At 48.2% G+C, this 126,816-nt stretch overlaps 2 protein-coding genes, 1 long non-coding RNA gene, 1 other non-coding gene and 2 pseudogenes across 6 annotated transcripts; 5 read left to right on the top strand and 1 right to left on the bottom strand.

Annotated features, from left to right (window-relative positions):
- Positions 1-18,230: 18,230 nt before the first annotated feature.
- Positions 18,231-86,923, bottom strand: TMEM51 (transmembrane protein 51). Of its 3 annotated transcripts, none has more exons than XM_010370081.2 (4): positions 86,688-86,923; positions 29,094-29,172; positions 23,866-24,403; positions 18,231-19,360 (listed from the first exon to the last, which is right to left on the bottom strand). In XM_010370081.2, the coding sequence occupies exons 3-4, from the start codon at positions 24,204-24,206 to the stop codon at positions 18,946-18,948; spliced, it is 756 nt and encodes a 251-aa protein (XP_010368383.1). In that variant the 5' UTR covers positions 24,207-24,403; positions 29,094-29,172; positions 86,688-86,923; the 3' UTR covers positions 18,231-18,945. The 3 variants fall into 3 exon arrangements, with proteins under 3 accessions (XP_010368383.1, XP_010368382.1, XP_030769365.1); XM_010370080.2 differs by having other exon boundaries at positions 29,098-29,172; XM_030913505.1 differs by having other exon boundaries at positions 19,296-19,356; positions 29,098-29,172.
- On the top strand, positions 48,687-49,190 carry LOC104667586 (annotated as a pseudogene).
- C12H1orf195 (chromosome 12 C1orf195 homolog) lies at positions 70,508-75,603 on the top strand. The gene is given in 2 exon segments (XM_010370078.1): positions 70,508-70,605; positions 75,486-75,603. Coding segments are annotated over 2 exon segments (216 nt in total).
- Positions 86,924-93,753: 6,830 nt separating the features above from the next.
- LOC115892346 lies at positions 93,754-104,221 on the top strand. The gene is made up of 3 exons (XR_004052236.1): positions 93,754-94,021; positions 102,419-102,817; positions 102,918-104,221. It is a non-coding gene; the product is annotated as an uncharacterized LOC115892346 (long non-coding RNA).
- A 4,252-nt stretch (positions 104,222-108,473) lies between these two features.
- LOC115892433 lies at positions 108,474-108,615 on the top strand (annotated as a pseudogene).
- A 1,589-nt stretch (positions 108,616-110,204) lies between these two features.
- Positions 110,205-110,278, top strand: TRNAN-GUU. The gene has a single exon. It is a non-coding gene; the product is annotated as a tRNA-Asn (tRNA).
- The last annotated feature ends 16,538 nt before the right edge of the window (positions 110,279-126,816 follow it).

Here is a 126,816-nt window from a genome sequence, read left to right as displayed (position 1 = left end):
GTTCGCCAGGACGGTCTCGATCTCCTGACCTCGTGATCCGCCCGTCTCGGCCTCCCAAAGTGCTGGGATTACAGGCTTGAGCCACCGCGCCCGGCCCAGCCACACTTATTCTTATTCCTTCCCTGTTGTATAACTGCTTGAGTTTTCACTCCTGACGAATTTTGAGTATGTGGATCTGTTTATCCTACCAGAATGGAAGTGCCAAGAGTACAGGGGTCAAGTAGTTCTCCCTGGGTTCCCACAAAGTTCTGAGGTCAAATGCCTGGCCATTAAAGAAAAATTCAACTTTTAACTGGGCATGGTGGCTCACGCCTGTAATCCCAGCACTTTGGGAGGCCGAGGCGGGCGGATCACTTGAGGTCAGGAGTTCAAGACCAGCCTGGCCAACATGGTGAAAATGTTTCTACTAAAAATACAGAAATTAGTCGGGCGTGGTAGCGGGTGCTTGTGATCCCAGCTACTCTGGAGGCCGAGGCAGGAGAATCGCTTGAACCAGGGAGGCAGAGGTTCCAATGAGCTGAGATCGCACCACTGCATACTAGCCTGGGCAACAGAGTGAGACTCTGTCTCAAAAAAAAAAAAAAAAAAAAAAAAATTCAACTTTTGTTTTAGATACAGAGAGTAAATGTACAGATTTGTTACATGGGCACATTGCACCCAGATAGTATCAAATAGGTACTTTTTCAAACCATCCCCCCATATCCTCCCCCCTCAAGTAGTCTGCCTTGTTGACTGCTCCGACGTTTATGCTCATGCGGGCTCAATGTTTAGCTCCCACTTCTAAGTGAGAACAGTGTGGTATTTGATTTTTCATTCCTTTGTTAATTTGCTTAGGATAATGGCCTCCCGTTGCAACCATGTTGCTGTAAAAGACATGATCTCATTCTTATGGTTACGTAGTATTCCGTAGTGTGTATGTGCCACATTTCCCTTATCCAGTCCACCATTGATGGGCACCTAACTTGATTCCATGTCTTTGCTATTATGAATAGTGCTGCGATGAACATAGGAGCGTATGTGTCTTTTTGGTAAAATGATCTTTTTCTTTTTGGGTATATACCTGGCAGTGGGATTGCTGGGTCGAATGGTAGCTCTGTTTTAAGTTCTTTGAGAAATCTCCAAACTGCTTTCCACAGTGGTGGAACTAATTTACATTCCCATCAACCATGTATAAGCATTCCCTTTTCTCAACAGCCTTGCTAGCTTCTGGTTTTTTGTTTTTTGTTTTTGTTTTGGTTTTTTTGACTTTTTAGTAATAGCCATTCTGACTGTTGTGAGATGGTAGCTCGCTGTGGTTTTGATTTGCATTTCTCTCATAATTACAGATGATGAGCCTGGCCATTTGTAATCACCTGATTCCTTGCTCATGTTTAAATCCTTCTTTTCAAAACTGTTGAATACAAAGTAGAATCAGTATCTGGGAGTTCCAACACCTGATGTCCTTGGGTGGGAGGAAGTGTCTCCATCTACTGTTTGTTCTTTCTGCTCACTCTTGCTCATACTGACTTGTTTCTTGGATGGTTAATTATTTGAATGTGATCTCAGTTTTGATTGAAATTGATCTGCAGGAGTCCTGAGGGGTCTGATTCCTGGCTGAGTTCCTCTAGGAAGGATTTTTGTTTGTTTCCTTTGGATGCCAGGGCTGCTATCAACCTGTGATCACTTACATTTGCTTCCTCAGCTTGGCATTTCCCCCTTGAATGCACGGAGTGTTAAACTAATTCCTAGACCCATGTGGTTACAAATCCTCAGGGTTAACAATCGTCATTATTATGGTGGCCATTGTTAATTTTCCCCTCCAGAACCCCTGCAGAGCCCATGGGATCCCTTTCCTGGCAGTCCAGAAAAATACCCTTAAAGCCCCCTCTTTCTCAGGATGTAGAGCACCTTTCAAGGTTCTGGCTTAATATGGGCATTGTAGATTTTGCTAGCTCAGCTTGCAAAGGCCCGAGGTCTGACTTCTCATTTCCTGCACCTGTTAACTCTCCACACTGATGGAGGTGTTTATCCTCAGGAGTTCCTGGCTTCCCCATTTGCTTATACTTTGGTTGTAGCTAGCTCTGCCTATGGTGTGTGTATGTTCCTTTGGGACTACTTACTTAAAAAAATTGGGTGTCTTCCAGCAATCTCATTACCGGGTATATACTCAAAAGAAAAGAAATCATTCTACCAAAAAGACACATGCATTTGTGATTTCATTACTGTGCTGTTCACTATAGCAAAGACATGGAATCAGCCCAGGTGCCCATCAGTGGTCGGTAGATTGGATAAGGAAAATGTGGTATATATACATTATGGAATACTATGCAGCCACAAAAAAGAATGAGATTGTGTCCTTTGCAGCAACATGGATGGAGCTGGAGGCCATAATCCTAAACAAATTAACTCAGGAACATAAAACTAAATACTGCATGTTCTCACTTAGAAGTGGGAGCTAAGCATTAAGCACACATAGACATAAATATACAGGGACAATAGACCCTGTGGACTCCTAGAGATTGTGGGAGCAAGTGGGTTAAAAAACTACCTATCAGGGCCGGATGGTGGCTCATACCTGTAATCCCAGCACTTTGGGAGGCTGAGGTGGGCAGATCACAAGGTCAGGAGATCGAGACTATCCTGGCTAACACAGTGAAACCCCGTCTCCACTAAAAATACAAAAAAAGTAGCTGAGTGGCATGCACCTGTAGTCCTAGCTACTCAGGAGGCTGAGGCAGGAGAATTGCTTGAACCCAGTAGGCAGAGGTTGCAGTGAACCGAGATCATGCCACTGCACTCCAGCCTGGGTGATAGAGCGACACTCCATCTCAAAGAAAGAAAAAAGGAAAAAGAAAAAAGTACTCAGCAGGTGGTATACTCACTAACAGTGTGGCAGGATCCATACTCCAAACCTCGGCCTAATGGAATGTTCCCATGTACAAATCTGCACACGTACCCACTGTATCTAAAATAAAAGTTGCAACTAAAAAAAATGCTAGTAGTTGGGGGGCTAGAAGTAGCTAGAAATCAAATTAATCTTCACATCTGCATTAGAAATGTCTTATAGAAGAGAGTTATAGTTTTTAATATAAACTAATTGCTTCTCTATGGAAAAAAATTGGCGTTTATAATGGAGTTTTTTGAAACATACAACACAAAAGTAAGGAAAAGAGTATCATTAACCCCATGTACCCATAATCCAATACTTACCCAATCTTGTTTTATCGCTTTTTTCTTCCTTTTTGATTAACTTCCTTTTGGATCAACTTGAAATGCACTGTGTCATTTCATACATAAATACTTCCTAACTAAAAGGAGCTTCCCCACTTTAAGACATTATTTTCCCCCATGACATGATCACATTAACAATACTAGGGACAGTTCCTGAATATCATCTAACATCCATCCATGCTTACATTTTCTTGATTCTCTAAGAGATGTCGTTGTATTGATAATTTGTTGACATCAGGATCTAGACACCATCCACACATTGTGTTTGGTTGTTATGTCTTTGAAATATTTTTTATTCCATGACAGCATCCCTTACCTTCTTTTTTTTTTTTTTTTTGGAGACGGAGTCTCACTCTGTCCACCAGGCTGGAGTGCAGTGGCGCGATCTCGGCTCACTGCAAGCTCCGCCTCCTGGGTTCACGCCATTCTCCTGCCTCAGCCTCCCTAGTAGCTGGGACTACAGGCGCCCGCCACCTCGCCCGGCTAGTTTTTTGTATTTTTTAGTAGAGACGGGGTTTCACCGTGGTCTCGATCTCCTGACCTTGTGATCCGCCCGTCTCGGCCTCCCAAAGTGCTGGGATTACAGGCGTGAGCCACCGCGCCCGGCCTCCCTTACCTTCTTAATACCACTGATCTGTTGGAGAAACTGGGTGTTTCGTCCTACAGAATATTCATACCCTAGATTTGACTGATTGCTTCTTCATAGTTTCAATTAGCTTATTCCTCTCTTCCCTATGTTTCCTGCAAACTAAGAGTTAAATCTTGAGGCCCGATGAGATTTGGTCTTCTTGTTGTCAAGAACACCCCACAGGCAGGCTGTGTGTTCCTCCTCTAACACATTGTGAATGTATAACATCTTGGTTGGCCCATTTTTAATGATGCCAAGATGGCTCAGTAGGATCAGTGCCGATAGGGTGATCTGTCCATCATCAAGTTCCCATCAAATTTTTCTCCAGTGACTTTTAATTTTTATTTTTAATTTTTTTTTTGAGACAGAGTTTTGCTCCAATGTCCAGGCTGGAGTGCAGTGGCGAGATCTCGCCTCACTGCAACCTCCACCTCCTCGGTTCAAGTGATCCTCACACCTCAGCCTCCCAAGTAGCTGGGACTACAGGTGCACACCACCATGCCTGGCTAACTTTTTAACTTTTAGTAGAGACAGGGTTTCACCGTGTTGGCCAGGCTGGTCTCAAACTCCTGACCTCAAGTGATCCTCCTGCCTTGGCCTCCCAAATTGCTGGGATTACAGGCATGAGCCACCAGGTCCAACCAGTTTTTATTTTTAATTGTGGTAAAATACACATAACGTACAATTTACCATGTGAACTATTTTTAGCGTACAGTTCAGTTCAGTAGTGTTAAGTACATTTACATCATTGTGCAACCAACCTCCAGAACTTTTTCATCTTGCAAAACTGAAACTCTGTACCCACCAAACACTAGTTCTGTAATTCCCCTTCCTCCCAGGTCCTGAGAAATATTGTACTTTCTGTTTCTATGAGTTTGGCTATTCGAGATACTTCATGTAAGTGGCATCACACAGTATGTGTGTTTGTGACTAGCTTATTTCACTCTGCATAATGTCCTCAAGGTTCATCATGCTGTAGCATGTGTCAGAATTTCCATTTGTTTTAAGGCTGAATAATATTCCATTGTATGCGTAGACTATATTTTGTTTGTCCAGTCATTCATCAATGGACACTTGGGCTTATCAACTTTTTTGTTTTCTGTTTTTTGGTTTTCTTTTTCTGAATTGAGTCTCCCTCTGTCACCCAGGCTGGAGTGCACTAGCAAGATCTCGGCTCACTGCAACCTCCACCTCCCAGGTTCTCCTGCCTCAGTCTCCTGAGTAGCTGGGACTACAGGTAAGTGCCACTATGCCCGGCTACTTTTTGTATTTTTAGTAGAGATGGGGTTTCACGATGTTGGCAAGGCTGGTCTTGAACCCTTGACCTCAAGTGATCCTCCTGCCTCAGCCTCCCAAAGTGTTGGGATTACCAGTGTGAGCCACTGCGCCCAGTCTCATCAACTTTTTACCTAATAGTTTTAGCATTCTTTGAGGATCATTTGTTGGCAAGGCTGGTCTGGAACCCCTGACCTCAAGTGATCCTCCTGCCTCGTCCTCCCAAAGTGTTGGATTACTGGTGTGAGCCACTGTGCCCAGCCTCATCAACTTTTTACCTAATAGTTTTATCATTCTTTGAGGATCATTCCCTAGCTCCATTCTTTCCTTTGAGGTTGCAGAATAGTGATCTTTCTGATATTCCTTTGTTAATTATTGCTAGATTCTTCTTCATCAATCATTAATGAATTTTCTTCAACTATTATTATTATTATTACTATTATTATTATTATTTTTGAGACAAGGTCTCACTCTGTTGCCCAGGCTGGAGTGCAGTGGTGCTGTCATGGCTCACAGCAGCCTCAACCTCCTGAGCTCAAGCGATCCCTCCGTCTCAGCCTCCCAAGTAGCTGGGACCACAGGCACACACCACCACCCTCAGCTAACTTTTAAACTTGTAGAGACAGGGTTTCTCTGTGTTGCTCAGACTGATTTCAAACTCCTGAGCTCAAGCATCCTCCAGCCTAGGCCTCTCAAAGTGTTGAGATTACAGGCATGAGCCGCTGCGCCAGGCCAATGTTATGTTTACCATAAAATACAGTTTGTTCAGGAAAGGCAGAATAAATGATGGATTCTTTCCTTGTATGTATCAATAATCGTAGTAACAAGCAACTTTCCAAAGTGACCAATGAGTTTTAAAAGTATCATCAGGAATGTTTGATTTGGAATTATGTGGATGTGTTTCCATCCACTGAAGTCACCATTTGGTTTGATGCTCACATGGTGCCACCTCGGGGGGTACATTTGGGTTGGCTTCTGTGTTGTTTGCTTTTCTGGGTGGAAAAAACTCAATATTTCATTATAATCATCTGTGTTTGTGAAGCATTAGTGTGGTCTTTAGGCAAACATCTTTTTACTCATTTTTTCTTTCCTGTCCAAGGAAGCTGAGCGAGATGAACTTTAGAACCATTTCTCCTTAAAATTCTACTTTTGGTAGCCTTTTGTAGCATATAATTTAACTCACTTGATTCTCCGGTCTTGTGGCCCAACACAATAATCAACATTTCGTTTTTCAAACATGGAAATTGCTACTCAGATGACAATCTTTTTTTCTACTTCTCCATACTACATTCTTCCCCCGACCCTCCACAGCCAGTAGACATAAAGCTACGGTTTGTACAGTTTTTAACCATGGGTATTTTGCCCCCTGACCCAGGCCCCCAGAAGACTTTTGACAATGCTTCGGGACATTTTTGGTTGCCACACCGGGGCAGTGCTCCTGGCATCTAGTGGTAGAGGCTAGGGATGCTATAAACTTCCTATAAGGAACAGAGCAGCCTTCCCCCTCCCCACGCCTTGCCCAATGTCAGTGTTACCCAGCCCAAAATGCCGACAGTGCCAAGGTTCAGAAACCCAGAGTTGAAGCAATACACAGAGATAAAATCATATTCCATTTAATTCAGTGTTTATTCAATGGAGGGGGTGTATGATAATGTACACATCTATGAAATTGACCACACAGGAAGTAGGAGCATGGGATAGTCTGCCTTCAGCATACGCATAGGACTTAGTCAATGGTGTTCTTCTCCTCCCCTTCCCCCTCTAGTCTTATTCCTGGTTCCTATTTTGCCCCGTGAGACCTTTCTATTATTGGCCTAAGGGAAGATTAGTGGATGATTTTTACTACTTTCAGCCATTGGAAAAATTTTAGGCATTAAAACTTTTTTAACTGGAAAAATAAACATCAAAATCAAGGTTTATTCCAAATAGCAGCTAGAATGTTTGTCCTGATTTCTCCTTGCCAATTTTTTTTTTTTTTTTTTTTTTTTTTTTTTTTTTTTTTTTTGAGACCCGGTCTCACTTTGCCACCAAGGCTGGAGTGCAGTGGCACAATCTCGGTTCACTGAAACCTCCACCTCCTGGGTTCAAGTAATTCTCCTGCCTCAGCCTCCCAAGTAGTTGGGATTACAGGCATGCACCACCACATCCAGCTCATTTTTGTATTTTTAGTAGAGATGAGGTTTCATCATGTTGGCCAGGCTGGTCTCAAACTCCTGACCTCAAGTGATCTGCTCATCTCAGCCTTCCAAAGTTCTGGGATTACAGGCGTGAGCCACCACGCGGGACTCCTCCTTGCCATTTTCATGGATTCAATGAATGTTTTAAATAAACTTAGGATTACCTTTTAAAGTCAATAAAATTATTGCCCTCATATGCCCCAACTTCTATAAAATGTATATTCCTATTTCCTTTTCTCTACTGCATTTGTGCTGATTAAAACAAAAACAAAAATCCCAGTTGGTGCTAAATGAATGTGCCATTTGTAACTTCTAGGATGGTATGCCCCTTCCTGTTCAAAAAGTCAATTGGTGAATTAGTACTTTGAATCTGATTTTTTTTTTCTTTTGAGACAGAGTCTCTCACTCTGTCACCCAGACTGGAGTGCAGTGGTGCAGTCTCGGCTCACTGCAAGCTCCGCCTCCCGGGTTCATGTCATTCTCCTGCCTCAGCCTCCTGAGTGGCTGGGATTATAGGCATGGGCCACCACACCTGGGTAATTTTTGTATTTTTAGTAGAGACGGGGTTTCACCATGCTGGCCAGGCTGGTCTGGAACTCCTGACCTTGTGATCTACCTGCCTCAGCCTCCCAAAGTGCTGGGATTACAGGCATGAGCCACCACGCCCGGCCTGAATCTGATTTTTAAAAGGTAACTAATTTGTCAGAAACCAAAAATGCAGCTCTCTCTCTCTCTTTTGGTTTAATTGTAAAAGCTGCAGCAATTAGGTGAGGTGGGGCATGTCTTCACTAGCTTATGTCGAGTATTTATACAATTTCTCTTATGAACACACATACTTGACTTGTCATACTTTCTCTAAAAATTAAAAGTCTTGCTATCATGTTATTCCACTGTTTATCTCTCTTTTATGCTTTGTTAAAATAGATGCCAATGATTTTTCTCGACTAGATAGAATCACAAGGATACATTCTGAAATAAGACATCTTGAGAATAAATACTAAGAACATTTTCTTCTTCTTAAAGTTCCTGCACAACTCCTAAATTTTACAAAGTAATAAGCCCATGGGTGCAATGACACATGCCTATAATCCCAGCACTTTGGGAGGCCGAGGCGGGCGGATCACTTGAGGCTAGGAGTTCAAGACCACCCTGGCCAACATGGCGAAACTCCGTCTCTACTAAAAATAGGAAAAGTAGCCAGGTGTTGAAGCAGGAGCCTGTAATCCCAACTACTCAGAAGGCTGAAGCATGAGAATCGCTCAAGCCTGGGAGGTGGAGGTTGTGGTGAGCTGAGATTGCATCACTGCCCTCCAGCTTGGGCGACAGAACGAGACTCTCTGTCTCAAAAACACAAACAAAAAAAAAGAAAAAGCTCCACAAAACAAAGTACTAAGCCTAGCTTATCTCTCAGAATCATGCTGTAGTATTTGATACTGTTTTTCTGATAAGATTTATAACCCAGAAAAAGTCACGCTATAATTTTTGCTTCTGAAACTGTATTCCAGTTGTTTTATTTTGTTACATACCTTTCGTTGGTTTTAAGTATGCTTTTTCAGTAGTCCAAAATTTCTCAGAGTCTATCTGAGTTTGTAAGTATTATACCATTATCTTTCCACACGCTTTATATTACAGTTGCTACGTATCAGATTTTTAATGAACAGATACTGGGCTGAGAATGGATGGAGAAAAGGAGAAAGGAAGAGAAATGCACGTATACCATAACATGGAGAATTAGATTTATAGTTCTGGGATGGGGGAAGGGTAGAAAAACACTCTTGACAGGTTTTTAAAAGAAAAATGATAAGCAATGCAAGGATGACTGTTTCTTGCTTTTTTTCGACGGGGTCCACACTGAGTGGCCAAGCTGTATGACTGTAGTCCCCATGTCCAAGAGCATCTAGGAGAGGGCTTCTCAACCTCCACACTAGTGACATTTGGGGCAGGATAATTCTCTGCTGTGGGGACTGTCCCAGGCATTGTAGGAGGGTTAGCAGGATCCCTGACCTACTAGATGCCAGTAGCCTCTCCCCGACCACTGTCACATTGCCAAGTGCTGCCCGGAAGCAAAATCAGTCCTAGTGGAGTCACTGACCTAAGGTGAAACAGAGAGTTCTGGTGTTGGTGCAACTGTTTAACAGCCTTCCTGGGAGCAGAGAATGTTTCATTGCATATATTGCATCTGGGGGTTGGTTGGTTTGTATGGATGTATGTTCCATCTGATTGCCTTCCTGGAATGTGCAGAGTTCCAGGGGCTGCGTGTTCCCTGGGGCACTGGTGTGGAGGAAACACATGTGGCAGGCAGCCTGGTTGGCCCTGAGGAAACCTTTGTTTCCAAGGCCTCTTGTGTAGGGATGTGTGTTCTCTCCAGTGGCTTTTCTGTACAGTTGCATCCACATATTGTTTTTTCCTCTCTCTTGGGGTCTTTTCCTCCCTCTCCTGGCCAGCCTGCTCCACAGTATTTGAAGACAGCTGGTATCTGACTTCTCCATCCATTATTGGAGAATCTGAGATTGATGTGTTGCAGCTCACTGTCACATCTCAGCTTCAGGCATTCCCAGACATCATTTCCTAGATGCATTGCTACGAAGACAGGGACACAGCTTTCTCCTGTTAGCCTGCTGTGAAGGTACTTCTGAATGAGCTGGAGGTGACTCGAAAACCACCCCAGAGGGCAAATTGTCATCCACACAGATGGCAAAAGCTCGGGGAAGCATCCACTCCTCTTCATGGTGCGGGCTGTCACGAGGGGTGCAAGCCTCCTTTCAGAGGTACTTCCCGATGGTTGGGGCGGGGGCGGTGGACCCAGGAAGGTCTGCAGTGGGCCTGGAGCAGGGAGGCCCCAGGCACCTGTGTCTGGCTTATCCTGGATCTATGGTCTTGACCACCTCCTGCAAATTGTCAGGTGATGGAGTGATCTCAGTGGCTTGCCTTAGCTGGTTATCTGTGATCTGAATGCCACACAGTGAGAAGGCTAACAGATACTTTTTTTTTTTTTTGAGATGGAGTCTTGCTCTGTCACCCAGGTTAGAGTGCAGTGGCGCGATCTCAGCTCACTGCAAGCTCCGCCTCCCGGGTTCACCCCATTCTCCTGCCTCAGCCTCCCGAGTAGCTGGGACTACAGGCGCCTGTCACCACGCCCGGCTAATTTTTTGTATTTTTAATAGAGACGGGGTTTCACCGTGTTTGCCAGGATGGTCTGTATCTCCTGACCTCGTGATCCGCCCGCCTTGGCCTCCCAAAGTGCTGGGATTACAGGCATGAGCCACTGCGCCCAGCTGCTAACAGATACTTTTACCCACAAGCTGTGGGACTCTGGACAAGTATCTTGTCTTCCCTGGACCCATTTCTTTCTGCTGTAGAAGGACTGTGTCTGGCTCAATCATCATTTCCTGTTGTGTGTTCTGGGAATGCTAGCCATGGAAAAAGGTTTGTGGGGAGAAAGGGCCTGTGTTAAATTGGTTGGGCAGGTGTTATGTCCTGCAGTACCTCCTTTCAGATTTATAATGCGCATGAGTATATGAGAGGTTTTCTGGAATTCTCTGCACCCAGACGCCCATGGGGCTTACTGCCTACTTTTCTCCAGTGTTACCCCCCAGAGGCTCTTCCTGATCACCCTGAAGGTGAGCCCCTCTCACCTCCTGTTCTTCACCTTGCTTTATTTTTCTTCTCATTTTCTGACATTATACTGTATATATATTTTTCATCCTCTGTCCTGGCTCCATCCAGAATGTCACCTCTGTGTCAGCAAGGACGGTCCATTTTTTTTTTCTTGCAGCATTATCCAGAGCACCTGGTACATAATAGGTGCTGTCACTTTCCATCTCAGCTTCAGGCATTCTTGGACATCATTTCCGAGGCCAGCTGCATTGCTGCAAAGAGACAAGCACACAGCTTTCTCCTGCTGGCTCGTAGGTGCACAGCAAAAATGTGTTGAATGTATAGACTTTGTTTAACTCAGGGATTTCCAGATGGATCTGATTAGGGACCTTTTCCACACCCACCCATTAAAATACAGCAGAACACACTTGAGGAATTGCCAGAAAATCAAAAGTCCTGACAGCTGTGGCCTCCTGAGATTCATTGCCTAAGGACGAGCTGCTCCCTTCTGAATATGCTGACAACATGGCATCAGACTGAAAACCAAACCAAATGGACTGACTTGACCGCTCTCCATGACGAGGGACCCAAGCCCTGGGCCAGGCTGACCCTGGGGGCTGCCTCAGTTGGCCTTCGTTACGCGGCCCGGCTGCTGTTTCCCTGAAGCCGGCTTTCTGTGAAGATGCCTCACAGACTTCTGGCGTTTGGTGAATTTTCTCTGAACACACTTGTAGAAGTGAGTGTGAGGCTTATGCCGGGAGAAGTGCTTAGATCTCAGGTCAGTTTTCTGTCCAACTGTGGCTTTGTCACAGCTGCACTGCCCTCCCTCCCTCCTTCCCTTCCTTCCTTCCCTCCCTCCCTCCCTCCCTCCCTCCCTCCCTCCCTCCCCTCCCTCCCTCCCTTCCCCCTCCCTTCCCCTCCCTCCCTCCCTCCCTCCCTCCCTTCCCCCTCCCTCCCTCCCTCCCTCCCTCCTCCCCCTCCCTCCCTCCCTTCCCCCTCCCTCCCTCCCCCTCCCTCACTCCCTTCCCCCTCTCTTCCTCCCTTCCCTCCTCCTCCCTCCCTCCCTCCTCCCTCCCTTCTCTCCCTCCCTCCCTCCCTTCCTCCCTTCCCTCCCTCCCTCCCTTCCCCCTCCCCCCCTCCCTTCTCTCTCCCTCCCTTCCCCCTCCCTCACTCCCTTCCCCCTCTCTTCCTCCCTTCCCTCCTCCCTCCCTCCCTTCCCTCCTCCCTCCCTTCTCTCCCTCCCTCCCTCCCTTCCTCCCTTCCCTCCCTCCCTCCCTTCCCCCTCCCTCCCTCCCTTCCCTCCTCCCTCCCTCCCTTCTCTCCCTCCCTCCCTCCCTTCCCTCCCTTCCTACCTTCCCTCCATCCCTCCCTCCTTCCCCTCCCTCCCTCCCTACCTTCCTCCCTTCCCTCCCTTCCTCCCTCCCTTCCCTCCCTCCCTTCCTACCTTCCCTCCATCCCTCCCTCCTTCCCCTCCCTCCCCCCTACCTTCATCCCTCCCTCCTTCCCCTCCCTCCCCCCTACCTTCCTCCCTTCCCTCCATCCCTCCCTTCCCTCCCTCCCTACCTTCCCTCCATCCCTTCCTCCCTTCCCTCCCTCCCTACCTTCCCTCCATCCTTCCTACCTTCCCTCCATCCCTCCCTCCCTCCCTACCTTCCTCCCTCCCTCCATCCCTCCCTTCCCTCCCTCCCTACCTTCCCTCCATCGCTTCCTCCCTTCCCTCCCTCCCTCCCTCCCTCCCTACCTTCCCTCCCTCCCTCCCTCCCTCCCTACCTTCCCTCCATCCCTTCCTCCCTCCCTACCTTCCCTCCATCCCTTCCTCCCTTCCCTCCCTCCCTCCCTTCCCTCCATCCCTCCCTCCCTCCCTACTTTCCCTCCCTCCCTCCGTCCCTACCTTCCCTCCTTCCCTCCCTCCCTACCTTCCCTCCCTCCCTTCCTACCTTCCCTCCATCCCTCCCTCCCTTCCTACCTTCCCTCCATCCCTCCCTCCTTCCCTCCCTCCCTACCTTCCCTCCCTCCCTTCCTACCTTCCCTCCATCCCTCCCTCCCTTCCTACCTTCCCTCCATCCCTCCCTCCCTTCCCTGCCTCTCTCCCTTCCTTCCCTCCCTCCCTCCCTTCCTTCCTTCCCTCCCTCCCTCCCTCCCTTCCCTCCCTCTCTCCCTTCCTTCCCTCCCTCCCTCCCTTCCTCCCTTCCCTCCATCGCTCCCTCCCTCCCTCCCTTCCCTCCCTCCCTCCCTGCCTCCCTCCCTCCCTTCCTTCCTTCCCTCTGTCCCTCCCTCCCTCCCTCCCCTCCTTCCCTCCCTCCCTCCCCTCCTTCCCTCCCTCCCTCCCCTCCTTCCCTCCCTCCTTCCTTCCTTCCCTCCCTTTTTTTGAGACACAGTTTCACTCTGCCTTCTAGGCTGGACTGGAGTGACGCAATCTCGGCTCACCGTAACCTCCGCCTCCCTGATTCAAGTGATTCTCGTGCCTCAGCCTCCCGAGTAGCTGGGATTACAGGCACATGCCGCCACACCTGGCTAAATTTTGCATTTTTAGTAGAGATGGGATTTTGCCATGTTGGCTAGGCTGGTCTTGTACTCCTGACCTCAAGTGGTCCGCCCACCTTGGCCTTCCAAAGTGCTGGGATTGAAGGCATGAGCTGCCATGCCCGGCCCCCTCGCTTTCTCTGTGCCAGGTGCAGCGGGGGCACTTTACCTGTGTTGGTCTCAGGTACTCATTACAAAATGAGGAGCTTCCATTTTGCTGGTGAAGAGATCGAGGCTCAGATGGGAAGCCTTTCTCCCACCCTCCGTGCTTGCAGATATAACAGGGGCTGTCCTTTTGTAACTCCACATGGGAATATGCAGCACGGTTTGTCCTAGGAGCTAAATGGTCCTTGTCAGGGCCTTTAGAACAAGAAATAAGTCCATTAATCCTCAGAAGGGCTTTTCATGTACTGCCTTTGAGAGCCTGTGATTCAGTTGATCCACACATTTCCAGCGATACAGCCATGTCCCATTTTCAGTATCTCAGGATGCTTGTGGATTGATTCGGCTTTGCCATCTCATGCTTGTCCATGCAAAAGTGAGTTGTTTCAGGACATGTGGCTTCGGATGACAGAAGCCCACTCCAACTTGCTTAAGAAAGATAGATATGGCCGGGCACGGTAGCTCAAGCCTGTAATCCCAGCACTTTGGGAGGCCGAGGCGGGCGGATCACAAGGTCAGGAGATCGAGACCATCCTGGCTAACACGGTGAAACCCCGTCTCTACTAAAAATACAAAAACTAGCCGGGTGAGGTGGCGGGCGCCTGTAGTCCCAGCTACTAGGGAGGCTGAGGCAGGAGAATGGCGTGAACCCGGGAGGCAGAGCTTGCAGTGAGCTGAGATCTGGCTACTGCACTCCAGCTTGGGCGACAGAGTGAGACTCCGTCTCAAAAAAAAAAAAAAAAAAAAAAAAAAAAAAAAGATATTATTGAAAGCAGACTGGTGCATTGCGTATACCCGAATGTCACAGTGTGTGGCCAGGCTCCCCAACCAGGAACTACAAAGCAGCAAATCTGTCTTTCTGTGGAGGGCTGTTTCCTCCATGCCCTTCTGCTTCCTCCATCTCTTCCTGCAGGACTGGCTTTCTCTGTATATGTGGCTACCCTGCAGCTTTCAAATGTATTGCACCCAGTTCAACTAGTCAGTCCAAAATGATCACCCAAAGGTGACTGTCACCCAAGGCCACAGGACTTGCTTTGGGAAGCAGTGCCCAAGCGTGAATCTTTCCCATGAAGAGTAGGCTTTAGCTTCACTGCTGTATCCTGGAGCCTAGAGCAGTGCCTGGCATCTAACAGGTGCTCAGTAAGCATTTGTGGAAATGGATGGGTCCAGCTGGTTCAGCTGCACTCCCCAGGCAGTGCTCTACACTGCAGTCACAGTCATGCTCCAGTCTTGTGCCTTAATCACCTGCTTGTGGCTCCCCTTCACCAGAACTGCAACCAGTCAGAGGAAAGGAAAAATCAAAATCGAGGTTAGGTGGAGTACCAACTGTGGGCCCAGCACTGTGGACCATGGAAAGGCAGTTCTGTCCTCAAGGATTTCAGTTAAACTCAAAATCAAAGCTGGCCGGGCGCAGTGGCGCACGCCTATAATCCCAGCACTTCGGGAGGCCAAGGCGGGTGGATCACTTGAGGTCAGGAGTTTGAGACCAGCCTGATCAACATGGTGAGACGCCGTCTCTACTAAGAATACAAAATTAGCCAGGTGTGGTAACACATGCCTGTAATCCCAGCTACTTGGGAGGCTGAGGCAGGAGAATCACTTGAACCCAGGAGGCGGAGGTTGCAATGAGCCAAGATTGTACCATTGCACTCCAGCCTGGGCAACAAGAGTGAAACACCGTCTCAAAAAAAAAAAAAAAAAAAAAAAAAAAAGATCAAAGCTAAAGAAGGAAATTGATTGGGGGACACCATCTCTCAGTACAGTTGGGCTTCCCAGGGACCAAGGACCAGAAAGTCACCAGGAGGCAGCAGTCTCTGAGGCTCATTTTCGATGGCTGTGTATTTGAACAGTTAGCTCCATTCTCTCTCTGCAGAGTGACTTCTCCTGCTTCACTTGTCTGTGACCCACCCTGCCAGCTGCCAGACAGTCATCTAACCTCTGAGACCATGTCACTCAGAACTGACCTCTTGATCCCAAGCTGGGCTCCTGGGAAAGACTTGCTTAGCCAAACTCAGTTTCTGATTGGTTCTCCCTGGGTGGATACATACCTCAGATCCAGTCAGCTGTGACCTGAGAGTATGGAGGTCACATGATCCCAGCAAGGTGCTGAGATCTGTCCTCTTGAGTAGGGTGGGAGTGCTGAGTGGGACTTTAAAAAACTGGAATTCATTCAGATTTCTTCTTGCTGCTGTTTCATAGCCCTGGGGCCATGTGGCTTGCATTTCCCCCATCTTTGTGCTCTTATATTTGATTTAGGGACAAAAAAATGATTGGGAGGAAAGAAAAGAACTAGAGTCTTCTGGTTCTTAACTTCTCCTTGTTTTCCTCTCTTTCCTTCCCTTCTCTTTGCCTTCCTTTTCCCTTCCCTTCCCTTTCCTTTTCCTTTCCCTCCCTCCCTCCCTTCCTTCCTCTCTCCCTCCCTCCTTCCCTCCTTGCCTTCCTTCCCTCCCTTCCTTCCTTCCCCCTTCTATTTATCTTCCTTCTATCCTTCTTCCTTTTTCTTCCTTTCTTCTTTTCTTTTCTAGTCCAAGGAGAGAGAGGATGATAATGATAGCTCTGAATCAATAAACAAACAGGACAAATGTGCTTTGGGGAATTTTGAGTGAAGGTGCCCTCCTGTTTTGATAGGTGGTTTTAACTCAATACTGCACAGAACTTCCTTGCCTCAAGGCACTATTTAGGACTCCAAACCTGTGGTTAAGGTTTCCAGCTAACATTCTTTCTGCCTTCATTTTAGAAAGAGGTGAGTGTATGCTTTATATTGTGTATACCACATGTCCATTATAATCCTCTGCATAATATGAATAATTTTCTGCTTGATCATTTCCACACATACAAGCAGGGGTCCTAAATGCCATTTCCATTGCTTACCTTTCTGTGGGAAGAGTCATGAAGTGTTGAGGCCAAAGGGGGGCTGATCTCTAGTGAGTTGAAGACTGAGCTCTGTCTTGGTTTCCTATGAACTCTCTAAAATTATTACAAACTTGGTGACCAATAACAACAGAGACTTGTTCTCTCACAGTTCTGGAGGCCAGAAGCCCAAAATCATATTAACTGGCCTGAAATCAAGGTGTCAGCAGGGACTGCATCCTTCAGGGGCTCTAGGGGAGAATCCGTCCCTTGCTTCTTCCTGATTCTGGTGTCTGCCGGCCTTCCTGGACTTGTACATTCATCACTCCCATCTCTGCCTCTGGGATCAAATTGCCTCCCCTCTTCTGTGTATATACTCTCCCCCTCTTTTGCCTGTGAGGACATTTGTAGTTGGCATTAAGGGCCCACCTGGCAAACCCAGGACAGTCCCATCATCTTCAATCCTTAATTTAATAACATCTGCAAAAACTTTACCTTACAAGGTAATATTCACTGGTTCCAGGGATTAGGGTCTGATACCTTTAGGAACCCCCAATCAGCCCACCCAAGCCTCACAACTCCTTCTCCCCCATGGAGGGTCTAGGCTCGGGAGACACCCCGAAAGGTATCTACCAGAAGCCAGATTGAGAGCTCTTCCAGAAAGTCATTTCTCAACTCATCTGGGTCCTTGCTCTTCTCTTCTCTTTTCCTCCCGTTTATCCTCTGGTTGGGAAGAAGCACAGAAAGTAACAGGAAAGCAAGCCCAGCCCAGAGACATGAGACACAAAGAGCCACGGGTCGGCTCAGGAGTGGGCCGGGGAATGGATCAGGCCTCTGGGTGTCCCATGCCACTAAGCCAATCCCAACATCTCGCCTTTTAATAATGCATTGCATAAGGAAAGTGAAAGTTTCGAACTTTAGTCACTGCTGCCAGTCTTGACATAAGAAGGTGACTTGGTGCCTGTCATCCCTTCCCTGTCCGCCGGAGCTTGTTAGGAAAACATCTGGGCCTGGGAATTACTCTTCCAACCAGGTTTGACACACAGACTCCTCAGCAGGTTGGCTCCATGCCCACCAATAGCAGGAAGGCTTCCTTTGGACTTGGGTCTGTTTTCCCAGACACTCACTTCACAGTCAAGACCCTGACCCCAGAGGTCTCCATTCCCTTCCTATGTCCCATCTTCAACAGTGTGCAATCCCCTGGGCATTTCTTATTCATTGCACTGCTTTTCTGGGCTGTGCAGACTCACTTTCCTCCTCCAGGGGAACATGCTCACCCACCCCCAACACTTACATAGCCTGTCAGTTCTGGGGGCAGAGGATAAGCTGCACTGAGCTCCCTCCTGGGCCAGTTCTCAGGAGAGAGAGATAGGAAGGATGCCTAGACAGATAGAAAGCTGCTGTTCAAACAACCAGAACTTTATTATGGGCACATGGGTTGACAGGGCCAACTTCTGAACTTGAGAAGTGCAAATCTTCATTCAAAGTCTGGAAAAGCTCTTTACACTGAGCTGTATGGGGGTGTGTAACTCAGGCCTTGGAGCCAGGCAACCTGGGCTCAAACCCCAGCTCTGCCGCTTACTAGCAGTGTGACACAGGGCACTGACATTAACCTAAAGCCTCTGTGAACTGACCTGCAGAATGGCATTATTACCAGACTTGGGTCCAGACGAAATGGGGTGACGTGTTAAATGCTTACCACAACACTGGGCATTAAGTATTCAGTACATATTAGCTATTATTATTGCCGTTTTTCCCTAAGAAAGTCAGTACTGGAAGAGCTGCTAAAGTAACTCAGCACCCAAATGTACTACATGTAAAATATTTTATTATAAAAAGCTCCATTGCATGGCATTTCAAAAAGAATAGAACATTTCCTACAGTTTTCCTTTGTTTTTGGCTGTTACACAGGAGAGACTAGTTAAGTGTCCCAATGAAGACTATTATGCATCACATGCCTAAGTTCATCAGGCCTTAAGCCCTCAAAGAACGACAGCATCAGGGGCTCTGCGAGAGCAGCCACCGGAGCCTCACGGCTTAGTTCACAAAACAGCCCTGTGTCCTTTCTATAAAGCCAGGTCGTATTTCCTACCCCCAGTTCAGGACTCCAGCGTAGACAGCAAACACAAAACTTGTTTCCTTTTTGAAACACAACAGCTCTATTAGAAGCAAAACAAACAACCACAATCTAAACCAGCCAGGAGGAGCCCTTTCCTAGCTGGAAAGGAGAATGTGTCGCCTGTGATTTGGAGTGAAGAGGATGGGGAGATGCCTGTGTCACACCCTTGAATGTGGTCCACAGATTCACCAGCTCCAAGACAGCATCTCCTTCCAAAGCACCTGCAGCAGGAGGCTGTGTGGGGCAACAAAGTCACTCCTGATACAGAGAATCCCCCCACCATCCAAATGGCTCCGTGCACAGCTGGCCCCTCCGCTTCTCAACCATGGCTCACGTGGCTTTGTTAGAGTCTTGGGGGCAAAAGGTGTGAGAGACAGGAGGGACCGTGGCTCAAGTGGGGCCGTTCAATCGGGTGGCCGGGTGTCGGGGGCCTTCTCCTGGACTTCGTCATACTGCGGTGGAGGAGTCAAAGGCTCTATCGAGGGAGGAGGGATGTTTTTGTCCGGGAGATTGATCCTAAAGTCTTTGAGGTGAAGCTTTTCAGATTTAATCCTTCGAACTTTCAGCGGTTTCAGTCGTTTGGCCAACTTAGAGTTCTGCCTGTCAGGGGGGTTCCCAGGGCTGGCCTCCACATCAGCCCTGGTGGATGTGGGGGTGGTCTCGTCAAGCCCTGTCAGTGACTCATAGGACGGGAGAGAGATGCTCAACCTCGGGTTCTGCTCCTCTCCCCTTGCTTCTGAGTAGTTTGTGTTCATCACTTCCTCGTAGCTGGGGACATAGTACCTTGAGGCAGCCTCCTCCTCCTCCTCTTCCTCCTGGCTGCAAGAAGACACACAGACAGGGAGAGTGTTAGCCTGCACACAAGTCATTCAAAATCCCAAAGAGATGGGCTCCAAAGAGTCCACACACAGCAGCCTTGTAAATAACAAATGGGTCTTAGAGGCAATAAAAGCGAACACTGCAAGTGTTTACTATGAGCTGGGCTCTCTTCTAAGTACTTTAACAAATATGAACCAATTTCAGACTCCTAACAACACTATGAGTTAAGTACTATTCATGCAGGACAGGTGAGTCCCCAAATTGGGGCTTAGCTTGGGAGGGATCTTGGCTTTATCCAGAAAGGAATTCAAGGGTGAGCCAGTGATGTTAGACCACAATCCTTTTTTTTTTTTTTTTTTTTGAGAGAGTCTTGCTCTGTCGCCCAGGCTGGAGTGCAGTGGCACAATCTCGGCTCACTGCAAGCTCCGCCTCCTGGGTTCATGCCATTCTCCTGCCTCAGCCTCCCAAGTAGCTGGGACTACAGGCACCCGCCACCACGCCTGGCTAATTTTTTGTATTTTTAGTAGAGATGGGGTTTCACTGTGTTAGCCAGGATGGTCTCTATCTCCTGACCTTGTGATCCACCTGCCTCGGCACCCCCCCTCCCCAACAAAGTGCTGGGATTACAGGCGTGAGCCACCACACCCAGCAGACCACAATTCTTTTTTTTTTTTTTTTTTTTTCCTTGAGACGGAGTCTCGCTGTGTCACCCAGGCTGGAGTGCAGTGGCCAGATCTCAGCTCAGTGCAAGCTCCGCCTCCCAGGTTTACGCCATTCTCCTGCCTCAGCCTCCTTAGTAGCTGGGACTACAGGCGCCCACCACCTCGCCCGGCTAGTTTTTTTTTTTTTTTTTTTTTTTTGTATTTTTTAGTAGAGACGGGGTTTCACCGTGTTAGCCAGGATGGTCTCGATCTCCTGACCTCGTGATCCGCCCATCTCGGCCTCCCAAAGTGCTGGGATTACAGGCTTGAGCCACAATTCTTTATTGAAGGGCACTACTCCTTGTGGAGAAGGGCTAACTCATAGGCAGTACACCCAGAGTCAGCCACATAGGGGCTCTTGGAAATTGTATTTATACCCACTTTTAGTCACATGCAAATTAAGGGGTGGGTTAATGCAAATTGAGGAGCAAGCTATTTAGAACTTCCTAGGAAAGGTCACTTCTGGGTCGTTACCATGGAAAGGGATGGTAACTGCTGGGTTGTTGTCATGGCAATTGTAAACTGTCATGGCACTGGTGAGAGTGTCCCATGCTGATGAGCAATGAGGGCAGCCAGGGATCACCCTCATTGCCATTTGCTGGCTTTGGCTAGTTTTTTGTTTTTTTTTAACCTTATCTCATCTGGACCACATCCTGTTTTGGTCAGCAGGATTATGACCAGAAAACAAGTCCTGCCTGTTTTCTATCTCACTATTACTATACCCCATTTATAGATGGACTGAGATACATCAAGATTAAGTGACTTGGTCAGACCTTTAGGAAATGGGAGGGTAGGAAGTGAACACTATACTCTCAACTACTCCACCGTGTTATCTGGGCGTTAAACCTCCTTTGCCTTATTTGAGCCTTTCCCACTTAGCGACATGCTGGGTGAGCTATTCCAATGCTCAGCTGGGTCCTTTGGCCAAAGGCAACACAAAAATGTACAAAGTTGTAACCAACTTTCAGTAAAATGGTTGTTCCCAGGTAGAGAAAGAATATCTGAAATATAACATTTATGTGTGTCTCAAATTATTCTGTCATTTTAACTTCCAGGTTTATCCCAAGACTCAAAAAGATCAGGTCCTCTCAGCCTTAGTCTCATTTGACTGTTGAAAGAGAAAACCAAAAAGTCAGGATATTTTCTACACATTTGTCAGAATTAACGCCAATAGCCACTTTCCAGGACCCTATACTTGAACCTGTGGAGTGATCATGGCCAACATCAGAAACCTCAAAGTCTGCCTTGGTTTTCCTCCCACCCTCCTTTAGGAATGAAGTCAAATGTGCTCACAGCTAGGGTGGGGAATGATGAGTGGTTGATATTCCTTCTTTGTTCTTTTCTGTATTTCTCAAATTTTCTAGAATAAGCACGTGTGATGGTTAATTTTAGGTGTCAACTTGACTGGCCATGGTTGCCCAGATTAAACATTGTGAGAGTGAGGGTGTTTCTGGAAGATATTAGCATTCAGCTCGGTGGGCTCTGTAAGGCAGATTCCCCTCCGCAGTGTGGTGGCACCATCCAACCCACAGAGGTCCTAGATAGACCAAAAGTCAGAGCAAGCAGGAATTTGACTCATTTCTCCCTACCTCACTGCTTGAGCTGGGACATTTCATTTCATCTTCTCCTGCCCTCAGCCTAGGATTTATACCCTCACCTCCCCTCATTCTCAGTCAGGCCTTCAAACTCAGAATGAATTATACCCCTTGCTTTCCTGGCTCTGCAGCTTACAGATGACAGAGTGTGGGACTTTTTGGCTTCCATAATCCCGGGAACCAATTCCTCATAACAAATCTCCATTTAAAAAAATATATATCCCCCTGGTTCTGTGTCTCTGGAGAATCCTGGCCAATACAGCATGTATTATCTTATCGGAAAATGAGTTTAATTTGGGAATTGTATTTATACCCACTTACACCCACTTTCAATTACGTGCAAAAGTAAGAAGTGGGTTAATGCAAATTTACCATGGAAAGGGGTGGTAACTGGTAACATTGGAGGGCATAAATCACTTCACTATAATGAGATTTTCTTTTTTCTTCTGGCGTACACCCACAAATGGCATTGCTGAATCATTTGGTAGCTCTATTTTGAGTTTTTTGAAGAACCTCTAAACCTCTCCATAGTGGTTGCACTGATTTCCATTCCCACCATTAATGTACAAGGGTTTCCTTTAATCCATATTAAATTAAGAACAATTCCCTTCCCACTATAGAGATAAGAAATGCTTGTAGAAAATTCAAACAACACAGAAACATCTAATGAAGAAAAGAAAAACATCCCGAATCCTTCCACCTGGAGGCAAACCACTGTAACATTCTGGTGTATACCCTTCCTGCCCCTCTCCAATCCCACAGCCACAACATTTGATGGGACCAGAACCTGACCAAAGATGCTGTATTATATCCTCCCATTCTCACTGTTGTGAATATGGTCCCACATTAACAAATATAGATCAACAGTGGCTGCATAGAACTCCACTGAACAGGTACGTCATCATTTAACTCGGTAGGTGGTTTTTTAGGTTGTTTCTAAATTTTTGTTATCCTAAACAATGATCTGATAAATATACTGGTACAAACTCCTTTGCACTTGTGGGACTGTCTCCCAGGGATAAACTCTTAGAAATAGAATCAATATGCACATCTTCAGTACTGCCCCTTATGGTGAAACTCTTGAGAAAGTTTCTGTCAGTCAACATTTCATCAGCAATCCATCTTCCCCACAACTCTCCAACAGTAGGGGTTGTCTATCTTGATCAATATGATAGGCAAAAAAAAAAAAAAAAAAGACATCCTTTTGCTTGCATTGCATGACTAATGAAGTTGAACATCTGTTGGTTGAACATCTATGGAATATTCATAACCTTTGTCTGTTTCCTATTGGCATATTCATGTTACATATTCATTTGTGAGAGCTCTTTTTATAACAGGGATATCAACTATTATCATGTGTTCCCCAATGTATCACTTATCTTTTAAATTTGTTGGTGGCATTTTTGCTTAAATGGAAAATTGCTTCCCAGCCATTTCAAATCAAAGCATACACATAGCATGCTGGGGTGAAGGGACAAGAAAATGTGCTGGCCACCCCAGGCCTTCTTCAGCGACCCTGGGCAGGTCAAAATGTTGGTTCACTTAAGAGTAATGGCCTCCAGCTCTATCCAAGTTGCTGCAAAAGACTTTTTTTTTTCTTTTTTTTTTTTTTTTGAGACAGAGTCTCCACTTTGTCGCCCAGGCTGGAGTGCATTGGCGCTATCTCAGCTCACTGCAACCTCCACTCCCCCGGGTTCAAGCGATTCTCATGCCTCAGCCTCCCAAGTAGCTGGGACTACAGGTATGCGCCACCATGCCCAGCTAATTGTTGTATTCTTAGTAGAGACGGGGTTTCACCATGTTGGCCAGGCTGGTCTCAAACTCCTGACCTCAAGTGATTCACCCACCTTGGCCTCCCAAAGTTCTGGGATTACAAGAGTGAGCCGCTGCACCTGGCCCAAAAGACAGTATTTTATTCCTTTTTATGGCTGAATAGTATTCCATTATGTAAAAATATTGTAATAAAATTTTAAAAAATCTTGGTTTACCTGTAATCCATTTGTGCCATGCTATTTGGGAAGCTCTGGTAGAAAAGTCTAAAGTTATTTGTAAAATGATAAATTGTTTTGACAGAGCCTTCATGGGCGAACATGGGATAATAAAGCCTTGTAGATGACAGTCTTTTCACCACGGAAAAGTGTGAGCATGTGCGTGCATGCATGCGTGCCCATCCCAGATCCGGGAAGGGAAGGGGACAGTCAGGCCTCACCTGTCTTCCTCCTGGGCGTGAGGCCCAGCGCCTGTCGGGTGCTGGACATGGGCCAGGTCCTCGCCCTGCTGCTGCTTCCTCTTGTCCCTGATACTCAGGCAGATGGAAAGCAGCAGCAGCATCACCCCGGCCCCGACCAGCACGTAGGCCACGGAGAAGGTCTTGCTCTTGAGGATGCCGCCACCCACCTCGGTCTTGTTGCTGCCCTGAGCTGTTGGCTTCTCGGCCGCGCTGAAGCCGGGTACCAGGTTCCACATGGCCATGATCACCCCAAGGACCAGCATCCCCAGGCCGATGGCGGTCAGTGCATAGTGCGAGCCGTTGGCCTTGGACTGGGCCATCGTGTCAGTGGGAGGAGGGCGAGGCCCAGTTCCAAGAAAGAAAATAAATATATAAAAAGCAGTAGTCACAACAAAAACCCCTTAAATGGACTCCACAAAATCTCTCGCCCCACACTAGAAAAATATCAGCTGAACTCCTGCGGGATGGTTCCAAGCAATCGCGAGGCCTCCCGTGTGGATGGCTGTGGCGGAAGGGCCTGGAAGGAAAGCAGAAAAAGCAGAGAGGACCATCAGTTCCGATTCCAGACGCTTTGTGAACGTGGCGGCTCTGCTGTTGAAGGAGTTAAGCAGCAGCACCGAGCACGCCGGCTCTGGCTGGGCTTCGCCTTTGATGCATTCCAGATGTCTTACGTGCTCAGGCTCCTCGTGCCAGGCTGCAAGAAGGGAGGCCGCCCCCGCTACTCCCTGAAAAGGAAAAGCCAGACCTTTCCCTGCAGGAGGCCAGAAAGGTTGGAGCTCAGGTCATTAAAACACTGTGTGGAATTTAATGAAGTGCAGTAAAATCTCAGCTCTTACTGGAGGCTGCTGGGAGAGTGAGCGATGGGATGAATGGGCCACAATCGATGGTTGTAACAGACTCACCTGGGGGACAGGGACTCAGCTAATGGTATGACCAGGCCAGACAGCCTACTGTCATCTGTTCACCACCCTCAATGGCTCCCTATTTCCTGCAGGAGAAAATCCAGCTTCTTAGAATGATGCTGCTCATGGTGGCTTTAGCCTGGTTCCTGCCTCTCCTACTGCATCTCTCAGCCTGCTTTCCTTTGTACTACCAGCCCCCAACCACCCTCCAGAACTTCTGCATTTCTCTGGTCACCCACAGCTCAGATGACCCTTTCATGTGCTCCCCAAAGCCTCCAGCAACCACTGTGGTGAGTCTCTTCCCATGACCACATCATCATCATCTCTAAGCCTGGCACACAGCAGGGACTCAAAAAATGTTTGCAGAGTTCACTCCTGTAATCCCAGCACTTGGGGAGGCCAAGGCGGACGGATCACGAGGTCAAGAGATCAAGACCATCCTGACCAACATGGTAAAACCCTGTCTCTACTAAAAATACAAAAAAATACAAAAAAAAAAAAAATTAGCTAGGTGCTGTGGCATGTGCCAGTAATCCCAGCTGCTTGGGAGGCTGAGGCAGGAGAATTGCTTGAACCTGGGAGGTGGAGGTTGCAGTGAGCCGAGATTGTGCCACTGCACTCCAGCCTGGGCGACAGAGCAAGACTCCATCTCAAAAAAAAAAATGTTTGCAGAGTCAATGTTGGATGAAATGAATAGAGGCGACATGAAGCCACGGAGCAAGACAAGCTTCTCTGAAGCCACATTGAGTTCTCCCTTTGTTAAAGGTGACAGAGGCCTGCACATTCTTCCTTTTAGCTCCTGTGCCCAGCTGGACAAAATAAACCTTCTCTCCACGAAGCAGCTCAGAGACCCTGCGCTAAAGGGAGCAGCCAGCGGTCCTGAGATTCCACAGTATTCGTTGGTTCAGAGTAAGCCAGAGAAGCAGTCACTTAAGGCTTTAGGTTAGAACATTTTCAAGGACTAAGGAGGAGGAGCAAGCAATGCCCCTTGCTAAGTCGCTTCCCCATACATTATTCCTGTGACAGGAACCTTTGCAAAACAGTAAAATTTACAAGATGTTTAGCTGGGCAAGGTCTTGTTTTCAATTCTGCATTCTTTCCAGTCTCTCCAAAAGGATGACTGACCAGGCTGCTTGAAATCTGATGCTGCAAAGATATTTTCTTGTGAAACCATGAGTTTATCTGAAATTGGCCACTTTGTTAAAAGATCCTGTAAAAATATTTGAAACAACATCCTTTATCAGCTTGAAGTCTGTTCCTTCTTTTTTTCACTCAACAAATATTTCTTGTGCATCTAGCTACCTGCTAAGCAGCATGTCAGGCACTGGAGCAATAGCAGTGAGCAAGTTAAGGATTAGTAGAGCTTCTAGGCCAGCAGGAAAATGATCTATAGCGAATACCAATAAAGTGGGAAGGAAGTACAGGAACTGTGGGATTAGACAGCAGTGTGTCCTAGCTCAGGGCGGTGGGACATACAGAAAGCCTATGTGGGAGAGGAGTCCCACTGGCATAATTGGGCCTGAATCCTGAATGCACAGCACTGTGTGTGTGCGTGTGTGTGAGTGCACTGGCTCTGCTCTTGAAGGAGTTAAACAGCACCAAGGTACACTGGTGCATGAACACATGTGTACATGCATGTTTATGCACACATAAGCACGTGCATGCATGTGAGCACCTATGTACCTATGCATGCATATGTATGGCATATGAACAGGTTGGTATGGGCATGTGTGTGGGGTGCAGGGCATTGAATAGGGATCCCACTGCAGACAGCTGCGGTAGGACCGGATGGGACTGTACACAAGGATATTTATTTCTTACAGTATCACTCATGGCTGGCAAAAGGAAGGATGGGGGCTCTGGCAGCCTTAGGAATGCACCAGTTCTGCCAAATGGATCTGAGACAAGGTCAGACTCAGTGGATGGAGAAGTGCACAGCCAGGGGCTTGTGCTGGAAGCAGGAGTGATGAAAATACCACGTTCTGAACCCCCGCTAAGTGCATGACAGGCAGGCCTTGTACCTGGGATGCTGGGAGTGTGTCTGGCAGACTAGTGATTTGAGCCGCTTTAACCCCCTCCCTGCCTGCTCTCATCCATTCTCCATTCCAGCTTTGCCTTATGCTGCACAAGAGAAAGACAAGCTCCAGATGTGAGTCATGGGCAGAGATAAAAATGTCAGGATTAATATTTTCTTTTTGTCTGATAAACTGTCAATGATTAAAAACAGGTGATAATACTCAGTGTGGGGAAAGGTGTTGGGATGGCAATTTCAAGGCATTTTTTTAGATGGCAAATTTTGGCATTTATAGAATAAAAGTTTCAAAAATGGTTATGCCCTTTGGCTCTGTAATTCCAACTTTTTTTTTTTTTTTGAGACGGAGTCTCGCTCTGTCGCCCGGGCTGGAGTGCAGTGGCCGGTTCTCAGCTCACTGCAAGCTCCGCCTCCCGGGTTTACGCCATTCTCCTGCCTCAGCCTCCGAGTAGCTGGGACTACAGGCGCCCGCCACCTCGTCCGGCTAGTTTTTTTTTTTTTTTTTTTTTTTTTGTATTTTTTAGTAGAGATGGGGTTTCACTGTGTTAGCCAGGATGGTCTCAATCTCCTGACCTCGTGATCCGCCCGTCTCGGCCTCCCAAAGTGCTGGGATTACAGGCTTGAGCCACCGCGCCCAGCCTGTAATTCCAACTTCTAAAAATCATGTACAGAGATGTTCATCACAGCTTTATAGTGACGAGAAGCTAGAAACTACTTCAATAGCCAATAATCCAGATCAGGAACCATAATAAATTATGGTTCATGAATATTGGTTAATTAATTATGGTTCATGAAATTATGGCTTATGAAATTATGGTCTCAAAGCAGCTAATATATTTTTAAATCAAACAACAAGGTTAAAACAACAGTATGTTCAGTGTGATTCTAATTTTTAAAAAATTATCTATACACAGATGAATATATGGGGAAAAGCCTAGATGATTGTACTTACATTGAAATGAAAGAGACAATGTATTTATATATATATACACGTATGTAAAAATCCCGGGCGGGGGGCCACCTTTCAGACTTGTACCAATGATTGCTTCTGGGGACGAAGGAAGCTTGGAAAGTGTATCCTTTACTCTCTCTTTCTCTCTTTTAAATTTTCACAATCTGATTGTATTGCTGCAGGGTAGCATAGCTGAGTGGTTAAGAGTGAGCTTGGGGCCCAGGTTTCCTGGGTTCAGATCCTCACTCTATTCCTTCCCAGCTGTGTGACCCCAGGCAAGTTACTTAACCTCTCTGTGCTTCAGTTTCCACAGCTGTAAAAGGGAGATAAAAACTCTCTAGTACCTACCTCATAGGGGAGTTATGATAAATTAAACAATATACATAAAGCACCAAGAACAGTATGTGACCAGCACAACAGTAAGTTCTTAAATAGGCAAAAAAATTGTTATTTAATGTTATTTAAAGTTTGTATTCTCAATGGGGTAAGATCACCCACAAGGGGCAAAAATTGTTTCTTGGGGACGGGATGAAAAAAATCTTGGATATTACAATGGTTTGTGGCCCTGCGGAGGGCCACAGAATATAAATAGATACACAGGGCATCCTTGGCATTAAATTTTCAAGTATTCCAGAAAGAATGTCTAAAAAGACTTCTCAGGGAGGGGAAGGTGGGAGAAAAGGTTGAGAAACACTATTGAATGTATCGTACTAAGTTTCACAACACTCGAATTATATATGATGATGTTTATAGTTATTTTCTCTGTGTGATGGGATTAACCATGATTTTCGTTTTCTTTTTGTTACTGGGAGAATAAGAATTAGAAAACAGAAATATCTATGTGTTGCTTTCATAAAATAGTTTCGGTTTTTTGAGTTGATGGCAGGGTTACGTGTGCAACGGTAGCGTAAACTTGTCCTTCAAGTTCAGCCCTCTCTTTGGGGACCATGACCTTGATGGGTCGATCGGGTCTATAGAAGCCCAGCTTCCAGCGGGGCAGCTGGTCAGCTGTTTGTCCCGTTCCTGACTTGTTGACCCTGGACAGCGCCCAAGCTATATTTAGCATGGTGTTCTTTTCCTTTCAAAAATATGGAAAGAAGCTAATTTTATGCTTAGAGGATTTGGACCACACAGCTTCCAGTATGTCACTAAAACACAGTAGGCTTGGTGGGCAGTCTGGGGTCCTGGCTTGGCCAAACTCAACCTCTAGACCCTGGGGTTGGCCCCATCACTGCTCATGTCTGAGGAAGCCCTAAGGGAGACATGAATGATTCTATATCTGAGTTTTTGAAGAAAAATTATTAACCAGCTAGAGACGTACCTACCTGTTGTTACTTGAGGAGACTCAGGGCAGGCCTGAAGGCAACTCTTCATGCTAGAGTCTTGAGTTAAAGATCCACCTATAAAAACCACAGAGATGCAGCTTTCTAAGTAAGCTGTGAGCATTGCAATTGGAGTTACATGTTGGGGAGGCATGTGTTTTCTTTTTTTTTTTAGGGGGAAAAGGGCAGGGGTTAGGGTAGGTATCTATGCAAGACAAGTGGTACCAAAAGAAGCCAGAATTCTGTACAAAAAATATGAGTTGCAGAAGGATGACAACATGGTAGCTAACATTTATCAAACTCTTTCATGGTATTACCCATCTTAGACATGTGCTCCAGAGAATATCAGAGGAAACACTCTCAGGTCATCTTATAAGGAATGTATATACCTTGACACCAAAACTAGAAAAGGACAAGGCAGGAGAGGAAAATGACAGGCAAGTCTGACCCACCAGCCTAAACAAAAATCAGCAAATGGAATCCTTCTTTCCCTCCTTCCCTCCTTCCTTCCTTCCTTCTTTCCTTCCTTCCTTCCTTTCTCTCTCTCTCTCTCTCTCTCTTTCTTTCTTTCTTTCTCTTTCTTTCTTTTTCTTTCCTTCCTTCCTTCCTTCGGAATTCCTTCCTTCTTTCCTTCCTTCCTTTTCTCCTTTCTTTCTTTTCCTTTCTTCCTTTCTTTCAGTCTCACTCTTTTGCCCAGGCTGGAGTGCAGTGGTGCGATCTCAGCTCACTGCAACCTCCGCCTCCTGGGTTCATGCAATTCTCCTGCCTTAGCCTCCTGAGTAGCTGGGACTACAGGCACACACCCCCACGCCTGGCTAATTTTTGTATTTTTAGTAGAGACGGGGTTTCACCATGTTGGCCACGCTGGTCTTGAACTCCTGACCTCAGGAGATCCGCTTGCCTCGGCCTCCCAAAGTGCTAGGATTATGGGCGTGAGCACCCAGCCCAACCATATTTTTTAAAAAGATAACACATCATAATCAAGTTGGGTTTATCTCAAGAATGCAGGGTTTGGTTCAACATTAGAAATTGGTCCCAGGAGAAAGGATAAACCACAACAGTGTCACTCTGTGGACTACTACGTACCCAGCAGTGAAGGTGAGTAAACTGCAGCTGCGTGCACCAGTGAGGATGATCCTGACAAACATAATGTTGGACAGAAAAGCAAATTGCAGAAGAATACACACTGCAGAAGTCCACTTAAATAAAGTTCAAAACCAGGCAAAACCAAACGATATATTGCTCTATTTTTGTAGTATTAGGAAGAAATGCAAAAACTGTAAACTAAAATTCAGGACAAATTCAGGCTATCTTCTGGCCAGGCACAGTAGCTCACACCTGTAATGCCAGCATTTTGGGAGGCCAAGGTGGGAGGATCACTTGAGATCAGGAGTTCGAGACTAGCCTGGGCACTAGAGTGAGACCCTGTCTCTACAAAAAATAATAAGAATAATAAAAATTAGCCCAGTGTGTGGCTCACACCTGTAGTCCCAGCTACTTGGGAGTCTGAGGTGGGAGGATCTGCTTAAGCCTAGGAGGTCAAAGCTGCAGTGAGCCTTGAGCACACCACTGCACACCTGGGTGACAGAATAAGACCCTGTCTCAAACAAACAAACAAACACACACACTACCTCCTGGAGAAATGAAGAGTGAAGAATGGTACTGGAGAGGGGAACAGTAAAGGGAACACGAGCGTTTTATTATACTGTTCCTTATAATTCACATGTATCTTATATATACTCTTTGGAATGACTGAAATAGTTTGTAACAAGAATGTCCAAAAGCCCATCGATGTGTATGTATTACTCTTAACATAAAATCCAAACTCCTCGACCATGACCCTCAAGCCCCACCAGCCTGGATGAGGCTCCTGTCTTGCTGTCCCAGCTCATATCTCTTGCTCACCAGCCCTCGGTGGTTTCCCTTCTGCTCCTCAGTGGCACCAACTACTTCCTACCACAGGGCCTTGGCACTTGCTATACCTGCTGCTTGAAAACACCCTTCCACCCGTCTCTCTTATCTGGCTACTTATTTATTTAGTATTTAAAGTTTTTTTAAAAATTATTTTTGGAGACAGGGTCTTTCTTTGTCACCCATAGCTCACTGCAGCCTTGAACTCCTGGGTTCAAGTGATCCTCCTGCCTCAGCCTCCCAAGTACCTGGGATTACAGGTGCACACCATCACACCCAGTTAATGTTTTAATTTTTAATCGTTTTGTAGAGATGGGGTCTTGCTGTGTTGCCCAGGCTGGTCTTGAACTCCTGGCCTCAAGTGATCCTCCTGCTTCGGCCTTACCAAAGTGCTGGGATTGCAGGCATAAGCCACCATGCCTGGCTATCTGGCTACTTTTTAGTAGAGACCTCTGTCTCTCAGCTCAAATGCCACCTCCTCAGTGAGCACCTCTCTGACCACTCAGTGGAAATGCCCCCTCCCTCACACAAATGCCCCCTCCTTCAGGGGACCCAAGTATAGCTTGGTTCCTTGCCTCTCCTTCCCATGGGTGATGATAATGCATTGCAGTCAGTAATAATCTCATTTCTGCTTTTTTGTTGGCTCCCTGTCTCCCCTACTGGAGTATGAACTCCCTGAAACACTCTTCTTGTCTGTCTTGTTCATTGCCTGCTCCAGTCCCCAGCACCTCATGCCAGGAACTTAACAGACACTTAGTAGATATTTATAGAACAAACAAATGAATATCTGGCAAGTTTAAAAGTTTAACCAATGTCTCATATCAATGAGGGGAAAATCGCAGTCCAAGTCTGAAGGGGAGAGGATTAATAAAAGCTAACTTGCAGGAAGATCTGGATACCCAAATCCTGTATCCGTATGCAAATAATTTGCTGGCAACATGAGAAAAATATGCAGAATAAATGTGATTTCCACTGTGACCTGAGAAAGTGACTGTATCAGTATTCCCGGGTGGGGCCAGAGGTTTCAGCAGTTGCTTGGCGTTTGCAGGTGAAAGTCAGCAGGGGAACATGGAAGCCTTTAGCTTTACTGCTCCACGCTGGGCGGAGGCTCTTTCCACTCCTGTGCATACCCTTGGCCAACCAGAGCTGGCAGGGAGGGGCCGTGCGCTGGGTGTGGAGGAGTGGGGGCCGGGGAGGTAGACCCAGCTCCAGGCATCAGAGTGGCTGAGACCTGAGTGGCGCCATCACAGCCAGGCACATCTGGATTGAGTCTCCATGAACTTGAACATGAAGACAACGGCTGAAATAAGATGGGACAATGGAAGGCAGTGCTGCCCCGGCCGAAACGGGGTAAAGGGCCCAAGCATTGATGGCTGGGCCTTCCGCTGCCTCTTCTCGCTGAATTGCAGAAAAACTCTCCAGGACACAGTTTAGAAACCGGGAATTGGATCTAGACCCTCACGCGGGCCACTGAGCTCTGTGCTGCGGCCCCAGAAGGTGCAGTTGCAGAAGCGGCCCGCCCAGTTGGCTTTAGTGGGAGGAGGGCTTGCCAGTTGGAGGCAGCTGGCAGTACTACCAACCCCTGCGACAAAGGAGCTCCTTGAGCATTCTCCCTGCACCAACCTCTTCCTGCCAAGCTGCATAATTGGAAAAGGGATCCCCGGTTCCACCGGGCTGTGCTACATTCACATCACAAAGGACAGATTCAGAGGGGCTCTTTCGGCCAAGTTTCAGCCCACAATCACTTTTGTCACAATTTCCAACCCAGGCAGTGGGGGTAGGAAGAAAGACGCTGAGTCCCTGCTCCTGTCCTGCCTGGGAGGGAGTTTCAGGCCACCTCCCCACGGACCAAGGTCAAAGGGTGTCAGGTTCCTGTTTCAACAGAGCACCAGGGATCTTTTAGACTGTGCACTCAGGAAAGACAAAAAGCAATGTGCAAATGAGGCATAAAGGCAGGGAAGCAGGGAGGAGGGCTGCCCAGCTGGAGAGAGCTGATGGGAAAAAGAAGAAAGGATGTTAAGTGATACACAAGGCAGGGTAAGAAGCATAATGGTAACAAGAATAGCAGTCCCCGCAGTAGCTAGCATGAAGTCAGCAGCAGCTGATACTCAGCATGAATCAGGTACATTCCTAAACTCACCCGATCCTCATGGCCACCCATCAAGGAATGATCCCGCCCCACCATCTCAGAGTCTTGGACAGGGTAAGTGATTTGCCCTGGGCCACACAACCAGTAAGCGGCACCAACTCATAATCAAATCCAGCTGACTGTGAAGTCCACCTGTGCCTGCACTGTGCGGGTTCCCACCAAGCTGAGTCCCTGGGGGCCACTTTCTGGGCAAGGCACCCAGGTTCCCAGAGGTGTCTCAGGACAAAAGTGCGACAGGGTGACAGGTAAAGTTTTCCCTCCCTCCCTCCCTCCCTCCTTCCCTTCCTCCCTTCCTCCTTTCCTTCCTTCCCAGAGGTGTTTCAGGACAAAAGTGTGAGGCGATGACAGGTACATGTTCCCTCCCCTCCCCTCCCCTCCTCTTCCCTTTCTTCTCTCTCTCTCTCTTTTTCTTTTTTTGACAGGGTCTTACTCAGTCATCCAGGCTGCAGTGGCATGATCATGGCTCACTGCACCCTTGACCTCCCAGGCTTAAGCAATCCTCCCACCTTGGCCCCCAAGGAACTGGGACTACAGGCACACACCACCATGTCCAGCTAATTTTTGTGTCTTTTGCAGAGAAAGGGTCTCGCTGTGTTGCCCAGGCTGTTCTCGATTTCCTGGGCTCAAGCGATCTGCCTGCCTCAGCCTCCCAAGTGCTGGGATTACCAGGCGTGAGCCACTGGACCTGAACATTTCTTTTAAAATGACTTGTTGAAATTTTTTATTTAAACAATTCCCGGTACCCTACTGTATGCCAGGGACTTTGGGGGATACAGAGATGTGTGAGACGGACTTTTATAATCCAGCAGGAAGAGAGGCGATTCTTCCTAACAGAAGGGAAGTCAGAGTCAAAGAGTCAATGTGTGTTGAATGCCCATTCTGTGCCAGGCCCTCTGTGGAGCTCTTTACGTGCATCATCATTTAATAGTTATTGCTTCTATTTTATAGATAAGGACACAGGTTCCGAGAGGGAAAGTAATTTATCTAAGTTCACACAGTGAGTACAAGGCAGGGATAGCGTACGCCTGATTCTAAAACCCATGCTTTTAAACACCAAGTAGCACTGCCAAAATGGAGCATGTCTGAAGAGCTTCCAAAAAGAGTGACGGATTCAATTTGAGGAGGGCAGGGAGAAGGAAGATACACACGCAGCTCTGTGGGGCTTTGAGGCCTCTGTGGCCTCCTGTGGGTGGAATTTGGGGGTAAGAGAATGGGGTATTCCAGGGTGAGGGCTCAGCCTCAGTAATCCCACAGCGATGGGAAAGTGGGCATCTTCCAGAATATGTCATGGCTTGCAGAGAAAAGAGGCAGCTTCCCTCCCCGACTCCAAACACGAGACGTTGGTGAATTGTATAAAACCTGACATCACCAGGGTCCTTGCTCATCCATGTAAGTGTTGGAGAAATTAAGGAAGACAGGTTCATCCTGAAGACTCCAGGGACCAGAAGCAGAAGCAGCGAGCTCATGAACCACACGTCTTTTCTTGAGGAGCTTGACATAGTGTCTTTCTTCTAAGCAGGTGGCTCATGTCCAGCCTTATTTAGAAGGCCGGCACGGAAGACCCAGTCACGTGAATTCAGTATTTCTTGGGAAATGTGACATCTCACATTTCAGAGTCTTCCTCTGCCAGGATAGCACTGAGGGATCCAGATCTCCTGTCCCTGTCAGCCCAGTGTGAGCCTGACACTTAGAACCTTCTCCAGGCTCTGGCCATCGGTGTCTCTGGGGATGACAGCAGCAGCCCCCTGACCCTGGCAAACAAGGCTAAGCACAGGCTCTGACCACCAGCCAGACCCCCAGTACTCTAGTCCCCCAACCGCCAGCACATAGTTAGAGCACTGACACACCAGGCCCTTTACACAATTTAGCTCATTTATCCCACCCAACAATCATGTAAGGGAGGTACTGTTATCCCCACCTCTGTCCATTTTATCAAGGAATACGCTGAGGCACAGAGGTAGAGAAACTTGCCCAAAGTCTCAGCTTAGTAAGTGGCAGCCCTGTCCACAAAGCCCCCTTGTTTAGGCCATCCTCACACATGAAGCAGCAGAAAAGCCAGCCTTTCCACCAAGGCAGGGCAATATTCCCATCAGTGAGGTCTCGCTCTCTCATCCAGGCTGGAGTGCAGTGGCGTGATCTTGGCTCACTGCAACCTCTGCCTTCTGGGTTCAAATGATTCTCCTGCCTCAGCCTCCCAAGTAGCTGGGATTACAGACGTGTGCCACCACACCCGGCTAATTTTTGTATTTTTAGTAGAGACGGGGTTTCACCATGTTGGCCAGGCTGGTCTTGAACTCCCAGCCTCAGGTGATCCATCCGCCTCAGCCTCCCAAAGTACTGGGATTACAGGCATGAATCACCATACCCAGCCTAGGTGGACAACTTTGGAGGCTTAGCCCTGGGATCTGAAGAGTGGGAGGATTGGGGGCCTGGAAGAGAAGTTGGAGCCTGTCCCACGTTGCTGCCTGTGGTCAGTGTTCCTGGCAGCCAGCCAGGCTCGTGTGAACCTCGGCGCCATCTGGACTCAGCATTTGTCCTTGTGTGACAGGCAGTTCTGGACACTGACTGGATCCATTTGGTTTGTCTTCCCTAAGAGGCATTTTGCAGCAAAAAAGTAGAGAAGGGCAGAGATGAGAATTTATCAAATCAGGGACTGCAGAGGGTGCTGGTGAGTATACACTCCTCCTGTCATGCCGTAGGACTGGGAACCGGGGCTCCAGATTAGAGGCCGGGTTTGTATCTCAGTTCTGTAACTTAGTAATTACCTAGACAAGACAATTCTTAGGGCTCTCAGTCTCAGCTCTGTCATCTGTACAAAGTGAATTTTACTGGGATCTACCTCCCTGGGTTTATAAGTGACGAGCTCAGAGTTTTGATTACGGGTGTTTATTCATTTACACAACACAGTATTAACTGAACACCTACTATGGACCAAGGCCCGATCTAAGCACTGAGGATATAGAAACAATCAAAACAGACAGAAGGCCTTGTCCCCATAGAGCTCACATTAGAGCCTGTGGTATGGTAGAAGGTAATACAAGCTAGAAGAAAATAACAGAGCTGTGGGTAGTGATTTTAAAAACAGGCTGGGCGTGGTGGCTCATGCCTGTAATCCCAGCACCTTGGGAAGCCGAGGTGGGTGGATCACGAGGTCAGGAGTTCCAGACCAGCCTGACCAACACAGTGAAACCCTGTCTCTACTAAAAAAAAAAAAAAATACAAAAATTAGCCGGGTGTGGTGGTGCATGCCTGTAATCCCAGCTACTCAGGAGGCTGAGGCAGGAGAATCGCTTGAACCAGGGAGGCGGAGGTTGGAAGTGAGCCAAGATCACGCCACTGTACTCCAGTCTGGGTGACAGAGGAAGACTCCATCTCAAAAAAAAAAAAAAAAAAAAAAAAAAAAAAAAACGGTGGCCAGGCACACAGTCACCAAGAAAATGATACCTGAGCAGAGATTTGAAGGATGTGAGGGAGGAATCACGTGAATACCTGGGGAAGAACATTCCAGGCAGAGGAAGGAACCACAGAGCCAAGGCTCTAAGTCAGGAGCCTGCCCAGCAGTTTCCAGTGACCATAAAGCTGAAGAATCCATGAGTGAATGCATTGAGGGCCTTGACCCAATGCCCTGCAGACAGAAGCTGCTCTAATTGTGCCAGAAATCTTTTACAGGCCTGTGGAGGCAGATTCATCTTTACAGAGGCCCAGAAGGGGTCGGAGACTAACTCAATGCCATTCAAGTTAGGGGCAGAGAAGAAGCGGGGTCCTGCTCAGGGTTCTTTGCTGCTCACCAACCCCGTGTTTCCTGGAATTTGGGAACAGGCATATGGGAGGCTGAATCATGGTCTTCAAAGATATCCAGGTCCTAATCAAAATTTGTAACTTTTAGCCTATATGGAAAAAGTGCCTTTTTGGGCATGATTAAGAATCTTGAGATGGGAGATTACGTTGGATCATCCAGGTGGGCCCAATTTAATAAGTAGTATCCTTATAGGAGGGAAGCGGAAAGGTCAAAGGAGGAAGCAGGAGATGGAATCATGGAAGCAGGAGGATGTGAGGAGAGAGTCACGAGTCTAGGGATGCAGGTGCCTCCAGGAGCTGGAAAAGGCAAGGAGACACATGCTCTCCTAGAGCCTCTGGAGGAACCAGCCCTGCCCACATTGTGATGTTAGCCCCTGAAACTGAGGTTGGACTTCTGGCCTCTAGAACACATTTATTGCAAGACAATAAATGTGTGTTGTTTTTAGCCATGAAGTTTGGGGTACTTTGTTATGGCAGACCCAGGAAACTTCTACAGGTGGTGTTCCCGTTCACACCTGTGTATGGCGCCTGCCGGCACAGACTGTTTACCTACCCGATAGTTGATTTGATTAGGCACAGTTTCTCAATCCTGATAAAACCAATCGCTTGGTGAATTAGGCGCCCTTTCCTCGTGTGGCCAGGTTGGAGGGAGGCTCAGCATGGCGGTGCTCCTCTACCAAGTTTACATTTTAACCCAGGATTCTGCTAACGAGCCAAGTTTACACTTGTTCTAACATTGCAGGGACAAAAAAAAAACCTGATAAAGGTATTCTCATGCTTGAGTCAGCAGGCACCCCACTTCCTGGGGGCTCAAAACTGCACTTACAAAGTGCTGATGACAGGACAAGACTGACGTTTATTTTAAGTACTCATTATATGAGGGCTTTTAAGCCAAAACTTGAGGTACGTGGAGCAGCCAGCCAGCCCTCTGCAGGCCCATGAGTCCTGCAGAAGCAAGCCCTCCCTGTTCCCAGACTTTTCTTAGGCCAGCTGTGATTCTGGAGATTAGGACACCGTTTGAGAAAGTTTGTCCTGCCCATATGTGGACATTTTCTTTTTTAGCCGCAGCAATGCTATCGCTATAGAAGAGGTTCCCAAACCTGCTGCCAAGAGCTCTTTTGGTATTGAGCCCAGCTCGCACCCCTCCCCTCGCCATTCCCTGTTCCCTCGTCTCCACTTTATACCTGACTTCCCTACTTGAAGCATGTAGCCAGAGCTGCTTTCTCGAGTCCTGGGTTCCCTTCCTGCCTGCGATTTTCAGGAAGTCACTTTTCACACTTGATTCTTTTTCCACCTGTTACATTTTGGAATTGTGGCATCTACAGTGAACATTCTCCTAAGCTCCTACAAAGTGCCAGTGCTGGGTGCCTTTCATGTCTTTATTATTACTTATTACTTATTATTACTATTAATTTTATATATTCTATTTTGTTTTTATTTATACAATTTTAATATTCATTATATATTTACTTTTCTTTATTAATTTTATGTATTCTGTTTTGTTTTTATTTATAAAATTTTAATATTTATTATATATTTACTTTTATTTTCTTTTTTTTTCTTTTGAGACGGAGTCTTGCTCTGTCGCCCAGGCTGGAGTGCAGTGGCCGGATCTCAGCTCACTGCTAGCTCCGCCTCCCGGGTTTACGCCATCCTCCTGCCTCAGCCTCCCGAGTAGCTGGGACTACAGGCGCCCACCACCTCCCCCGGCTAGTTTTTTGTATTTTTTAGTAGAGACGGGGTTTCACCGTGTTAGCCAGTATGGTCTCGATCTCCTGACCTCGTGATCTGCCCGTCTCGGCCTCCCAAAGTGCTGGGATTACAGGTTTGAGCCACCACTCCCGGTCTATATTTGCTCTTCTTAACAATCTATTATGAATATTATTTACTTATTATAATCATAGTCTAATTTCTCAGTTATTTATTATCATGCTTAAACTTCCCAAGCTGATGGAAAGGTTTCTAGAATAAGCCCCATTTCACAGAAGAGGAGCCTGTAGTTAGAGAAGTTAAGAAACTTGCTCAAAGTCCCACGGTGAATGCTGCAGCAAAGATTCAAACTAGACACGACTCACTCCGAACGATTCGTTTTATCAGGATGAAGGAACTGTGCCTGATCAAACCAACTATTGGGTAAGTAAACAGCCTGTGTGCTGGCAGGTGCCATATACAGGTGTGAGGTGCCTGTGGCATACCCCACTGCCCAGCGCCTCCCAGGCCTCCCACTCCCATGAGGAGACCCTCCCCAAGCTGCAGCTTCCAGAAACTCCCTAGGTCAATTTCAGTCTCTGTGGTCAGGAGATACAATTCCCTGTTTTTCTTAGTGTGGTTTTCCCTTCATAAGAACCAGCTTCCCTAGTGTGAGTCATTCAGTCCCCTGCAACTCTGATACTCATCTGGATGTGTTGTAAATAATTGACGCTGAGATGTTTAATCATAAAACTGGAATTAAGGTTAAAAGGGGGCAGCTTGCAGGGAAGGGGATGGGAGGAGAGATTAAGAGTTTGCATTAGTTTGCTAGAGCTGATATTACCAGCACCACAGACAGGGTGGCTGAAACAAGAGAAATCTATAGGCTGCAAGTCCAAGATCAAGTTGGTTCCTTCTGAGCAGGGTTGGTCCCTTCTGAGGCCTCTCTCTGTGGCCTGTAGACAGCCGCCTATTCCCTGTGTCCTCATGTGGTTGTCCCTTTGTGTGTGTCTGTCTTAATCTCTTTTTTTTTTTTTTTTTTTTTTTTTTTTTTGAGACAGAGTCTCACTCTGTTGCCCAGGCTGGAGTACAGTGGCATGATCATGGTTCACTGCAGTCTCGATATCCAGGCTCAAGCAATCCTCCTGCCTTAGCCTCCTGAGTAGCTGGGGACTATAGGTGCATGCCACCAAGCCTGGCTAATATATAATATATATATATAATATAAATTATATATTATATATTTAAAATATATAATATATAATATACATTATATATATATATACACATATATATATATATATATATATTTTTTTTTTTTTTTTTTTTTTTGGTAAAGATGGAGCCTCCCAGTATGGCCCACGCTGGTCTTGAAATCCTGGGCTCAAGTGATCCTCTTCTTACAAGGACACAAGTGATACTGGATTAGGACCCATTCATATGACTTTACTTCACCTTAATCTCCTATGTAAAGGCCTTATCTCCAAATGCAATCCCATTCTGATTACTGGGGACAGGGGGCTTCAACATAGGAACTTGGAGGGGGTGCAATCCAGCCCACGTTTGCTTCGCTTAGCCCCTCTTTCCCACTGGGTAATAAAAAATATCTACCCTGGACCGAGCGCTCACAACCTCCATGGTATTGCTAATGTGTTTCACACATCACCTCCCAGCAGCCCCAAGAAGGAAGTGCTCTGGTCCCCACTTCACAGAGAAGTCAGGGCTCATCAGCGCACAGGAGGGAGCTAAATCCCACCTCTGTCCAGCGGCAGTTGGGATATACTATTGGTCTCATAGGGTTGAGGGGTGAGTGTGTTATCCACGTGGAGGGTTATCCAGCGGAGTGTTTGGCTGGCTGTGTGCAGATACCACAGGGAAAGCCACATCATTTCAGAGCTGGAGGACCCTGGTGACAGAGAAACATGGAGATTGGGGAGATGGGGGACTACGGCAGCTGAAGGTAAGGACCGTGGCATGCATCTGCTTCACTAGCTGCTCCCTACGCTCCTCAGAGCCTCAGTTTCCTCATCTGTGTTTGGTGCTGCCGAGACATGATGCTGCAGGAAAAAAGCTGGCGCTATGATTCCCCCGACCCGTGGCTAGCCCACCCTCACAACCATCTGCTCTCCTGGGTTTTAAAATCTCTGTGAACCGGCTGGGCGCGGTAGCTCACGCCTGTAATCCCAGCACTTTGGGAGGGCAAGGCGGGTGGATCACCTGAAAGTCAGGAGTTCGAGACCAGCCTGGCTAACATGGTGAAACCCTGTCTCTACTTAAAATATAAAAAGTTAGTCGGGCGTGGTGGCGGGCACCTGTAATCCCAGCTACTCAGGAGGCTGAGGCAGGAGAATCGCTTGAACCCAGGAGGTGGAGGTTAAAGTGAGCAGCGATTATGCCATTGCACTCCAGCCTGGGTGACAAGAATGAAACTTTGTCTCAAAAAAAAAAAAAGAGAAAAAAAAAAGTCTCTTTGAACTAAACAAAGACACAATGGACTTTCTTCACAGCCAGCATGCCATTCAGAAGTGGTCTCACTGTCTATAGAGAAGCCCTGGTGAAACTTACATGCTGGAAAACGATTTCACAGGGCTCATTGGACACATCTTGGGTGTTTTTCCCTCTGCCACATCAATCTGTAAACACCAAGCAGGTCCCAGCTAAGGGCCGGAAATGGGGCTGACCTTCTGAGGAATGCACCAGAGAGACCTGGCCGAGGTGAGATGTCACCTGTCCAGTACAGCTCACCTCCAGGCACAGTAAGCCTGCTGCTCTTTCCTCCTTCTCCCTGTGCTGGAGGGAGAGAAAGAAAAGACAGCGTGCTGATTCACTGGTCTGACGTTTCCATTTGGTCAGCAGGGTGGTTTAGTTTTGCCGATTGACCAGGTGGGGTGGCTCATGCCTGCGATCCCAGCACTTTGGGAGGCTGAGATAGGCGGATCACTTGAGGTCAGGAGTTCAAGACCAGCCTGGGCAACATGGTGAAACCCCGTCTCTACTAAAAATACAAAAATCAGCCAGGCGTGGTGGCGGGCACCTGTAGTCCCAGCTACTCAGGAGGCTGAGGCACCAAGAATCACTTGAACCCGGGAGGCAGAGGTTGTAGTGAGCTGAGATCACGCTACTGCACTCCAGCCTGGGCAACATAGTGAGACTCTGTTTCAAAAAATAATGGTAATACTAATTTTGCCTATTTGTGGTTCCCAATATCCATGTTCCCCTTCCTCCATAGTAAGCTGATGCTTGGCTGTCCATGACTTCCTAGAATAAAGATAGCAGTACCCAGCCTGTTAGGCAGCTCACTAGCTGTTGCATGTGACTAAGCAGGGTGTGTAAAGCGGGTGGGGCACATTCAGGAAGGGAAGCATTCTTTTTTTTTTTTTTTTTGAGACGGAGTCTCGCTCTGTCGCCCAGGCTGGAGTGCAGTGGCCGGATCTCAGCTCACGGCAAGCTCCGCCTCCCGGGTTTACGCCATTCTCCTGCCTCAGCCTCCCAAGTAGCTGGGACTACAGGCGCCAGCCACCTCGCCCGGCTAGCTTTTTTTGTATTTTTTAGTAGAGACGGGGTTTCACCGTGTTAGCCAGGATGGTCTCGAACTCCTGACCTCGTGATCCGCCTGTCTTGGCCTCCCAAAGTGCTGGGATTACAGGCTTGAGCCACCGTGCCCGGCCAAGGGAAGCATTCTTAAATGAAGAGACATGTCTCCGCCTGCTTCCCACTTCCTATTGGTTCTAGTGCAGATGTGATGGTTGGAGCTCAAGCAGCCATACTGGGGTGTGAGGTAGAGAATGGCAGAGCAACAAGACAGAAGGAGCCTAGGTCCCTGAGGATCACGGTGCTGCCTTTTCAGCCTTGGACTGCTGACCTCTGGACTCTGTTTACATAAGAGAAAAATAAGGTCTATCTTATTGAATCTGATTTTTCTTTTTTCTTTTGTCATGTATAGCCAAAGCTAAGCCTGCCCACACAGGCTGAGAGGCCCACAGTTGTGGGAGGAAAGGTGGCAGCTGGCTGGATGCAGATACCACAAGGAAAGGGACATCGTTTCAGAGCTGGAGGGCCCTGGTGACAGAGACACGCCTAGATCAGGGAGGTGGAGGGCTATGGCAGCTGAAGGCAAGGACCCTGGTGTGCATCTGCTTCACTAGCTGCTCCTTCCACCCCTGAGAACCTCGGTTTCCTCATCTGTAAAATGGCAATAATGATACCATCCTGACGAGAGAGTACACAGAGCCTGTGCCCATAATCGGAGCACTGGTCACAACACACGCTTGGCAAGAATGAGGTGAGTGATTCAGTACGGGGCTTTTGGAGAGAGCCTCAGCCAGAAGCAGGGTAAGAAGATGGCCTGGGTAAAGATGCAGAGAAGGCCTCTTCAGTCAGCGAAGCCAGGAAGCCCTGAAAACACAGGGTCCAAAGGTCACAGGAGGAGGTGTCCAACACGGAGGGGCACCGGTCAGTCTCAAGGGCCCCAGAGAAGTTGAGAGGATGCTGTTGTTTTACCTGCCCAGCAGCCACTCCCATCCTGCTGGGAACAGTGCCTGGTTTTCCTTCTTTAGGGCCCTCCCCATTCTCAGTCCATACGGTTGACCTTGATTCTGGCTCAAGGTTGCAGGCACATGCCCAGGCCTGGCCAGTCAGGGCGTTCCCACACTCTGGGGCACAGTGATAATTTCAAGATGGAAACGTAACCCACGCTGGGCCAGTGAGTTTCAAATTTCAACTTTCCCTGGAATTGCTGAGAAAGAGACACTCCTCCATTGCACATGCAGCTCAGAGTGGCGGGCAGAGAAAGCCTGCCAGGGAATGAATGAACACAGCAAAAAGCAGAACCAAATGACAGGGAGTGAGTCCTCATGACACTGTTTGCAAACTTGGATCCCGCTGTGTCTGAAGAACAACCCCTGGAGTGCTCAGTGATAAGAGCTCATTCATTATATTGAGTTTTCTGTCCCCTGCATTTGAAAGAGTCCTAGAATGCCAAAACTAGAAACTGAATTCTAGTCAACACTTATGTTTAGAATTCTGCACTACATCTCAGGGCCAACTAGCTGAATTAATAAGTGACTTGAAATTATGTTGTCATTGTTTTTTAATGCACATACTTGTTCACAAATCTCTTTAAATTGGAAATTGGGAAAACAATTTTTTTGAAATGACATGTAAAATCGGATGGCCATTCTGGTACCAGTCTGGAAGCACTTAATTCAATAAAATTAAAGGGTGGGTACAGTGGTTCATGCCTGTAATGCCAGTGCTTTGAGAGGCTGAAGTGGGAGGACAACCTGAGGTTGGGCGTTTGAGACCAGCCTGGGGCAACATACAAAGACCCTGTCTCTTGCTCTGTGTGCTGGTGGCACACATTTGTAGTCCCAGCTATTCAGGAAGCTGAGATGGGAGAATCACTTGAACTTAGGAGTTTGAGGCTGCAGTGAGTTATCATCACACCACTGCGCTCCAGCCTGGGTAACAGAGTGAGACCATGTCTCTAGAAAACAAAGTCTCCACATACCCCATCACAGTGGTATGCTGGTAAACTGGCTCTCTCTCCCTCCCCCTCTCTCTTTCACATGTGTGCATGTGCACACACGTACACACACACAGATGCATACACACACAGCCCAGATTTGTAGTGATTGCCACTGCCCATTGCTGTGGTGTAAATACTCCCATCACAGCACTATTGAGCTACTGACACAATGTCACTGAATTCAGAGTAGGGAGGAGATGTGCACAACTGGCTGTTGCAAAATGGTCCAAGCTCACTCTGGCCCTGTTGCAAAGTAGTCCAAGCTCACTTTGGCACAGCACGGCAGGTCTCCACCTGAGTTCACATCCCACGCAGGGGCCGTGGGTAAGGCTGTCCACTGCAGATGGCTGGAGGCAGTCTGGGTGTCTCTGAGTGGGGGATGGATGGGTGGATGAGCTAGGTGCACACCATGCAGTGCCGTGCAGTTGTCAGATGCAGTGAGTGAGATGCACACACAGCAAAGTCACCGGAATGAAAACTCAGGGCTGAGGACTGCCTCCATTTTTTAAGTGAGGGGGAGGGAACTTTTTGCCTTGAGTAAGCCACTAAGTTGCAGGCCTCTGAGGACCCACACATAATTGATACTCTCAGCACATCTCAGAAAAAGTAGCTCAGCCAGGACTGCTTGGGCTTCTTTCCCACAAGCCACGTCTCCTGGGAATCCTGCTGGGTCAAGGCCGAGGGCAGTCAGTTGGGCAGCAGATGCCGTTAGGAGCTGGGCTCTGTGCTCAGGCTGCTGGAGTCTGGAATCAGGCTCAGTACCCACTAGGTGTGCAACCTTGGGCCAGCTCTTCCTTGAGTCTCAGAATGGGGGCCATGTGAGGACAAAGTGACATGTGATATGGCAAGCCCCAGCAGGTAGTAATCTCAGAACTCAAGGAAGAATCAATGAGTCAAGAGACTCATCAAGGGACTCAGAGAAGGAGCTAGAACATCCTAGAGAATGAGGGCAAAACCGGTTCCTTTGAGGTAGCCTAGAGAAGATGAACGAGGGTGGGGGACTCATGGGAACAAACTTTGGGGACAAACAATAAACTCTGTGGGACTCTAGATGTGGTCAGTCTGCATTGGGATGTGCTATTAAAGTGTAAAACACACACCAGATTGCCAAGGCTTATCAGGACAAAAAAAATCTCACTAACATTTTTATATTAATTACATGTCGAGATGACATATTTTGGATATATCAAGTAGAGTATATTATTAAAATTAATTTTCCTGTTTCTTTGTCATTTTATAAAAAGATATGGTTACCAGGAAATTTAAAATTATATATGGGGCAGGCTGGTGCGGTGGCTCACGCTTGTAATCCCAGCACTTTGGGAGGCTAAGGTCAGCAGATTGCTTAAGCTCAGGAATTCAAGACCAGCCTGGGCAACATGACGAAACCCCATCTCTACAAAAAATACACACACAAAAAACTAACTGGGCATGGTGGTGAGTGCCTGTAGTCCCAGCTACTTGGGAGGCTGAAGTGGGAGGATTGCTTGAGCCTGGGCAGCGGAGGTTGCAGTGAGATGAGATTGCGTGACTGCACTCCAGCCTGGGTGATACACAGCAAGACCCTGTCTCAAAAAAAAAAAAAGAAAAGAAAAGAAAAAGAAAAAGTAAAATCATATATGGGTCTTGAATTCTTTCCATTTGATGGTGTTGCTGCAGGTGAGCTCTTGAATTTATGGTCGGGAAAATAAAATTGCTGGCTGAAAAAAGTGAAGTAGGGGATAGCCAATCAGAATGGGACAGAACCCAATATGATCCAGGGAAATGAGAAAGATACAATGTGCAAGACCACAGCCAACAACAGGCACGTGGAACATGTTAGGATGGGTGCCCTGGATGGAATGGGAGAGGGGAGAAAAGAGGAATAAAAGAATAACAACGAAAAGATAGGAACAAAGACAAGGTACAAACTGAGAATTGCATTAACCTAGCCCTCTGCGCTGAGGCCCAGCACCTCTCCAAATCCACAGAGAAATGCTGGTTCCCCAATTCCACAGCAACAGGGAGCCACGGAGTCCACTGCTGTGGCCAGTGCAGTTCCAAGGGGCATGTGGCAGGAACGGACTGGTGGACAGAATGGGGGGCTGAGCTCCACCAGGTGGCCTGGTGACAATCACACGTGGCTTGCTGTGGGAACTAGCTTTCATCAAGTTTCTGAGGTTTAGGAGGATAGGAAGAACACCTCACTAACATTTTTATATTAATTACATGTTGAAATGACATATTTTGAACATGTCGAGCTAAATATATTATTAAAATTAATTTTGCCTGTTTCTTCGTCCTTTTTAAAAAAGGTGTGGTTACCAGGACATTTAAAATTATATATGGGCCTTGAATTCTATTTCTGTTGGAAAGTGTGGCTGCAGGAGGTAAGCTTTCAAGGGTGTGAATTTTTGTCATTTTCGTTCACTGCTCTCTCTGTCCAAGAACAAGCCTGGCACAGGCCAGAAGAGCTTAACAGATGTTTGTTGAATGAAGGAGTAGCGCAGCACAGTGGTATAGTGGAATTTGTTGTGTGAAATCAGCAGTTGGCTTAGCAGTAGAGTGGAATATAGATGGATTTTGGAGTCTGTGTGATATAGATTTAATTTTGTACACCCCTTGGCAATGCACTTCATCTCCTCATCTGTTAAAAAGAAAATGGTGGCCAGGCGCAGTGGCTCACGCCTGTAATCCCAGCACTTTGGGAGGTCGAGACAATCCCTTGAGGTCAGGAGTTCGAGACCAGCCTGGACAACGTGGTGAAACCCTATCACCACTAAAAAAAACCCAAACACACATCTCTACTAAAAAACAAACAAACAAACAAACAAAAAACAAAAATTAGCCAGGTGTGGTGGTGCACACCTGTAATCCCAGTTACTCAGGAGTCTGAGGCAGGAGAATCACTTGAACCCAGGAGATGGAGATTGCAGTAAGTGGAGATCATGGCACTGCACTCCAGCTTGGGCGACAGAGTGAGACTCTGTCTCAAAAAAGGAAAGAAAAAGAAAAAGAAAATGCTGTCTACTTCCCCAGCCACTTCTGAGAGTCCAGGTCCGGCAAAGGACAGGCACACAACAAGCTGTTGTTGTCATTTGCTGTGGGAAGCCTGGGGAGGCCAGAAAACAGTGCCACGGGCTGTTGCCGTTCTGGGAGTGTGAATGATAACTCCAAGTTAGGTGCCAGCCTGTGATCTCAAGCAGCTGCTGAGAGGTTTATCCCAAGACAGAAGGGCCCACATCCATCCCACTGCAGGAACCGCAGCCAGTTTCCCCACAAAGACAGGCAGTGGCAGCCTGGAGAGGGAGGCCTAGGGTCGGCAGCAGGTGCAATTGGGGACTAAGGGAGGTACCTCCATGGGCCACCTGGAATGGCTCTAATTTAGAAACCCCCAAAGTGACAGGGCAGGCTGTTCTGTGGGCTCCTCAGATTCCTCCCCAGAGGGGCCCTCTGCGGGCTGCTATGCTGGTGCTATGCCTTGGCGCCTCCGTGCTCGGCTAACAACCTCTGAGAGCACCTGCCCGAACGTCCTCGGGAGCCGGTGAGCGGCGGCCCTCGTTGGGACCCTCCTGTGGGCCCAGGGGGACAAAAGTGGCTCTTAATCCAGCACATGCACAATGAAGCAAGTCAAAGGATTTAGTATGAAACGCAGAAGCAAAACGTGACAAACAGCAAGCAGTAGGTGGTACACAGTTTGTAAGGGGGGCAGCATTTCCTTCTCCCACTGCTGCTGAGGTGGCAGAAATCAGTCGAATTCAATACGAAATGGAAGAGACCAAAGGTATTGGTCAGCGAATGAGGGTCCCAGAAAAGTTAAAATTAGCACCACTGGCCAGGCACAGTGGCTTACGCCTGTAATCCCGGCACTTTGGGAGGCCGAGGTAGGTCGATCACAAGGTCAGGAGTTCAAGACCAGCCTGGCCAAGATGGGGAAACTCCGTCTCTACTAAAAATACAAAAATTAGCCGGGTGTGGTGGTGGGCGCCTGTAATTCCAGCTACTTGGGAGGCTGAGACAGATAATTGCTTGAACCCAGGAGGCAGAGGTTGCAGTGAGCCAGTAGATCATGGCACTGTACTCCAGCCTGGGTGACAGAGCAATATTCTGTGGAAGGAAGGAAGGAAGGAAGGAAGGAAGGAAGGAAGGAAGGAAGGAAGGGAGGGAGGGAGGGAGGGAGGGAGGGAGGGAGGGAGGGGGAGAAAGAGAAAGAAGGGAGGGAGGGAGGGAGGGAAGGGAAGGAAAGAAGGGAAGGAGGGAGGGAGGGAGGGAAGGAAAGAAGGAAGGAAGGAAGGAAGGAAGGGGGGAGAAAGAGAAAGAAGGGAGGGAGGGAGGGAAGGGAAGGAAAGAAGGGAAGGAGGGAGGGAGGGAGGGAGGGAGGGAGGGAAGGAAAGAAGGAAGGAAGGAAGGAAGGAAGGAAGGAAGGAAGGAAGGAAGGAAGGAAGGAAGGAGAGAAAGAGAGTAGCACTGCCAAATGCTGTGTTCCAGATGCTAGTGTGATCATGCAGGTTCTGGAGAGGGTTGGTGTTGCAAGAAATAATGAAGATATTCCACTTTCAAGACCAGCAGATTTTGACCTTATTCAATCAACTCCCTTTAACCCCTGGTGCTAAAAACACCACTTATGTACTCATGCTAAGTGAAGGACCACTAGATTTTCTGGATTTAGAAAGATCTCCTACAACCCCTGAAAATGAAGAAACCTGTGCAGTCGGCAGACTAAAGAGAGCACGGTCTATGAGTGAAAACGCTGTTCATCAAAAGGGACAGCTGGTCAGAAATGATTCTCTCCTCGCGTCGTGTGGCGGGCCTGCTCCCGCCACTTCTAATCCTCATCATGACGACGTCAGGTATGGCATTTCAAATACAGACGCAACAACTGAAGGGACATTGGATGACCTGACTGTTGTAGATGTAGCTTCACTAAGACGACAGATAATCAAACTAAATAGATGCCTACAACTTCTAGAAGAGAAAAACGAAAAACGTGCTAAAAGAGAAATGGTCATGTTATTGAATTACCGTAGCTTTCTGGCTGCTTAACAGCTGGCTCTGGTTTTGCCGCTAGAGTAACATCAGCTCTCAAAAATATTGTCTCAACAGCTGGAAATATGAAAGATTTGCAAACTTCAAAAAAAAAAAAAAAAATTCCTCCCCAGAGAAGCAATGACGACTGAAAATATATTTGCATTTAGGATGAGTGATCTAGGCCGAGGAGGAGGAAGGGAAATTGGCAGTCATCTCACAGCCGTGCTCTGCTACTCATTAACATGAGGCTTTGGGCAGATGAAGGAACCTCTCTGGGCGTGAGTGTCTGTGTCTCTAGCATAGGAATGGCAGTGGTGGCTGCTCTTCCCAGCAGGGGCCTCCAGGGGCCAGGTGGGGTGACTCGGACCAGTGACTGTTCTTCAGCTGACTCTACGTGGGTGAAAACCTGATAAATAGCTATCTACCTTCCCAAGAAGGGCTGTGTTAATTTCATGTTGCTTCCCCAGCCACTTCTGATGTAGCAAACTGCCACCAACTTAGTGGCTTCAAGCAACACAAAGGTATTCTCTTGTCGTTCTGGAGGTCAGAGGTCTACAATAAAGGTGACCAAGGACTGTGTTCCTTCTGGAGGCTTCAGGGAAAAAATTCATTTCCTTCCTTCTTCCAGCTTCTAGAGGCCACCTGCCCTTGGCTGCTGGAACCTTCTTCCACCTTCAAAGCACATCCTTCCGGCTTCTGCTTTGGTCACCACACCTCCTTCCCTGACTCTGGCCTGCCTGCCTCCTCCTTATAAGAACTCTTGGGGGGCCGGGCACGGTGGCTCACGCCTGGAATCCCAGCACTTTGGGAGACCGAGGCTGGCAGATCACCAGGTCAGGAGATCACGAACATCCTGGCTAACACAGTAAAACCCCATCTCTACTAAAAATACAAAAAATTAGCTGGACGTGGTAGCATGTGTCTGTAATCTCATCTGCTGGGGAGGCTGAGGCAGGAGAATTGCTTGAACCCAGGAGGTGGAGGTCGCAGTGAGCTGAGATAGCACGACTGCACTCCAGCTTGGTGACAGAGTGAGACTCTGTCTCAGAAAAACAAACAAACAAACAAAAAAATCAATAACAACAACAAAAAACTCTTGGCACTACATCATGCTCACTTGGATAACCCGGGATCAGGTTCCTGTCTCAAGAGCCTTAACTTAATCACACCTTTTACCATATAATGTAAATAGTCACAGATTCTAAGATTAGGATGTAGATCGTTTGGGGGTGGGGTAGGGGGCATTATTTAACCTACCACAAGGGCCACAGGCACAATCCTGCATAATTTAAAGGGAATTCACTGGCTTTTCCTGGACTGTCTCCCAGGATAAGATTCCCTGCCCCAGTATCTGGCAGCAGGGCTCTTGCAGCTTCAGGTGGATCTAGACAATGTGTGTCAGGTTCCAAATTGGGAGGGGTACACATTTTATCAGAGGGCCTTCCGTTTTTAAAAGCACGCATCTTCACATCGTGCTCAGAATAGCTAACACGCATCAAATGCTTCCTCTGAGCCTGGATGACCTCATGTCATCACGAAGCAGCCACCACTGCCAATCCCATGCTACAGTCACAGACACTCGGGCCCAGAGAGGTTCCTTAACCTGCCCAAGGCCTCACGTTAATAAGTAGCAGAGCACAGCTGTGAGACAGATAGTGAGTCCAGAGTCCATCCTCTCAACCCCTCTAAAATCCTGTCTATCACCTACCCCTAAGCCCTGCTCTAAAAGAAGGAGTTTGTCATCCACACACCAGTTCCATGAACAAAGCAGTCCTTTATCTAAGGTCAGAAGCAGAGGTTTGCTTTGACAGAGAGAGGGAAGGGGACGAGGGGTTGTCCCAGGCCGTCAGTAGCAAAGACAAATGCCACTGTCTTAAGTAACGTGCCTTGGAAGACAGGGGTCAAGGCTGAATGCGGGAAAGGCCTCTCTGCCACCTTGGGTCAGCCCCTGCAATCCAGGGCTCGTGGGGCTGCTTGAAGCCTTATGTCCAGGAAGTCTCTGCCCTCTTTGGGCTCCACAGACGAATCTCAACCCACAGGCCTGGAGCCCTGCCCCGGTACCAGCCACTGAACTGGACATTTTGCATGTCATCTTTGTAAATGGAATCATCCCAGCACTCCCTGGCTGCTGTCTCGTCCCTGCTGTAAGAGGAGGGAAGGGAGTGGAGATCACAGGCTCATAACCAGCACTGTGCAGATTCAAACCCAGATCATCCTCCTGAAAGCCCCATGGTGAGTGTTCCCTCAGGCCAGGAGCTACGCCAGCACCATCTCTACCCTCTGGGGTGTTTAGATCCAAACGATGAGCTAAGGAATTGTAACTCTGCATGTTTAGGCATGGAATGGAGGCAGCCAGAGGGGTGAAGGCCAGCAAGGATCAAGACTGCTTCCTGAGCCTGGAGAAACTTCCAGGCTGAACAACCAGCACAATAACAATAGTAATGACAATGGCTGGGCATGGTAGCTCATGTCTGTAATACCAGCACTTTGGGAGGCCGAGGTGGGTGGATCACCTGAGGTCAGGAGTTCAAGACTAGCCTGGCCAACATGGTGAAACCCTGTCTCTACTAAAAAAAAATATATATATATATAGAAAAATTAGCTGGGTGTGGTGAAGGGTGCGTGTAATCCCAGTTACTCGGGAGGCTGAGGTGGGAGAATCACGTGACCTGGGAGGCGGAGGTTGCAGTGAACCTAGATCACGCCACTGTACTCCAGCCTGGTTAACACAGCGAGATTCTGTCTCCAAAAATATATATAATGACCAAATATCAGCTGCTATTTCCTGAGTGCCCCCATGAGCTGGGCATGGATGGTTGGATGGTACTGCAGTGAGGGTGGGCTCTGGAGGGGCAGAGCAAAGCTGCTGACCTCTGGCTGTTGTCTCTCTCCAGACATCCATTCAACAAACATCATCTTTGTAAATGGAATCATCCCAACACTCCCTGGCTGTGATCTCGTCCCCGCTGTAAGAGGCAGGAAGAGAGCTGAGGTCACAGGCAGTGATGTAGAAGTCACCCAGGTCCTGGGGGACACAGCAATGGCATCTCGGGGAAATAATCCAGTGCCAGGTCCCCCACAGGTATGCCCTCTGTTTACAAAAGCCTAACACCAAATAGGAATGTCCCAAACAGGTAAACTGAGGAATGATTCTTGTTATCAGAAAAGAAGTCAGTGCAGGCAACCTTTCAAGTAGAATGCTATTGTCTTTCTGGAGTGTAAAGCTATCCAAGCCTGTTGCACACGTGATTCCCAACAAGGGCTTTTGGAGGCCCCGGGGTATGGCCATGCTGGGCTGGGTGAGCTGGGCTGCCCAGGGTTACCTTGCTGAGCACTCAGGTGATGTGGTGGCCATGCCATGTGCTTGCCTACCAGGCAGGGCCTCTTCCTTGCAGGTTCTAAGGCTGGGCGTGGTCAGGCCTAGCCAATCAGTTCTTCTGTGTTCTGGGGGGGGGGGTGCGGCTATGGCCCAGGCAGAACCAGTGAGGCTCAGTTCTTTGCTTTGGGGGAAACCCTGAGACTTCCTTGTCCCTCTGGGTTTGCAGGAAGGACGGGATGCAGCCTGGAGCTGCTGGTGGCCATCTTGTCATCGCAAGGGGAAAGGCTGCCTGAGGAGGGAACCAGCAGGGAGCTAACGCGAGCCGAGGTGGAGATTGAGAGAAACTCCAGAGGGTACCACTGGACCCAGAAATCCAGCTGGACCTAGCAATGTTTCTGTTGTATGAACCAAAAACACTCTTACACCTAATACAAATTTTTAAATGAAATAAGTGACTAAAACAGTAACACACACACACACACACACACATCCCTTTTCTGAGGTCAGCTTGGTGCCACTAGCATGAGCAGCTAATGCCACCTGTGCCCATGCATCCTCTCAGCTTGCACAGTCAGGTCGCTCACACCTGCAAAATGGGGGCTTGGGCATGGGGGCTGATAGTCAGGGTCTGAGGGTTTTATCAGAGCTCTTTCCTTGGCCGGGGTGTTTTGAGGATGGCTGCTAAGATCACTCACGGAGAGAGGGCTATGGCCTCAGCAGTGAGGGAAGAAGGACAGAGTCCCAGGGCTGCAAGTTGGAAAACATCTAGGCCACTGCCCTAGAAGACGCCACCCCATAGAGAGGGTCATAAATCACCACGGTGGGAATGCCTTTGGGCTGTTAGCAGGAAATAGAGGGTGGAAGAACCAGGCCTGCCCTTGAAAACGTTATGGTCAAGGTTATGATCCACGTCCAGCAGACAGATACAGGAGTAAAAGGAAGGAAGCAGAGATGGATTGACAGAGCAGGCAGACAGTCCCTGGGGCTCCATCTCCTCCTCACGGGCTGCACATGGTGCTAGGACCTACAGACATCACCAGCCTCTGCCCTCAGCCTCCTACATGCCCAAGATGGGCAAAGAGAGAAGAAGCCGCAGTGAGACCACATGCCAAGGGCAGGAAGGAACAGAGAGGCATGGACAGCACAGATGAGGGAAAAGCGAGCAGAAGTGCAGGGGACCCGCGAAAGTGCAGGGGAGGAAAAGATGAGGGCAGAGTGGTGGGAACAGGGTGAATTAAGATCCAGTCCCCTAGGAGGCATGGGGGCGGGGGGATCCGACTTGGGGAGGGGTGGATCGGGGGTTGGGGGATAGGGGTGCTGTGTTGGAAGGAGGGTGACTCTGACTGGGGCCGCACACTCCCACTGGATAGCTGTGGCCTCTCTCGTCAAACAGCTCAGCCTCTGTTGTCCTGCAGCTGCTGGAGGGGCTGGCCCAGTGCAGGGTTTGTGTAGAGATGGTCCATCAGTCACACACAACTCCCCTCCAGTGGGGTTGCCAGGACACATGCTAGCCACCTCGCATTCCTCCCAGTGGTTTCCCCAAGCACAAAGGGGAGGAGGCACACAAGGAAGCCGGCCCGCTTCAGGATGGTCCCCCACTTTCTGCTTGGTCTGGACCAACCCCACACCTCACCGGGATACGGACTGCAAAGGCCTCCCCGGTGGTCTCCCTGCCCCCTGGCCTGCCGTCTCTCCACTGCTCTCAGAGAGGTCCTTCCAAAAGGCAAATGTGACCATCCCACCCTCAGGCAAGATCCCTCCATGGCTCCCTATGCCCCCCCAGGATACAGCCCTGCTCATAAGGCTCTTCATGGTCCTAGTGCCTGCCACTCCCCTCAGGCCTGGGTTAATTTCCATGCACAATCTCATTTAATCCTCCCCACCACTCAGTACACAACCCCATTCTACAGATGTCTTAAGTGAGGCTGGGAGAGGCTAAGTAAACTTTGCCCATTTCCCGCATCGGCAGAGTCACCATTTTCCTCATCTGGGGTCAAAACCAAGGTCATCTATGACCCCTGGCTCTCCCTCAATCAGAGTCAAGTCACAAACATCCATTAGTCACAAATGCCCATCTCTTCCCCCTTTTCTGTTTACACTGCTGCCATTCTGGGGTAGACTCTCATTCCTCACCGTACCTACCGAGCTTCCTTCCCCGTCTTTCCTGTCCATCCAATTCACCCAGCACACTGCTGCCATTTTGATCCTCCTGGAATAGCCATTTTCTATTTGATTACTCCCTGTTTAAGAACAGTCAATGGCTCCCCAGTGCCAAAGAATCAAAGACCAGACTGCCTCACGCCCTTTACCCCCAACCTGGGGGGTCTGGGAAAATAAGTAGGGAGGCTTCCCAGGGTGCCTTCCTAAGCCTCTCAAGAGACTCCCGCCTCCCTCTACTGGCTGAGTGGGACAAGGAGGCAGTGTCCCTTCCTTGGGCTCAGGGCACTGGACGGCGGGACTGGATTCCAGCTATTGGGGCCCTCATTGCTGCCATGGAGTCAGCCTCCCTGACCTGCAGAGTCCTGGCTTGGGGTTCTAATGGGGTAGACATGGTTCTTTCCACTTGGAGATCTCTGGGGGCCTTTAAAGGGATGACAGCATGGATAACGGGAGGATGGCCACAGGCTGCAGCATTCCACGTGTAAGCTTGAACTCAAAGCTGACTTCTGCACAGCTGTGGTACCCACGGATGGGTACGTGAAAATGACGCTCAGTTCAGCCAGTGAAAAGAGATTCAACTGGTCTTCCCAGACTACAGAGTTCAAGTTTGCAGACTGGCAAAATTCCTCGCATCTTTTGGAGACCACCTGTCACAGCACTTAGGAAGTACAAAGTTAAGAATGTTCCTTTTGAGGCCGAGACGGGCGGATCACGAGGTCAGGAGATCGAGACCATCCTGGCTAACACGGTGAAACCCCGTCTCTACTAAAAATACAAAAACTAGCCGGGCGAGGTGGCGGGCACCTGTAGTCCCAGCTACTCGGGAGGCTGAGGCAGGAGAATGGCGTAAACCTGGGAGGCGGAGCTTGCAGTGAGCTGAGATCCGGCCACTGCACTCCAGTCCGGGCGACAGAGCGAGACTCCGCCTCAAAAAAAAAAAAAAAAAAAAAAGAATGTTCCTTTTGTCAGCCATTGTAACCAACCTCACCTATAGACATGACCAAGAAAAAAAAAAAATCAGAAACATAAGCCATAACTGTGCATTACACTGAAAACCTGAAATTAATATCCCAGTAAATGAAGAAGAGACTACTTATTATAAGGGGATTTCCCCGCTTCCAAGCAGTCTTGGGCCTCAGTTTCCCCACCTGTACAGTACGAACTTGGGTAGGACTATATTATCCCAACATTTCTTCCTGCACTGAAATTCTCAGGTTTCATGAGTTAGTCCCAGTTAGAGAAGGGCTGCCTAGGTCACAAGGAGAGCAAGTTTTGGAGGGTTCTTTGGAGAAAAGAAACAATATCACAACTGATAGAATGAATACAGTTCTGGGCAATGTGGCAGTAACCTTCCGTATGGGGTAGGAATAGACCGGATTTGACAAAATGAACAGATGTCTTTTCCTATGGTGGGCTCAGGGCTCCTAAGTTTTGAGCATTTCCCAAGCATTACTTCACTGGTGAGGAGGCTTACAGGAAATCTGCGTATATGCACAGAACAAAGTCTGGACCATCACGCACACTGGGAACAGTAGTTATCTTTGGGCTGTGGGGGTCAGATGGGGGTGGGGCAGGCAGGACATTTCTGCCTTCATATACTTCTTTTTTTTTTTTTTTTTTTTGAGACGGAGTCTCGCTCGGTCGCCCAGGCTGGAGTGCAGTGGTGCAATCTCGGCTCACTGCAACCTCCACCTCCCGGGTTCACGCCATTCTCCTGCCTCAGCCTCCCGAACAGCTGGGACTACAGGCACCCGCCACCAAGCCTGGCTAATGTTTTTGTATTTTTAGTAGAGACGGGGTTTCACCGTGTTCGTCAGGATGGTATCGATCTCCTGACCTTGTGATCCACCCGCCTCGGATTCCCAAAGTGCTGGAATTATAGGCGTGAGCCACCGCGCGAGGCCGCCTTCATGTACTTCTACCCAAGGTTTCTTTACCCTGGCTCCACTGACATGCTGGCAGGTAATTCTTTGTTGGGGGTGCTGTGCTGTGCAATGTAGGTAGTGTAACGGCATCTCTGGTCTCTACCTACTAGATACCAGTAGCATCTTCCCAGCTGGGGCAACCAAAAATGTCTCCAGACATTGCCACATGTCCCATGGGAGGGCAAGATCACCCCTGCTTGAGAGCTACTACTCTATACTATTGAGTTTTAAAAAATTAAGATAAGCACATATCTTATGACAGATGGCTTTATTTAACACCTCAGCAAGTGTGGTTGATTTTACCTGTCCAGACGTCTCGAATCCACCTACTTCCTGCTTCTGCCATCACTACCACCTTTGTCTAAGCCACTGTCACCTGGACAACGATATCAGTTTCCAACCTGGTCTCTCCGCGGTTGCCCTGGCCCCAACAAGTCTTTACGCAGCAGCCAAAATGAGTTTCTAGAAGCATCCTTCAGTCATGTCACTCCTCTGTCTGGCTTCCTACTATCCTGAGAGTAAAATTCAAACTCCCCCCTTGCCTTCAAGGTACTCTGCCCTGCGGACGTGGATCCAGCCTCTGTCCTCTGTCCTCTGCTAGTCCTTGGCCACTCACAGTGTGGTCCTGCAGTGTCGGCAGCCCTGGGAGCTGGTTAGAAATGGAAGGCCGGGCACGATGGCTCACGCCTATAATCCCAGCACTTTGGAAGGCTGAGGCGGGCAGATCACGAAGTCAAGAGATCAAGACCATCCTGGTCAACATGGTGAAACCCTGTCTCTATTAGAAATACAAAAACTAGCCAGGCATGGCGGCACACGCCTGTAGTCCCAGCTACTCGGGAGGCTGAGGCAGGAGAATCACTTGAACCTGGGAGGCGGAGGTTGCAGTGAACTGAGATCGTGCCACTGCACTCCAGCCTGATGACAAAGTGAGACGCTGTAAAAAAGAAAGAGAAGAGAAGAGAAAAAGAAAAGAAAAGGAAAAGCAAGCAAGGGCCCAAAGCAAAGCAGACACTCAGGGCCACCCCAAACCTGCTGGACTGGATCCTGCAGGAGGCACGTGCACCTTCATGTTTGAAATGAGCAGCTGTGGCCCCACTGTCCTCACTGGCTCCTTCTCATCTGTCACTTAAATGTGACCTCCACAGTGAGGCTTTCCAAACTGGACATTTGCAAGTAGTTGCCCACGCAGTTCTCTGTCCTAGCATCTTGCTGGTTTTGGGCATAGCTATGATCACAACATGTAATCATCTTGTTTATGTTATTTGTTGCCTGTTTCTACATCCATAGCCCACATCCCCGGTTTAGGCTCTACGAAGGCAGACACAGGGCAGATGGCACCAAACACATAGAAGCCATTCAGAAAATAGTATTGGAAGGAATACTACCTATGTATATTGTGCCTTTACTGTGTGGTAGTAAGTTTTCTTTATAAGAATTATCTTCATGCAATCTATAGTTATCTTGTTTATTCTTCATGCAACCTGCAGGTGAGATAGATACTATGTACGAGAATCTCCCTTTAAAAACATGAGGAAATGGAGGCAAAGGCACATAAAGTTTTGCAGCTGGTAATTGGCAGAATCGGGGTACCTGGGGCTGGGTAGGGAGTGATCTTGCTCCCATAACTGTACCCTTTACCTCTGCACGATACTGCCTTATTTGTAAATCCAGTAGCATATTACGCATGTGAGGGATGCATAACATTGAAAGGAATTTCCTAGTGAATGCTTCTATAAAATAAAGAATTCTGCTGTTGGGAGATATTTATCCCTTGTGTGCTTTTTTGGTAAATGACATCTTGGATTCCGAATATGTTTAAGCAAAGTCCATAGATCCATATGTTCCCAAAGAGTGTTGATTCTACCAGCAGATGTAAAAACAAGCCCAACGGGGAAGATGCTGGGGCTACTCAAGTTTAGAAGCCATTGGCTGGGCGTGGTGGCTCACATCTGTTATCCTAGTACTTTGGAAGGCTGAGGTGGGAGGATCACTTGAGGTCAGGAGTTTGAGACCAGCCTGGCCAACATGGTGAAACCCCATCTCTACTAAAAATACAAAAATTAGCTGGGTGTGGTGGTGGGTGCCTGTCATCCCAGCTACTATGGAGGCTGAGGTAGGAGAATCAGTTGAGCCTAGGAGGTGGAGGTTGCAGTGAGACGAGATCACGCCACTGCACTCCAGCCTGGGTGACAGAGCGAGACTCTGTGCCCCCCACTCCTCCATAAAAGAAGCAGTGGATATTTCTGTGTCCTCTGTCAGGCTGACCTTCCCTCCTCACAGCCACCAGGTAAATCATCTTTCAGCTTTGGGGATCCAGTACCTTTCTTCTATGGCCCTTCTTGCCTGTCTTCTTTCTTGCTCCAAGCTGCCTTAGGTAGTTATTTCCAGAATTTAATATGCAGGACAACCCATTTAGATAGAATATGGGGCCTCAGTTTTGCCACTGAGGAACCTGAAGCTCAGAGAGGTGAAGTAATTTGCTCAAGGTCACACAGCCAGTTGTCAAGAGACCCAGAGCTTGAACAGTTCAACTCAGAGTGGTCCTGGTATACTGATGACCACATAAGCTGAGGCTTGCTGAGGCTGTGCTAAGAGCTTGCCTGCTTGATCTTACAACAGTCCCACTGGGCAGGCGCCATGACTGTGTCCATTTTACAGATGAGGAGACTGAGGCTCACAGAGGAAGAGTGACACATTCTCAAGGTCATGCAGCCAAGAAGAAAGCGGGGCTTTGACTCCAGAGGGGATGCTCTATTATGTACTGGCATTCTGCTTTCAGCCTGGTGCAGTTATTTATTTATTTATTTATTTATTTATTTATTTATTTATTTATTTATTTGAGATGAAGTTTTGCTTTTGTTGCCCAGGTTGGAGTGCAGTGGCACAATCTCAGCTCACTGCAAGCTCCGCCTCCTGGGTTCAAGCAATTCTCCTGCCTCAGCCTCCCAAGTAGCTGGGATTACAGGCGCCCGCCACCACGCCCAGCTAATTTTTGTATTTTTAGTAGAGACCAGGTTTTGCCATGTTAGTCAGGCTGGTCTCGAACTCCTGGCCTCAGATAATCCACCCACTTCAGCCTCCCAAAGTGCTGGGATTACAGGCGTAAGCCACTGCGCCCGGCCGGTCACACGTTTTAAATTTATAAACCAGCCCTCGTGGAGTTTCACGCGGGCAGCCAGACGTCACGGTTTGATGGTTCACCTCTTATTTTCGTTTTCAATGCAAAGAAAACAGAGCAGCTTGAGAAACCCATGCTGTGGTTCCCACAACACAGGCAAAACACTAAAGCAAGCATACAAAATAAACAAATGAAAAGGTTGTTTGTTCACCTTCAGCCCCGTCTGGTCGAGTACCTGCTGCCATGACCCTTGAGCCAGGGCAGTGGGGTGGGAAGCTCATCGTTTACTTGGACATGACAGTAACCATCAGCCCAAATCTCTTGCAAGGGAGTAGAGCCAGATGGTTAGGAACTGAAGCCTAGGAACGAGGCTTTGAGTTTTTAAAATGAGAGAATCCAAAAGACAGTTTAATTTTAGAGCTTACGAGTCCTTGGACATGGTTCAAAAAGGCTTTTTGCTACACGTGTTGCCACATGCCACCTGGAGGCTATCCTGTCACTTCCTCAAAGGCATGAAGGACAACTTCCCATCCTACTGCAACCTAGAGCCCCACCGAGCTCAGTCACAAACCTGGAGAGGTGGGTGACCTCGCAGATGACAGCAAATATCAGCTGACAAGTATGACAGGTTTATAGTATGCTGGGTGCCGTCTATACACCTTACACCTATTGACTCATTCCATCCTCACTGTAGCCTGTTAAGGCTGGTATTAGCACTCCCATTTTAAAGATGAAGAAACTGAGGCTTGAGGCACTAAGTAACTTGTCTAAGGTCCCACAGTTGGTAGAAGAGGGATGCGAAATCACTCTTGGAACCAGTGCACACAGTCTTCGGGAAGGACAGGCTCTTACTCAGCCAGCAATGGATTCTCCATCCAGTCTGTGGGGGGGTCTTCTGTATTGATCCCCATCCCACAAAGCTGATGACAGCATGGTGCAGTGAACAGAGTCGGGAGTTAAGCAGACCCAAGTTTCAATCCCAGCTCCTCCATTTTCTAGCTGTATGACCTTGGGTGAGGGACTTGACCTTTCTGAGCCTTGGTTTTTGCTCTGCAGATAAGAACAGCACCTTGCCTACAGGGTTATTATAAGGATTAAATTAGATAATAATAGCCAACATTTACTAAATGCTCCCCGTACTAAAGGCTCTGTGAGGGAAGAAGTACGGCCACTGTCTTCATTTTATAGATGAGGAGCTGAGCCTCAGAGAGGTTAGGTCACTGATACAGAGAAACATAGGCAATCATGGAGAAGTGAGGGGCTCTGAGCTCTAGCCCCTAAGAATGCATCCGCTCATATAATTAAACACGCACCCAAAACAACCAGCACAGTGTCTATAACACCATAGCTCCTCAACACACAGCCAAAATCATTATCTGGAGGGCTTCCAGGGAGACAGAACCTGATCACAGAGTGCCTGTCTGGTTCTGCCCAACGCCCCATGCCTGCTGGATGTCTGCAGCCCTGCAAGTGAGTACTGGTCTCTGTTCCCAGCACGGTGGGCCCTGTGATGCCAGGCACATGGCCAGGATCTGCCCGGTGACTGAGAGTGCTTTGTCCATAGGTTAGAGCTGGTCGTGCTGACGATCAGGAGACAGCCCCGGGACCAGACTTTGACCCCAATTAGGTTTATGCTTAAAAACAGACTGATGGTAAATGCTCGACAGTTGCAAAGACTCAACCATCCTGCTAAAGCCAGAAGAGACTTTAGCAATTAGTGTCTGGTGGTGCCCACCGCAGGCTGGGCATCAACACTCAGCACTTGCTGAGCATGGAGACGCGCGTGGACCACACCCTAGGTCTGCTGACTCAGTTGCCAGGGCTGGGGCAGAGGTATCTGCCCTTTACTTATTTGTTTACTTAAGATGCAGTTTATATATAGTAAAATGCACAGATCTTAGTGCACACTTAGATGTACTTTTGAGAACCACATATATTCATGTAACCACTGCCCAGATAGAAGACATTTCCATGACTTCAGAAAGTTCCCTCGCATGTGCATGCCTTCTTTCAGTCTACCTTTCTACCTTATTCTACCAGCAGTTAGTTTTGCTCGTATTAGAAGGTTTTGCGTTTGTTTGTGTTGCTTTTTGTGACAGGGTTGTGCTCTGTCACCCAGGCTGGAGTACAATGGTGTGATCTTGGCTCACTGCAGTTTCAACTCTTGGGCTCAAGCCATCCTTCCCGTTTCAGCCTCCCAAGTAGCTGAGGTTACAGGCATGTGCCACCATGCCCGCTAATTTTTATATTTTTTGTAGAGACAGGGTTTTGCCACGTTGCCAGGCTGGGCTTGAATTCGGCCTCCCAAAGTGATGGGATTACAGGCATGAGCTATTGCACCGGCCAGAAGTTTTCAGTAGTGGAATCACCCAGAAAGTGCTCTTCTGTTTGCCTTCCTTTGCTCATCCATGGTGTGGCCTGTATCCTGGTTCCTTTCCTTCCTTTAACTTGCTGAGTAGCCATCAGCTGTGTGGCTGTATCAGTTTGTTTAGCTGTTGGCCTGCTGATGGACAGCTGGGATGTTTCCTCCACTACAGGAAATGCATGATGTCAGGCATAATGCTGCTATGAACCTCTGTGTACCAGTCCGTGTGAAAAAGGCAGATGTTTGCCTTTCTCTCTATAAATACCCAGAAGTGCAATTGCTGGGTCACAGGTAGAACTGTTATTTTAATCACCTGTCCAGGTGCCACAGCTGCCCAGTTGGGGTACAATTCCCCAGTCTGTTCTCTTTCAAGCCCCATGTCCAGATGCTAAGCCCCTGGAGGTTACAAGATCCGCTGTGAGTCACAGAGGACTCAGTTTTCCTACCGAGCAGTCCCTGGGTCATTCCATATTTTGATTCCCATTTAGCTTCTGAAAATTGAACTGATTCTGGGTGGTTTGTTCTAATGATGTCAGCTGTTCACACGAGGGCTAAAAGCCCATGGAGATAACACAAGGAAAGTTCTGGCTGCCAAGGCATCAACCAGGTTTCATGCCCCTTTCCCCTATAGTCTACAGATTGAACATCCTGCTAAATCGCACCATTCTCGGTCCTTCCTGTAAACTCTCCACTAAGGGATCTCCAGGGCACCAATGCTAATTTAGCAGAGGCAGTAGAGCAAGGTGGTTAGAGTCAGTGGAGATAAAATTCCAGGTCTATCAGGATGGTTTTAGGTAAGTTGCTTCAACTTTCTGAGCCTCAATGTCCTCATCTGTAAAATGGGCACACCGCCAGTACTAACTCATGATACTGGAGGATATGAGGTATATAAAACGAGATGGTAGGTGAGCAGCAGATGGGGGTCAGGAAGCAAAGGGAGCAGCAGTTTGAGACCCGGCCGTTATCTGAAGACCCCTGAAGCACTACCTTGTGGTTTGCTGAACATGCAGATTCTTGGGCCAAATGAAGGACTTACAGAATCAGAATGCAGGGTAAGGCCCAGGATCTGCTTTTAATTAGCCAAGTGATCCTGATGCTCACTAAAGCCTCAGAGCCCTCATCCTGGGATGCGGACCCAAGAGGAGTCTGAGGAATCGGCCGAGCTCAAGGATACAGAGACAGGTGGGGTGGGAGGACCAGGAAGGGAGTTAAGGCTTGGAAGAGCCACCATGGGCAACCGAAGGGACCGCTTTACTCCTCCACCAAGCCTGTCTTCTGGCTCTGCCCCAGGAATCCCTCCTCCACCCCTGCTCACCCAGCAAGGCTCCAGCCTGGCCACACAGGTCTCCAGCCACAAGGACCTCATGTGGCCTGGTGGGTCAACTCAGCAAAGTGCTAAATGCCTGTGCAAGGCAGGCATTATTGAGCTAGGGTCAAAGATTTTGGTTCGAGGTTCGACTCCCAGCTGTGTTACTTCCTTCCTGGTTGGGTAAACTTGAGTGTGTTACTTCACCTGGGCCATGAAAAGGGTTTGATAAGTGGTGTCTCCCTAATGGAGTTGCCAGGACTCATCAGCGCGTATGGGTTAGAAGACTTTACATGATGTTAGGCATGCTATGCGCGGTTGTTATGCTACAGCGCTGGGCTTATCTCGCTTCCTCTTTAGGGATAGGGATGGGGTTGGTGACCACTGATAACCTGGGAAAATATTCTGCAACCCATTCTCTAAGGCTTAACACCAGTGTTCTTACAGTTGCTTCATACAAGGGTGCAAATCATGCAGTCAAATTTAAAAATCCCCCAAATCTAAAACAATCAAATGCTTAAGAGAAGCATAGAGAACGTCCCAGCGACACACTGCACACCCATCACCAACTAACCAGAGACAGACCCTCCCTCCAGTCTGTGACCAACTGCCTTTGGGATCCAGCTGCTTGCTCGGGATGAGCTGTTCTCAGTCTGTGTCCTCTTCTGTCAAATGACCATCCCCATTGCCGCAGCATCTTCCACTCCCTGCCCATCCTCTCCGGCCCCTGGTTCCTTCCGACTTCCCCATTCCAGTGAAAAGGCGTATCATTTTCCAGGTGGCATTGAAATCTCAATGACCTTGGGTATTCTCTCCCTTCCCCGACTCCACCCTCTAACATACACACACTCTCTGGTTTCAAACAGGCAGCTCCAGGGCTACATCTGGCCCATGGAAGTGTCTTCTTTGGCCTGTGAAGTGTTTGTTATTTATTTTATGTAATATGGAGTAATTGCCAATATTGAGAACATGGGTGATCTCGCATGCAAAACTTAAAAATCTGGCATCTCTGGCCTAAATTCTCACATGGTGCTGAGTCATGGCTCTGTCTTAGGGAAGGGGCCTGGCACCCCACTTTGCCACAATCCCCACCACTCCCTGCTGCCTCCCATCTGGCCAGACTTTCTCCTTAATATCCCCTGCTGGCTCCTTTTAGCCATTTGCAACTCCTGCCCATATCCATGTTCAGTTGGCTCCCAAATTTGTTGCTTCTTTTTCCCAAAGTCCTTTTCAGTGATTCTTCCTGCCTCATCCATCTCCTTCTCACTTCTCAGGCCTGGCTGATGGTGGTAACTGACTCCTCTAAGCCTTCCCCAGTTTCCAGGCCTGGCCATGCCAACCCTCCAGCCACTGTGTCTATCAGAACTTCAGTGTCCCTCATAGTGCACAGGAAAAAGTCCCAGCTCCCCAGGGAGGGTATGAACTACCTCATCCAACCTGAATTCTTTAATTCCTTGAACACCCATTTTGTGCAGGGCCCTGCACCAGGCACCAAGGATCCAGGGTGGAGAAAAACATGTTCTCTCTCAGGGGAAGACCAGGGTAATATCCTGAACATGTCCAAGGAGGGAAACAGTCCTGGGTCTATCTCCCAGCTTCTGTAGCCCTCCACTCTCTGTGTCTTGCCTTTCTCTCCTCCCCCACCCCATCCTGAAGGCCTCCTCTCCTTCGACATCTGGTTCTGTTCCCCTTTCTCCCAGAAGCCTCCGACCACAGCCAGCGGGGAGTGGCTCTCAAGTTCTGTTCATGCATGTCGTTTGTATCAGCCAATTGCTACTGGCCATTTAGAGTCGTCTTGAATGTGCTGGTTTCATTCCTGCTTTCTCTCTCTAACTAAAGTTTAACATGCCAGGCTGAACACCTGTGTTCTCACTGCAGCCTCTGGGGATTTTTATATTTATCTGGGACTCCTCTAACACTGGGCATAGGAGTGCTCACAGGAAGCCTCAACAAATCTCCGTTGACTTCATTCATTCATTTCAATAAACATTGACTGAGCAACCACTGGGTTGTCGGGCACTACGAACACAGAAGTGAAGAAGCCAAAGGCCTGTTCTCACAAAGCTTCTCTTTTCCTGAAAGAGACAAACAAGTAAAGCGATAACCTGTCACGAGATGTCCGGAAGAGAAAACAGAAGAATGTAAGAGTAAAGGCAGAGGATGGTTCTTTTGACAGAGTGATCAAGAAAGGGCTTTCAGAGAGGACAACATTTTCACTGAGACTGACAAGCTGGCAGCAGACTGGGGAGGTGGGGAAGTCCCAGGCAGAGTGATACGGTTTGGCTGTCCGCCCACCCAAATCTCACCTTGAATTGTAATGATTCCCATGTGTCAAGGGTAGGGCCAGGTGGAGACAAATGAATCATCAGGGCAGCTTCCCCCATACTGTTCTTGTGGTAGTGAATAAGTCTCATGAGATCAGATGGTTTTATAAATGGGAGTTCCCCTGCACAAGCTCTGTCTCTTGCCTGCCACCATGTAAGACATGACTTTGCTCCTCATTCACCTGCTGCCATGATAGTGAGGCCTCCCCAGCCATGTGGAACTGTGAGTCCATTAAACCTCTTTCCTTTATAAATTACCCAGCCTTGGGTATGTTTTTATTAGCTGCGTGAGAACAAACTAATACACAGAGGTAGCCAGTGCAAAGGCCCTGAGGCAGAAATCACCTTGGAGGATGGGCAAGATAGAAGGGGAACAGAAAACCACTTAGGAGGTTACAGCCCTTGTTTGTTTGTTTATTGAGATGGAGTTTCACTCTTATTGTCCAGACTGGAGTGCAGTGGTGTGGTCTCGGTTCACTGCAACCTCTGCCTCCCAGGTTCAAGTGATTCTCCCGCCTCAGCCTCCTAAATAAATGGGATTACAGGTGCCCGCCACCACATCCAGCTAATTTTTGTATTTTTAGTAGAGATGGGGTTTTGCCACGTTGGCCAGACTGGTCTTGAACTCCTGACCTCAGATGATCCACCCGCCTTGGTCTCTCAAAGCGCTAGGATTACAGGCGTGAGCCACTGCGCCCGGCCTATGGCCCTAAATTAAAGTCAACATTGACAAATGGAGAAGAACTTGTGATGAGTTTGATTCAAGCAGGAGAGATGAAGGAGACAGAGGATTTTAGCGTCAGCAACCAAAAGGATGGTAGGGTGCTGTTACAGACTGAGTATTTGTACCCATCCAACATTCATATGTTGAAGCTCGGACTCCCAACATATTAGGAGATAGGGCTTTGGGTTGGTAATTAAGGTTAGACGAGGTCATGAAGGTGGTCTGATGGGACTAGGGCCCTCATAAAAGAGATTCCAGAGAGCTCTCTCTGCACACGTCCATCAAGAAAAGGCCATGTGAGGCCACAGTGAGGAGGCAGCCATCTGCAAGCCAGGAAGAGAACCCTCGCCAGAAATTGAACGCTGCTGGGTCTTAAACTGCACCCCCCAGAAGGTCTTAAACTGCACCCCCCAGAACTTCAAGAAAATAAATTTCTATTGTGTAAGCCACCCAGTGTATGATATTTGTATGGCAACCTGAGCCCTTTACTGACATAGGAAAATCTCAAATAATGAATGAAATTTGCCTGGGTCTTCAGGTTGAAACATTTCAGAGTTGAGACCGATATAGGAAAATGATGGGATTGGGTGTGGTGGCTCTTATCAGTAATCCCCAGCACTTTGGAAGGCTAAGGCAGGAGGATCACTTGAGCCCAGGAATTTGAGACCAGCCTAGGCAACATAGCAAGACCCAGTTTCTACAAAAACTAAAGAATAGCCGTGCATGGTGGCAGCGTGCCCACAGTCCCAGCTACTCAGGAGGCTGAGGTGGGGGGATTGCTTGAGTCCAGGAGGTGGAAGCTGTAGTGAGCCAAGATCAAGCCACTGTACTCCAGCCTGGACAAGAGAGTGAAATTCATCTGAAAAAGAAAAAGGAAAATGATGGGATTCTATCAATGAAGGCTACAGAAGCGTATCTAAGGCACAGAACCCTGCATGTCATTCAGAGATCCCCAATGCTCACCTGCCTCAGCCTTTGCCCAGTGCTGACAGCTGCTCTCGAATGTCCCGCCCTGATTTCTGACCTTCCCCATCCTCCTTCCAGCGGAACTGCAAAACCCTGTTTTCTTTACTGCCGCTTTCCCTTGCTGTAGAAATAACAGCTTCTTTATAAGCCACACTTCAAAGTTACCACTCCCTTTATCAGATGGCCTGGCCCCGGAGCACTGCCTTGACCCACTGAAGACCAGGTGTTATGAAACCTTTCAACTAGTTTCTTGAAAAAGTAGCTTGTTTGCCGGGCGCAGTGGCTCAAGCCTGTAATCCTAGCACTTTGGGAGGCCGAGACGGGCGGATCACAAGGTCAGGAGATCGAGACCATCCTGGCTAACATGGTGAAACCCCGTCTCTACTAAAAAATACAAAAAACTAGCCAGGCGAGGTGGCGGGCGCCTGTAGTCCCAGCTACTCGGGAGGCTGAGGCAGGAGAATGGCGTAAACCCGGGAGGCGGAGCTTGCAGTGAGCTGAGATCCGGCCACTGCACTCCAGCCTGGGCGACAGAGCGAGACTCCGTCTCAAAAAAAAAAAAAAAAAGAAAGAAAAAGTAGCTTGTTCTACTCAGCAGACCACAACCGTCTTACCTAGTTAAGGTGACAACTCACATCAAGGTGATAGACACAAAGAGAAAGTCATAGAAATGTTCAGCATGTGGCAAAATGTTCATGATTCCAGGTTGAAGAAAGGATGTTTTTAGATAAACAGACCTGGACGTTGAAAGGCTCTTCTTTGACAGATGATTTTTTTTTTTTTGATGGAGTTTGTGAAATTTGCTTAAAGAAAAAATAAACAGATGATATTTATATAAAACAATGCCTGGAATATGAACTGAGACTCTAAAGACTTTAAAGCAAGTCTATTTTTCATGATGGCAGGAAAACAATCTGTGTTAAGAATACTATCAGGTTGGCCAGGTGCAGTGGCTTATGTCTGTAATCCCAGCATTTTGGGAGGCCAAGGTGGGTGGATCACTTGAGGTCAGGAGTTCGAGACCAGCCTGGCCAACATGGTGAAACCCCCGTCTCTACTAAAAATACAAAAAATTACCCGGGTGTGGTGGTGTGTGTTTGTAATCCCAGCTGCTCGGAAGGCTGAGGCAGGAGAATCGCTCGGACCTGGGAGGCAGAGGTTGTAGTGATCCGAGATTGCGCCATTGCACTCCAGCCTGGGCAACAAGAGTGAAACTGTGTTTCAAAAAAAAAAAAAAAAAAAAGAATATGATCAGGTTAAACCCCAGATTCCTAAGTAGAAAGAGGAGATGCTGGGCCCATCTGACCTACTCCCTAGGCATGTCTAGGTACAACTATTAACTGGATTAAGCACAGTAATATTTCATCTGCCAGAAGTTTGTTACACATGGCCTCATTCGGTTCCCACAACCCTCCAAGAAAAAGGTAGGCACTGGCCCATTTAATAGCTGAGTACATACCTCAGGGGATACGTTCCAAGACCCCCAGTGGATGCCTGAAACAGATAGCACCTGACCTTACACATGTGACGTTTTCTGATCTGATAACCCAGACTGCTCCTAAGTGACCAATGAGCAGGTAGTGTCTACAGCACCGATCTGCTGGACAAAGAGACGATTCACGTCTGGAGAAGGACAGTGTGAGATTTCATCCCGCTACTCAGAATGGCATGCAATTTAAAACTTATGAATCATATCTTTCCGGAATTTTCCATTTAATATGTTCAGATTGTGGTTGGCTACGGGTAACTGAAACAGTGGAAAGTGAAATGATAGAAAAGGAGCCACTCTTGTAGACAATATAGGATCATAAAGGGTTAAGTCACTTGCTCAAGATCACAGAGCTGGCAAGTGGTGGAACCAGAATTCTAACCCATGGCTGTCCAGCCCCAGAGTTCACTTACTTTCTCTTTTTCTTTCCCTTCTTCTGTCTCTGTCTCTCTCTCTCTCCTTCTTCTTTTTTCTTTCTTCTTTCTCTCTCTCTCTTTCCTTCCTTCCTTCCTTTCCTTTCTTTTTTCTTTCCTCCCTCCCTCCTCCTTCCCTTTTTTTTGAGACAGGGTTTCACTCACTCTGTTGCCCACACTGGAGTGCAGTGGCACAATCTTGACTCACTGTAACCTTGACCTCCCAAGGTCAAGTGACCCTACCACCTCAGCCTTCCAAGTAGCTGGGACTACAGGCACGTGTCACCACGCTCCACTAATTTTGGTATTTGTTCTTTTTTGCAGAAATGGAGTTTTGCCATGTTGCCCAGGCTGGTCTTGCACTCCTGGGCTCAAGGAATTCACCTGCCTCAGCCTCTCAAAGTGCTGGGATTACAGGTGTGAGCCACTGTGCCTGGCTAGAGTCCACGTTCTTTTCCATACATCATAAGTTCCAAACCTAGCTAGATATCTTAATCAGCTAGAGAGCTTGTTTAAAAATCTGATTCCTGTGTCCCACTGCTGAAGTCTGACTTGGCAGGCCTGGGCTGGGCCCTGGGAATCTGTTTTTATTAAGTTCTCAGCTGATGATCTCAGCAAGGCATTGCTGGGATGGACCACATCTGTGTCTGCTAGAAGGTCCTGTCAAGAGAGTCAGGGAACCCCCAGCAGAGCCCCAGAAACCAATTGTGGGCTCAAGGAGGAGGTTCCATGGCAAAGACTGTGGTAGTTCCTGTTGTGCCGGCTTGGTTAGGCTGGAACTACTTTTCCCAGAATCCCCTTCTCTGACTGGTTCTAGGTTTTAATTGGTCAAAAGAGAAATCTGGAAAGCTGGGAGATGGAAGTGAAGCAGTGGCCATCACACTTTAGAGGTCATCATGACTGGATGCGGTGAGAGACAGCACAGTGGGTGCCAGCACATTTGCGCCTGTCCTCCATTCTGCATCCAACTGTTTCTCCTGACTGCTGGTCCTGTTAACCAACAGTAGCCCAGGCCCAACCCTGGACACTTGGCTGAGGATGAACCAAACAACGGGCTGGCTGTAGACTTCTCCACCAGCTTGCCTGTATACCCAGGGCCAGGTGGTAATGCCCCTGACCTAAGATCCAGGTGGTGATGCCCCTGATAAGATCTAATTCCTATAATAAACCCCTTATCCCATAGGTCATAGAAGTTTGGCTTCTCTCATGGACCCTGAAGGATGCCATCATCCACTCTATCCTGCAAACCTTTTGATCTAAAACAGCAGTCTTCCAGGTGTGGCCCCAAATCAACAGCATCAGCCTCACCCAGGAGCTGGTTAGAAATGTAAATCCTGGGGCCTCACTCAGACCTACTCAATCAGCAACTGGGGTTGGGGGATGTGGCGGGGGATGGGGGGAAGGGAGGGCCCAGCAATCTGTGTTTTAATAAGCCCCCCCACCCCAGAGGATTCTAACACAAGCTGAAGATGCAGAACCACTCATGCAGGCATTTAGAAAACCTGCCTCTAGGGAGGCCGAGGCAGGCGGATCACGAGGTCAGGAAATCCAGACCATCCTGGCTAACATGGTGAAACCCCGTCTCTACTGAAAATACAAAAAATTAACCAGGTGTGGTGGTGGGCGCCTGTAGTCCCAGCTACTCGGGAGGTTGTGGCAGGAGAATGGCGTGAACCCGGGAGGTGGAGCTTGCAGTGAGCCAAGATCGCGCCACTGCACTCTAGCCTGGGTGACAGAGCAAGACTCCATCTCAAAAAACAAAAACAAAAACAAAAACAAAAAACCTGCCTCCATTTCTGTTTGGAATGATGTAGTAGTTCTGGAAAAAGACAGTGGCGATGGTCACACAGCACTGTAAATGTGCTTAATGTCCCTGAATTGTACACTTAAAAATGGTTAAAATAGGCCAGGTATGGTGTTGACTCACGCCTATAATCCCAGCACTTTGGGAGCCCGAGGTGGGCAGATCACCTGAGCCTGAGAGTCTGATACCAGTCTGGGCAACATGGCAAAACCCTGTCTCCACCAAAAAATACAAAAATTAGCCAACGTGGTGACACACGCCTGTGGTCCCAGCTACTTGGGAAGCCAAGGTGGGAGGATCACTTGAGCCCAGGAGGCAGACGTTGTAGTGAGCTGAGATCATGCCACTATACTCCAGCCCAGGTGACAGAGCAAGAACTTGTCTCAAATTTTAAAAAGGTTAAAATAATTTACAAACAAACAAACAAAAAAGCTTAGAAGCCATACACAAAAGGTCACATATTATGATTCCATTTACATGCAATGTCCAGAAAGAGAGAAAGGAGATAGGTGATTGCCAGCAGCAGGGGTTGGCAGGGGAGGGTGGAGATGGGGAGGGAATGCTTAATGGGTACGATGCTTTTTGGGGCCATGACAATGTTTTGGAACTAGATAGAGGTGGCAGTTGCACAACTCTGTGAGTATACAAGATACCACTAAATTGGTCATTTCAACATGGTTGATGTTATGCTTTGTGAATTTCTGGGGCTTGCCATTGTATCTCTGAGAGTTAGTATTTATTGAGATGCTGTGCTAAGGCTTCACATGCAGTGTCATTTCATCCTCACCCCAATCCTGGGAGGGTGGCATTATTATTCTCCCCATTTAATGGATGTGGAACCCAGGCAGTCTAACTTCAGAATCCATGCTTTGAACGAAAATGCCATTATGCCCAGAACCATGAGTTATTTCTTTGTGCAGAAGACAGAAATGAGACATCAGCCAAAGCTGCCCTAATCACACTTAAAAGCAGTATCCTGGGCCAGGCCTGGTGGCTCATGCCTGTAATCCCAGCACTTTGGGAGGCCAAAATACAAAAATTAGCCGGGCGTGGTGGCACGCATCTGTAATTCCAGCTACTCAGGAGGCTGAGGCAGGAGAATCACTTGAAACTGGAAGGCGGAGGTTGCAGTGAGCCGAGACTCCATTTCAAAAAAAAAAGACAGATTAAAAAAAAAAGAGCAGTATCCCAGTCACCTAGCTTTACCTTGCCCTGCAGCAGAGGGCCAGGGGAGAGGAGGGAAAGGAGGAAGCTGGCTTGCTCACGGGTCCATACTCCCAGGCATTGAGATAAAGCCTGGCGACTGTCAGGTGTGCTTGGCTTGGATTTGGAATGAACTTACTAGAATGGAAAGATTTTCAAAAATAATTATGACAGTAACACCTAAAAACATATTGAGCATGTACTGTTTTAAGTACTTTTATAGTTTAATCTTCACAAAATCCTACAACTATTCTCCCCATTTCGAGAAAGTGAGCTGTGGCTCAAGGTCACCCACATCATTAGAACCATTTGCTTAAAGCTGTTACTTTAATACAAAGTCATACATGTTTCTCTGTGGGAAACTCAGAAAGTACAGGTTAGAAAAGAGAACACAGGGAGAGAGGAAATAAAAATTAATTGTAATCCATTAGGAATAATCATTGGAAACATTATATTAAATAAATTTTTATTCTTTGTGTATTTTTTTGGAACAAAAAATGGACAGCTTCATAATCTGTCTTTTTACATTAGCAAATTAGAACCATCTTTCTACATCTTTCAGAGCCTTCTGCATCATTGCCATTTTGAATGGCCATGTGGTGTTCCCCTTGTGTAACCTTGTAGAAACCATAGCAGATTTTCCAGGCTTTTATATGGGACATTTGGGTTGTTTCTACAAGAAGACATTTCAACTGGGAAAAAATGTTTTAATCAGGTTGCTGAGATGTCTCAAACTTCCTCCCCTGCAATGAGCAGTGTCATGGTGGAAGGGCGATCAGCTTTTGGGGTTGATATTTGCTAATGGAAAGACCCAAGCACCAGGCAACATAGTCTCATGCACATTTATTTCAGGGGCAAACTTTTGGGGGGAAAAGGCTCTCATTTTTATGTGTGGAACCTGAAAATTCTCACCTGAAGACAAAGTAAAAAAAGTCTCTCAGATTTACCCATCTCACTCCTTAAAAAGAAGAGCTTGATTCCTTCTCAACAAGGAACAAATGTTCCTGAGGATCCCAAGTTATCTCCCACTTCCCAGTTCTGAAGTTACATGCCAGGTAGATCTAGTTAGATGCCAGTACTTTTGTTTCTCACCATAGCATAGTAGTTCAGAATACAGACTCTGGAATGAGACTGGCTGGGTTCAAATCCCGATTCCATCACTTTCTAGCTGTGGGCCCTGTCATTAGCTCACTAAACCTTTGGAGAGGAAGTGCTGAAGATCCAAGACCCCACCTTCCCACCCAATACATGAAAATGTAACTGGACGGCAGAGCAAGACTCTGTCTCAAAAAAAAAAAAAAAAAAAAAAAAAAAAAAAAAAAGAAAATGTAACTGGAGTGCCTTAAGTCCTTGAGATGTGGGGTAGTTTGCACCGTAGCTAGCATACTCCTGCCTCAGTCTCCCCAACATAGAACTGTTTTGAGCATGAAATGACTTAAGAGTCATGGGAAAGCTTGGTTGCTCCCCACTTCAACTCCAGATGTTGACTCTAACAAGGATAATCCCCAAACATCTGTGACTTTTATCATGAGCCAGATATGGCTCTGCCTCCCAGGAATCTCCCTAAACTCTTCTTGAATATTTTTCAGCCTGAAGCCCTCTTGTTGGAAGCAATTTTGTCTACTCCTTTCTGTGAGAAGTTCCCTGTCACTGGCTCGCCCTGGGAGAGAGAGTGCATGTGTTGTAAAGCTACCAACAGACTTCCTCAGACACAGTGAGTCAGTCTGAACACACAGGCAAGGTTGCAGAACTCCATGGCCTTCGTCTCTCTTGGCTCAGCCAGGCACAGTTCCTCTTAGCCCAAGACAAAAGTTAGCCTATGTTGTTAAATCAATGGTTCTACCGGCTTCCAATCATAAAACCAAGGGGCAATAGTACATAAAATGGGAACTTATACATTCTGAGTTACAGCTAATTGCAGATGTATCCAAGCTCATTCTACATTTATCTACCATTTGTCTGTAAAAGACTGCCTCTATGGTCCTTCCTTCCTTCTTTTCTTCCCTACCCCTCTTCTTTCTTTTGGTGCACAGACCCCTTTGAGAATCTGATAAAAGCTACTGACCTGCCACAGATAAATGCAGAGATAGAATACTTGACAGAGAATGCTTGACAGACAATTTCAGGTGGTGAGCGGGTCCTTAAAGGTGATTGAAGACCCTCATAGAACTTATTACAAGTTTGAAATTACCCAACAATTTCATAATGATCCTGACCACTATAATACTTTATTGCTTTGATGACCAGGCAAACATCTAAAAGCAGCATCTAAAAGCATCATTACATGCAGAGACAATTTCTAGAAGTATATACAAGGAATCGCAGGTGGTGGCTACCTCTTGTATAAGGGACTGGGAGTCTGGAATGAGAGGGAGATGGATATTTTTTCTTTGGACATCCTTTTACACTGTTTGATTTTTGATATCATGTGCATATATTAGTTTCCTAATTAAAGAAAAAGAGTTAATGAAAAAGTTATTTAAGTTAAGAACTATCACTACTCATGGTCATTTCCATGCCTGTGATATGGGAAAGGGAGAGTCATCAATGGGGAGGCGGTCAACCTCCTCCCTAGCAGGGTGAAACCCACATCAGCTGGCAAAGTGAAAGCGTCACTCCAGAAAAAACAGATGGTTTCTACCGGGTCTTCGACATAGGTCACTGAAATTCCAAATGGGAGGGGAGGATATTATCAATGTTTCATCAGGTCCCTGCATAGCCCTGGTGCTGGCCGGAGGAACTGGCCCAAACCTTCTAAGTTTGGTCATTTCATATAAAGATAAACATACACTCACATACAAACCCAACAATTCCACTCCTAGGCCGGGCGCGGTGGCTCAAGCCTGTAATCCCAGCACTTTGGGAGGCCGAGACGGGCGGATCACGAGGTCAGGAGATCGAGACCATCCTGGCTAACACGGTGAAACCCCGTCTCTACTAAAAAATACAAAAAAAAAAACTAGCCGGGCGAGGTGGCGGGCGCCTGTAGTCCCAGATACTCGGGAGGCTGAGGCAGGAGAATGGCGTGAACCCGGGAGGCGGAGCTTGCAGTGAGCTGAGATCTGGCCACTGCACTCCAGCCTGGGCGACAGAGCGAGATTCTGTCTCACACACACACAAAAAAAATAATAAGTTACACTGATATTTCCATTCTAACATGATTCAATGAGAAGCACACTTCACCTTTGTAGGATTCTTTCCCAAAACCCAAAGGCCTAGTACAGTCACGAGAAGACATCAGGAAAACCCAAGTTCAGGGAAGTTCTACAAAACACTAACCAGTACTCTTCAAAGTTCTCAAGGTCATGAAATTTAAGAAAAGACTGAGAAAGTGTCACAGTTCGGAAGTTACTAAGGAGACAAGATGACCAAATGCAATGTGGCATCTTGAATTGGATCCTGGAGAATAAAAATGCAGTGGGAAATTGGTGAAATCTAAATAAAGTCTGTAGTTTAGTTGTGATGTCAATTTCTTAGCTTTGAGAAGCATAAGACGGTTATATAAGATGTCAACATTAGGCTGGGAGTGGTGGCTCACACCTGTAATCCCAGCTCTCTGGGAGGCCAAGGTGGGCGGATCACCTGAAGTCAGGAGTTTGAGACCAGCCTGGCCAACATGGTGAAACCCCCCGTCTTCACTAAAAATACAACAATTAGCCAGGCATGGTGGCGCATGCCTGTAATCCCAGCTACTCGGGAGGCTGAGGCAGGAGAATCCCTTGAATCCGGGAGGTGGAGGTTGCAGTGAGCCGAGATCATGCCACTATACTCCAGCCTGGGTGACAGAGTGAGACTCTGTCTCACAAAAAAAAAAAAAAAAAAAAAAAAAAAAAAAGGCCAACATTAGGGGAAGTTGGGTGTGAAGGGTAGACAAAAACGCCCCATATTACCTTTGCAACTTTTCTATAAATCTAAAATTATTCCAAAATTAAACAAAAATGTATTTAAAGAGTCTTGGCTAGGACTGTCACTGGACAGATTAAAAACAAACAAAATGGGTTTCTAATTTTGTTGCTATTATTACAAAAAATAACAGTGTTGAAACTAACTCCTTATACTCATTAATTGTTTTCTTACGATAAACTTCAGGAATTGAAACTTCTGGGCAGTCTAGAAAGAAAAGCAGAAAGAACAGAAAGGAAAAAAGCCACCAAAGTTGCTGGTTTTGAGCAGGGGTACGAGGTAGGGGGGGGTGGAAAGTAGTTCCTTGTGACTGATGCAGTTAAGTGGGGGTAAGGCAGCAGTAATAGGTCTGGAAAGATTAACCGAGGCCGACTCTAAGAAGTCCGGGCTTTATTGAAAGTTAAAGAGCTTAGCCTCGGCTTGATCCTGCCAGCAGTAGGGAAGTGGCAAAGATTTCAGATCAGTGCATTTGACATGTTATTGATTTGTCATTTTACTTGTTGGTTTCCTACTTGAGTGACTCTTCCCTGCTGCCTAATAAGGTGTAAGCTCCAAGAAGGCAGGAACTGAGCCTGTCTTAGCACCGTTTTCCCCCAAAGCCTGGAAGAAGAGAGAACGCAATGAATGACATGGCCGAATGACTATCTGAGTCTTGTTTCCAAAATGACTCCCCGCCACCAACTTTTTATTGTGATAAAATGCACATAACATAAAGTTGACTATCTTAACCATTTTTCCATGAACAGTTCAGTGGCATTAAGTACATTCATACTGCTGTGTAACCATCACCATCATGCATTCACAGAACGCTTTCATTTTACAAAACTGAAACTCCTTACCCATTAAACCCTAACTCCCCATTGCCCTTCCCCCAGCCCTTGGCAACTGACATTCTACTTTCCATCTCTATGATGTCAACTGCTCTAGGTTCCTCATACCAGTAGACTCATATAGTATCTGCCTTTTTGTGGCTGGCTTATTTCACTTAGCATGATGTCCTCAAGGTTCGTCCATGTTACAGCGTGGTGTCAGAATTTCCTTCCACATGGAGGCTGAATCATATTCCATTGTATGGATAGACCACATTTTGTTTATTCATCTTTTGATGGATACTTCGGTTGTTTTCATAGTTTAGCTACTATGAGTAATGCTCATATAAACATGGGTATACAAATATCTCTTCAAAAACCTGTTTTCAATTCTTTTGAGTATTGATATAGTTTGGACATTGGTCCTCTCCAAATCTCATGTTGAAATTTGATCCCCAAGCTGGATACAGTGGCCACGCCTATAATCCCAGCACTTTGGGAGGCCAAGACTGGTGGATCACTCAAGGCCAGGAGTTCAAAACCAGCCTGGTCAACATGGTGAAACCCTATCTCTACTAAAAATATAAAAATTAGCTGGACATGGTGGCACATGTCTGTAATCCCAGCTACTCGGGAGGCTGAGGCATGAGAATCACCTGAACCCAGGAGGCAGAGGTTGCAATGAGCCAAGATTGTGCCACTGCACTCCAGCCTGGGTGACAGAGTAAGACTCTGTCTCAAAAAAAAAGAGAAATTTGATCCCCAATGTTGGAGGTGGGGCCTAGTGGATGTTTGGTTGATGGGGGTGGATCCCTGTTGAATGGCTTGGTACCCAAAGATCTGGTTGTTAAAGAGTCTGCTCCCCACTCCCTCTCTCCTCTTCTCTCTCACCACATGACGCCTGCTCTCCTTCCGCCTGAGGCGGAAGCTTCCTGAGGCCCTCACTAGAAGCAGATGCTGTTGTCATGCTTCTTGTATAGCCTTGTATATCCGTGGGCTAGATAAACCTCTTTCTCTCTTTTTTTGAGATGGAGTCTTGCTGTCGCCAGGCTAGAGTGCAGTGGCTCCATCTCAGCTCACTGCAACCTCAGCCTCCCGGGTTCAAGTGATTCTCCTGCCCCAGCCTCCTGAGTAGCTGTGACTACAGGTGCCCACCACCACACCCAGCTAATTTTTGTATTTTTAGTAAAGGCTGGGTTTCACCACGTTTTCCAGGATGGTCTCAATTTCTTGACCTCGTGATTTGCCCGCCTCCGTTTCGCAAAGTGCTGGGATTACAGGCGTGAGCCACCGCGCCCGGCCAATAAACCTCTTTTCTTTATAAATTACCCAATCTCAGGTATTTCTTTATAGCAACACAAACGGACTAAGACAAGTATGCACCCAGAAGTGAAACTGCTGGATCCCACAGTGATTTGATTGTAATATTTTGAGAAACTGCCAGAGCCAAAATGACCTTTTTTATTTTATTTATTTATTTTTTTTGAGAGGGAGTCTCACTCTGTTGCCCAGGCTGAAGTGCAGTGGTGCCATCTTGGCTCACTGCAACCTCTGCCTCCCAGGTTCAAGCAATTTTTGTGCCTCAGCCTCCCGAGTAACTGGGACTACAAGTGCACACCATCACACCCGGCTAATTTTTGTATTTGTAGTAGAGACAGGGTTTCACCATGTTGGCCAGGCTAGTCATGAACTCCTAACCTCAAGTGATACGCCCTCCTCGGCCTCCCAAAGTGCTGGGATTACAGGCGTGAGCCACCATGCCCAGCCCCCAAAATGACTTTTAGGAAGAAACTATATAAAATACTTTTTCCACCTGTGCCATCAGCATCTGCCCGGAGGGTAGCGTTTCTACACTCAGTATTGGCCTGTGTGAATGAAGCTGTCTTACACCTTGGGGCCTTTGCACACGCAGTTGCCTTCCCAGGTAGACCTTCAGCGGCGGCTGTACCTCCCCTCCCCGCTCCCCATTTCAGCTCAGACTGCACTCTTTCTGAAAATCCATCCTGACTCTCCCAGTTTGGGTTAAGCCTCCTCCTTCGTGGGCTGTGCTTCATCATCTTTATTCACATGTTGTTAAGGTACAATCCCTGCCGTCCCCCGCGGAGGATCAGCTCCATCGGGGCGGGGGGCAGGGCCTGACTCTCCCTTGTTCCTGGGCTCAGTGCCTGGCACACCATATGTATCAGAAGATTTGTTTAAAGTGATGGCGTCTGTGTTTAGCTACAGGCAATTTTCCCCAAAAGAAGAGAATTATTGTTTGAAAACAATAATTACCCACAGGCAGTTCCAGTACCTAATGGCTTCTCTCCAAATTGTAGGCGGTTTTAATGAAGCTGTAGGTGAGGTATCTTATGGTAACTTAAGAAAGTTTGCATGTTCATTTTGTTTTTTAAAATCATGTTCTGGCTGGGTGTGGTGGCTCACGCCTGTAATCCTAGCACTTTGAGAAGCCAAGGCAGGGGGATCACTTGAGGTCAGGAGTTCAAGACCAGCTTGGCCAACATGGTGAAACCCTACCTGGACTAAAAATACAAAAATTGGCCAGGCATGGTGGCATGTGCCTGTAGTCACAGCTACTCTGGAGGCTGAGGCAGGAGAATCGCTTGAATCCAGGAGGCAGAGGTTGCAATGAGCCAAGATTGCACTACTGCACTCCAGCCTGGGCAACAGAGTGAGACTCTGTCTCAAAATAAATAAATACATAAATAAATAAATAAATAAAATAAAACAAAACAAAGTCATTTTCCTGCACCAAATATCAACAAACCATGCCCCACACCCTAACCAGCACAGGTCTAACGAGGAAAACGTAGGATAAGGTAAGGCAAGTAAATCCCACCCCCTTCTCTGCACTCCTCCCTAGACCAGATGTGAGGAGAAAAACATGGAAAAGACATAAAATTCCCCAAGATTTAGAGCCACCTAATTTTACCTGTTGAGTAGAGGAAATAGCAAAACCTCCTGGAGACACCTCAAACTGCATATCATGTGAGTCCACGATCTTAAAAAAAAAGAACTTGCCCCATGTGGTGAGTTCTCATTCTGCCAGGTTCTGTCAGGATTTGGTGATTCTGGGTTTATCACCTCAAAGGCCTCTCAGGCCTGGGAAGCCTCCATTGGTAAAGCTCTGGGGACATTAAAAAAAGAAGACAGCTAGGTGTAGTGGTTCATGCCTGTAATCCCAGCACTTTGGGAGGCTGAGATGGGCAGGTCACGAGGTCAAGAGATCGAGACCATCCTGGCCAACATGGTGAAATCCCATCTCTACTAAAAATACAAAAATTAGGCAGGGCACGGTGGCTCACACCTGTATTCCCAGCACTTTGGGAGGCCGAGACGGGTGGATCACGAGGTCAGGAGATCGAGACCATCCTGGCTAACCCAGTGAAACCCAGTCTCTACTAAAAATACAAAAAATTAGCCGGGCGTGATGGCCAGTGCCTGTAGTCCCAGCTACTCAGGAGGCTTAGGCAGGAGAATGGCATGAACCCGGCAGGTGGAGCTTGCAGTGAGCCGAGACCGCCCCACTGCACTCCAGCCTGGGTGACAGAGTGAGACTCCGTCTCAAAAAAAGAAAAAAAAATTAGCTGGGTGTGGTGGCGTGTGCCTGTAATCCCAGCTACTCGGGAGGCTGAGGTAGGAGAATCGCTTAAACCCGGGAGGTGGAGGTTGGTGTGAGCCAAGATTGTACCACTGCACTCCAGCCTGGCGACAGAGTAAGACTCTGTCTCAAAAAACAAAACAAAACAAAACAAAAAAAGAAATGCCAGAACAGTGTTATTAACACTTCGTTTGAAATGTGGCATTGAAAAAATTAATGCTGGCCGGGCGCGGTGGCTCAAGCCTGTAATCCCAGCACTTTGGGAGGCTGAGACGGGCGGATCACGAGGTCAGGAGATCGAGACCATCCTGGCTAACACGGTGAAACCCCGTCTCTACTAAAAAGTACAAAAAAATTAGCCGGGCGAGGTGGCGGTCGCTTGCAGTCCCAGCTACTCGGGAGGCTGAGGCAGGAGAATGGCGTGAACCTGGCAGGCGGAGCTTGCAGTGAGCTGAGATCAGGCCACAGCACTCCAGCCTGGGCAGCAGTGCGAGACTCCGTCTCAAAAAAAAAAAAGAAAGAAAGAAAAAAGAAAAAATTAATGCTTTGTGCATCTCAGCAATATAAAATGGGCTGTTGGCACGAGAGTGACAGGCTTTGGGATAAACGTGAATTCCTGGTGCACACAACAGTGGGGCCTATAGGGGTCACAGCCTGCATCGTGAACGTGTGTTTTGAGTCGCTCATTTGTGGAGGGGTCAAGGGTCCACATTTGTAGGTTCTCCTCAATGTGAGGCCTGAGTGCCACCTCCTCCCGCAGCAAAGGCCCCAGCCTCTCTGTTTTGTGGCCTCAGTTTCTTCTTCTAAGAATTGAGGAGGCTAGATGAACAATGGCTTCCAACCTTTTGTTTTATTTTTAAAGTCACAGAGTTTTAAAAGTGGATGTTTTGTATCCTTAGCATAAGCCGAACTTCCTTCCTGTTGGCCCCACCTCCACCACTCAGCTCTGTCCCTGCAAACCCCTGAGTGGCTTCTGGGACCCATCCAAGGTTTCCCAGGATCACATTATAAAAACCAGTGAACCGGAGCTACATTGCCCAAGGTTCTTACCGTGCAGTAGGAGAGACGTTTTTACCTAGTGACTCAGTGCACATCCACAAACAGATAACTGAAAGTTTTACTAGTGAATATTTCTCGCCACAGGAAATGCATTCTATTTTCTCGTCCACTGTCTTCTACTTCACTTTTAAAAAGCCAGCAGAAAACCACTTAACGATGCCAAAATCCACTAATAAGTGGCTGTCCACGGTCTGTAAACATGAGCTTAGAAAATCTCCAAGACGCTAGTACTTCCAGCACTGACGATTTATGGCATTAACAAAGCTGTGATCCTGGTAGACAGTGACAGAGACCGCACCCCACCCTGTCCCCAGGGTGGGGTGTCCTACCTGAATCACCCAACTAGGAAACAAATTCTCTGCACATCTTTGCCATTGAAATGCCTACTCTGCAAGAGCCAGGGTTTGGAGATGAGTATGCCAAATACCGATTTTTCTAGAGACCTGCACTTGCCTAACTCCATGCCTAATCCCAGGGAGATTTGGGGCAAGGGGCAGTGATGGTGGGGTGGCAGCACTTGGATGGGTTAAAACAAACACAGCAAAAATAAATAAATACATAAAAGTCAGAAGAAACAAAGCTCTCTCCCTCCCTCTGTGTGAATTTGGGTCACACCCATCACACCCATGGCTTCCATTTCTAAGAGTTCAGAGAGAATTGCTTTCCAACCCCACAGTGATGCAGAAAACTGGCCCTCTGGACTCCCACAGTGGCGAATCAGAAATGTCTTTGCACTTTGCACAGCGTCACAGGGTTTAGGCCACAGGAATACCTGCTAGCCATCAAGGGGTGGAAGCACATGAGACCCACAGGTTAGACCCTGTGTGAAGTCACTCATATTATCACATGAAGATAACAGGCACTGTAACAGTGAATTGAAAAACCAGGATACGGGCTGGGCATAGTGGCTCTTGCCTGGAATCCCAGTACTTTGGGAGACTGAGGTGGGAGGATCACTTGAGCCCAGGAGTTCGAGACTAGCCTGGGCAACACACAGAGACCTTGTCTCTATTTTTTTCAAAAACAAAACAACAAACCAGTACATGAAACAACTCAGCAAACAAAAACCTGAATAAAACGCCACAATATTAATGGTGGTCGCCAGCCTTCACGATGTCATCTGCTCGTTTTTACAAGGAACACGTACTTCTTTTGTAACCTGGGGACGAAAACAACTTTAAAAGCCTGCCATCCGAAGGCACATTATCAAGTCTGGCTAAGGGAGTGCCAGATAAATGCACTCACTAGCTCCTGCTATGGTGTTAATGCCAGTTTGAACAGACAGGACCTGGAAATGGGCAGATACACTCCTCAATGTGCACGCCTCATCTTTCAGGACCCTCAGCCCTTACTCCTCCTGGTCATGTCGCCACGGACACCACAAAAACACCTGGTAGTGTGGAGTGCAGGGAGAAAGGGGATCTTGGAGGGGGAGGGAGCTCTGTTTTGTTTTTCAAGAATCATCCTCAAAATCATTCGAGACAAACTCTGGAACCTCGGATTCTGGTCCCAGCTGTGATCTCAGGCGAGTCTCCTCTTCCCTGGGTCTTGGTCTCCCCAGGTGTCAAATAAGCAGAGTGGATTTTCTGATGACTAAGATCCCTCTGGCCCTGATATTCTAAGATCTAAAGCTACCAGCATTCAGGTTTAAGGGCTGCTAAGTCTGATAAATCCAGGGCAAGAGAGAATGTGGAGACTTTAGGTTGCTCCGCCCAAGTAAGCATCACAGATAGAAGGTGAGGACAAACTAGCAGTCTTGAGACGGGAGCTGAGGGGAGGAGGAGTCAAGGGTTGGGGCTGCTCAGGAGAGACCCTCAGAGGGCTATCTCTGGTCAGCATCTTGGGGCCGTCTGGGAGGGACAGGGCTATGTGGCCTGGTACTGGGAAACCAAACAGGCGGCTTGTTTCTTCCAAACAAATGGCCTGTTTCTTTCTCAGGAGCAAGAGCTCCCAGGAGGGGTGGCCATGGCAGCGAGGGCTCAATCCAGGCGAAGGGAGAATAAAACATTGGCAGGGTAGGCTGGGCCACCTGTCCAGCCTGGGGAGGAGCTCAACTCCACGGAGCCACTTGAAAGACTGAGAGGTTGAGAAACCTGGGGCCCAAAAGAGTCTTGGTCCTAAATGTGGCCAGGCCTCCTGGGTGAACACAAAGGACCCTAGAAGGGAGTCAGGAGGGCTGGGTTCCAGTCCCAGTTCTGCTGCTGAACTGCTGTGTGTCCTTGGGTAAGTTCCATCCCCTCTCTGAGTTTTGTTTGTCAAATGAGAATGATGTCTCCGATGACCTGAAGGTCCTCCGCACCTGAGACATTCTAGGATCTTCCTCTTCCCTCTAAGCAAAGGGAGACTTAAAGCATGGAGGAGGATATTCTCACAGCTTTCACGGCAAGGAGGATTCCTCCAAGCTTCAGAGCAGAAACAAAAGCGAAAGCAAAAGTCAGCAGCCAGAAGCAGCCCCCATACCACATCCCAAGTGAGAAGGCATCTAAACTTCTGCAACTTTCCCAGCACCGAGGGAGACAATGCTTCTCGTTCCCATGATTCCCACCTTAATTTGGGGCTGGGGGAAGAGAATCCACACTAAAGCTCCTCACACTCTGGCCTCTTCCAGCCCAAGAGGTCGAGGGGTTTACAGCCAGCCTTGCAGAGGGAGGGAGGAACACTGACCAGAAACACATCCTATTAAAACGGAGCCTCAGAAGCTCCAGCTGGCCTCTGCCTCCAGCTTTCCCATCCCTCACGCAGACAGAGAAACTCCCAGGCCTTGTGTCCTGCCAATATCCCAGACACTCACTCACTACTTCTCTCTGGCAGAAGACCAGGCTGGCAGTCTAGGCCTCATGTAGAACCCCAGAATCTTACCCTTGACCAGCAGTCATGAGTGAAGGCCACATATTACTCTCTGCTTCCTGTATTGGCCTCCCATCCAGCTCCCCCATTCATTCCCACCACCCCCACCAACCCACAGGCCAGCCTCTCTCTCCTAGGAGTCTTCTCTAGGATCCTCACCAACTTCCAGGCAGCCAGGATTATCTTCTTAATGTATGGATGGGATCACATGACTTCCCTGCTTAGAGAACTTGAATGAAAGGGACATCTTTCTCCATGTCGTTCATCTTTGTTGAGCACCTAGAACAGTGCCTGGCCCACAGAAGGTGCTCAGCCAACATACGTTGAATGATTCCAAGAAAGGCCCCACCTGTCCAGTCCAGCTCACTCCAGACCCTCCATTCCCTTTACATTTCCGCACCCTCCACTGCCTGAGCACCTTCCCCAGCCCAGCACACCCCAGGCACTCTTCTGTCTCTGTGCCTTTGCCTGTGCTTTTCCATCTGCCCAGACACCCTTCCTCCCCTGTCCCCTGGGGGGACTCCAGTTCCCTGATGAATACTCCAATACTCTTTTCTTAGCAGGACCTCCTGAGTTATTTCCTTTCTTCTGTTCTCGCCTAAGCCCTGTGACATAACTTACTATAGAGTACTAAATGTGCTAGGCACAAATACCCCACCTTGCCGTTGGAGGTCATCATCCCATTTTACAGATGAAGAAACTGAGGCTCAGAGAGATCAGGTCACACAGCCAGCAAGTGGTGTGGCCTGACTGTATCGCCAATTCTGCAACACTTGTCATGAGTATCCCTGACTCCCTCCCTAGGCTAGGGGCTCCCTGAGGCTCCTGGGCTCTGGATCAGTGGGGCAGACCCCAGATACCCGAACAGGGAGCTGTCAGCTCCGAAGCCATGAGGAGCAGATTCACCACCAGCCTCCTCTCTTTCTCTTTCTTTGGCCTTTTCTCCCAGTCTGGGGGTACCTCTCAATTGGTGGAGTGAGATATTTGGAGGGACAGGGGCTCTGTCCCAATAGGTCAGGACCCTCTTGCGACAGGTTTCCGGGGTGTGAAAGCTGTTCACGGTTCCAGGGCCAACAGTTCCCTAGACAAGCTGTTCTCCAGGTAACCCATTCAAAAGGAAAGCCAGAAGCCGGCTGGCCCTAGAGGGGCAATCCTTCCACCCGCTGACCTACCTCCACCGGTTCGGGTCCCGGCCCCGCCCACCTCGTCCCCGCCCAGCCCACTCCGGCAGCGCCCAGGTTCCCAGCAGCCAGACCTCCCGCTCTGTTGGGAAGGACCTGCAGTACCACGCACCGTCACAGGCACCTCGGAACGCTGCGCAGGGCACCCCACGGCTGCTCCCTGGGGAAACCGTAGGGGAGGGGTCAGGTCTCTCGACCCCACCCCTGGTTGGGAAAGAGACCATTATCCTGTAATGCAGACCTGGCGCGCCAGGCCAAGTGCCTCCCCTTTGTGCGCTGATTTGAGATCTGATTTATGCGTAACCTAACTTACCGCGGAGTGCTTGCTGGGTGCTGGGCATGAATGCCCCGCCGCACCCTGGGACGTTATCATGTTCATTTCACAGATGAAGAAACCGACCGATGCGCTCAGGGAAGGACTTTAAATCCACTTTGTTGGATTTTCAAACCACTTTTTTCACGCCCGATTCTTTACCCCCGTGTTTGCTTGTAGAGCGACACACACACACACGCGCACACACACACGCACACACATACGAATCTAAATCCCTAAAAGGACCCGACTTCCATAGAGTAAGGGGTGCGCGAGCAAAGCGCCAAGGTGGTTTCCTGGGACCTACTAGGAAGTTCTGCTCCTAACCACGCGCTGAAAGCGCTTCTGACGAGGCCAAGGGTTCGAAACCCGCCGGGCGGAGAGCACCTGTCCCCGCCAACAGGGGGCCCCCAAGGCCAGCTGCCTTCCCCAGCCGAGGCCAGCTGGCCGGGCGCGGTGCCCGGGAGGCGGGAGTGTCCCGCACCGGCGGGGCGCGGCCGCAGAGGGTGCGGGGTGCAGAGTCCTCCAGGTGGTCGATCCCAGACGGGAAGCATTCGGCGGACGGACGGACGGACGGACAGGCAACCCAGACGGGCCTCGGCCCCCTTACCCGGCCCTGAGGGGAACCCACAGCGCTCCGCGGGAAGCGGCGGGCGCAAGGCGCGGCGGCTCAGACTCACCCGGGAGGCGGCGGGTCCGGCTCCGTCTCCGCTGGGCGGCCCGGGACTGGGGGCTTCGCGACCCCCACGCCCCACCCGGGCGGCCTCCTCGGGGGGCGCCACGATCGCGGGGCTGGGATTCGGGGGATTCTCAGCCGAGGGAACGCGGTGGCGGAGAGGGCGCACTGCCCTCTCGGGGACCGCGATGGGGACGCAGGAAGCGCGGCCTGGGAGCGCCGGCGTGAGGGAGGGAGGGACCGCGGGAGGCGGAGGGCGGCGCCGGCCAGGAGCAGCCTCCAGCCCCGAGAAGCACCGCCCACCGGCCGACCCTCCCTCCCGGCTCTCGGCGCCACCCCCGGGCCCGAGGCGAGGGATCGCAGCTGAGCGGGGCCGGTACCCACTCCCCAGCGTCCGCCGCTGGAGTACGCTGAGTGCCGGCCGGGGACTGGGCCTAAGTTCTTCCCCACCTTTGCCAGCCGAATTGGATAAGATGGGGCCGGGAGAAAATAGAGCCCTGATTCCCCCTCCTCCCTAGGGCCCAGATAATCGGTGTGTATGCGTGTGTGTGCGCGCGCGTGTGTGACGGGTGGTGGTCGGGGAATGTCTCAAGCCAGAAGTCCCAGGTTTTAGGAGTTTAAGTAGAGCTGGGAGACCCGCTTCTCTCCCACACCAGGCGCAGACGCCGAGGCACAGCTCCGCCAGCCGCCCAGCCTTTACCTGGCGAGACACTCACCTCTCCTCCCTCCTGGGGAGGCCACCGCCTCCTTCTCCCACTTCTGCCCTGGGCTGGTGCCCAGCTAGGTGAGTGACGGGCAGAAATAGGGAAGGAGGAGGCGAGTTTTTAAAAACCGAGTCAGCTCACCCCCTCGTCCAGGGTCCCCACCCGATGCCTGGTCCCCAGGGAGCTCTTGGGATCGCACGCCTGAGTCCCGGTCCAGGTGGGGCCCATTCCGGGTTCTTGCGCGCGGGCACTGGATGGGGGCGCGCTCCACCGGGAGCTTCCCCTGCTGAGGGCTCATCCCCAGCTTTGCCGAGAACTTTCCCGGCAAGGCACCGGCTGGCGTTCTCCCAGCCCGCGAGTGGCAGACGGGCAGCCAGTCTCTGTTCGGATCCGTGGAGGCCCAGAGCTGCCGCCGAGTCCTGGCTCCGGGGAGGGCAAATCCGAAGTCGGCGCAGACGCCTCTTACCCGCGGTTCTGCCTCCGCCCCCTGGAGATTTGCCCTCGGAACCACGGAACCACGTTGCTCTGGCGCCCAAACTAGGGTGGGCTGGTTTCAGCCAGACCGCCAAAAAACCTGGATTCTAAACACAGAGGGAAGAGCCAGCTCCCATTCCCTCGCCCAACCTTAGATTTTTTTGAATTCCGAGAGAGGTCAGGCCGGGGTCCCCTTCTTGGGTGAGCGTCCAGCCCTTTGGAGTTCAAACACTGAGAAGCAGATAGGCAGCTGGCGGGCGTCACAGGATCGAGCCGAGGACTGAAGGCGCCTCCTACCGGGAATCCACCGCCTCCAGACGAAAATAGGCTGCAATCAAGTTCACTTCCAAAGGCAGAATTCATGGGTACATATGGTGTCCACGTGTGTATACCTGCAGAGTTGAAACGTGGGCATTTCTCCCCCCACCCCGCTATTCTGGCTTCTTAACTTGCACCCTAACAGCTCGACAGAACCTTGGCGTCCACAAAAAGGCAAGTTTGGGTCTGTCTTATGATTTGGGGGTGGGAAGACAATTGGGGAAACAGTCTCCATGTCTGTAACAGCAACTGCTATTCCTCACTTACTTACTATGAACCATGCACAGGGTTACCACCGACATCCCCTGAACCATCTCATTTAATCCTCATAACCTGGGAGGCGGTTATTGGTCATGCCCACTTTATGGAAGAGAAAGCTGAGGCTTAAGGAGGTGAGGTCATTTTGCCCAATGAAAACACGGCTGGGAAGTGTCAGGATCTAGACCCAAGTTGGTCCACACCAGAGCTTCTGCTCTCCCTCCCATAGCATAGTTCCTACTGTCTGCACATACTCTCCACCCTAGGAGAAGTTTCACCTTGCCTGGCCACCTGCAAATGCTGAATAAATATTAGTTGGATGAATGAAAGCCCCAAATAATAACCCATGATTTTAGTGAATGGGGAGAACCCTTTGTGTAGGCAGGTACTTATAATAATACACTGCCATTTAAGACCTGTGTGTATTCATCCCAAAGTTTAGACAATGCATGTGGGGACCTTCCCAGGCTGCAAAGGAGTGACAGGAGACAGTCACATAGCTCTCAGATAAGACCAGGAATCTGGTTTTCATTTGACTCTGCAAGATGGACTTTGGAGAGGCGTGGGGTGGGGGCAGGAGGGTGATAATGTCAGAACAGCTGTCCCAGCTCCTAATCTGAAGGCAAAGAGCTGCTGTACTTTTCCATGCCAGGATCATCCCAGACCCGCCCCACTCTGCTGCAGACCCAACTGGGCAGGTCTTGTGTATCACAGGATATCATCTTCAGAGTGTTCCATTTAAGCAGGCTCACCCTGGCTGATCTGGGGAGAGGCTGAGGAAATTCTCAGCCATAGTTGAGGCCCAGGCAAAACTGAAGAAGCTACCAAAGAAAGCATGTTTCTCCTTATCCTCCTCCCCTTCATAGCCCTCTCCCTCTACATGTTAGTTTCTCTGAAACTTCCCTACCTTTTATTGAACACTGTGTCTCACGTGCACTTCATACATTGTGTTACTTGATACTCAAAATGGCCCTAGAAGGAAGATTCTATTATTCCAGTTTTTCAGGTGAGGCTGTTAAGACTCAGAGAAGTTAGGTACTGGATCTGCTAGTAAGTGATAAAGTATTTGAATCTGGGGTCTTTGCAGGGTCCTCGCTCTGAATCACTCGCTAGGAACCCCCTTGGGTGACAGGCAGAATAATAGCTTCCCAAAGATGTTCACAACCTGATCCCCAGAACTGGTTACGTGGCAAAAGGGACTTTGCAGATGGGATCCTGTTAAGGATGTTGGGACAGGGAGGTTATCCTTTATCTTCCTGGTGGGTCCAATGTTGTCACAAGGGTTCCTACAAGAGGGAGGCAGGAGGGTCACAGTTAGAGAGGGAGACCTGATGATGGAAGTAGAGATCAGAATGCTATAGTTGCCGGACAAGGGTCAATAGCCAAGGAATGTGGGCAGCCTCTAGGAGCTAGAAAAGGAAAGGAATGTAGTCTCAGCCAGAGCATCCAGAAGGAGCTCTTGGCGTCCACAAAAAGGCAGGTTTGGGTCTGCCTTACGATTTGGAGGTAGGAAGGCATTTTCAGATCCATTTTGGACATCTGACCTCCAGAACTGTAAGAAGATAGTTAATTGTGTTGTTCTAAGCCATAAAGTTTGGGACAATTTGTCATAGCAGCAGGAGAAAACTAATACATCCTGCAAACTCAGTCACCTAGGCAGATGTTCACTTCACCTGCTTTTTTAGCTAACTGTCCACGGTAAACCTCTGAAGAGGCACCATGATATAGCCTATGTCACGGATTTAGAAAGAAGGCAGGATTCCATCACCTTCGTCTTTGGTTTCTGAATCCTCTGCCATTTGTGAGCTGTGTGACCTTGGGCAGATGTCTTGTCCTCTCTGAGCCTCAGTTTCCTCATGTATCAAAAAAATTATTAGCATTTCTATGCTAATAATACCCATTTTCCAGGGCTAACTCAGGGATCAGGTGAACTAGTATGTGACAAAGTACCCAGTGTGGCCTGAACATGAGTTGTTGGGAGCGTTAGCCTGTCTAGTTCTGAAAGCCTAAATTCAAAGAGGAGAGGATGCTGTTCTGAGAATTCCCATGGCATTACATTTTTATTCTTTCTGGCTGAATGGGTAAATAATGACAGTGTTTAAAAATATTCGACTGTCCCTGGTCAGTGACCAAGACCCAAGTCTGTCATGCTACTGACTTTCCAGGCACATCAATGAAAGTGAGGCTGGAAAATCAGTTTATAGAAATAGATCATCATGCAGAACAACTCACACATGTGCTCAGGAATCTACGTCCAAGGGTTTTCATTGCTGATTAATTTTAATGGTGAAAAATGGTCACCAACCTCAATGCCCAGCACTAGGAGCTATGCTAAGTAAATTGTGGCATAGACTCATGCTGTCGCACTATGAAATCACCAGAAAGAATGAGGTAGAGCTATCTGATGTGAAAGAATGTCCAAGATGTATCATTCACTGAGAAAGACACTAAATATGATGATACTACACAAACAACTATTTATTTATTTATTTATTGAGATGGAGTCTCACTCGATCACCTAGGCTGGAGTGCAGTGGGGCTATTTCAGTTCACTGTAACCCCCGACTCCTGGGTTCAAGTGATTTTCCTGCCTCAGCCTCCCGAGTAGCTGGGATTACAGGCGTACACCACCATGCCCTGCTAATTTTTTGTATTTTTAGTAGAGATGGGGTTTCACTGTGTTGGCCAGGCTGGTCTTGAACTCCTGACCTCAAGTGATCCACCCACCTCAGCCTTCTAAAGTGCTGTGATTACAGGCATGAGCCACCATGCCCGGCTCATAAATGACTTTTTAAAACGATGTAGACATATATATACACACACACATATATATGTCTACATCTTTTAAAATGTGTGTATATATATATACACACATATATACACATATATGTGTGTGTGTTTATATATATATATATTTGATTAAGTACGGAAAGACTATGGGAGGAATCAAACTAAACAGGTTACCCTTAGAAATTAAGGGGGGTGTGTGTGTGTGTTGGGGAGGTAATTTTATTTTTCAGTGAGGATGTGTTAATAATAAAGTTTGCTGGGAACCACCTGTATTGTCCACCAGGAGCATATCCTCCTATTATCTGTCCCTATGTCCTCCCTTGCTTGCTCTGTTCTCTGCCATCTGTTACTCTTTTCCCTTGCTTGGTTCTGAGCAGGTCACTGTCTCTTCCCACTGACTTTTTTTTTGAGACAGGATCTTTCTCTGTCACTCAGGCTGGGGTGCAATGGCATCATCTCGGCTTACTGCAGCCTCCACTTCCTGGACTCAAGTGATTCTTCCATCTCAGACTCCTGAGCAGCTGGGACTAAAAGCATGCGCCACCACACCCGGCTAATTTTTAAATTTTTTTTGTAGAGATGGGGGTCTTGCTATGTTACCCAGGCTGGTCTCAAAATCCTGGGCTTAAGTGATCCGCCTGCCTCGGCCTCCCACAGTGCTGGGATCACAGGCGTGAGCCACTGTGCCCGGCCCCGACTTACTCTTCATGTGGACTCATTTCTAAACCTGTGAGGAGCTGAGCGACGTCTCTGCTGTATGACTCTTGTGAAAGTCAGCAGTAAATCACATATGTGCACTTTCAACCTGGCCTTTCCTGAAACAGTGCACATGAGTCACCGGGAAGGGATGTGTCTTGCATGTAGGTTTCACTGGTGACATACTGGCCCAGCCCCGCTGAAGGCTGAATCAGGTCTGTGTGGCAGACAAATTATGCTCACGTAGCACAAAGCAAAATTGGATAGTTGGACCATTAGTTTAAATAAAACAGTTTTGTCCCATTTCCTGAAAAACGTTGATTCTGGAAATGTGTTTCTACCTGGGTTACCGGTGTAACTGGACGTGTATGGACAGCCAAGAGTGGAGCTTCTGAGGACATCATAGCATTGGGGTACAAGTTCTTGAGACCCCTGGGAACAGACAGCCAGCAATTCTACCTCCCTATCACTCCATCACCTCTTGTGCTGCAGCTTGTACAAACTTCCCTCTAAGCCTCAGCATGATTGCAATTCATCTGGCTGCTTCCTAACTGGCGTCCTGCTCCCAAACCCTCCCCCTTTAATCCATTCTCTATATTGTAAAGTCAGCAATTCAGTGGGTCACTGTTGTCCCCTCATGCAGTCCAGGCTTCTCTGCAAGGACATGCCGGACTTCCGAAGGGGGTGGGCTCTTCTCATGAGCTCAGCCTCCTTACTCACCATCCCTCAGGCTCCATGCTCTCTCATCTTCCCGTGGGTCTCCTTTTCATCAGCAACGAAATCTTTCCCAGAAGCTCCCAGTAAACTTCCTTGATACCTCCTTTGCCGGAACTGGGTCATATGCCTGTCATGGGCAAGGACCCTCAAAATGGGCGTAGACTCTCAGGACTCACCTGGAGTCACCTGGGGGTTGGTGAAGACACCTGGACCAAATGGAGGCTTTGACAACAGGAAGGATGCCAGTGACTGTCAGAAGCCCCCAGCAGGTCCCTGCAGCAGGTAACCTCGAGCCCAGGGAAACTGCCACGTTGGACTGGCACACGCTGAAGCAGGAAAGCCACCTGCAGAGGGAGAGGAGAAAGAAGCAACCTGGATTACTGCTGGCCCTCCAGTTCTCTTTTTCCCAAGAATTTCCTTTCCTGATGAGTTTCTGTTCTTGCAATAAAAGGACACTAAGAGAGTCCCTTTGAAGCTTTGATAGGCAGCTGAGGAGTAATGCCAGAGGCCAGGCATGGGTGCCCTGGCCCTCTGCTAATTTACTAACTGCCCAAAGGCCCTGTGTGATGGGATTCCAAGGAAATCCACTCACCCCTTGGATAAGCCAGTGACAACAATAATAGCAGCCAACCGTCATACAGTGCTGACCAGGGCCAGGCCCTCCGCTACGCACTGTACAAGGCCTGCTGCATTTGATCAGGCCCATCACCACACGAGGAAGGTACTATATTTCCCCTTTTCACAGATGGGAAAACTGAAACACAGAGAGGTTAAGTGACTTGACGATGAACACTGAGCTGGCAAAGCTGGGGTCTGGGCATGGACCCAGGCTGCCTGGAGGCTGTGTTCTCGCAACTTCTCTACCCTGGCTCTCACTGGTGCTTGTGACACCCTTCAGATGGGACTCCTTGATCCAGGTTTGGAGAATGGATCACAAACCTGGGGACAGAGGGGCCCAAAGGGAGAAGCAATGACAGTATCTTCCATACTGCCATGGTCCTGGTTGCCCATGTACTCCACCATGCTGCTGTAGTGGGATAATATTTCACTTGATGTAAGTCTTTTTTCCTCCCTTTTGTTCTTTCCAGACAGTGGCTCTTCTTCAGGGTAAAGCCTCGTCCAGCGGAAAAGCAGAGATGCTTTTGAGTTTCAAGAACCAATTCTTTGGCATTACAAGAGCCTGGGCTTTGAGTTTCAAAAGTAGAAGTCCTAGAGGCTTCTAGGAATAAAACTGTGTGTCATTAACAAGACACCTGGAAGACTGAGCGAGATGCAAGAGTCATTTCCCCATGACCGAGAAGAGGTCAAGGGCCCTGGGCCAGGGGTCTGGGCAGACAATCTAAGGAGAGCGGATGAGTCACGATGAAGTGGCGCTAGGGAGGTAAGTGGTGGCCAAGCAGCAGCCCCACACTAGCTTCATAAGTGTGGCTTGCGGGCAAGCTCAGCAGAGCGCCTGCTCCTCCCCTACCAAGGCACAGATGCGGTGGGGGAGGGAGTAATTGGCAGAGGGGTGACGCAGCCTTGCAGAAGGTTACCAAGCTCTGCCAACATCTCCCATGTGCCCCAGAGGAGGGAGGAAGAAGCTGAGAGGAGGAGAAAGAAGCCAGGCACAGAGACTTCCAGGAGGCCTAGGCAGCTGCATCTGCCACCAGGAAGACGGAAGTGAGGCCAAGACAGCAGGTGTCAGGGGACACCAGACGCTGCCCCCTGCCCAGGCCTTAGCACTTTCTGAGCCTCCTCTACCCCAACAACAAATTTAGATACAACCCAGGGCAAGAGGTAGGGAGGCCCTGGTTAATTACGGCTAGGTGTCTTCCACCAGCAGGATGGGGACTTGAAATAGAAATTCAGTCTAGTTTTGAGAGTGGAAGTTGTGTTTCTTGCACATTCAGGATGTGACTGAAGATCCTTCTGGTTTCCCTGCTGTTCCTCAAAGGGCTTTGCATGTCCCGCTCTGCTTTCTTGCTCATTTCTATACAAAGGAAGGAGGTTACCAGGGTTCTTTAGGAGAAACAGATGAGGCAGAGTCATAGAGCAGAGGTCACAATATTCCTCCTGCCCTTTCTGCATCCTCTTGTGAGTAGCCCACCTGTCTCTCCTTCCTACCATCCAAACTGTCTCAATCCCCTCCCCTGCAGAATAGCTTCCCAGTATTTTGTTTTGTTTTGTTTTGTTTTGTTTTGTTTTTTGAGATGGAGTCTCGCTCTGTGGCCCAGGTTGGAATGCAGTAGCCAGATCTCAGCTCACTGCAAGCTCCGCCTCTCGGGTTTACGCCATTCTCCTGCCTCAGCCTCCCGAGTAGCTGGGACTACAGGCGCCCGCCACCTCGCCCGGCTAGTTTTTTGTATTTTTTAGTAGAGACGGGGTTTCACCATGTTAGCCAGGATGGTCTCCATCTCCTGACCTCGTGATCCGCCCGTCTCAGCCTCCCAAAGTGCTGGGATTACAGGCTTGAGCCACCGCGCCCGGCCGCTTCCCAATATTGACATAGCAGAGTGGATGGTTCTTTGTACCTACTTCACAACAACCATAAGCCCTCAACCAACAGTGTACCTGCTCTTACCCTACCTGTCATTGTGTGTACTTGGGTGGAAGTTCAGTATTGTGCAATGTTGTCTGGGTAGCTGTCATCTTTGTTGTGACTCTTTGAAATATTTAGATTTGGCCGGGCGCGGTGGCTCAAGCCTGTAATCCCAGCACTTTGGGAGGCCGAGACGGGCGGATCACGAGGTCAGGAGACCAAGACCATTCTGGCTAACATGGTGAAACCCCGTCTCTACTAAAAAAACACAAAAAAAAACTAGCCGGGCGAGGTAGCGGGCGCCTGTAGTCCCAGCTACTCGGGAGGCTGAGGCAGGAGAATGGCGTAAACCCGGGAGGCGGAGCTTGCAGTGAGCTGAGATCCGGCCACTGCACTCCAGCCCGGGTGACAGAGCGAGACTCCGTCTCAAAAAAAAAAAAAAGAAAGAAATATTTAGATTAGAGTTTTGCAGTTTGGGCACTATTGACATTCAGGCTGGGCAATTCTTTGTCGTGGGAGACTGTCTGGTGCATTGCAGGATGCCAAACAGCTTCCCTGGCTCTACTCTCCAGATGCCAGTAGCACCCCTTTCCCCAGCTGTGACAACCAAACTGTCTCCAGACATTGCCAACTGTTTCCCCTGGTGGCAGAGGAATCAGCCCCAGTTAGTAATGGCCGCTTAGCTGGGCGCGATGGCTCACGCCTGTAATCCCAGCACTTTGGGAGGCTGAGGCAAGTGGATCACTTGAGGCCAGGGGTTCAAGACTAGCGTGGGCATGGTGAAACCCGGTCTCTACTAAAAATACAAAAATTAGCTGAGTGTGGTAGCAGGTGCTTGTAGTCCCAGCTACTTGGGGAACTGAGGTGAGAGGATGACTTGAAGTTGGGAGGTCGAGGCTGCAGTGAGCTAGGTGGCACCACTGCACTCCAGCCTGGGTGACAGAGTGAGATCCTGTCTAAAAAATAAAAACCAACCAACCAAACAAAAGAACTGTTGCTTAAAACATTGAACACAGGATCTCCGGCATATGCCGTTTGCTCTGGAATTGATGTCCAGGATAGACAACAAAATTTGGTCAGAAAATCGGTGGCCTCAGGGTCAGAAGACCTGGGTTCAACCTCCAGTTCCATCACTTCCTTCTTGTGTGATTTTGGGCAAATCATATAGCTTTTCTGAGCTTCAGTTTCCCTATACGTGTATTGGGGAATAATGAATGAGGAGAGGGATTTCCATTTGTTTTGTTCACTGCAGTACCCCCCAATACCTAGAATAGCGCAGGGCATGTAAGAAGTACTCAATACAGATGGGTTGACTGAATAACTCTCTCTGTTCCGCCTCCCCCACCCCCAGGACTTCTGTAGGGTTCAAATGAAAAAGTCTGTAAGAACTTCCATGACTGAGGGGTCACAGGAAATATTGCACCCCATTCAAACTCAGAAAGCAACAGCCGCTAGCTGACACTTTCTAAATTAATTTTATAAATCATGAAGATTCATCATAGTCAAAAACTAGGAACAAACCAAATGTCTTTCAATGGTAAATGGCTAAACTGTGATGCATCTATACCACGGAATAATACACAGCAAAAAAAAAAAAAAAAAAAAAAAAAACCCAAATCAGCCGGGCAGGGTGGCTCATGCCTGTAATCCCAACGTTTTGGGAGGTGGAGGAAGGTGGATGACTTGAGGTCAGGAGTTTGAGACCAGCCTGGCCAACATGGCAAAACCCCATCTCTACTAAAAATGCAAAATAATAATAACTGGGGGGGGGGGGGTGCACACCTATAATCCCAGCTTCTTAGGAGGCTGAGGCTTGAGAATCACTCGAGCCTGGGAGGCGGAGCTTGCAGTAAGCCAAGATCGTGCCACTGCACTCCAGCCTGGGCAACAGAGCAAAACTCTGTCTCAAAAACCAAAACAAAACAAAACCCCCAAATCATTGATATACGCAACAACCTGGATAGATTTGAAGGGAATTATGCTAAGTAAAAAAACACCAATCTCAAAAGGTTACATACTATATGATTCCATTTATATAATATTCTTGAAATAAACAAATTATATAGATGAAGAACATTGCCAGGAGTTGGGGATGAAGGTGGCCACAGTGTGGTCACCTGAGGAAGCTCATGTTGATGGAACAGTTCTGTATTTTTAAAAAATGTCTTATTTTTAATTTTATGGTTATATAAATAGGTGTATATATTTATGGGGTATGTGAGATATGTTGATACATGCATACATTGTGTAATAATCACATGGTAAATGTGGTCTCCATCACCTCAAACATGTATCATTTCTTTGTGTTACGAACATTCTAATTCTAATCTTTTATTATTTTAAAATGTACCATAAATTATTGTTGACTGAAAAAGTTAGCCAGGAGTGGTGGCGGGCACCTGTAGTCCCAGCTACTTGGGAGGCTGAGGCAGGAGAATGGCATGAACCCGGGAAGCAGAGCTTGCAGTGAGCCGAGATCACGCCACTGCACTCTAGCCTGGGTGACTGAGCAAGACTCCATCTCAAAAAAAAGAAAAAAAATTACTGTTGACTGTAGTCACCCTGTTGTGCTATCAAATACTAAATCTTATTCATTCATCTTAATCATTCTAACTATATTTTTGTATCCATTACCCACCCCACTTTCCCTTCACTCCCCATTACCCAGCCCAGTCTCTGGTAACCATCATTCTACTCTCTGTCTCTATGAGTTCAATTGTTTTAATTTTTAGCTCCCGCAAATGAGTGAGAATAGGTGAAGTTTGTCTTTCTATGCCTCACATATTTCACTTAACATAATGACTTCCAGTTCCATCCATGTTTTTGGCAAAGGCCAGGATCTCATCCTCTTTTACGACTGAGTAGTATTCCACTGTGTATATACATTTTCTTTATCCATTCATCTGTTGATGGACGCTTAGGTTGATTCTAAATCTTGGCTATTGTGAATAGTGCTTCGATAAACAAGGGAGTGCAGATATCTCTTTAATCTACTGATTTCCTTTCTTTTGTGTATATACCTAGGAGTGGAATTGCTGGATCATGTGGTAGCTCTAATTTTAGTTTTTTGAGGAATCTACAGACTGTTCTCCATAGTGGCTGTACTAACTTACATTCCCAGCAACAGTGTGTGAGGGTTCCCTTTTCTCCATATTCTCCACATTCTCTCATTAGGTTTGTTTGTTTGTTTGTTTGTTTGTTTTTTGAGTGGGGGACCAGGGTCTTTCTCTGTCCCCCTGTCCCCCAGGCTGGAGTGCAGTGGTGTGATCTCGGCTCACTGCAACCTCTGCCTCCCGGATTCAAGCAATTCTCATGCCTCAGCCTCCTGAGTAGCTGGGATTACAGGTGCCTGCCACCATGCCTGGCTAATTTTTGTATTTTCAGTAGAGACAGGGTTTTGTCATGTTGGCCAGGCTGGCCTCGAACTCCTGAACTCAAGTGATCCTCCTGCCTTGGTCTCCCAAAGTGCTGGGATTGCAGGTGTGAGCCACCACAACCGGCCCAGTTCTGTGTTTTGATTGTGGTGCTGGTTACACATACCTACACAAATGATAAAACTGCATAGAATCACACACACACAGGAATGTGATCTGCACAAATGATAAAACTGCATAGCATCACACACACATGAATATAGGTGAAGCATGAAACCAATGTTATAGAATAAGCTCTGTGGATTACACCAATGTCAGTTTCCTGGCTGTGATATTGCACTATAGCTATACAAGATGTTACCACTGGGGAAGGCTGGGTGAAGGGCACAGAAGATCTCCCCATATAACGTTTTCAATTTCCTTTGCATCTGTAATTACTTTAAAATAAAGACTTTTAACCCATATAATAAATCCTACATAGGGAGATGGGCAAAAATTATCAAAAGCATGTGCAGTGTCGAAAAAGTTAAATTCCCCAAATTACCAGAGGACGTTCGAGACTCAGACCACAAATCAAGCTGCCAGGAAATGGAACTAGTTTTCCATGACTCAGTCTAATTTAGCTCATAAGCCTCCATTCTGCCAGGTGGTAGAAATGTTCCCCTCCCCCTTTGGCTGGAATGGCATCTAAGTTCTGAAGGCCTTATGCAGTGCCAAAGTCCCCCCCTCAGGGGGACACCTGGTCCCTGTTCCCAGGCTGGCTGCTGGCCTTCGGTCTGTGCAAGCCTCTGCCAAGCTGTCCTTCACCCCAAACCCAACACCATGCTGTGCCCAGTGGAAACCTGGCAGGAAGACGAGCCACTACCTGGTGTCCTGCAATTCAAACGCAGTCCTCAGATGTTTTATTTGGCCCATAGAGTATTTTAAATCACTACTTGCCAATATTTGAAATGGGGCATTTTCACATACGAGTGTAGATATCTGGGCTAGTCCTCATTTCACACGTTCCCTGGGGCAGCAATCGACTGGACCTCACTGTGTAGCAGTTGCCACTTGAACCTGGGCACGCCTCCTTGTGGGTTCATCACAGTCCCCACCATTTCTGACCCCTTCATTTGGCTGGATTCACTCTTTCACAAAACCTGCCTGGCAACATGGAAGCTCGAGGTGGCAGCCCTCACTCTTCCTCACTTCTGTCCCATTTTGGGGTCTCTGGGGATCATTTTTCTCCTCCTGCTCCTTGCTGGGGTGCAGAGAAACTTTGCGGTGCTATCTCAGACCCACCTGCTGAGGGATGACCCTTCCGTCTAGGGTCTTGCTGCCTCCTATGCCCACCCCAGGCTCCACACAGGAACGGGTCACCATGGGACATGGCCCAGGGACCTCGTTCTTGGTTTGCCTTGCTTGCTTTCAGACCTCATCCTCCTGATACGGAAAGTTTTATTTGATCTCAAGAGGCTGAAGCCTTGCCGGTCCGGCGTCTGTTTACCCTTCCCCGCGATGCCACATCTGTTCCATTGTCTACCTACACCAGTCCTTTCTGTTTCTCCTCCTCTTCTAGACTTGAAAATCAAAAACCAGGACACTCTGATTCCCTTTTCCTGCTCTTCACCCCTTCTTGGAGGCAGTAAGCTAACAGCTGCCTGAATTTTAGGATGTTGGGGCAATAGACAAAACTGGGAATGAAAAATGCATTGGTTAATTCAAATATATCCCCCTCATCATATTTCTTCCCACGCCGGACACTGCACTAAGTGGTTACATGCATTCTCTCCCATTTCCTCATCAAAGAGGAAATGGGGCTCAGGGAGATTAGGTGTTGGCCCGAAGTTGACAGCTAGTGAAGGGACAGAGCTGGTACTTGAACCCAGAGCCCATCCTCTTCACCACTCCCTTCCCACAAAGGTGTGGCTTTATTTCACAGCCCCCCTTCTTGCTTCCCATACTCCCAGGTCCTCACGCATCTCCACAGGGCAGGGACCAGTGGGAATCCTTACCTGGGTGACAGTGAAAGGCTACTGGTTGAGCTTTTCCTAAACCCCCCTCTGAGGTTGGCTCACCCATCCCCAGCTGACTGGGGTGGACAGGGTTCCAGTTACTGACACTGTGAAATGTCCTGACCCTGGACACCCCTCCCTCAACCCCAGCAGGAGAGTCCAGGCAGCCGGAGCAGATAGATCAGCTCCCGGGAGAAGGGCAGGGATCAAAATGGAAGGACAAGACCAGAAGCTGAGTCACAGCCTTGGCAAATCTAGTTATAGGGTCGGGGGAGAGGCTGGCGGCCGTCAGTTCGCAAATCAGCAGTCCTCCCTGAAACCTGGACAAAGCCATTTCTTGGAAAATCCAATTAGAATTCAGAGCCTTGAGGGCCACCCTGGATTTTCTGCTGCTCAGCAACCTGCAGAGCCTGGCCCAGCTGGCCCGTGGGCCGTACCACATCAGACGGCCCTGATAGCAACAGATGAGCTTGTTAGTCAGTGGGTCCCCTGACAGCTGCTGTCTCTTTGTACTCCAGCAGGAAGGCATTCCTTTGTCACCCCTGGTAGGCAGGAACACCTGATAAGCCATCTGTCTGGCCAGCCCTCTGTGCGCCAGGGGGCTTTGCTCGGAGGCTGGTATTCCAGGCCCTGTGCAGCCTGCGGGGCTGGGAATAGTGACTGAGTCAGTGCAGCCCCAGGCACAGACAGACACACTCTGATGTTTTCGGGTTCTCTTATGGATGATATTGTTGGACCCTTATACCTGGGACTGATTTGGATGGCGCTATTGACCTACTGACCCTTTATTTGACCAGAAAGGAGAATGGGTTTTTTTTGTTTGTTTTGTTTGTTTTGTTTGTTTGTTTGTTTGTTTTGAGATGGAGTCTTTCTGTCACCTAGGCTGGAGTACAGTGGTACAATCTTGGCTCACTGCAACCTTTGCCTCCTTGATTCAAGCAATTCTCCTGCCTCGGCCTCCCAAGTAGCTGGGATTACAGGCATGTACCATCACACCCAGCTAACTTTTATATTTTTAGTAGAGACAAGGTTCCACCATATTGGCCAGGCTGGTCTCTAACTCCTGACCTCAGGTGATCCTCCCGCCTCGGCCTCCCAAAGTGCTGGGATTACAGGCATGAGCCCAAGTCCCCAGCCAGAATGTTTTTCTTTCTTTTTTTTTTTTGTTTTTGAGACGGAGTCTCGCTCTGTGGCCCAGGCTGGAGTGCAGTGGCCAGATCTCAGCTCACTGCAAGCTCCACCTCCCGGGTTTACGCCATTCTCCTGCCTCAGCCTCCCAAGTAGCTGGGACTACAGGCGCCCGCCACCTCGCCCGGCTAGTTTTTTGTATTTTTTTTAGTAGAGACAGGGTTTCACCATGTTAGCCAGGATGATCTCGATCTCCTGACCTCGTGATCTGCCCGTCTCACCTCCCAAAGTGCTGGGATTACAGGCTTGAGCCACCGCGCCCGGCCGGTGAGTGGTATTTAAAGGGCTTTTTACATGGGTCTCATCCAATCCCCCAGCAGCCCAGGGAGACAAGAGGACAGCTACTCCCGTGCCCCTTTTCCAGACAAAGCAACTGAGATTGGGTCATCATCTAGGCCCAGGTCATGCAGGTGACCTGCAGAAGTGGTGGCACCAGCCCTGAGGGCAGGACCCTGGGTGAAGCCTGATCTCTTTGGTTGGGCTGGTAGGGAGGGGCAGGAGCTGATGACAGGGGAGCTTCCCTGGCCTGCTCAGAAGTCCCTCCTGGTCAGAGCTGAGCCATGGCTCTCTTTCCCCTAGAGAGAGCTTGCTTGGGGGTTCCTCATTGCCCTTTGGGGTTCCATGGAGCACCGTTTGACAACCTCTGCTTTGAGGGTTTCTTCTTTTAGCAGTGATTATAGAGCTGTTCTGTTTACAAGGATCAGGAAGAGTGAGGTCCCTGTATGAACTCTATTCCTGGCTCTGACCACAGCAAGGGACATCTCTTTGAGCCTTGACGTCCTCATCTGTGACATGGGCTTCTCCGACTAGATGACCCCACTGTCCATAGGAAAGAAGGAAGCCCCGCTAGCTAGCCTGCTGTGTGTTCCCGTGCTGCCCCATTTGGGAAATGATTCACTGGCCCCAGTACACTCTGCTGTTTTTGCTGGTTGGGAGAGTCTTCTGGTCTTGTTTTTTCCGGAAGATTCTGGAAAAGCCTCCAGTTCTGCACCTGCGGTGGTTCCAGAGCAAGGTGCTCCTCCAGCCGAGACAAGTCCATTCAGAAGCTCAGGGTGCAGCAGCAAAGGAGGCAGCTGCATCTGTCGTGCTGAGAACAGGTGAGAGGTCGGCCCCCAGTGTCTCTCCTTTGTCTGGCTCCTCCCTGAAAGTCCCACATCCCATCTCTCTGGGCTTCTTGACCGCAGCTTTTCTCAACAGGAGGAACCCAGGGAGCCACTCCTTGTTAGAGCTTCGCCCCAGCCCCTTGGCCTCAACCTGGAGGTGATTCCCACCCCCAGAGGCAGCCATCCTCCCGCGGACTCCAGGGGCTCACTGGGACAGCACTGATGATGACAATACGGATAACAAGCGCTGCCACTGATAGTCACTGATACATCACAACCAGCCCGTGCAAGACCCTGTGCTGAGTGCTTACGTCCACCTTCCCATCGCATCCTCCCAACAGCCCCACGGGGGGTTACTGTCACCCCAGCCCAGAGAGGCTAGGTGCATGCCCCAGGTCACACTGCTGGTAAAAGGGACGCAGGGCAGCTGCGGAGCTCCGGGTCCTAATCACCCCATCCCACTCAGTGGAGGGGGCGCATTTTGCTCAGAATTTCACCTGAAGCTGGACTTGAAGCAGTAATTTGGAGGGATGTGGCTCAGTGATTGCATGCACCCGTCTGGAGCAGGGAAGGTGGACTTTTCTGTCCCTAGATGTCCTTGGGACCTATCGGGATGGCCCTGGACCCCTCGCCACTGCTTGGAAGCAGTTCATAGGAGCAAGACCCGTTGGCAGATATCAAGAAAGAAACGAAAAACATTTTTTCCTTTTTTGAAAAGTGGAGTTCCTCTCTCGGGTCATACCGGTGTGACATTTATCACAAATGTCCCTCAAATCTTTGTTGACGTCTGTTCCCCTGTGCCATCAACTCCCTGAGGGCAGGAGCCGGGGTCACTTTGGCTCAACGATGAATGCCCAGTGTCCATCACGGTACCTGGCATGTGGGAGGCATTTGATGAACATTTGTAGACCAGCGCCTCAGCAGTGAGAATGAGGCTGCCAGGTGAAAGCGTCAAGCACCGTGTGGGGGTTTTTCTTGGGTGGGGTACTAAGGCGTTCGCCTGCAGCGCTGGGTCGTGGCTGCTGCTCGGGAGGTGAAGATCCCAGGCTCCCTCTGAGTCACACGGTTTCAGGCCTGGGGTATCTGTGTCTGGGCGCTATGCTGTGAGGGCTGGGGGTCACCATCCTGGGCCACGACTTCGTGCAGACACCTGCTCAGCCAGGCCAGAGGCCCCAGCAGCCAACCAGCTGCTGTTTCTCAACCTGCTCCCTGCCCAGACCAAAGCAGAGACAAGAGAGGGGACAGGTGCCCTTGGGAGATGCAGTTGAGAGCAGGGATGTGCTTAGCCAGGGCTGCACCCTGGCAGGCAGACTTGCTTTGAGATACTGCATTTTATCTTGAACAAATTCATGCCACCTTTGCATTCCAGCCAATAAAACTCTTGCCTTTGTGGGGCACAGTGGCACATGCCTATATTCCTGGTTACTCGGGAGGCTGAGGCAGGAGATTTCCTTGAGCCCGGGAGTTCAAATCTAGCCTGGGCAACATAGTAAGACCTTGTCTCTAGAAAAACCAAACCCAAATGATTTGCTTTGTTATATACAACTTAACACTTCTGTGCCTCAGTTTCCTAATCTGTAAAATAGTAAAAATAGCAACACCTGCCTTGTAGGTTTGCTGTGAGGACAGAATACATTTCATTATATTTAAAGAACTTAGAATAATGCCTGTTACCGAGTAAGCACTACACAGGGTTAGCTATTACTATTATCAACGTTATTATTATTAATTTCATTAATTTACTAGTTGTCTTGAATCAGTTGCATGGGGGTGGCCCCTACTCTGGTTTTCAACACACTCTTTAGAGCCAACTGCACACTCTGGGGGAAGAAGGGCAATGTTTCTGGAATTGTTGTTCCCTTGGCATATTCGTTAATCTATTCCCATGTTACAAATTACACCAAAACTTAGTGGTTATGTGAAAAACAGTATTTATTATTTCACAGGTTCTGTGAGTCAGGATGAAAGCTGGTGCCCCTGGTTCAAGGTCTAGCACAGGCTACAGTCAAGGTGCCAGACAGGCTGCATTATCTCAAGGGTCATCTGGGCAGGGACCTGCTTCCAGGCTCACCCATGTGGTTGTTGGTAGAACTCAGCTCTTTGCGGGCTGTTGGCCAGAGACCACTTTAGTTCCTGGTCAAATGGGTCTCTTTATGGGATGGCTTACAATTCAGCAACTGGCCTTATCAATTCAAGCAAATAAGGAGACACAGAGAGAGAGAGAGAGAGAGAGAGCCCACACATACACAAGCAAGATGGGGGTCACAGTCTTTCATAACTTAATCTCAGGAGTGACAGCCAATCATTTTTGCTGGATTCTATTCTTAGAAGCAAGTCATGATCAAGGAGAGGAGACTTCACAAAAGGTGCGGTCATTGAGAGCCATTCAGAAGCTGCCTGCTCTGTTGAGGGCACACCATCTTGAGATCATGGGCATTAGAAAGAACCAAGTTTGATGCCAACTTTAAAACAATTGTATTATTGGTCTTGAATTCCTAGCCTCAAGTGATTCTCCTGCCTTGGCCTCCCAAAGTGTTGGGATTACAGGCATGAACCTCCATGCCTGGCCCAATGTGAGCTGTTTCTCTTACCTAGTGTTAAAATAAAATGGGAGGCCATTAGGCTGAGGTGGCTCCCATGCCCTGGGTTCCTAAACAAGCAAGGTGAAACTTAACCTTAGCCAATCATAAAAGACCAGCTAAGCATTAATTACATAATCAGGAACTTTCCACCAGGATCATCTAAATGAGGCAACTGCCCAAACCTTAACCAATCAAATAATTTCTTTATTTTCCACATTCCTTATTTAATTTCTCTGATTTTCCTCGTTCACCCTATCAAAGCCCTCCCTTCAAACTCCTCTGGAGGAGCCCTGAACCACCTTTGATTTGGTGCTGCCCAGTTCATGAATTGCTGTTTGCTTGAATAAACTACTTTTTTTTTTTTTTTTTTTTTTTTTTTTGAGATGGAGTCTCACTCTGTCACCCAGGCTGGAGTGCAGTGGCGTGATCTTGGCTCACTGCAAGCTCTGCCTCCCAGGTTCACACCATACTGCTGCCTCAACCTCCTGAGTAGCTGGGACTACAGGTGCCCACCACCACACCTGACTAATTTTTTGTATTTTTAGTAGAGACAAGGTTTCACTGTGTTAGCCAGGATGGTCTTGGTCTCCTGACCTTGTGATCCGCCCATCTCAGCCTCCCAAAGTGCTGGGATTACAGGCGTGAGCCACCGTGCCTGGCCATAAACTTTAACTTTTTTACATGCCACCATTGATCTTTTAACACCAGCAGTGTGAGTCCCATACATTACTCTACCTCACCCAGCCTCGTCCCCAAGGATCAAATGTTACCCACCTTGATGAGCCCCCTTGCCCAGTGCGTGAGTTTCCTGTGGCTGCTGTAGGAGATTGCCACAAATTTGGTGGCTTATTCTTGCACAGTTCTGTGGCCAGAAATATGACATGGGACTCACTGGGCTAAAATCAAGGTGTCAGCAGGGCCGTGTCCCTTTCAGGAGGCTGTAGGGAGAATCTGTTTCCTTGTCCTTTCCAGCACTGAGAGGCTGCCAGCACTCCTTGGCCTGTGGCGCCTTCCTCCATCTTCACAACCAGGAAGGGGAGCTGAGTCTTTCTCACATGGCATCATTCTGATCTTTTCAGTTGCCACACTTACCTCTGACCCACTTCCTTCTCCTCCTTCACCCAGTATTAAGGATCCCTGTGGCTACATTGGGCCCACTAGATAATCTAATCCAGATATTCTTCCTATTTTTAGGTCAATTGATGAACAACAATCATCTCACCTGCAACCTTAGCTCCCTCTGCCATGTAAGGTATCACAGTCACGGGTTCTAGAGACCAGGGTATGGGCCTCTTTGGGTATCCATCATTCTACTGACCAGAGAGTCCTTCCTTGAATCTGTTTTCATGTGACCCAAGGGCCTCCCCTTTTCCACAGGCCACACCTGGCTGCCTGATTGTCCCTGGGGGGGTCCTGGCACCCAGAGGAGGAGGCGCTTCCCACATGCCCAGGGGCCAGGAAGAAGGCTCATTAATTCTGTAGGAACATGAAGAGGAGGCAGGTGGTTGGACAAAGCGATGTTCAGGGTCGTGCTTTGAGGTTCCCACGTGTGTGTCTGACTCCCTGGGGCTGCCCATGTGGTCCTGTGGTCCTGTGGTTTTACTCCAGGAGACCACCTGCCTGCCACCCCTCAGAAGAAGGGGAAAAGCTGCCGTTTCGTGTTGGAGCTGCACACACAGAGGAAGACCTGGTGCCTGGCATCAGGCCATTCCTCAGCTTGTCTCCTGCTGCGTGGTCTATCATCCTCACAACATGCTGGGCTCAGGATCCGGGTCTCCTGGCTGGAAGGGAATCTGGAAGGACAGGTTTTATTTGTCCTGAGGCCAGCTTTCAAATTTTGCCAACTCCACTGATGTTCCTGCCGTCCGACACTCATAAGGCCTTAGTCCTCCCAGAGCACAGGGAAACTGTGGCTTCAGAGCAAGGAAGGAAGAGCAAGCTACTCTTCCGAGTTCCCCTGGTGGTGTAGTGGCTAGGATCCGGCGCTTTAATCCCCGCAGTCCGGGTTCGATGCCCGGGCAGGGAATTGTTTTGCACTGGCCGCCCTCCCACAGGAATCTTCCTTTACTAGGCGGTCAGCTCCAAGGGCCGGATGCAGAGCCCTCTCCGCAGCGAGGGGCAAACCCGGGCGAAGAAGCGCAAGTCCTGGTAGACCACCTCTCAGGGCACACCGCTCCTATTTATCTCCGTGTCCCTCACCCGCAGAAGCGGCTTTAGAGAGCGACTGAGCGTCCCGCTCAGGTGTACACAGCCTTGCAGAGATGCCAGCCCCCATGGAGCTGCACCCAATAAGGCCACTTTCTTTGCCGTAGCCGCCCTGGAGGCGCCTATCGGGCTGGGCTGCGAATAACTAAGAGAGAGGCCAAGCCAAGTCGTGGCGTTTGTGCAAGCCCTGGACACGGGCACCGGCCAGTCAGCGGAGCCTCCTCGCCTCCGTTCGCAGCTAACGTGGTCGTTAGGCCTTGGGAAGAGGCGACTGGAGGCGATGCCCGAGAGTTGGGAGGTGGGTGAGAGGCGGGTGAGGTCCTGGAGTGAGGTCCCGTTTGCTGATTGAGCGGTAGAGGGAGGCGATGTTCGCTGACCCAACAAAGACAGCAGGTGGAGTAGGCACAAATGGAAAACTGTTGCCGGTGCCCTAAGCAGAAGGCAGGTGTAGAAATCAGCACTAGGACGTCGAAGCAATGGTAAAACAGTCAAATCCCACAATGTCTACACTCTACCAAGAAGTTGCGCGCTCTCCCCCTTTTCCATTCAGTGCTCCCAAGAGGGGTTCGGAGAATCCCGCGTCCACTGTAAGCTCAGCGGGGAGCGGGAGTCAGGGAAGTGAAGTGCACAGACTGGGCAGAGGCGGCGGGCAGAACCGCGGGGGTGAGAGGGCGCGGTGGCCGCGGGGCGGGAGCCGCTGCTGAAAGGCGGCCTGGGTTGTCGTGTGGGGTGACTGTCGGTGGAATCTTTGGCGGAGAGTGGTTTGGAAGAATGGCGAGGGGCGGCAGTGGGGAGGGTGGTGACCCTGAGCGTCCGGCCCGGGCGAGGGGCCGGTGCTGTCCCGGCAGGGCATGGGCTAATTCCCACTTACCTGGCAGGGGAGAGACCGTGGTCACGAAGGGGGTTCTCCCAGAGTGAAGCTTCATCGCGCTCTCGAGTTGCTGATCCCTGTGATTTCCTCAATGTGGGAAACGGTGTTTGTGCTGGAAGAGGGCTGCGCTCTTTACCTAACATAACGGGATTCAAGACTGACTGCCTCACGCCCACCCTAAAACGTTTACGTGGCTTCCTTGTCTTTTTTTTTTTTTTTTTTTCTGTCCTAAAGTCGCCTCATCCTCACACCCCCTCATTTTTTTCTTCCACACTCGAGTCTGTCTCTCTCATTAAAAGCTCCACCAAATATTTGAAATATCTCAACCAGAAAGACTGCAATACATTATTTTATTCGTGGAAGCTACAGACCAGCTAGGTTGAGAGTGGCTTGATCTTTTCTGCTAAACGGTGAGGCATAGGGCACTTGGAAGGTTTCTCTTTGGGCAGTTGTCTGTGTACTGTTGGGTTTCCTTCTTTTCCCCAGACAGTATGGCGCTGTGGGGCCAGCGGTAAACCCTGCTTTCTGGCTGCAGATAAAGGCCGCAGCTGGTGCAGGAATTAAAAGCAAACCGAAAGACACGTGGGTTCGCCCCAGTGGGTCCAAGATAGAGTCTGACTGTAGCCGGATTCGGATTGGAACAGAGGTTGCTGCAGGTACAACGCAGAGTATTAACCACTATAGAATCCCAGTGCGCCCCACACTTGCTGCCCGTCGTTTTGCTTCCCCACCCCTCTTTTATTTATTTATATGTTTTTTTGAGAGACAGAATTTCGCTTTGTTGCCCAGGCTGGAGTGCAGTGGCGCGATCTCGGCTCACTGCTACCTCAGCCTCTCAGGTTCTCCTGCCTCAGCCTCCCGAGTAGTTGGCACTACAAGCATGGGCCAAGACGCCCAGCTAATTTTTGTATTTTTCGTAGAGACGGGCTTTCACCATGTTGGCCCGGCTGGTCTCGAACTCCTGACTTGAAGTGAGTGATCCACCCACTTCAGCCTCCCAAAGTGCTGGGATTATAGGCGTGAGCCACCGCGCCTGGTCCCCCGATTTTTTTTTAATGTAAAAGGATTATGCGATTTTTACTTCTTTTTTCTTGGGCAGCTACAGGTTCTTGTGATTTTCTCACGTGTTCTCCCCGTTTCCCCCTCTCCATTCTGATGCATGTCCCATCTTCTCTGCATCCAGCCGGTGCCCTCTGTACGGGCATCCTGGGCTGTCCCATTGTCTCGACCTGGTCTCCCCTGCTTCTCCCTCCTCCTTTTCACTTTTTCTCTTTTGACTCCCCTGCCTCTTGCCCGCTCCCGCCCCACCAACCCCATCTACTGAAGCCGAGTTGAGTGAGGGAAGAGCAAGCGGAACAGATGATTGCCTCAAGGCGGCGCAAGAAAACAGAAAGAGCTATTATGAGAGCCGTCGGGGCCTTCAGCTTCCCCTGGGCCCTGCCAGGCCCAGGCTAGGGTCGCAGATCCAGGTATTTTCGGAGGCACTGGCTTCTGAAGTAGGCGAGAGTCAACGCAGGGTGAAGGCCATTCGGCCGCCCTTCTGGCTTCAGAGGGACGCAATGCGCGCGTTTCTAACGTGCAACAACACGAGTAGTGAGTCTCAGCCTTTCCCGTTTTCTGAAGCTTTGTTGTCTGCATACTTGTCCTGCAGAGAGCGAACAGCAACCCTTAAAGTTCAGTGATTGCTTAATCTATGGTGAGATGAAAGCGACCAATCCATGTTGTCTCCGTGGCGCAATCGGTGAGCGCGTTCGGCTGTTAACCGAAAGGTTGGTGGTTCGAGCCCACCCAGGGACGTGATTTTAAATGTTGGCAGTTGTGGCCAGGCGCGGTGGTTTACGCTTATTAATCCCAACACTTTGAGAGACTGACGTAGGAGAAGCCTCGCTTGAACTCAGAAGTTCAAGACCAGTGAGAATCCCATCTCATTAAAATAATAATAACAAATTGTAGTTATTTCTCCTCAGGCCTTGCACTGTATTTAAAAGTCAAAGACCTGATCCCATGTGTCATGTGCATTCCATGAGGACACAAAGCAGAAGTTCCCCCTCTGAGCCGCCTAGAAAATAAGATCCTTCCAGAACAAACTAGGTTGTATGTATGGGAACCTGAAAGTGTATGAAGAGAGAAACCTCAAACATCTTGCCTTGCTTTCCACAAAAATTAACCCATCACAGTCTCCTTCAAGTGGTACCATACCTCTTCACATTACTCCTCTCCCTGCATAAAGATGCTATTATTAGCATAAAGATGCTATTATTAGCATAAAGATGCTATTGTCATGCATTTTACTTTACACATATTATACACCTTCCATCTTTATTACTTTTGTTTAAAGAGTCAGATGTGTTTTTGTTTGTTTTTTGTTGTTTGTTTTTTGTTGTTTGTAAGATGAGTCTCGCTCTATCAGACAGGCTGGAGTGCAGGGGCACAATCTTGGCTCACTGCAACCTCTGCTTCCCAGGTTCAAGCGATTCTCCTGACTCAGACTCCTGAGTAGCAGAGACTACAGGCGTGGGCCACCACACCCAACTAATTTTCGTATTTTTAGTAGAGAAGGGGGTTCACCATGTTGGCCAGGCTTGTCTCGAACTCCTGACCTGAAATGATCTCCGCCGGCCTCAGCATCCCAAAGTGGTGGGATTACAGGCATGAGCCACCCTGCCCAGCTAAACAGTCAGATGTTAAAATTATATATCTGCCTATGTAGATGTCATTTCTAGTGGGTTTTGTGTGTGTGTGTGTGTGTGTGTGTACATCCAGATTTTCTTCCGGTGTCAGTTTCCTTCTGTCTGGAGGACTCCTTTAACTTGCCTATTAGATGTCTTAAACTTGCACTATCATTCACTGATGCTCTGTGAATTTTTTTTTTTTTTTTTTTTTTTTTTTTTTTTTTTTTTTTTTTTACGGGGTGGCTCACGTCTGTAATTCCAACACTTTGGGAGGCTGAGGCGGGTGGATCACGAGGTCAGGAGATTGAGACCATCCTAGCTAACACAGTGAAACCCCATCTCTACTAAAAATACAAAAAATTAGCCGGGCATGGTGGCGGGCGCCTGTAGTCTCAGCTACTTCGGAGGCTGAGGCAGGAGAATGGTGTGAACCTGGGAGGCGGAGCTTGCAGTGAGCTGAGATGGCGCCACTGCACTCCAGCCTGGGCGACAGGGCAAGACTCCATCTCAAAAAAGAAAAAATTGTTTCCATGAGTTGATGAGATGTATTTTAGATGTTTCAATAATTCGTGGCTTTGTGTTTCTTAATCTTTTTTTCTGCAGTGTCTAATCTGCTATTAATTGCATCCAGTCAATTTGTTATCTCAGATGTTGTAGTTTTTAATCTCTAAAGTTTGATTCCAGCCATTTTTATATGTTCGATACCTCTGCTTAATTCTTTGGACCCATAAAAATTGTCATAATAACTGTTTTAAAGTCCTCTGTGTTCTTTTTTTTTTTTTTTTTTTTTTTAGGACAGAGTCTCGCTATTCTTGCCCAGGCTGGAGTGCAGTGGTGCGATCTCAGCTCACCACCACATCTGCCTCCCCAGCTCAAGCAATTCTTGTGCCTCTGCCTCCCGAGTAGCTGGGATTACAGGCATGCACCACCATGCCTGGCTAATTTTTGTGTTTTTACTGGAGAAAGGGTTTCATCATGCTGACCAAGCTGGTCTCGAACTCCTGACCTCAGGTGATCCACCTGCCTCAGCATCCCAAAGTGCTGAGATTACAGGCGTGAGCCACCGTGCCTGGCTGTCCGCTCTGTTAATTCTAACATCATGTTAGGTCTGGTTCAATTTTGATTAACTGATTATTTCCCCTCTTTATGGGTCATCGTTTCCTGGCTCTTTGCATACTTGGTATTCTTTAATTGGATACTGGACATTGTGAAATTTACCTTCGTGCATACTAGCTTCTTGCATGCCACCAGGAAGTTATATTTTATAATTCCTAAAAATTGTCTTGAATTTTTTCTGGGGTGCACTTAAGTGACCTGTAAACAGTTGGATCCTTTCGGATCTTGCTTTTATGAACTTTTACGTGGTTCAGGAGTAGTGCTCAGTCCAAGGCTGATTATATCCCATTACGAAAGCATTATGAATTATGAATTCATAATTCCAGTCTGGCTGGTGTGAACAGATACTGTTTTCTGCACCGTGTGAGTACCAGACACAATTCCAGGATTTTCTTGGGTGTTTCTTTCCCTGGCACTAGTCAGCTACTCTTTTCACAATCATGCACTAACTAGTGCTCTGCAGAATACTCTGGTGGCAGAACCTGTACATATGTCCCGATTCTCTCTCTGCTCAGCTCTCTTCTCACTGTATCTTTGTCCTATGAACTCTGTCTTGCTCTCCCCGGACACTTAGCTTCCCTTCCTCAATTCAGGCAGTCTGCCACCGATCCTTTTCTTTGTGCCTAGCCTGGAAACAATTGTGCACCAGGCTGTCATTCCCTTCCATTCCGGATTGAACTCCAGAAAAATGAGAGGGTTCAGTGTAACTGAAAACAGTTGGGCCATTGTATTCAGTTCGAACCAGTTGATTTGCATGTCTGTAACGGAGTCTGGAAAATGAACCCTAGGCCTAATATGAATGGTGAACAAAATCAGATCTAGAAGTAGTGAATGTATCGTAAGCTAAGCAGAATTTTAAAAACTAGCAGCATTAGTGATTCAGGTGGAATTTCTTCCTCTTTCCTAGGTTCAGTTTCTGGCCAAAGCATGTAGTTTGTTTTGTTTTGGTTTGGTTTGTTTTGTTTTCTCACTGTCAACATAACCTCATTTGTTGCATCTGCTGGAGTCTTTATTACTCACTTGGTGAGTCTTGTCTATACAGAGATTCAGCAGCCAGGAGCAGGGCCACTGTGAGCTGAGGAAATGTGGGAAAGAAAAATTCCATTGGCTTTTTTTTTTTTTTTTTTTTGAGATGGAATCTCGGTCTGTCCCCCAGGCTGGAGTGCAGTGGCACCATCTGGGCTCACTGCAAGCTCCGCCTCCCAGGTTCATGCCATTCTCCTACCTCAGCCTCCTGAGTAGCTGGGACTACAGGGGCCCGCCACCTCGCCCGGCTAGTTTTTTGTATTTTTTAGTAGAGACGGGGTTTCACTGTGTTAGCCAGGGTAGTCTCAATCTCCTGACCTCGTGATCCGCCCGTCTCGGCCTCCCAAAGTGCTGGGATTACAGGCTTGAGCTACCACACCCGGCAGGCTTTTTTTTTTTTTTTTTTTTTTTTTTAGATGAGTCTCACTCTGTCGCTCAGGCTGAAGTGCAGTGGTGTGATCTCAGCTCACTGCAATCTCAGCTCACTGCAACCCCCGCCTCCCAGGTTCAAGCGATTCTCCTGCCTCAGCCTCCCCAGTAGCTGAGACTACATGCACCCGCCACCATGCCCCGCTAATTTTTGTATTTTTAGTAGACACAAAGTTTCACCACGTTGGCCAGGCTGGTCTCAAACTCTCGACCTCAAATGATTCGCCCACGTCCATCTCCCAAAATGCTGGGGTTACAGGCGTGAACTGCAGAGCCTGGCCGAAAAATATTACTTTTGTGGGGCACAGTGGCTCACGCTTGTAATCCCAGTGCTTTCTGAGGCTAACGTGGGTGGATCACCTGAGGTATGGAGTTTGAGACCAGCCTGAATAACATGGTGAAACTCCCATCTCTCCTAAAAATACAAAAATTAGCCAAGCGTGTTGGTGCACTCCTGTAATCCCAGCTACTCGGGAGGCTGAGGCAGGAGAATCACTTGAACCTGGGAGGCGGAGGTTGCAGTGAGCCGAGATGGCACCACTGCACTCCAGCCTGGGCAACAGTGAGATTCCATCTCAAAAACAAAACAAAACAAAACAAAAAAAACCTATCTATTCTTAATTGGTGTGAATATGGAATATTGACTCCACACCCTTGGCTTGAGGTCCAGATGCAGCTTCAGATTGGTTTTCTCAGGCAAATCAACCTGTTCCACAGCCGTGCTCTGAGATGGAGGGCAGCCAAGCAGGACCCCCAGGAAATAACTCCTGAGCTTTCAGAGATGTAATCACTTATTCACTGTCAGCCCGTGGGGAAATTCAGGCGTTAGAAGAGAATGAAGAGAACGTTGTGAGATTTCCTGATCTAAAACTCTACATTGCTGTGTTACCCTCAACCTCCCCTGCTGAAATGATGGCCCGCTGACAAATGTGCCCTTCCCTCCTCACCACTCTGACTAGCAGGACCAAGGTGTGGTTTGCTGGGAGCAGATTTGTTGATTAGTAATGGCATTCCTTTCATGTTTCTTTAGAATCACCTACGTATTTCCAGCCTTCAGAACAGCCAAGGTGTTGCTGCCCGATTTCAAACCGGGGACCTTTGACACGTGAAGCGAACATGTACTCACTACACTACACAAACCCTCCCAGTTCCCGGCACAAGACGTATTCCTGAAAATGTTAACGTCTGCTGTTTTTAACTACTAGAGTTTCCAATATAAGAAATGCGACTGCTTGTCAAAATTTGAGTGAAAAAGACGCCAGGAAACACAGGCAGACACGGTGAACCCTCATTTATGGTTCCACGCCTAACCCAAAGCCAAGACCCTAGGGACCCCCAGTCTGGCTTCGGGATCCTGCATCTTATACAGGCTTTCCAGAAACTGAGTGCCCGTGTGTGGGATTCTCATGGCTGACTCTCTCTGGCTCCCAGAAGCTTCAGGAGCTGGTGGGTTTTGAGCGTCGGAGCCCTGAGTGCCCCGTGCTGCACAGGAGTGTTACTTTCATAACACTTTGCTACCTGTACTTACATCTTCTCTGCAGGAGGTGGGAATTTGAAAGGAAAAGTAACTGAAGTTTTGCTAGACTTAGAAAACCTTCTGGGTGTAGTAGAGATCCTTGTTAGACGTGGGGACAATGGCAAGCATCCCAAAGGACTCCCCACTAGGGTGTCTTTAAAGCAATTAGAGCAAATTCAAATTAGATGGCTCAAAGAAAAGGAAACACATTTTCTTGGGAAAACAAGAAATTTGGCCTGAAACTGGTTCTTTACATTGTAGTACTATTTTACAATTGGACTTATTCAGTAAAAAGGAAGGAAAGTGGGGAGAATTTCCTTATGTACAGGCTTTTATGGCCCCCTACCAGGATTCTGATGTAAGAGTCAACTGCAGGTGAAAGAGATCAAATGGAAAAAAATAAAAGGCAGAAATGAAGTCCACAGGCAAACAGCCCGGGCGACACCCTGACAGCCCGGGCGGCGCCCTGAGCCTAGTTAAAGATCGACCCTGGACCTAACCGATTAGGTTATCTATAGACTCCAGACATTGTAAGGACAAACATTGTGAAAGTCTCTGTCCTGCTCTAATTACCGGTGTCTGCCATACATCTTAGTCCTGGGCCCAGTACAAACACAATCCTCTATTTTGTCCCAACTTCCTGAGCCCAACACAAACACATCCCCCCCCCCACACACATCTCAGAAACACCACCTAGAGAGCCCCTGATAAGGTCACAACCGTTTGTAGTTTTACTAAATGCGCGGGAACAAATAGAAAACTGTTAATTGGCCGGGCGCGGTGGCTCAAGCCTGTAATCCCAGCACTTTGGGAGGCCGAGACGGGTGGATCACGAGGTCAGGAGATCGAGACCATCCTGGCTAACACGGTGAAACCCCGTCTCTACTAAAAATACAAAAACCAGCCGGGCGAGGTGCCGGGCACCTGTAGTCCCAGCTACTCAGGAGGCTGAGGCAGGAGAATGGCGTAAACCCGGGAGGTGGAGCTTGCAGTGAGCTGAGATCTGGCCACTGCACTCCAGTCCGGGCGACAGAGCGAGACTCCGCCTCAAAAAAAAAAAAAAAAAAAGAAAACTGTTAATTGTATAACTTAAAATATTAACCAATTACCAGTTGTGATGCTGCAACCAAAAGAATTCCTTTGTACTTCTGTAACCTTACATATCCTGTATGCATCGGGCTATAAAAAGCGGGCACATGCATCATTCAGGGCCCTCTTGTATGTTGTAGAACGGAGGGACCAAGTTCGAACTTGCATTAAAGATCCTTGCCGCTTGGCTTTGACTCTGGACTCTGGTGGTCTTCTTCGGGGAATAAACGGTCTGGGCATAACACAGGATGTGTCTGGCTCATATTACTTCCAACTGTAGGATGTGTCTGGCTCATGTCACGCACCAAGAAACTGCGTGGGATATCCCCGATGCTCCCTTCCTAGTGGCACCCCCTGGAAGACGCATGCCCTCCCCAGGGTCTTCTCAGTCCCCCAGTTCTGAGAGGGGTCCTGCCAGTTCTCCAGTGCTGGATTCCACCCCTCCACCCCAGTGTCATCAGGAACCGCTCCCTTTTATTCAGCTAGCTCCAGCCTATACCCCCCACTGCTCAAGGGAAGTAAGCCCAACCAGTACCACCAGTAGTGGAACTCTCTATCAGCCCCTGAAATCTAATCTGTGTCCATTGTGGGAGGTAGCTAGCAGAGATAGGGGAACAATCACAGTATATGTGCCATTTCCTATGTCCAAGTTGGCTTTATTCAAGGAGAAATTTGGCTGGTTTTTGAAGGCTCCAAGGAAGTTTATAGAGGAGTTTGTTAGGTTGATCGTGTCCTTTGATTTAACTTGACACAACTTTCACATATTATTATCCACTTGCTGTACTATAGAGGAGAAGGGAAGGATTCTGGGTACTGGCCTGTGACTGTACAGATAGAGTAGCTGCTCATATCCAAGGCCATGCCATTTATGTAGGAGGAGATGCACTTCCACATAGAGACCCTCAGTGGGATTATCAGAAGGGTTCCCAAGAACTTGAATGTAGAAATCACATGCTAACTTGTTTAATAGAAAGTATGAAAAGGTGTGTGATTAAGCTAGTTAATTATGACAAGGATAGAGAAGTAACTCAGTGGAAGGATGAAACTCCATTCTGTTTTAGAGCTGCTTGGTTGAGGCACTCAGGAAATATACTAACGTAGACCTAGACACCCCGGAAGGGCGGGCTCTTCTGGGCATGCATTTTATTACTCAATCTACCCTTGACATAAGAAGGAAGTTGCAAAAGGCAGGAATAGGACCCCAAACTCCAGGAGCCAACTCTTAAACGTGGCCTTTGGAGTTTACAACAATAGGGACAGGGCAGAGGAAGAGGAGAAAACTCAAAGAAATAGCCAAACATTGCAATTGTTAGCAGCTGCTTTCAGCCTCCTACTGCTTCTGAGCTACCCATCCTGGGAAAGTGGTGCAAGAGTGGCTTTGGGATGCCCCGACAAAAGCCAGCTCATCAGCCCCTGGGCCGGAATCACTGTGCCTTTTGTCAGCAAGAGGGCCACTGCAGGAAAGACTGCCTCAGGCTCCAAAGAGAGTCTGAGCTCCCTGGACCCCTGTTGGCGAAGAGAACAGAGGACTGACAGGGCCCAAGGTCCCCCAAAGCTTCCACCAGACACCTTACCATATCTACAGAAGAGCCTCAGGTAACTCTTGACATGGTGGGTAAAAATATTGAGTTATTGGATATGGGAACCACCTTCTCAGTTCTGATCTAGTCCTTGGGGCCACTGTCTTCCCACTCCTGTACTGTAATGAGGATAGATGACCAGCTGAAAGCTAGGAGATTCACCCATTCCTTTAGTTGCGCTGTGGGAAACCATGTTTTCCCACAGATTTTTGCTTCTTCTTGAGTGCCTTCTTCCTTTACTGGGAAGAGACTTACTTTCCCAGTAACAGGCTGCAGTTCAACTTGTAGCACCTCAAGGGAAGGCCACAGGGCTTCCACAGACATGGAATGAGATGGGAAATGAAGAATGCCAATCACTAAAGGGGTAGTCAGGGGCCTCTCATCAAGATCCCTGCCTTTCACCATTCTTTTACCAACTTCATCTTCTCATCGGAGAACATGAGGCAACTTTAAGAGCTCTTAAGGTTTCAAATAAAGCAGGGCCAAGTGCTAAGCAAACTCCACAGGGATGCCTCCCACATGAAGATATGGGAAGTATAAGGCAGGTTGACAGGAGGCGGGAAAATACTGAAGGTCTCTGAGTAGGGCTTTTCTAGCATTAGGAAAGGTGTGAGCACCTCCTTGAGCTGACTTATAGGTACTAGGGAGTATCTTCCTCTCTATAAAATATCTCTCCTGTATGTCTTTTGTTGTTGTTTGACAGAGTGTCATTCTGTCACCCAGGCTGGAGTGCAGAGGCATCATCTTGGCTCACTGCAACCTCTGTCTCCCAGGTTCAAAGGATTCTCATGCCTCAGCCTCCTGAGTAGCTGAGACTACATGCATGCACCACCATGCTAGGCTAATTTTTGCATTTTTGGTAGAGACGGGGTTTCCCCATGTTGGCCAGGCTGGTCTCGAACTCCTGACCTCAAGTGATCCACCTACCTAGGCCCCAAAGTGCTGGGATTACAGGTGTGAGCCATCGTGCCTGGCCCTGAACATCCTTTACAGATGGGAAAGACCTTCTTCTGCACCTTATGGTGAAATTCGATAGAGAAATAAGGATGCATTTGTCAGAGGATGGTATGAGTAATAAAAGCCGCATACTTATACCCATCACTGACTAAATGACAAGCCTAATATGGTTTATATTACTACGAAAGCTCAGTGAGTGAGTTAATATAGTCTCCTCCTATTGCCTAGAAGAGTGTGTAAGGCATATAGTCCCCTAACAATCCAAATATTTGCCCCAAAGTCAAACATTCAAGTAAGGGAGAGGATATATAGGTCAAGGTTTTAATCTACACACACCAGTGAGGCTACCAACCCAAAGGCTCTTATATACCTGGAGAAGCTCCAATGGCCAGCATGGAGTTCTTCGGGGAAAAGAGCATGCTGGTGGCATTGCTGTTAGATTCAGCCTTTTCTCCAGCAGATAGCCTTGTTGTTTGTGTAGATTGAATTACAACATTGAGACTAAACTAACAAAGATCTTAAAAATACTTTAGTGGTGCACAAAGATTGAGAACCCTGGCTATTTGCAAAAGGTTGCCAAGATCAGAGTCTTGTCTCTATAGAAATCCCCTGATATTCTCGTAGTCAGATGGAACCTTATGGGAAAGCAAGCACCTGAGGGGAGATGGAGACCGGAGCTTCAAACCCAGGAACATTACAATTGCACCTTCAAACATACGGACAAGCCTGCCAACATTCTTGGGATGGCTAGAACAGCTTGGAAAAACTGTTCTGGAACTATAATTATGAAGAATATTTCAGGAAGGCTGGGCGCGGTGGCTCACGTCTTTAATACCAGCACTTTGGAAGGAAGGGGTGGGTGAATTGCTTGAGCTCAGGAGTTTGAGGCCAGGCTGGGCAACAAGGCAAGACCCTGTCTCTAAGAAAAAGGCAAAAAAAAAAAAAAAAAAAAAGGCTGGGAGTAATGGCATTCATCTGTGGTCTCAGCTACTCAGGAGGCTGAGGTGGGAGAGTCGTTTGAGCCCCAGGTTGTAGGTTGTGGTAAGCTGAGATCATGTCACTGCACTCCAGCCTGGGTGACAGCACAAGAGACCCTGTCTCAAAAAATATATATATATTTCAGGAAAGATAAGATGTCCCATTTTAAAGAAGAAGAGCTGTTCAACGGATTTGTACATGTGCTGCAGTAGTAGCCGAGAGTCTGCCATAATCTCTTCACTCTCTCCATTCTGGCCTGCTTTGAGTATACCAGCTTGCAGATGCCAGTGGGGGCCAGAGTGACTGAGGTGAGGACAGGAACAGAGCAAATTACCTAACCCACCAGGGACCTGTACTTGAGACTTGATCCCAGAGCTGTGTTCAGCCTAATCACTTTTTTAAAGTGAATCTTTAGGGCCTGCCTGCAGAGAATGACGTCTGTCAGTTTAGACAGAGGTGCTGAGCATGTAGAATGTAGGAGCTACTAAGAGATTGATGGAGCTTTATTTTTCTTATAAAAGGAGCACTCACTGCCTCTATCCAGAGCAGAGGGATCTTCCTGTGCATGAAAGAGGAAGGCATTGCTACTGGGAAGCTGGTGGGAGTCATGGTGGCTGGAATGAGTCAAATACTGTTGTTCATCTAGTGAGTCCTCCAGGACTTCATCCATTTCTTCCTCCTGGACCTCCCGCCTGAGCCTGGTGGAGTAGGCACGACAAGGGATTAAACCAAGGCAGCCTGGAAACACAGCTTCATAGCTAGTTCTGATCTGAAGCTCACGGAAGAGGCACCAAAAACCAAAGGAACCATCATATCCAAGAGGAAGTATACAATCCACTTTTGACTGGGAGTAGAGTGTGCCTAGAGTTAGTATAGAAGTGAGAACAGCAAGTGATCAGTGCATTGACCTCATAACACACAGATAAGGCAGCAGACTCAACAACTACTCTAAGATACACTCAGGGCACACAGGACACAGAGACCCATACGGTTGGCTTCAAAATGCTGTGTTCACATTTTATTTAATATTATGTGGAGTGGTCCATTGAATACTGGCTCTTGAGACAACGCAACCTCCCAGGGCTTTAGCAGATTTTAGAACCCTAGATCTAAATACCTGGTATGGTTTCAATGTATTTTTCTTTTCTTTTTTTTTTTTTTTTTTTTTTTTTTTTTTGAGACAGAGTCTGGCTCTGTAGCCCAGGCTGGAGTGCAGTGGCGCGATCTCAACCTCGGCTCACTGCAAGCTCTACCTCCCAGGTTCACGCCATTCTCCTGCCTCAGCCTCCTGAGTAGCTGGGACTACAGGCGCCCGCCACCGCGCCTGGCTAATTTGTTTTGTATTTTTAGTAGAGACGGGGTTTCACCGTGGTCTCGATCTCCTGACCTCATGATCCACCCGCCTCGGCCTCCCAAAGTGCTGGGATTACAAGCGTGAGCCACCGCGCCCGGCCAATGTATTTTTCAAGGTAATTTCCTGGCTATAAAATATCTGCCAGCATAATTCAGGACAACTGTGCAGAAACCAGATACGCATCTCACTTTGGTTTTTAAACATATAAGTTTTAAAGATACAGAAACCAGGGATCCCTGGTTAGTTTACGTTTGGTAAGACTGTCTACTTAACTAAGTGTGAGAAATTGCTAGGACATAGGAACCAATACAAGAACTGCAAAGAGAACAAAGAACCATTTTTAAAAGTACACATTGTATAATCAGTCAACAAAAAAGTAACAATCAGCAGTTTCTGATTTTTCTAGATCTGGGACTCTTTTTTTTTTAGACGGAGTCTCGCTCTGTCGCCCAGGCTGGAGTGCAGTGGCCAGATCTCAGCTCACTGCAAGTTCCGCCTCCCGGGTTCACGCCATTCTCCTGCCTCAGCCTCCCGAGTAGCTGGGACTACAGGCGCCCGCCACCTCGCCCAGCTAGTTTTTTGTATTTTTTAGTAGAGACGGGGTTTCACCAGGTTAGCCAGGATGGTCTCAATCTCCTGACCTCGTGATCTGCCTGTCTCGGCCTCCCAAAGTGCTGGGATTACAGGCTTGAGCCACCGCGCCCGGCCAGATCTGGGACCTTTAACCTCTTGAGCCCTTGACCCTGGAATCTTCTCTAGAATTGGTCAGTCCACCATCAACCCCTTCATCATGCAGAGGTACCTGGGAGCCAGTAGCTTTTGCCTGTCTTCATTTTTCTTACTGTTTTGATTTTCTGCAAACTAAAATTAGAAAGAGCTAGCCAGAAATTAAGCAGGTCCCATTTCACACATTGCACACATGGGGCCTATATGATTAGGGACATAACATGTTACATGTGTGCTCAGAATGCTCTGCAAGAATTACTGCAGGAGGCCTCAGGTTGTGTCTTTAGAGAAGTGGCCTGGCAGGCTTGCCTGAGTCCACTGGACAGGGTGTCCCTGATGTGGTGAATCATCACCATGACATCAGCTGCCTGAAGCAGAGCAAAAAGTTTAAAATGTCTTTTGCTCCCCAGCTCAAGGAATACTTGCCTGCTGCCCTTTGGACTTCTCCAGCTGTAACCTTCCTTCCTGCCACAGGCTGGTTGCCAGACCATGACTGTGTGTCCCATTGCTGTTCATACACAGAACCTGCTGCAGTCTCGGAGACGACAAATAGCCCTGTCCTACCTTTACTCCAAAACCAGAGGACGGCCCAGGTGCCTTCAAGTCTGTCCCTGTTGTGCTTCCTCAGATGTTCTTGGAGGCAATACTTTTTTTTTTTTTCCTCAGTTTGTTAGTGAGAATTCGGGGTGATTCTATGAAAAATATTCCAGTATAAATCAAGTTTTCCAACACCAGCTTCTACCATATCCAGTGCCTAAACTAACCCCAAAAGATTTGGACAATTTATTGGGACCTGAAAATAAATAAATAAATAAATAAATAAATAAATAAATAAATAAATAACCCTGAAAGAGAAACACACTCATGAACATTAAGATACTCCTTCCACTGATGTGTACAGCAGCCATGGAATTATGATTTGACCCACTTCACAAATGAGGAAAAGAAATTCGAGAAGGTTCAATCACTTGCACAATGTGAGTAAATATAGTGCTGAGACTAGAGCCTAGGTGATTCTGATTCTTAGCCCAGGGGTCTTCCCATTCTAACTAGCTGCCTTCTGTCATACTCTTCTTTCTGACCACAAAGATTGAATGGAGCCTTCTGCTTCTGGCCAAGTTGGTGTAATAGGGACCAGATTTGTCCTCTACCTTAAACAACTAAGAAACTGGAAAAATAATTTTAAACTATAGCTTCAGCATTGGATATAGTGCAGTACAGTACAGTGATCCCTGAGAGAGAGAAAATAAAAGAGGTGAGCCCTGTGATTGCTCCAGTTTACTGCCTGAGATTTTCACCTGCAGAGCAGGGAGGGAGGATCCAGGCAGAGCCTGGTAGTAAGTTTGAAGAAGTCAGAGTGGCTAGACATCACAGGACAGACTAGAGAGTAGATTGCTGCACAGACAGAATGCCTTGGATATCTGTCTTCAAGCTTCAGCGAAGTACTGATTAGTACGTGTATTTGAGGCAATTATGCAAAGCAGGGAAGAAAACTTCCCAAAAGGAATCATCTCTGTAGCTCATGCAGAGCTTATAACACTTGATGTTTCCATCCGCTAGAGTGAAAATCCCTTTTAATAAAGCGAGCATTGGTTAGAACAGGGGTCCCCAACCCCCAGCACTGGTCCATGGCCTGTTAGGAATAGGGCCGAACCGCAGGAGGTGAGCAGCCGACAAGAAAGCATTACAGCCTGAGCTCTGTCTCCTGTCAGATCAGCGAAAGCATTAGATTAGCATTGGAGCACAAACCCTATTGTGAACTGTACATGCCAGGGATCGAGGTTGCACGCTCCTTATGAAACTCTAACTAGTGCCTGATGATCTGAGGTGGAACAGTTTCGTACTGAAACCACCCAACTCCCAACCCTACCAACCCACCCCCACCTCGTCTGTGGAAAAATTGTCTTTCAGGCAACCAGTCCCTGGTGCCAAAACTGTTGGAGACCACTGGCTTAGAATCTTCAAAAGACTATTGCCCCCAGTGCAAACTATGGACTTTATGTGATAATGACATGTCAATGTAAGTTCATTAACTGTAACAAATGTACCATTCTGGAGAGAGATGTGGATAGTCTAGGAGGCTATGCATGTGTAGAGGCAGGGGGTATATGGGAACTTTTTGTAATTCCTGTTCAATTTTGCTGTGAATCTGAAACTACTCTAAAAAATAATGTCTATTTTCTTAAAAGGCATATTGCCTCCATAGTATGAAAAAAATAGCCGTTGACTAATAGCTGCTCTTATCCTGCCTAAAAAAATTAAAAAGTCAGCTTGAAAAGATGCAAATGTTTTTAAGTAACTTTGTTGTATACCAAAACAAAGCTAAAAGAATTTTAACACAAAATGCAAAAAATCCAGCACTAAGTTACAATTCGCAATGTCTAACACCAAATCAAATAATGTTAAGAATGCAGAGAGATAGAAAACTATAATCCATGATAAGAAGGGGAAAAAAAATCTATCTCCTTAAACTAACTTAGAAAGGACACATCAGATGAGAATTAAAAAACAATAGAAAGGACCCAGATGACAGAGTCTGTAGACAAGGACATTGAAACAAATATAACTATTTTCCTTGTATTAAAGAAGCTAGGCCGGGTGCAGTGGCTCATGCTTGTAATCCCAGCACTTTGGGAATCCAAGGTGGACAGGTCAACACTTCAGGAGTTGAAGACCAGCCCGGCCAACATGGTGAAACCCTGTCTCTACAAAAAATACGAAAATTAGCTGGGCATGGAGGCACACACCTGTAATCCCAGCTACTTGGGAGGATCACTTGGGAGATGGGAGGGTCACTTGGGTCTAGGAGTTTGTTGCTGCAGTGAACCAAGATTATGCCACGGCACTCCATTCTGGATGACAAAGTGAGACCCTGTCTCAAAGAATGAAAACAAAATAAATAATAAAAGGATTTTGGACAATGTCTTAATATTGCTGCAAACCAATGTTAAATGTTATACTGGCATCTTTTCCCCCCCTTGGAAAGCACGTTGGTTTTATTTTTTGTTTTTTGCTGCTGTTGTTGTTTTTAATAGACAGGGTCTACCTCTGCTGCTCAAACTGGAGTGCGATGGCGTGATCACAGGTCACTGCAGCCTCAAACTCCCAGGCTCAAGGGATTCTCCTGCCTCAGCCTCCTGAATAGCCGGGCCTACAGGCACATGTCACCACACTCAGCTATTGTGTGTGTGTGTGTGTGTGTGTGTGTGTATAGATGGAGTCTCACTATGTTGCCCAGGCTGGTCTCAAACTCCTGGGCCCAAGTTATTCTCATACTTTGGCCTCCCAAAATATTGGAATCACAGGTGTAAGCCACCACACCTGGCCCATGTTGGCTTTTCACTTAACTTGAGGACAAGTTTGATATTCATGACTCCTAACCCCACTCTCCTCTTCTATGTGTGAGTTGCTTTGTGTTATAATCTCTATATACATATTTTCTGCTTGTCACTTATGATTTTCATTTTAACTCCACAGAGTTTCTTTCCAATCTGTCACAATCACTGAAATATTTTATGTATATCTCTTTAAACACATGTAGGGGCCACCTAATTTGGAATGACTTATAAACTGTTACTTTATGTTTGAAGCAGTTTTTATGGAACACTAATGATTTGCATTGAGCCAAAGTCATTTGCCTGAGGATATATTCTCAGACAGAGCATGGTAAAAACCAAGGTCATGAGTCTGTGCTGGTTGGTGGTGATCAACAGCATTCCTGTGCAATGGGGATTAGTGGGATAGAAACTGAGGTTTTAAAGACGGGCTTAGATAGGCAGAAGAGAAGTGATCCCCTGATGTACCTCTTCACTTCCTATGTATCAATTCCTCTCTGGTTTTGTGAGACTGAGATAGGGAGACTCTTAAGGAATATCTGTCCCTTCCCTTCAGCTGCCTGACTTTCCTGGGCTCCTGGCTAGCCTACACATGTGTAACCATGGTCACCTCCACATTCATGGCAAATAGGACGGAGAACCAACAAACTGCATATCCTACGTGCTAACCTGAAACTAGACTGTGTGATAGTATTAGTTTGTGAGATATATCAGAAACTATATGATTTTAGTCCTTTTACATTTATTCAGATTTATTTTAAGGGCTAGCATATGGTCTATCCTATAGAACATCCCATGTGTACTTGAGAGGAAGTGTATTCTGTTTTTGCTGAGCGGAGTATTCTATAGATGTCTGGTAGGTTATGTTGTTTAAATCTTTTTTTTTTTTTTTTTTTTTTTTTTTTTTTTTTTTTTTTTTTGAGACGGAGTCTCGCTCTGTCGCCCGGGCTGGAGTGCAGTGGCCGGATCTCAGCTCACTGCAAGCTCCGCCTCCCAGGGTTACCGCCATTCTCCTGCCTCAGCCTCCCAGTAGCTGGGACTACAGGCGCCCGCCACCTCGCCCGGCTAGTTTTTTGTATTTTTTAGTAGAGACGGGGTTTCACAGTGTTAGCCAGGATGGTCTCGATCTCCTGACCTCGTGATCCGCCCGCCTCGGCCTCCCAAAGTGCTGGGATTACAGGCTTGAGCCACCGCGCCCGGCCTTTTTTTTTTTTTTGAGACGGAGTTTCGCTCTGCCACCCAGGCTGGAGTGCAGTGGCCGGATCTCAGCTCACTGCAAGCTCCGCCTCTCGGGTTCCCGCCATTCTCCTGCCTCAGCCTCCCGGGTAGCTGGGACTACAGGCGCCCGCCACCTCGCCCGGCTAGTTTTTTGTATTTTTTAGTAGAGACGGGGTTTCACCGTGTTAGCCAGGATGGTCTCGATCTCCTGACCTCGTGATCCGCCCGTCTCGGCCTCCCAAAGTGCTGGGATTACAGGCGTGAGCCACCGCGCCTGGCCTAAATCTTTTATTTCTTTACTGATTTTCTGCCTAGTTGCTCTATCCATTATTGAAAGTT

This window comes from Rhinopithecus roxellana, chromosome 12, assembly GCF_007565055.1.
Source record: "Rhinopithecus roxellana isolate Shanxi Qingling chromosome 12, ASM756505v1, whole genome shotgun sequence".
Taxonomy (NCBI): Eukaryota; Metazoa; Chordata; class Mammalia; order Primates; family Cercopithecidae; genus Rhinopithecus; species Rhinopithecus roxellana.
Note: the sequence above shows the minus strand (reverse complement) of the source record. Positions and strands in the feature narration are given on the sequence as shown.

Coding starts and splice junctions, on each gene's coding strand:
- TMEM51 (XM_010370081.2), bottom strand. CDS start 24,206: ATGGCCCAGTCCAAGGCCAACGGCTCGCACTATGCACTGACCGCCATC. Junction 19,361..23,865: donor CACGCCCAGGAGGAAGACAG/GTGAGGCCTGAC, acceptor GTCTTCTTGCAG/CCAGGAGGAAGAGGAGGAGG.